The 125,323-nt window shown below is 37.5% G+C and overlaps 1 pseudogene; it reads right to left on the bottom strand.

Moving 5' to 3' along the window:
- Nucleotides 1–35,595: 35,595 nt before the first annotated feature.
- Nucleotides 35,596–99,761, bottom strand: LOC116895872 (annotated as a pseudogene).
- Between the last annotated feature and the right edge of the window lie 25,562 nt (nucleotides 99,762–125,323).

The following is a 125,323-nucleotide window of genomic DNA, read 5'->3' as shown; positions in this document are numbered from 1 at the left end:
GCTGATCTCCAGGAGTTCCATCTACTCCTCCCTTCCCACCTTCCCACTCTTTCAGAATCAAATAAACTGTAATAGACACACTAAATATCAAAAGAAAAGGATCTCAACTCTGCACAAACCACTTTGAAATCACCCAGTTTTAGAAAACTGGGAATAGTTCTACCTCAACCAGCCATGCCTTTCTTTTATCAATGAGAGATAGGCGGATCTGATGAGAGGAGATGCAAGGGTGAACTGGGAGGAATAGGAGGAAACTGTAATGAGGATGTATTGCATGAGAAAATATTCAATGTCAGAAAGGTAGGACTGGGTAGGGTTGGCAAACTCCACTGCCCATCACAAAAACCTGAAGATGAATCCAAACTCATCCGAAAGAACAACTTCCATCTTCCTTCCAAATGTCCCTGCGTGGCAGGAACATGTTGAACTGTCCGTCCAGGATTTAACTGACCACTCCTAACTGGGCTGAAATTTTACAACAAATCATGCACTCCCACCTAAACTGCTGTAATCCATTTCATCCCTCATTTTGCCTTCCACATTTCTTCATGTATATTTCATCAGCAGTTACTGTAACTTCCCGAAGTTATCATTCTTTTTTGGTTCTTTTTCCGGTCATAAACCACGCCTAGATCTTTAGTCAATTGTCATCTTCGTTCTTCGTTCATCTCAGTAGATTTCTATGCATATCAAGCCGTGACGCTCAGATGCCATGTTTGCATTGTTTTCTAATTTTCCATTATAGATTCTTTCTTTCATCTTGACATCTGAGCATTTCACATTTCATTCTTTCTCCAAAGCTTCTGCAGCCAACATCCGTCCTCCTCCTCTTGCTTCCTTCCATCTCTCCCCAGCCTTCCTCTCACTGGGGTTCAGTCTTGCAGATTTAAAGGGTTTCCTTCATCAAGTTTCATTATTCATCGTCGTTTCATGGTGTCAGAGTCCAGGTCAGTCCATGCATATCTGGGCACAGTCTCGAAGCCTGGTTGCTTGGCATCGTCTCGAGCCCTCTCGCTTTCTTCCAGTCCTTCTAAGATCTTCAACGGGGTCTCGCTCAGTTCAGGTTACCGTTGGCACTGCCTGATGTACTTCGTTGTAATATGTTCGCAGACCAGCCCAGCCCGCACTCTTTCGTTTCATCCACGTTACCAGTTTCGGCGGTCGCATATACGTCATTGCTGCCTGAACGCTCGTCTCAGCCTTATTCCTCGCCATATTTGTCTCTTTAAAGAGTGATATCGCATTTTGTCATCCTTCTGAAGATTCATGTTACTGTGCATCTACAGCCACATGCACACATCCCTCCAGCTTCACATTAGTCAAGGCTGCCATGCAGTCAGTGTCTCGGCTCAATGTCCACTTTCTGAGGACCTTCCACTTCAGAATGGTGTCACAGCCAGTAATCCCACTCACTGAGGGTGTCTTCTCCACATCCTTCGATCCTCCTGACTCTCTGAGTTCACATTGAAGGAACTCCCACAATCACACTCCCAATGCCCGAGCTGGCCATCCCATCCTGCACCTGAACCTTGACTTTGTGTTCAGTCCTGTTTCATCTTTTCTCACTTTGTTCCAAAATGCAGGCACACACACACACACACACACCATCACTCTTCCACCAAAATAATGCACTGCAGATCAACAATGGCGTAATTAACTGAAGTCAGCATGAAGATAATGTGACTGATCCATTTCATGTCCAAACAAACCATTATAATAATATACAATCAGCAACTGATTTTTCTCTTTACAGCGTCTGACATCTGGATTTTCGGCACTGGACTCTCACAGGAGCCTGGTCTCTTCTTTCCGAGGACCAGCCTCAGCTAGGATTCTAGGCTCATCTCAGTCAGCACCAGCCACAGAATCTCAATGCTCCCCAGGAACTCTGCCGACTATCTCAATCTCACAATTTTGAAACTCCAGAATTGATCAAAATGTCTTTCAGTCGAAATCAAAAATATAAATAAAAATTTCAAACTATAAACAGCAACAGACAATGTCAGCCCAGATCATTAAACTCGTTAAATATAAACATCTTTCATCTGCTCCCAATTACACACACACACACACACACACACACCTTCCCGTTCACCTCAAAATTGAATTGTTAAACACTTTCAAAAATTCCAACAAACAATTCTAAAAGAATAGTTATCACCAATATTTCAAATCATTCATTGCAAACAGAATTTCAAATTTGTCAAAATACCATTTCATGCAATGGAACACTGACAATAGCCATCATCACACAGCCAAATTCAGCACCCAATATCTGCAGGATATCCAGAGCAAAGAACTTCCACACACACAAAACAACATCTCTGGGATCAGCCATGTGATCCCAGTGCTACCGTGCCTCCAACCCAAATATGTTCTCGAAAGGTTTGACCAGTAGCTAATGGAAAGAGATTATGACCACCGCCAAACATTAGACGGAGTTGTATATCAGGAGGATAGGAAAGTTTTATTGAAGAACAATCACAGGAGGATCAACAGGTCAATCATTAGACTTCCAGAGACGAATCATCAACCAAAATATGAGCTGATTTGGCTTCTCCACAGCATGAATGCCATGTGCCCAGCACTGTCACGATTTTCCGCTGCATGCATGGGACTTGCCCTCACCTGCTCGGCCTGGCCCGGGGAGAGATGCAGCCACCTCGCGACTTGACATCCAAAAGATATCCAAAAGAGGGGAGGAGTGGAGATCTATAGGGTGCCACTCTTCTAGAGAAGAGGGGCAGAATGCGGAGGACTTCAAAGAGGATACTGGATGGAGGGGGTTGATATTGAGTGTAAGAATAAATAATAAATTCAACAGCTTTTGTTGTTTTCACTATGTATATTTAAATTTCATGGAAAATGGGTTTTTCGTCATATTTCTGTATTTTGTTCACGTTAAACAGAGTATCAACTGTATTCATATTCAGTATCAAGTATATATTCTTCCACCATCTCATCCCTGCCCCACCTTCCACTCACACACACAACATTCATGATCACTGTAGGTTTTATTTTCATTTCTCTATATGAATGTGTATGTTTGTGTGTGTGATGTAAATATTGATGCTGATATCAGAGGAGAGAACTTGTTGGAAGAAGACAGCTGAATCCACAAGTTCTCCTCTGATGTCTATATGTTAATCACAAATATCAGTGTTTTTGGGCACATCACACACATAATACATACACACATGATAAACACAGACAAATACATAGACACAAATATAGGCACATACATAGATATATACATAGGCACAGAGACATATATTTATGCACAATACATTTAATAAAATGAACTTTGTTTCAACATTTCATATTCATTGATAAATTATTCATATAATGGAGAATGAAATGTAAAAACCTACAGTATTAGAATTATCTAAAATATGACATTTGAATAACAGGTTTTCAAATTTTATGCCATTTTATGTACACATTTTTTATTATTTTCCTGGGTCTATCAGAGATGAGCAGGAAATACCATGAACGAGACCACTGCTTGAAGTTAATTACAATAATTTCTTTAATGTTGTCTCAACGAAATTAAGTTTATGAGATGTAAGGTTATTATCACTTTTCAATTTTCTGCTCATTTTGTAAGTAATAATATAAAATATCTAAATAATTGTACCAACATGTACCTGCAATGATAGTAGCTAGCTGCAGTATGTAGCATTTGATGGCTCAAATGCTCATTCTTCAAATAGAATTGCAATAGCTGCTAACATAGTGTGAAAATAATCACCAAGAGTGTCAACGTAACGATCTATGAAAGTGTTTGTCTGCATCGAGCTCCAGAACACTGAATGAAATGTTAAAGGAGAGATTTCATGCGTAAGCTTATTTTAACCCATTGCTATGTGTGGCTCTGATGCATTTGGTAAAGTGGAAAATACTAGATTTGCTAAAATTGAAGTACATTATCTACTAAACCTTTTCAGGTAAATTCCATGTCTAGTCTGCTTTAAATCTGTGAGCCTAAACTCAATTTTCTCTATCAGAAAAGAAACAGATACCCTAACAATAGGACTGTTATTGAAAGCAAGAGAGATCATGAATAGCAGAAAGAGTCTCCCATACTTGATGCTTAGATATGGGCAGATAATACAGTTATTCTCTGTTTAGACATACTATGTGAACACCAAAATACAAAGTATGATCTATAAAACTGTGACAGAAAGGATGTAATTCCCACTCATGACAGCAATGAGCAGTAATATAAACCCATGCATGTCTTTTGCTCTAAATTATTTTCCATGAAAATCAAAAAGATACTCAGTTTGACCTTCAACTTAGAAAAACTGTTTTAGTGTTGAAAGTTATTTTAAATACATGTGAAAGTATATAATACATGGTAGTTAATACAACAACAAATAACAGTAACAACAAAATAACAACAAAATAGTCACTGTGACTCAGAATTACATTGTTTGTTGGTTTATTTATTTATTCACTTTACACTCAATATCAGCCTCTACCTAATTCCAGCATCCTCACAGAGATCCTCCCACCATTCTTGCCTTCCTCTTCTCTAAGAAGGGGGTGGAAACCTACAGATCTCACTCTCTCCTCTTTGATATCTTTGGATATCAAGTCACTTGGAGGAACAGCTGCACTCTCTCTCCAGGCCAGAAGGCGACCCCAGGCATGGGAACAGAATCCACATGCAGCAGAATCAGTGACAGTGTCCTCCAGGTTACTGCGAATTTGATGAAGACCATGCTGTATATATGCTACTTATATGTGGAGAGCTTAAATCTAGCCCATGCTTGCTCTTGGTTGAGATTCATTCCCAAAGTCCCAAAAGTCTAGGTGAGTTGGCTCTGTTGGTCCTCCTAGTAGTTCTGTTCCTTTCAATACCTCAGTACTTTCCCTATCACTCCCACAATACTCCCCAAACTCCATCTAATGCCTTGGCAGTGGCCCCTGTGCATCTTTCCATTAGCTACTGGCAGAGCCTTCAGAGGATGTTTATGTTAGAATCCTGCCTGGAAAGCACATAACAGAGCATCATTAGCAGCACATAGAATGGTTCTTGCCTACACGATAAGTCTGAATTTGGGCAGTCATTGATTGGGCATTCCCTCTATTTGCTCCCTCTTTGTCCCTACTTACCTTGTGGGGAGGACATATTTTGGGTTGGAGGTTTTGGTGGTACTTCAGGATCCATATGTCACACTACTAGGAGTCTCAGGTAGAGTTACCCCTAAAGACACCCCGGAGCCTCTCCACATCTAGGTCTCTAGATCTTCCCAGAGATGATTCCCTCCCTGCCCAAGCCCTGTATTCTTTCTCTCCCCCCATTATCCCTACATCTGATCACTACCATCATTCTACATCCATCTTCAACCCTTCCACATTACCCAAGCTCCCTCCTCATTCACTCAACATCAGTTTATTTTCCCATCTGAGGAAGATTCATCTTCCTTGGGCACTTTTTTGTTATCATTTCATTGGTGTTTGATTTTAGTGTGGCTATCCTGTAGTTTAAGTAATGATATCCACTTATAACTGAGTATATATCATTCATGTCATTTTGGGTCTGGGTTACCTCACTCAGGATATTTGTGTTGAATTCATTTGTCTGAAAAAAATATGATGTCCTTGTTTTTTTTTTTTTTTTTTTTTGTTTTTTTGTTTTTTTTTTTTTTTGTTCTTTTTCGAGCTGGACCAACTCAGGGCCTCATGCTCTAGGTGTTGCCTACCACTGGAGCCAAACTCCCCAGCCCCGGCGTCCTTGTTTTACAGCAGAGTAGTATTCCTAATGTGCTAATGAAACCACATTTTCTTCAGTTGAGGAGGATCTAGGTTGTTTCTGAAACCACATTATGTCATCAGAACAAGGTAGCCCAGCAAGTGTTCTAAAGATGGAGGACACTTTGCATATGAACCCGGGATGTACAGCTGAGTCTTTGCTGCAGAACTGTCCTCAATTTCCTGAGAAATGTCAGATTGATTTCCAAATCATACTATTTTGCACTCCTACAAGGAATGGAATAGTGTTCTCCTTTACTCCACAAGGAAATCAGTATGTGTTGTTGCTTGAATTTTTGATCTTAGCCATTTTGATGCGGTATAAAGTGGAATCACAAAATTATTTTGATTTTCATTTCTCTGGTGACTAAAGATGCTAAACATTTTAAAATGCTTCGAACCACTAGTGATTTCCTTTTCTTGAGAATTCTCTCTGTTTAGTTCTACCAATTTGTAAATCAAGTTATCTATGTTGGTATCAAACTTTGAGTTCTTTTATGTTCGATATTATCCTCTGCCAGATGTAGGATTGCTGAAGATCCTTTCCCATTTTGTAGGCTGCCATTCTGTCCTATTGACAGTGTCTTTTATCTTACAGAAAATTTCATAATTTCATGAGGTCAGATGACAATGTTGATCTTAGGACTGGTTTACTGATGTTCTGTTTTTCTATGAAGTTGCCTTCCTGTACCAATGTGTTCAAGTTTATTTTCTCCTTTCTGTTCTATTAGATTTTGTGTGGCTGAGGTCATTGATTCACCACTGGCACTTAAGATTTTATGGAGATATATATTTCACATGTAGATTATCTGTGTTAGACCAGCACCATTTGTTGAAGATGCTTGGCTACTCTATAGTTTGATTTGGCTTTGCATAACCAATTGTCTGTATATGAGGTTTATTTCTGATTCTTTAATTCAATTTCTTTGTTCAACCTGTCTATACAAAACCATGCAGTCTATATTACTATTGTCATATATTATTACATAACAAGGAAGTTAGAAGTCAGAATGATATATTCAAAAGTTCTTTTATTATACAGGATTATTCCATGTTCTTTCTTTCTCCACATTAGTAGAGGATCTTCTTTCAAGGTCTGTAAGGAATTGTGTTAGAATTTGTTAAATTTATATTGAATCTGTAGATTTCGAATACAGATCTTCATTTCATTCTTTAAGCATACAGATCTTTCATTTTCTGATGAGAGTTACACCAAGATACTTGATATTACTTTGTACACAGTAGGTGTTGTCTTCTAACTTTTCTCAGCCCATTTATACCTGTACAAGAGGACCAAGTTTTTTGGTATTAATTTTATATCCAGCACTTTGGTGAAGGTGTTTATCAGATGTGGAACTCTGTTGAACTTGAAGGGATCATTGCATATTTCACATTGTCTGCAAGTAGCAATACTTTGATTTCCTTTTGAATTTGGATTGAGTTGATCTCTATATTTCTTTTCCTATTTCTAGCTAGAAATTGAATATTATATTGAGGATATAGGAGAGCCGTGTGATAGCCATGATTTCTCTGATTTTAGTGTAATTGCTTTAAGTTTCTCTTTATTTAATTTGATGTTGGCTATTGGTTTGCTATATATTGCCTTTATTGTGTTTATATATGTGCCTTGTATCCTTGATCACTCCAAGACTTTAAACATGAAGGAGTATTGGATTTTTCAAATGCTTTTTCAAGCATCTTATGAGACGACCAGGTATTCTTTTTTTCTTTCAGTTGAATGAGAATTATGGTGAATTATGTTGAAGGATTCTTATATATTGAATGAGCCTGCATCCCTCAGGGATGAAGCCTACTTGGGCATATAGTGGATGCTTTCTTTTGACAAATTCTGGGTTCGGTTTATAATTATTTTGAGTAGTTTGCATCATGGTTCACAGCGAAATTGGTCTGGCATTATCTTTTGCTGGGAGTCTTTGTGGTTTAGGTATTTGGTAATCAGGCTTCGTATAGAGTTAGTCGGCAATCCTCTCATGTTTCTGTTTTGTGAATAGGTTTGAGAAATACGGTATTATTATCTCTTTTTGAAAAAGCAGGATTGTTGGAAAGCTATTGTGCCCTGAGCTCTTTTTGAGTGAAGGGGCGTTTTCAAATTCGCTGCTGCTTTATTTCCTGAGGGTTAGATAACTTTTTAGATTGTTTACCTGATCTTCATTTAACTTTGATGTGTGGAGAAATCTATCAAGAATATCATCCATTCATTTAGTTTTTTCAATTTTGAAGCAGGATTCCAATGACATTTTTTTATTTCTCATTAACTGCTTGCTGTCCTTCCTTTAGTTCTGATTTTGTTGATTTGGATTTTTTTCTGTGTTTTAATTAATTTAGCTAAGGGTTTGTCCATTTTGTTGATTTCCCCAAAGAACTAGCTCTTATTTTTGTTGAGACTTTGTATTTTTCTCTTTGTTTCCAATGGCTCACTTCAGACCTGAGTTTGATTGTTTCTCTCTTCGTTGTCTACTGCTCTTTTATCATATCTTTGCTTCTTTTTTGTTCTAGAACTTTGAGGAGCTGTTATTTGCTTGTATGAGATCTTCCTGGCTTCTTTTAAGGCTGCATTTAATATGAACTCTCATCTAACATTGCTTTCAATGTACTTAAATTTGAAAATGTTGTATACTCATTTTCATTGTATTCTATAAAGTCTTTTCTATGTCTTTGACCTGTTCATTAAATAAAGAGTTCTTTTCAGTTTCTGAAGAGATTGTTTGCTTTTTGATGTTTCTGTTGTTATTGAAGTTCAGCTTTAATCTACAGTGATGAGATACAATGCAAGGAGTTATTTAATTTTTTTGTATCCAAGCAGACTGATGTAAATAATGTGAAGGAGGTTCCTTGACATTGAAGGTGTACCTCTTTTTGTTCTTTAGTTTGGTCCATTTAAATTATAAACTTCCGTTTTAGTTTAATTATTTCTCTGTTAATTTCTCTCTCTATGACCTGTACATTAGTGAGAGGAGAAGATTGAGCTTCCTACTATTAATGTGGCTTGCTTTAATAATGCTTCTTTTTATGATTATAAAGCCTTTGTATTGGGCAGATGTTCAGGAATGGAGAAGTTTTGGTGGATTTTACTTTGATGGCTAAGGAAATGTTCTTCCGTGACTTTTCATTACTTTTGGTTGAAAGTCTATTTTATTAGAATATTAGATATTAGAATGGCTACTCTAGATTGTTTCTTGGATCTGTTTTCTTAGAAAATTCATCAGCCTTCATTGAGATAATACCACTCTTGCTGAGAGTTGTGTTTCTCGCAGACAGGAGAAGGATGGATCCGTCAACATCTATTAGCCTCTGTGTTTTTTTAGGAGGGGAATTGAGCGCATTGATATTGAAAGACATTAACGACCAATGATAGTTAATTCCTGGGGGTGATTTTGGTAGTGGGTGCATGCATGCACGTGTGTGTGTGTGTGTGTGTGTGTGTGTGTGTGTGTGTGTTTCTCTTCTTTAATTTTACTGGCATGGAATCATGTATTTCTTGTGTTTTCTTGCCTTATTTGAATGAGATTTCCCTTCTATTATCAACTGTATGGTTAGGGTAGTTGAAAGATATTGTTTATATTTAGTATTATTGTGGAATATCTTGGTTCCTTTTTTGGCAGGTTTAGTAGTCTGGGCTGACATCTGTTGTCTGTTAGGGTCTGCTAGAAATCTGCCCAGATTTTTAATATCTCTTTTGAAAATTATGGTATATTTCTGACAGGTCTGCTATTATAAGTTACTTGGTCCTTTTCATCTGCAGCTTTTAATATCATTTTGTTGTTCCATACATTTAGTGTTTGGATTATTAATGCAGAAGGAGGATTTTCTTTTCTGGTCCAAGGTATTTGGTACTCTACATTTTTTTATATATTTATAGGCATCTCTTTCTATAGCTTAGGGAAATGTTTTATGGTTGTTGTTGTTGTTGTTGTTGTTGTTGCTGTTGTTGTTGAATATATTTTATTCTGGGCCTTAGAGCTGAGAATCTTCTCCTTCTTCAATTCCTAGTATTCTTAGGTTTGGCATTTTCATAAGTGTCCCAAATTTCTTTGATGTTTAGTGTCATGAACTTTTTAGACACATGAACTTTTTTGCATTTTCTTTGTTGATTTATCAATTTCTTCAACTAAATCTTCTAAGCTTGAAATTCTTTCTTCTATCTCCTATACTCTGTTAGGGAGTATTATGCCTGTAGTTCCCTCAGTTCTCTTTCCCAGGTTTTCCCATCTCCAATAATAATGTCAGCTTGTAGTTTCCGTGCTTTACTTAAATTTCTATTTTTAGTGGACAGTTATATTCTTTCACCTGTTAGTTTTGTATGGTTTTATATTTATTTATATTTTTTAGTTTCCTGTTTAAAGACCTTTGGTTTTTGGAATCAATTTTCTGGGTTTCTTTTAAAATCTATTCAATTTGTCTTTAAAGTTGAAGCTATCACTTTGCAAGAATAGATTGAATATAATCTTCTTTTCTTGGCCTTTAGTTTTATTATGATATCCAGGGCTTTCTGTAGCAGGATAGCTGAGTTCTGGTGCATCCAAATTATCTTGTTGATTGTGTTGTTATGATAGCCTGTGTCCATCTAATATCTTCCTGGTATTGCCTAGATGAAACTGATTCCAGCAGGATTCCTGAGGGAGGCATTGAGACCTGTGAACTAGACACTCTAAGGGTCGCAGAACCAGTTGGCTAGATTGCGGCCCAGGATCCTGGGCTGGTTGTTTCGTATCTCCTAGGGCCTCCAGTGGTTGAAGAAGATTCCCCAGTGTTCCCTCACATGAGTGCGAGTCCAGTGCCGTAGTAAATCCAGATATGACACTGCACAGAATCCTTCTCTGCTGGCTGTGCCTACAGAAGAATTCCTCTGCCTTAAACATAATAAATTAAGAGAAAAAAATTTAAAAATCAATTTTTTAAGAATATTTTCTAAAACATTTGCCCAAACTTGAAAACTTAACATCAGCATATTTCATTTACTATGATTGTCATGGAAATGGTAATAAACAATATTATTTTCCTGGAGAAGTAAAATATGAGCACTAAAATACACATAGAACTAACCCATCTGGCTGCTGGTTCTGCCTAGAAAATGGAGGTGTTTTTCTTATCTATTTTTGTAATTTATTAATTTATATAATATAATATTGAAACACGTACATAATATACTTTTTATTCAGATAATTTATATAATATAATATTGAAATATGAAAATCAAGCAAATTTCAAATCATTTTCTCATAATCCGTGTGTTATTTTCTTATTTCTTTTTAAATATTATCCCCTATCATGGTTTCCTGTCCATAGACCTACTATCCCCTCTCCCATTACCCTTCTTCTATTAGGGTGTTCCCCAACCATCCACCCACACCTTCCCGCCTCCCTGCACTGACATTCCCCTACACTGAGGCGTCCTGCCTTGGCAGGACCGAGGACTCCCTCCTCCCATTGGTATCTACTCAAGGCCTCTCCTCTGCTACATATGCAGCTGGGAGCCATGGATCCGTCCATGCATATTCTTTGGGTGGTGGTTTAGGCCCCCTGGGAGCTCTGGGTTGATTGGGTATTGTTGTTCTTATGGGGTTGCAAACCACTTCCAGCTCCTTTCCAACTTTTCTCTAACTCCTCCAGTGGGGACCCTGTTCTCAGTTCAGTGTTGGCCAGCATTTGGCCTCTGTATTTGCCTGCCTCTGCAACCTCCCCCATATAACTATAACAGGCTAATGTCACTACGCACTTCTTGGCATCAGCAGTATTGTCTGGGTTTGGGTTGTATGTTTTATTTATTGATCCCCACTTGGGGTATGCTGTTCTGAATAGCCATTCCTTCAGTTTCTTCTCTGAAGTTTGTCTCCATATCTCCTCCTATGAATATTTTTGTTCTGCTTTTAAGAAGTACTTGGACTTGAGCTTTGTACAGGGCCATAAGAATGGATCAATTCACATTCTTCTTCATGCTGACTTTCAGTTGAACCTGCACCATTTGTTGAAAATACTATCTTTTTTCTACTGTATGGTTTTAGCTCCTTTTTCCAAGATCAAGTTACCATAGGTGTGTGTGTTCATTTCTGGGTCTTCAATTCTATTCTATCGATCTACCTGCCTGTCTCTGTACCAATGCAATACAGTTTTTATCACTCTTTTCTAAATTATTTTTTGTGGCAATTGCATTGCCTCTCAGGTGCACTTTGGTAAGAAGACACCATAAGCATTGGATTACTCTTTTGGAAGAATTTAGGTCACTTATGTTTCTAACTCATGGACACTATACTGTTTCCTCCTTTATCTGTCTTGGTAACACCCAAAACCTCAGTGGCCACCTGGTCAGATCCTTATGGTAGTACACCTCTACATCCTCATTTCCCTGGTTTGTCCAGCACGTATATATGTACTGTGAAATCACATTTATTTTTTTTCATCTCTTTAGGTTCTACCAAACAGATTCTAAGACAATCACACGTTTCAGCAATGGATTCAAACTTCACATATGCAAGCAGGGTGCTAGTAACCTAATAGGCCTTGCCTGTGATGTAGATATGGTCTCTGGTTCTGCTACCAAACCAGAAAATCAAATTTCCCAGTTTGAATTTATCTCTGGACTCCAGTTGGCTTTTCAGTCTGTTAGGTTCAGTCAGCCACACATCTTTCCATATCTCATTAGTGGGAAGAGTAGGGTAGTTCTACTTTGTCTTATTCCATTGCAGTTTGATAGTCACACCGTGATTCAAAGCAGGATAATCTCTTCCTACAATAAGACCTTTTCCATGTTCTATCCATGCCTCTTTACTATCCATGTTAACTACAGTTCTTAAGCAATTCCATTTTGAATATACATGTATTCCCCATCCCACATTTATTTGGACGTCAGCTGTTGTATTTTTAAAGGAGAAACAGGAAAAAGCCACTGTTATACCTCACTGCTCCTGGGTGAACTGTACTGTCTCCATGCACAGAGCTATGCATCTTCAGGATTTCCTCAGTATGACAACTGTGTCATAACACAGAGTCATGTATCTATAAAAGAAACCCCCACCAAGTATGTCTGCTTGAGAGAGAAAACTCACAGAACTGTTGTCTTTAGAGGAGCAGTAAAGTTCCCAAAGAAGACTTTTCCATGGATATTTTAGAGATGATGGCAAGGACTGGAGAAGACATTTTATTCAGAAGCCACGTCTTTGTATCTGTCTGCATGCATGTGTTACACGGATGCTGAGATACACATACAACTGTGTGTGTGTGTGTGTGTGTGTGTGTGTGTGTGTGTGTGTGTGTCTGTACAACTGTATTCTGAGCAGGAACCAGGAGTGTCAGAAAGCAGAGCATACCCCAATTGTCTTGTAGCCATAAGCCTTAAGAAATAGACGGTTTTCCTGTAAGGATTTTGGGCTTCGTAGTCACAATATTCCAACACTGAAATTATAGTTGCCTAAGTCAAAGTATGTTTTCAGACCAAACAAGAGCATGAAAATGAGATTACTCCTAATAAACACTGCATAGGATTATGCTCCCCAAGAAACTGTGCTTATAATCTTTCTCCCTTTAATAAAATCTGAGCATGCCATTGAAATTGCTTTTTAATTTTAAATTACTCACTGTAGAAGCCAGCAGAGGAGGCCCTATGCAATCGGGGACTTCAACAATTGTTTGTTGTTATTTTTCCAATAACCTTTCCTCTTGCTTCTAGTAAAACATCAGTAGAGAGTTGCAGAATGTGAGGGAAAAATTCCAGCAGAAACAAGAGGCAATACGTGTGTGTTTGATTTTCTACTATTCATTTATTTGTTTGGTTGATTGATTTTCTAGGTGTTATATATTTTCTTGGTTCTGAAATGAACCATGGCATTATTGTTCCTTAGATGAAGCCAATATGAAAGAAGAAAAACCCAATAAACAAAAAGACTAAATTACAATGAAAATGAAACCATACAGGACATAGTGTAAAAATACAAGAGAAACTACCACAGAATAAAGTAGACAAATTGAACTTACTCTGCCTCCCAAGATAAGTGCACACAGAGTAGCAAGATCCTACCTAAGACCATGGAACAAAAATGCAACACTGTGGAGCTGCCTCCCTGATTATATGTCTGAGTCATTTTCTGTCATTTTTATCTAACCAAAGTAGTTTTGTAACATGTAGAACTTATTTAATTTAAATAAGAACATGATCAAGTCAAGTACAAACCAATTTGTTTATAGTGAAATGGGTGAAATTGCTCTTTCCAGGGCAATTTTCTTATTATCATCCTCTCATACATTACCAGGCTAGCACAGTTTCCCCTACAACTTTCTCCTCCTCCTCTCACTTCTTGTGTTAACCAGAGCTACTACTGCTCTGTTTCTCCTCAAAAAAAAAAAGATAAAAATAAGCATAAGAAAATCAGGACTTCCAGGTTTATCCACTGAACACAGCACAAAAAGGTCCAATAAGGTTTGGCACGAACCTTCATCTCAAGGCTGGATGAGACAATCCAGTAGGAGGAAAAGGTTCCCAAGTGCAAACAAAATATCAGAGACATACCACACTGTTGGAACTCCCAAAATGACACTAAAATACAGAACCATAACACACACAGAGCATCAAGCATTGTTGATTCTGTGGACTATACTCCTGCCTACAAGATATGTTGGAAGTAGTCATGGTACAAACTTGTGGCAGTGGCCAAAGAATGACTGGTTCAATTTGAGAGCCATGCAAGGAAAGGCAGTCAATGCCTGATACCGCCTAGATTGCTGGGAACCAGTTGCAGCACAATATAGAGACCCAGAGTAGAACCAAACATGACTGGTTAAAAATGTCAGTGAAGTGATTCCTAATGATATTCTGCTGTACACATAGATTGGGCCCTAACTGATGGGAACAAAGCCAAACATTAGAAATATAATCCAGTAGAAGAAGATTAGAAAGTACTATAGGAACTGGAGGATTAAAGGATAACACCAGGAAGCTTATTTTGATAGGATAACCCATTAATTTATTCTCTCATATATTACAAACCAAATGTGATTTCCCTTCCCTCCTTTCATCCCAGTCCATCCTCTTTTTCCTTCTCTCTGCCCCTCCACTCCTCCTCCATTTCCCTTCAGAAAAGCTCAGGCATGCCAGGTATATCAACCAAACATTCATATCAAGGTATAATAAGTCTATGTAAGTCCTCTACTACCCCATAATAAGGCTGGACAAGGCAACCCAGTAGATGAAGGGTCCTAAAACAAACTCTTTTCTATAAAATCTTTCAGTATGTTATTTCTTAGGAGAGACAAGGCAAATAATTGTAAAATATAACACTTGCTTTTCATACTTTCTGATCTAATTTTCTAAATGGCGAAATTTAGTAAGGAAACATAAAAATATTCAAAACACCATCTATTGCAGTTTTTTTACAAGAGAAAATGGGAATTAACGGACAATGTTCTGCATAATTATATTGTAGCTTTCAACCTTAATAAAATAGCAAGGCAATCTTTGTTGACAGTATTATAGCAAACAAGAGAGCATTACAAAAACAAGCTTGTCGCAAATGTTAAATCTTGAGAAAAATATAGATCTGATTTTTCATTTCAGAAAAATAGGGTTTCTTTTCTTCTTCACATGATGTCAGTTCATTGTCTTCAAAGTAAAGATAAACATCAATACATTTTGGTTAATAAGGGACATAAAATATTTTAAGTGAAATTTTGCTTAACTCTCAAAGCAAGAAAATGACCTGTGATCTCAGGAGGGATGCAGACACCTTTCAGGTTTCAGAGCAAACACTAAGGTGTATTAGTTGCTACCTGTCCATGCTCTAGCAAAAACATTGTCTACATATTCCTAGAATAAACTTCCACATAAGTTCTAAACATTTGTGTAAATGTGAATGTGATTCCCAGAGCAGGCTAAGAGCTAACATGTGAATAGGATGCCTGTTCAGGACTTTATAATTTGTCCCTTGATGTAAGAGCTGAATGTGTGGCATATATATATATATATATATATATATATATATATATATATATATATAGTCAGAATAGTTTATATGTGAACTATTGTCCACAGATGATTTGCTGTATGTGTGTGTGTGTGATATCTGAACAATAATTTGCTTAGTCCCTCAGTCATATTCACCAAGCCAATAATCTGTTATTGTAACTGTGAGGACATGCACTAGAAACCAAGCCTAAGACAGAAACCTTATCTTCAGAGAATTCAGGAGGATCAAAAACGAGTCTATAGAGGATGTGGAGAAAGAACAACACTCCTCCATTGTTGGTGGGATTGCAGACTGGTACAACCATTCTGGAAATCAGTCTGGAGGTTCCTCAGAAAGTTGGACATTGAACTACCTGAGGATCCAGCTTATACCTCTCTTGGGCATATACCCAAAAGATGCTCCAACATATAACAAAGACACATGCTCCACTATGTTCATAGCAGCCTTATTTATAATAGCCAGAGCTGAAAGAACCCAGATGCCCTTCAACAGAGGAATGGATACAGAAAATGGGTAAATCTACACAATGGAATAGTACTCAGCTATCAAAAACAATGACTTTATGAAATTCATAGGCAAATGGATGGAACTGGAAAATACCATCCTGAGTGAGGTAACCCAATCACAGAAAACACACATGGTATGCACTTTGATAAGTGGCGCCCAAATGCTTGAATTACCCTAGATGCACAGAACACATGAATCTCAAGAAGGATGACCAAAATGTTTACCCTTCTTTAAAAAGGGGAACAAGAAAACCCTTGTGAGGGAATAGGGAGGCAAAGTTTAGAACAGAGGCAGAAGGAACACCCATTCAGAGCCTGTCCCACATGTGGCCCATACATATACAGCCACCAAACTAGATAAGATGGATGAAGCAAAGAAGTGCAGGCTTACAGGAACCAGATGTAGATCTCTTCTGAGAGACACAGACAGAATACAACAAATACATAGGCGAATGCCAACAGCAACCACTGAACTGAGAACGAACCCCCCGGAAGGAATCAGAAAAGGACTGAAGAGCTTAAGGGGCTCTGAGACCCTGTATGAACAACAATGCTGGCAAAACCAGAGCTTCCAGGACTGCCACTACCCAAAGATCATACATGACTGACCCTGGACTCTGACCTCATAGGTAGCAAATGAATATCCTAGTAAGAGCAATTGCGGAAGGGGAAGCCCTTGTCCCATGCCAAGACTGAACCCCAGTGAATGTGATTGTTGGGGGAGGTGGTAATGAGGGGGAGGATGGGGAAGGGAAGCCCATAAAGAAGGGAGGTGTAGGGTTAGGGGGATGTTGGCCTGAAACTGGAAAGGGAATAACAATGTAAATAAGAAATACTGTTGATAAAGATAAAAGAAAAAGAATCTATAATGGAAGTATTAAACACAGGGAGAAAAACAGAGAATACCTGAAACATGGCATGCAGAGGATTTTCTTTCAGTAAATCTGCATGAGTAGCAAGATGAGGCAATCACAGAAGAACTTGCAAAGATGATAATTATTTGTAAAATCTAGGCGTGAACAGGCATAGCAGCTAGTGAGTTATATAATGAACTTTTACATTAAGAATGATTAACTCAAGGAAAGTTATACTGCTATTGATGGGAAATATACATGAAGAAAATGTGTGGTGGGAGAGCCTAAAATGGGGGATGGAAATGAGGTGTTGAAGAACATTATAATATTCTTACATTACAATGTAAGGAATATGGATTACAACGAGTTTTAAATTGGGAGTGCATATTATTAAATATATCATCTGGCTTCTTTAATAAGCCTACATCTGAACCTTTGAGTTTATTAATTTATTTTATTTACTGCCCAACTTCTCACAGGGTCTCTTAGATTCTTTCCTGTTATTGTGGTAAAATATTTTGACCAAAGCAGCTTAAGGAGGAAAGTGTTCATTTCAGCCCCAGTTTCAGATGTCAGCCCCTCAGGTGGATGCTTAGGGTTGCTCCTCATATTCTTCTTTTGTTTGAAGCAGAGAGTAGTGCATATATTCTTGCACTAGAATTGATTTCTCTTTTTTCAGTTCAGGACCCCAGACCAAGAGAACTGTGCATCCCTTTCAGGCTGTGTTGTCCCAATTCAATTCAGTTAACTAAGATCATCCTCACATGCATGGCCACAGGCTTGTCTTACAAAGTAATTCTAGATTTGATCACGCTGACAATTAGCTCTTGGCTATCTCACAGGCTGTTTAAATCTTAGACACCCCAAAACATTACTCCATCAATTTAGACCTAGTTTTAGAAAAGATTTTTCCCTGAATTGTTCCTAAATATAAGAATTTTGTTTTTAAATTAACAAGTAAGGAGAATGTTTCAGACCACAACTTAAACGTAATGGAGTTTTCTACAACAAACTCATTCACACAGCAATTGAAAGTGAATGTCAGCAATTACACAGATAGATCCAGCTTATTCAACAAGGAAATAGAATGGTTATATTTCTATTAAGATTCATTGGACAGAGGACAGCCGAACTTATTCTTCATCATACCTGAGTTCAAAAGGAGCAAACCTTCTCACAACATAATACCACCCACCCACCCACACACACATGCACACACGCACACGCACATACACTATAATGTACAGTCTACGCAAATCTACCTTTATACAAATCGTCATCACAAGCAGGAACATGTTCTTCTATGACAAAATGTATTTTTTTCCAGAGGGGAATTCAGGAATACTTGGACAACCCGGTGTGTGCATGTTGGCATACTTTCCTGGAGAATATCCTTCATGGCTTGACTCTACCCTATGGTCAGGGTTTATAAAGAACATCATTGTGTGATAGACATGAATAAGTGTCTACTGACCATCTGTCACAATGTCATATATAGTGATGTGTCACAGTGTCTTCTTGAAAAGTCTAGAGTCTCAGGATTTCTCGCTGTGTAGCACATTCCCTGTGCTTATTGAAGCCAGTAATTTGAAAAATCATCCCAGATGGAACCAAGGAGGCAGAACTAATCATTGGAGAAGTCTATTCCCCCCTTTGGTATAATTTTAATTTCTGCCTTCTATGAAAACTCAGATTTATGTCAGGAAGTAATAGGGTGTTGATTGCCGTGTGATTTGTAGCTTTCTGATTTGGAGATCAGGATGCCACTTGCATAGCTAAAAGGAAAAAAAAAATCAGTCCTTTATGCTCAGAATTATAGTCTGATGTGAATATCAGTCTGATCCCTGACATCCTTGTGTGCACTTGCCACAACAAGAATCAGAGGCTATTTCCACCAGAAAGGAAATAATTTTAAATTGTTCTCTAAAGGAGATAGACAAAAATAGAGGTCAGTCATGGCAATAAACTACATAATCATAGATCTAAGGTGTCATGAAGCATCGACTAGATAATTGCTAACAAAATTTTCAGAACACATACAACAATACCTGGAATTTTTCATTTAGATGTTTTATATTCGTAAGTGCAAATAACAAAAATTCCACTGAAATTGTTTTAATATGTTAATAAAAAGTTATTAACATTATTTCTATAAATCAATGCTTTAAGATCTTCAGATCAAGGATTTTCATCTGCTGTCTTGTTAAGGTTTTCTCTAGAAACATCAAGTATCCATCTGCTACCAGGCCAGCTATGTTTTTCTGTCTTTAAACTACTTCAGAATTCAGCAACAACAAATCACAGTAACAGTAAACACTGTACATTTAGTGGCACTGAAGCCATGGTGACATCAATCTCATTTTTCTTTCAAAATGTTTTCATTATTAAAAAAAATAGCTCTGGGTTGTAAGGGGACTATACAGATTTCTGTCTTAACAGCAGAGGACTGGGACAAGTTCTATTTACTGTGTGCAACAGAAACATAAATGCACAGGGTACTCATGTCAGCAGATTGAGAGGAACAGATATGCTGTGTTAGTGCATTGTCAGGTCAGCCAAGAACAGAGAAGTCAAACATAAAATGTTAAAGCAAAAGGGAAAGTCAGTTCTGTCTTCTTATAACAACAGCTACTATTTTGCATTTATATTGCCCTTTCTATAGTATTTATGATGGTTTTATCACCATCATTACAACACTGTTGACCTTGTGACTTTAGTCCATTAAACTTCCTTAAATTTCTAAATGCAGACTACTTAAATATATTTGCATTTCTCTCATCTTGTTCCCGCGCTGAAGATACCGGAGAAAGTAGAAAAGTAACTAGACATAACAATAAATGATAAAATAGAACAGCATGCAGTGGAAATCATTTTCTCTGCTGATTTCTTAACACTGAGATCAAGGCACTTTATTTCCAAAGTTATTACAGCCTTGGTTTACCCAACCCTACCCCAGTCCTACCTTTTCCTGACATTAGAATATTTTCTCATGCAATACATCCTCATTACAGTTTCCTCCTATTCCTCCCAGTTCCTTGCCACATCTCCTCTCATCCAGATCCACTTCCTTTCTATCTCTCATTGATAAAGAAAAGGCATAGCTGGATCTTGAGGTAGAACTATTCCCAGTTTTCTAAGAAACTGCCAAATTGATTTCAAAAGTGGTTGTACAAGTTTGCACTCCCACCAGCAAGAGAGGAGCGTTCCTTTGCTTCACACCCTAATTAGCATATACTATCACTTGCACTATCACTTGAATTTTTTATTTAACCATTCTGATAAGAGTAAGATGAAATCTCAGAGTTGTTTTGATTTTCATTTCCTAATGGCTGTAAGGACTGAACATTTCTAAGTGCATCCCAGCCATTTGTTATTCCTCTGTTGAGAATTTTCCTTATTTCTGTGCCCCATTTAAATTATTTGGGTTGTTGGTATCCAACTTCTTGAGTTCTTTTTATATTTTAGATATTAGCCCTCTAATAGATCCTTTCCCAAACTCTAGGCAGCCATTTTGGTTTTGTCCTATTGACAGTGTCCTTTGCCTTGCAGAAGCTTTTCAGTAAAAGCTTTCATGAGGTCCATCTATCAATTCTTGATCTTACAGCTTGTTCAGTAAGTTGTCTCCTGTACCAGTGAGTTCAAGGCTATTCCCTACTCTCTGTTTTATTATATTTAGTGTATCTAGTTTTATTTACAGTTTTATTTATGAAATTGAGAAAACTGAATAGTTATCCAGTATGCCTTTTCTTTATCAATGAGATAGAAAGGAAGTGGATCATGAGAGGAGATTTTGTAATGAGGATGTATTGCAGAGAAAATGATTCTAATGTCAGGAAAAGGTAGGACTCTATTTTCATTTTTACAAGCAGACATCGAAAGACCAGCATCATTTGTTGAAGAAGTTTTCTTTCCTCTCCATCCCCATGTATGGTTTTTGCTTCAAGTGTCCATAGGTGTGGGTTTATTTCAGGGTCTATGATTGAATTACATTGATCATCCTGTCTGTTCCTATGTCAATACAATGCAGTTTTATTACTATTGCTCTGTAATATAGCTTGTGGTCAGGGATGGTGATACCTCCAGAAGTCCTTTCATTGGTCAGGACTTTTTTTTCTACTACCCTGGTGTTTGTCTTTGCATGGAGATTGAGGACTCTGAAGATTTTCGAAGGAATGTAACCTGAAGGGAAGTAGATAGGAACTCCACAGGAAGATCAACCTAATCTGAACTCTTGGATCTCTCACAGACTGAACTACCAGCCAAAGAGCATTCATGGACTGGACATAGGCCCACACATCCACACACACACACACACACACACACACACACACACACACACACACACACACACACACACACACACATGTAGCAGATACGCGGGTTGGTCTTCATGGGATCCTAAGAATGGGAAGGGGGTTCATCCCAAAAAGCTGTTGTCTGTGGGATTTGTTCTTGTCTTGTCTGCCTTGTCTGGCCTCAGTGTGAAAGGATGCACCTAGCCCTACAGAGACTTGATGTGCCTGAGTGAGGGGATCCTCAGGAGAGGTTTCCACCCTCTCAGAGGAGAAGGGGAGGGGTATGGGGGAAGAACTGAGGGAGGAGGCGACTGGGAGAAGGGGCAGTGAGCAAGTGGGATGTATAGTGAATGATTAAAAATGATAATTAAAAAAGAAAAAGAATAGGTTTCTAAGAGACAACAAAACACAACAAAATAAAATATGAGATAAAATAAAAACCATTACATCAAAATTAAACAAGGCAAACAAACACAAGAAAAATAGAGAGCAATACGGCACAAGAGCAACAGATCCGCTTTTTCACATACTCAAAAATCTCATACACATTAAAAGGAAAGCGATAATACATATACAGAGGACTTGGTATATACCCATGCTGGCCCTATGTCATGTTCTTCCCGTAACTGTGAGTTCCTATGAGCTTGGCACACTTGAGTCAGATAACTTCATTTTCCTGGTATCCTCCACCTCTCCTAGCTCTTACACATTTTCGCCTCCTCTTCTTGCAGATTTCCCTGAGCTCTGAGGGGAGGGATTGAATGGACACATCAAGTTTAGAGTTGAGTGTTCCAAGGTCTCCACACCCCCTTACCCATATGCAGAATGTCAGCTGTTGTTCTCTGTATTTGTTCTTATCTCCTGTAGGAGGAAGCAAACATCCTTCACTATTAATGTCATACAGGGCGAATACAAGTTAATTTACTGCATAGAAGTTACTGTGTAGTTTATTTACTACATGATTTTAAATGAGCTACTTGGAGTTTTTAATAAGAAAGTGACAATCATTTCCGATGCTGTAGCCAGAGTGAAAAATTACTCTCTTAGTTGTTCAGGACTACACTTTTTGGTGGTCTCCATGCTTTCCCAAAATGATTCCTTATTTTCCTGTTCAAAAGAGATGGAAGATGTTTTATCTTGAATGTGATACTCTTACACAAAACAATATCCTAAGTTGATTCTAAGTACAAATATCTCAACCAGTGTGAGACAAGATTCAGTAAAATGGACATACCTATTCTCAAAAGAAGAATGGAATAAATCAATAAAAATGTGTTAGATGTGGGCTTAGAAATGAAAAGCAGTTTACCAAAGTGAGTGACAAACAACTGTTGGCATCAATGATTAAGGTAAATCCATCATCAAAACTAACTTTCATTCCAGGAATCCTCCACTTTGTCTTTCCATGTCAAAAACATCTATGCTGGAGCTTTGGAAATGGCTTAGAGGATAAGAATTCCTTACAGCATGAGGACCTCAGTTTGGATCCCCAGTCTCCAAGTGAGTGTCTGGCATTGCTGCTGGTACCCATCCACATTGGAGTTGGGTGGAGGAGGGCATTGGGGGTGGGAGAGAAGTGGGACAAATGCATGCTGGGACTAGATGGAAAGACAGCCTGGCTGAAAAACAACATGTCTCTGGTTCAGGGGGAGACCCTGTCTCAAGCCAAGGCAAGTATAATATATAAGGATACAAGCCATTCTCGTGTGACCTCTATATGCAAGTGTACGGGTGTGCACATCTATACATCTCTTCACACAAATACTTAGATTAGACACACAACATCCCCTACATGTTCTGTTTTTGTTTTCATGCTCTCTATGTTTTTAGGGATACACATGTTTGCTGAATGACCTTGACATTGTTTAAAACACTTTATCATTAAAGTTCTATGATAGTGGGGCTGCAGAGAAGATTCAGTCATTAAACCATTTGCTGCTTGTGCACAGAACTAGAGATTCTTTCCTAGCACACAAATGGTGCTTCACAGCCATCTATAGTTCCAGCTCCTATGTTTCTGTTGCTCTCTTCTAGCAACAAACAGGCACATTTGTGCACACATGTTCATGCAGGCAAAACACTCATACACATAAAGAAGCATAAATAAGTCAGTAAAATTCTAGGATAATAAGACAACTTTGGGATAGTATTAAAATTCCACATATATTTCATGTCTGAAATCCGACAGAAAAGCAATATTCACGATTCTCTAGTCCTTCATTCTGAAAAAGCACATTGGTAAGGTTGTGAAAAAACAATAAGAAGGAAAAGTTGTTATGTGTTAGAACATTTTTAACATTGAACTAAATAATTACATGAATATATGTGTCAATATTTTATTGTTTATTTTCCATTAACTTATTCAATTATGTACTCTTTGAAACCCATCCCAAATTTAGTACAGAGAGAAAATCTGGAAGAAGTTATAGCACAGTATATGTCCATTTTCACATGCCCAAATTTATAGCAAGCTACTGAGACCCTAGTACTGAGCCCAAGTGAAATAAACCTTTGAAATTATAAAATTCTTTGAAAATACTTTGATCTGGAAAAACTTTATTTTCTGAATTCACCAGGAATTTTGTTGAAATTTTCTGATTATTACAATCCTGGCAGTCATGAAATGTACCTAGTACTTCATTTTAATGGAATCTCTAATAAGATATGTGGGCCTCGTTTGTTAAGGGACTTCATGCCACACTTGAAGTTTTTGGATGAAGGCATGGCGATGCATAACTGTCATCTCAGTACTTGAGAGGCAGAAGCAGGAGGATCTCTGGAAGTTTGCAATGTTGTCTGCATACCAAGTTCTAGGAGGTCTGGGCAGCAGAGTCCAAAGCAGTTGCCCAACCAATATTTGTTGATTGGTTAGTTCATTCAAGTTTATTGTATCTAAAGTGTTGAGTGAGTGCAAAATATAAAGTGAACATTTTACTTACTCTAAAAGTTTTACATTTATACATTGGGATGATTCTCATTGACATCCCTAGAATAGCAACTGCTCCTCAAATGATGATCCTGTCAACTTATTACTTGCTGTTGGTTCAATATAAACATGTTAGATACAAATAAGCAACTCACTTATTATAAAATAAGTTTTCTTCCCCTTACTCAGTTTTCTCTCATTCTCTGATAATTGGAGATCCTGCTGTAACAGGATATGTGTCTGTATACAAAATAAAGATCAATTTTCTAAGAAAGAAAGAAAAGAAAGGAAGAAAGGAAGAAAGGAAGGAAGGAAGAAAGAAACAAACAAAACAGTCAAGAATTTTGCCATGTGCAATATCAAAATGGTAGCTTACAGTAAGGGAATCTAGAGCTGACATCCTCCTGGCATATGAAGTCCTTGTCAAAGCATTTCTGAAAGCCTTCAGACTGGAAACAGGAGAAGGTGTGTATTTGTTCTGCTGGGATTGCAATAAAGTTCCATTAAAGTAAAAGTCCTTCTGAATAAGAGAATGTAATCTCTGCCCTGTATGGAGAACCAGGTTTCTAGTCGGGCCTGTCTTTTGTTTTTTGGTTTTTTTTAAAGATTTATTCATTTATTATATATAAGTACACTGTAGCTATCTTCAGATACCAGAAGAGGGCATCAGATCTCTTTACAGATGGTTGTGAGCCACCATGTGGTTGCTGGGAATTGAACTCGACCTCTAAGAGTAAGGTGCTCTTAACGGTTCAGCCCCTAGTCGGCCTGTCAATCATCCCAAGTGACAAAAGGCATAGAAGGGCGGTTCACTATTAATCCCTGCAAATGTAGAATGTGGAGTGGATTTTCTTTAAGGAGATCACTTTTAATCCCAGAATCCCACCACAGCACAATCTCTGAGGGAGAGCTCCCTTGAGTTCCCGGTGCTCCTGCATTCTTTCTTGTGGCTCATGACTGAGAGACACAGTGAAATTTTACCTACTCTGTCGTCTTCTTTTTTTTTTTCCAGCCTGGCCAGAGTTTAGGAATGCTTTGCCTGACAGTTTGAGCTTTCTTAGTTTTCTCTAAACTTTCTCTAAAAGGAGAGTGTCTTCCTCTGCACCACACGACAGCTTCTCTATCATTGTCTTAACTTCTATGGCAGTTTAGAAGGCCTGACTTTTCTTTCTCATGTTCATTCTCATCTCTGGGTGATGACAAAGATCGACAGCTTGCCTGCCCTGGGAATTTATTTATTTTTCTTTCAAGTTCCAGTAAAATTTTCTGCAAGCTTCTATTTAATACTATTTGTAAATTATTTTTATAAATTGACTAAGAACCCTTGAGAAGAGACCCTGATTTTCCTTGTATCATCTGGGAGACCTTACAAAGACTTGCCCAGATTCCAAATGGTAAACAGCATTTTTCTAAATTTGATATCACCAATTTTGAATTCAATTTCCACAAATACGTAATAACCTCCCTGAAACCACTTTATCCTCTAAAATCACAATCTTGTGAATTATTTCTTATGATATATAATAACAAGGAACTATAATAAGTTTATTGCATAAGGTTGTAAAGGTTAGGATTGTCCTGTGAAGAGGCCCTCCTACCAAAGTTCACAGTGAATACCAGGTTGGCTGAAAAATTGTGGAGATCGCCCCACCTCAGATCTCTGAGTCCTGGAATTACAGGTACGAGCTACCTCTTTCCTTAGACACCCTCATTCTAAAGGACTGTTCTACCAAGGAGTGATGGCATGGCCTTTACTGTTTACCCAGTACAAGTCAAATGCTCTCTTGATTTTCACAGTTAGCACAGTGATAAGCTCTCTGCCACCTCAGTGCTCTCTGCTGAGCAGTTTCTTTATATTTTTAGTTTTGAAAATGTCTAGGAATGTGTACTGATGTCTTAAAAAACAGTAATATCACTACACAGTAAGTCTAACACAACATTTACAATATAAATTATGTTTTCCCTTCATTCGTGCTTTATAAGTAACAGGGTCACCCTCATTTATTTATCTGTTGCTGCTGAAGAGGCTTTTAATGGTCTGTCCAAATGTATAACAAGTGCGTCTGTCTTGATTTAAATATAAGTTAATTGTATATGTATGTGTGTGAATATGAATATCTGAGTGTGCATGTTGTGTGTGTGTGTGTGTGTGTGTGTGTGTGTACCTCGTGTGTTCAGATGTTCATGGAGGCCAGAAGAAAGCACAGACTCCTGAGTCAGCGATAGCTATAACAGAAACACAGCAGTGGAGTCCTATGTAGTCACTACTACTAAGTGCCCTTGACCAGTGAATGTTTCAGCCCCTTTTCTTAAAAATATTAAAACTAAGATCGATCCTGTCTCTGAGTGCTTACACAGATGCGTGAGGGGCATGTCGTGGAGTGTTCTTAAACATTAGTACTTTGATAAGAGAAGAAATTTCCACAGAAGTTTAGGTAAATTTATAAAGTAAATTGGCCAATTGTTTTGGACTTACACTTTGATAACATATCTAATATCATTAATGACATTTTAAAAATCAGTGGTTTCTTCTGTAAGAAATTCCCTTTCCCCATTTGTGAAAACAAACAATTTTAGGAGAATTGGACATAAATAAAGTCAGAGAACAAAACTTCAGTATGAAATTGTTCCTTTCTACACGTCACAGAATCTGTTCTTAACACCTTCTCATTATTTTCTGCATGTAGCACTAATAGAATGAACATGGACATACGCAATGATGCTCGGACATCCTATCATGCAGAACTTTCTGCAGTTTTGAAATTATACTCCATTCAGTGTCTTTTGGTCAAATGGCTTTAATCAAAGTATTAAATGTGAAAATTGCATATGCTAGTGTGTTGATTTAAATGACAATACCCCCATAGGTTCATATATTTGAATGTTTGTTCCATAGTTGGTGACTCTTTAGAAAGGATTAAACGGTGTGACTTTATCTTATCAGAGGCAGTGTGTTACTGCCTCCCACACCATGTTTCAGTATCTGTCTTTTTGGGTCTTTTGGTTGCAATATCAAAGTGTAAGCTTCTGCTGCTGCTTGAGCGTCACACGTGCCTACTGCTCTGCTCCCTGCCGTGATGGTCATCTTCTCTACTTCCTTCAGGAACTATAAAACACAGGAGATGTTTATTTTAATATGTTTCCTAGTCATGGTGTCTCTTGACAACAATAACAAAGTAACTGAGAAAGAAAGTTTTAGTAAGAATTATCTCCTCAAACACTTGGGGATTACCGCACTTGGCCCCTCCCTACTTACTGGCATAGTTTGATGGAGGTTATGTCATGATTTAGATTTTCTGGAGGAATTATGCAATGGGTCAGCCTTGAGAATTGTTAGAATTGTTGCTCAGTTCCAGTGCGCTATCTGCTTTTCCTGATAGTTGTGATTTCTCAGCAACCCATGTCTGCTAACATGCCTACCACAAGCCACCAAGCCACCCTGCCTGGAAAATATTATACCACTCTGGAGCCATGAGCACAAATATAACCTTCCTTCTATAAGTTGCCTTGGTCATGGATTTTATCAGAGCAGCAGAAAATAGCTAAGATAGTTGAGAAAACAGTTTATAGAGTTGGGAATAAATTGAGTTTGACTTTGGCATGTGATATCTACTTAGAGCCAAAATGAAAATTATCTTAAGCTAATTAATTACTTTCAGGATGTTTCTGTTTTCAGTGATGTGATTGAATATCTCAAGCCTCAGGCATGATAAGCAACACCCAAGCACTAGACCATACTCTCTGCCTTTTTCTATTAGTGATATATAAAGTGTGTGTGTGTGCGTGCGTGCGTGTGTAACCATTTCTATTTCTCATCAAATGTCTCTTGTTCTTAGTTTCAACTAAGCATCTTTCTTGTCATGAGACCAATCAACAAAGCTAATTGTTCATTGGCAGGGCAGCTGTTGAATAGCCTTGTGATCATTCTAGTCTATGAAAACAAAGAATCAATGTCTCCATATGTAGACTCATTCCTAGAATAACCTGTACACAAATTAGGCTAAATGGACATGCTGACAACTCATATCCTCCACTTCAAGAACTTGGAATATCTCCACATTCACCTCATTGTTCTTTGAGGCCTATTATAAGGATTTTGTAGGTGGCTGCAAGGGTGATGTGGGTGTTGCTAAGTGTCCTTGCAAGTTTTTCTGGTTTATATCCAACATATGAAAGTGACCAAGGAGATAGTTATCCATTACCTGCTTCCAAGTTGTAATTTGGGCATTTGTGCTCTGTTTTGTAGCTTTGTTTGGTTTTATTTTACCAACAATAGAAGATTACCCTTCTTTCAGTCTGATATATAATGCTCCTATTTCAAGATGATTGTTGTTGTTGTCTGGTGTTATTTTCATCCAGAAGCAACTGCATGAAATCTGACATTTCTGATGATGTGGTTTTCCATGCAATCTCTCACACCTAATATATTTCCTGAAGTGTGGTATGTTTTTGAGATACTTTGGAGAAGACAAATGAAGTTCTCCATACATATTATCTGTTAATCAAGCTAGGAAATAAAACTCACTGTTCCTGGAATTCACCCTCCCTCCCTCCCTCCCTCCTTCTCTCCCTCCCTCCCTCCTTCCCTCCCTCCTTCTCTCCCTCTCTCTCCCTCCCCCGGTGTGCGTATTCCTCCCCCCATCTCTGTGGTGTGTGTGTGTGTGTGTGTGTGTGTGTGAGTGTGTGTGTGTGTGTGTGAATCTTTTTGGTATTGTTCTTGAGGCAAACTTCCACTAATAGCCTAAGCCCAAAATGGATACTCAAAATACCACATCTTCAGGATTTCTCCTGGTGGGATTTTAGGACTATTCCATGTTGCCTGGCTTTTAAATCTCTTCTACCATATGTTTGATGGCTTTATTGCTTCTGTCAGATGCAATCGATGTCTGTATTTCATATTGATTATACTATCTCGATTTCATTTTAAAAGTTTCACAAACACTTTCTGTGAACTTATTTTTTTCAACCTATATTTGCAACTCTATTCCATGTGGAACAGAATAAACCCTTCTAACCTGATCTAAGAAAGCTGGAACTTCCCACTTGAGCATCCTTCCCAGCTGCTCTTGCTATAAACAGCACAAGCACAGCCAGTGATTCACAATTAACCAGATTTTCTCGCTGACAGAACTTTTCTTCTGCCATTTCAGTGCCTCTACTAAGTCTAGTTACTGATATGTTTCATTTGTTTTTCAGTTTTTAAGTTTATTTGATTTTTCAGATTGCATTCTAAACTTTTGTTCCATGCATATTTATTATAATTTAATGTGACATTTTACAAAATCCCACACCTGGTCCTTTCAGAGTTATTTTCCAGTAATAATTTTGTATTATTTTTTTAACAAATAAAGGTTGCTGCCTTTCATTTTATTTCCTGCATAATATCATATAATTGTGTTTGCCATTATTCTTTAAGTGTTTCTTGGCCATGAATTAGAGATTCCTCTTTTGAGAAATCTCTGTTTGCTCTGTACCACATGTTTTGTGTTATTTGGCTTGGTGGTGTCTAACTTCTTGAGTTCTTTATATAATCTGGATATTAGCCCTCTGCGACATGTAAGCTTCCTGAAGATCATTTTCCCTTCTGTAGGCTGCCAATTTGTCCTATTGACAGTGTCCTTTACCTTAAAGAAGTTTTGAGGTGCCATTTTCTGTTGATCTTAGTGTCTGAGCTATGGGTGTTTTATTTAAGGAAGCTGACTTCTGTACTAACGCTATAAAGATCGTTCCCTACTTTCTCTTCTATTAGATTTAGTATATCCAGTTTTATGTTGAGATCTCAATCCACATGTACTTAAGTTTTGCGAAGGGTGATAAATATGAATTTATTTGCCTTCTTCTACTTGCATATATCTAGTTAGACCAGTGACATTTGTTTAAGATGCTCTCCCTTTTCCATTGTATGCATTGCATTCTTTAGGAAAAATCAAGTGCCCATGTGTGTGTGGGCTCATTTCAGGGTCTTCAATTTGATTCCCGTTACCAACTTGTCTGTTTCTATCCAATACCATGCAACTTTTATTACTATTGCTTTGTAGTATACCTTAAAGTCAGGGATGGTAATACCTGACTTATTGTACATGATTGTTTTAGCTCTCCTGGCTGATGTTTATTTTTCCATGTGATGTTATGAATTACTCTATCAAGATATGTAAAAAATGGTGTTGGGTTTTTGATTGGAATTACATTGAATCTATACATTGGCTCTGTGAACATGGGAGATCTTTCTTTCTCTGATATTGTCTTCATTTTCTTTCTCCAGTGACTTGAAGTTCTTGTCTTACAGATCTTTCATTTGCTTGGTTCAAGTGACACGAGAATATTTTATATTGTTTGTGGCTATTTTGAAGGATGCTGTCTCCTCCTTGTATAAAAGAGGGCTATGGAGTTCTTTTATTCAATTTTTTATTCTTCCACTTCACTGAAGGTGTTTATCAGCTGTAGGAGTTCTCTGGTAGAATATTTGGGGTCACAAATGTATCTTGTCATATCTACAAATAGCAATATTTTACTTCTTCCTTTCCAATTTGTATCCCCTTGGTCTCCTTTAGTTGTCTTATTTTTCTACCTGTGATTTCAAGTACAACATTGAAGAGATAGGAAGAGAGTGGGAAGCCTAGTCTTGTCCCTAAATTTAGTGTACTTTTTTCTAAGGTTTTTGTTTGTTTGTTTATGTTTTGATTTTCATTTAACTGATGTTGACTATTGGCTTTCTGTGTATTACACTTACTATGTTTAAAGTACCTACCTTGTATCCCTGATACCTCAAAGACTTTTAACATGAAGGGTGTTGGATTTTGTTAAAGACTTTTTCCTCATCTAACGAGATAATGATGTTTGGTTTTATTATGTCAATGTGTTTCTTTATGATAGGTAATTTGATGGACTTTTGTATATTAAACAACCCCTGCATCCCTGGGATGAAGATTACTTGGTCATGGTGGATGACGTTTTGATGCTTTCCTAGATTTAGTTTGCGAGTATTTTATTGACTATTTTTGCATCAATGTTCATTAAAAAATTTGGTCTTTTTTTTTTTTTGAGTCTTTAGGTTGTTTCAGTATCAGGGTTGCGTGGCCTCATAGAATAAGTTTGGAAATGCTCCTTCTGACCATTTTGTGAAGTAGTTTGAGAAATATTGATAGGATATATTCTTTGATAGTCTGGTAGAAGTTGGCATTGGAACCATCTACCAATGGGTACCCCCACTCCCCATTAGGAGACTTTCAATTACTGCTTCTATTTCCTTAGCGTTTATAGGAATATTTAGAACTTTGATTAGTGATATGTGGTATCTGTCTAGAAAATCATACTTTTCAATTAGCTTTTCTGATTATGTGTCTTTTAGGCTTTTGAAATAAGAGCTAATGGTTTTTTGAATTCCCTCAGTGTCTGTTGTTATATCTTCCCTTTCAATCATTTTTTTTTTAATTTGGATACTGGCTTTCTGCCTTTTAGTTAGTTTGGCTAACATTTTGTCTATCTTGATGATTTTCTCAAAGAAACAGCTCTTGGTTTCTTAAATTATTTGAATTGTTCTCTTTGTTTCTAACTGATTTGATTTCAGCGCTGATTATTTGCTTTCCTCCTCCTCTTCCCCCTCCTCCCCCTCCCCCCCCCTCGTCCTCCTCCTCCTCCTTCTCTGTTGTCTTTTTTCCCTAGAGCTTTCAGGTATAGTTTTAAGTTGCTAGTATAAGAACTCTTCAGGTTCTGTATGAAGGCAATTAGTACTATGAACTTTTACATTATCACTGCTTTCATTGTGTGCCAAAAGTTTGGGTATGTTGTGACTTTTTTTCCTTCAATTTCATCAAAAGTTTTTACTTCTTCCCTGAACCAATGATTGTGGAGTGGAAAGTTGTTAATATCTTATGGGTTTGTAGGTTTTTTCGTTGTTGAAGTTCAGCTTTAATCCATGGTGGTTAAATAGGATGCACGGAGTTATTTGAATCTTCATGTATCTGATGAGGCTTGCTTTGTGACCAGGTATATGGTCAGCTGTGGAGACGGTTCTGCTAGGTGCCGAGAAGAAGGTATGTTCTTTTGTGTTTGGATATATGTTCGGTACACTTGGTTCATAAATTCAGTTAGTTTTCTTAATTATATGTTTTGATTCTCTTTCAATTACCTGTCCATTAGTAAGAGTGGGCTGTTGAAGTCTCTCACTATTTATTATGTTGGGTTCAATGTGTGACTTTAACTTAGTAATATTTCTCTTATGAATGTGAGTACCCTTCCATTTGGTGCATAAATATTCAGAACTGAGATGCCATCTTGATGATATTTTCTTTTGATGAGTATGACGTGTCTTTCTGCATCTCTTTATTTTTGGTTAAAAGTGTATTTTATTAGATATTAGAATAGCACCTCCAGCTCATTTTTTGGGTCAATTTTCTTGGAAAACCATTTTCCAGGCCTTCACTCTGAGGTAATGTTTATATATTTGGTTGAGGTTTGTTTCTTGAATGAAGCAGAGTGAGTGATCCTGATGTTCAGCTCTATTAATGGCCAATGTGTCTTTTAGGGTTTTGAAATATCACAGCCAGCGGTAGCACCACCACCAAAATAACAAGAATTAACAATCATTGGCCATTAATATAGCTGGGCCCTTCAGTTGTGAGTCTTCTCTTTCTTCTGTTCATACTATTCTTAGTTTTTCTTTCATAGTGTTTCACAATTCCTGGATATTTTGGAATAGAAACTTTTTAGCTTTAGCCTTTTCTTTGCACTGGTCATTCTTTGACCAATGAATCAGTTTCTTCTATTGTATCTTCTATGCTGTCTGTTCTCTAGGATTTACATCTTCAGGAACCTCAATTTGTGGGTTTATTTTACATATTAAGATTTTAATTTCAGAGTCTCTGTATGTATAGATCAACATAATTTTCAGGCTACAAAATGCAAAATAACTTAATTACAATTAAAACCTAAAGTTTAAGTGGTTTTTAAAATTTTAATAAACAACATATTTATAATAGAATTTTCACATTTAAAACAAGTTTCAGGATAGAAATGATGGTCAAACCAGTGACTTATGCTCTTAAGATTGAGAATCGACAAATGGGATCTAATAAAAATTACAAAGCTTCTGTAAGGCAAAGGACACTGTCATTAGGACAAAACAGCAACCAACAGATTGGGAAAAAATATTTATCAATCTTACATCTGATAGAGGGCTAATATCCAGTTTATACAAAGAACTCAAGAAGTTAGACTCCAGAGAATTAAATAATCCTATTAAAAATGGGGTACAGAGTTGATTAAAGAATTCTCAACAGAGGAAACTCAAATGGCTGAGAAGCACTTAAAGAAATATTCAATATCCTTAGTCATCAGGAAAATGCAAATCAAAACAACCCTGAGATTCCACCTCACACTAGTGAGAATGGCTAATATCAAAAACTAAGTGGATAGCAGATGCTGGCAGGGATGTGGAGAAAGCGGACTCTTCCACTGTTGGTGGGATTGCAAGCTGGTACCACCATTCTGGAAATCAGTCTGGCATTTTCTTAGAAAATTGGACATTGCACTACCTGAGGACCCAGCTATAATTCTCCTGGGCGTATACCCAAAAGATGCTCCTACATATAACCAGGACACATGCTCTACTATGTTCATAGCAGCCATATTTATAATAGCCAGAAGCTGGAAAGAACCTAGATGTCCTTCAACAGAGGAATGGATACAGAAAATGTGGTACATCTATATAATGAAGTACTACTCAGCTATTAAAAACAATGACTTCATGAAATTCTTAGGCAAATGAATAGAATTAAAAAATACCATCCTGAGTGAGGTAACCCAGTCACAAAAGAACACACATGCCATGTACTCACTGATAAGTGGATATTAGGCAAAGAGCTTGGAATATCCACATTACATCTCATGGACCACATGAAGCTGAAGAAGAAAGAAGACCAAAGAGTGGATGCTTCAATCATACTTAGAAGGGGGAACAAAATAGTCAAAGGAAGTAGAGGGTGGGAAGGACTTGGGAGGAAGAGAGCAGGGAGAGGGGGAAAAGAGGGGCAGAATCAAGTGTGGGAGGAGATGGAGGAGATGTGCAGGGGGTCAGGAATTTGAACAGAGCTGTGTAGCAGTGGGGGATGGGGAGCTGAGAGTAACAACCGGAAGGTCGCACATAGCAGGAAAGGAAGAGCCTCCTAGGACCCCACACAGATGAGATTGGCTGAAATACCCCACAAAGGGGAGTGAGAACCTGGAAAGACCATATCCAGAGGTCAGGCAAGGCCCCCTGTTTGAGGGGTGGGACCACCCACTCACCTCCAAATTTTAAACACAGAATTGCTCCTGTCTAAAGGAAGTACAGGGACAAAGAGTAGAGGACAGACTGAAGGAAAGGCCATCCAGAGGCTGCCCCACCTGGGCATCCATCCCACATGGAGACAGCAAATCCAGACACTATTGCTGATGCCAGGATGTGCTTGCTGACAGGAGCCTGATATAGCTGTCTCCTGAGAGACTTTGCCATACTTGAAGCTATCTCTCAGACTGATCACAGGGACTCTAGTGGACTAGTCTGGGGAAGGACTTAAGGATCTGAACGGGACTTGTCTTTTATAAGTGGCAAGGGAGGCCCTTGGTCCTGTGAAAGCTTGATTACCCAGTGTAGAGGAATTGCTAGGGTGGTGAGGTGGGAGTGGGTGGGTGGGTATGGGAGCACCCTCATAGAAGCACAGTAAGGAGAGATGGGATAGGCAGTTTGCAGAGGGGAAACCAGGAAAGCATATAACATTTGAAATGTAAATAAATAAAATATGCTATTTAATTTCTTTAAAAAAATGAAATGTTTTTCACAAGCATTCCTCATTGTAAAATACACATTTATACATCCCGGCTAATAGTGAAACCACAAATGTTTACTTGCTTTCAAAAAGCTTTTTCAGTCTTGATAAATAAAAAAACTAAAATCAAAAAAGCAAGAAATGGCCAAAACCAACCTATAAAATAAGGACACAGCTACAAAGTGATCTTCAGACAGGCTGTAAGTAAAAATGCATTGAAAAATACACACATAGGTGTGATCTATAAACTCACACAATGGCAAGGATGAGAAACCCCCACAGCACTCAGCTTTTACTAAGCTTATGTTAATTAGCTTTTTGTTGACAAACATTATATGATGATTCTTCCTGGCTCCACATGGCCCTCGCAGCAAAGTTAATTTATGAATGGTGCTGCGAGTCAGAGCGAACAGGCCTGATGGAAGGTGCAGGCAATCGCTGCCAGAGCATGAGGAAGCACATGGCTTCTGTTGGTTTAACAGCAGATAGTGCTTTATGTTGTGATTTTGGATTTGATGACTTGCATTGGCGCTGTGCTGTCCCAGCTTTTGCAAAGTACTGATGGTGGGCTCTTTGAATGTTTTGTCCATTAGCCTCTTCAAAAGACTTGTAAGCAGAAGTTTCAGGTGGCTACTCAGATACGACAGTCAGCTGCACAAGTGCTCTCAGTCTTCTTTCAAACAGTCTGTCATCGGAATGAACTGGACCTGCCTTCATCACAGGAATCAGTCTGGGCAGCAAAGGCTTTTTCAGGAGCACCCTTGACAAGAAGTACCGTCCTAAATCCTTCTTTTAACACCAAAGTGTAAAGAGGCTTGCTCTCCCTCAGACCCTCAGCTAACATAATTAGAAGCAGGTCGAATGGAAGAATTTTAGGCAGGCACTCCCACTGTCATCTGTGTTTTATTGAGCCATGTAGCAGTCTGCAAGAATTGCCTCCTTGAAAGTAGAGAGCTTCGAATGCAGAAGGGGCTCGTGACTGTTCACCAAAAAGCTTAATGGTTTTAGGGTGGTGTTTGTCACTTGCCCTGGCGGAGCCCTTCTTGTAGCCTCTAGAGAACTGGCTAACGAGGAGGATTTGCTCTCCTAAATTGTAGTCCTGTGTTTTCTTTGGGTGCTTCAGGGTGTCCATTGATCATAACTACCTCTTGCTCTGTTTCTCAACTGCACCCCTCCAGGGCAGTCTGATTTCTAGTCTGATTTCCTTTCGTGCCTCCTCTCCCACCTCTACCCACGCTCACCACCCCCTCACATGGGGCTTCCCTTCTGCTCTCTGCTCTCTGCTCTCTGCACCAAACCCCACTGCTCCAGCGTCAGGGAGCCGTGATTCAGGAAACCAACGTCAAGTAGCATATACATCCCAGACGCTCAGTGATGTCCTGCCAGTTTGTTTTCTTTATTGCTTCTCTTTTCATTTCCAGTTCTTGGACAATTTCATTTATTTACGTCACCTGTTTGATTCTATTTTCCTGAGTTTCTATATATTCATTCATTACTCTTTAGGGTCTCTGTTTGATTGTATTTTACTGTATTTTTTTTTTACGGGATTAATTCAGTTCCTCTTTAGAGGCCTCTATAATCTTCGTAAGATTATATTTAAGGTCATTTTCTTGTGATTCATGTGTTTCAGGATTTCAAGGACTTGCTGCAGTAGGATAGCTGGGTTCCTGTGGTGCCATATTGCCTTTGGTTTTGTTAATCCTGTTCTTCCACTGGCCTTTAGCCATATGGTTGTTTCTAGCATTGGCAGGCTTGGTAGTCCCTGACGCAAGCTGACCTCTGGGACTGCAGGCAGAGCTGCTAGTTCCTTCAGGTCCCTTGTTATTTTGGGTGGCATCAATCCTCTAGGGATGCAGGCAGAACTGGTGGTGCCTGCTCGTTGCAGGCCTCTGGAATTGAAGGTATTGTGAACCAGAAGATGGAGTACAGAGGGATAGGGAAGATCGGGATAGGGCAGACCTCAAGGCTGCTGGAGTTACTGAGGGGCCCATTGAACAGGGACTTGATGCTTGGGGATCTCACCTGTTTGTTCTGGGTGGTCTCACCTCTCTAGGGTTGCAGGTAGAATTTTGTCTCAGGAAATCAAGTGCAGAGAGGGCAGGACAGAACTTTGCCCAGAGTGGTGACAAGCAGGGAATTGAGGTAGGTGACTCACCTTGTGGTCTCTGGTGGCTGTTCGCCTTTGGCATTGTGGTTAAAGGTGTGGACCAGAATATGGTGCACAGTGGGGACAGGAAAGGCATGAAGACTGCTGGGTTTGCCAGGGAACCAGTGGGCTGGGTTTGTGGTTTGGGAATCTCACACAGATAATCTTTTTTTCCTTTTTTCCTTTTCTTTTCTTGAATATTTTTTTTTATTTTCACACAGATAATCTTAATGTACCTAAGTATTGACATTTTGATTTTATAATCATAAATACTAAAGCAACCATTTCACATAATAAGAAACACAAAATGACAGAAATGGTTACGACTTTTTAAAATATTTAATATTTTTTATTATTTAATATCATAAACATATAATGCCTGTTCTTCAAGAAGATAAGTGTTATATGTGCTCATCCATGCTACCTCAAACATATGACATGAAAATGGTAAATCTTAGCAAAACTATTTACTTCAAAGGGTTTTTTGTGTTTTGTTTTTTGTTTTTGTTTTTCTTTTTTTAAATTTTGTTTCGCTTAAGATACAATGGCATGCCACCCAGGTTGGCCTTGAACTCCCCATGTAGCCAAGAAAAATTTACTTTTAGTTCTCGCTTCTTCACCTCCCTGGTCCTGTGATTACAGGCATATTGCACTGTATGTAGATGGTACAGGGTTGAGGATCAGACCTCAGGGTGTGTGTATGTGTAGTAAGCACTGTACAGACTCAGCCACATTCCCAGCCTTAAAACCTCTGCGAGAATTCTGTAGAACATCACAACTCATGAGTGTGAAAAGAAGCAAATCTGCTCTAAAACTCGGCATAGAGCTCAGTTCTCAGCTCAGGAACTTCTATCTGACATGTAGAAAAAATGAGAGATCAAGGATAATTTAAGTAAGCAGACAGATGTGAGAACTGAAGTTCACACAAATAATTATTTTCAAATCAAAAGTCCTGGGGCAACCTAGATGGCATTGTGGGTACAAAGGTAAATCTCAGTGACCCAATCTGGATCCATAGAACACACTTAGAGCTGGAAATGCCTCCACAGATTTGTCTACAATCGTGTGGGGCATGAATGCTTCTCTACATACATCAAACACATACATACACGCATGCACACACACACACAAACATACACCTCACACTATTGAGTTTTGAAAAATAATAAATGATTATAATTGATCAGAGTCTTCCTATAAAACCAGTGTGTGAACTGCCTATTTTACAGTGAACGATAATCTCTCAATTATAGAAATTACACTGAAATATTAGTGTGCCATTTATATACTTTTTTTTATTATTCTTTACTCTTTTCTAGAGTCCAGTCTTTATCTCCCTTCCAGTCTGTCTTCTCACTGTTATTCATCCCATTCCTCCTTCCCCGTCTCCAAGATGTCCCCAACCATCCCCCTACTCCCAAACCCACCAGACCTGCCCACTCCCTGGTGCCTCAAGTCTCTCAAGGGTTAGGCGCCTCTTCTCTCACTGAGGCCAGACAAGGAGTCTGGATCTATGCCGGGGCCTCTTGTCATCTGGTGCATGCTGCCTGGTTGGTGGCTCGGTGTCTAAGGGATCTCGGGGATCCAGGTCAGTTGAGACTGCTGGTCTTCCTATGGGGTCACCCTCCTCCTCCACTTCTTCCAGCTCTTCCCTGATTCAACCACAGTGCTCCCCAGCTCTTGTCCATTGGTTGGGCATAAATATCTGCATCTGATTCTTTCAGCTGCTTATTGGGCCTCTCAGAGGGCAGCCAGCGGTTCAGCCCATTATCATCACGGAGGGAAGCAAGGCCGTGTGCAGGCAGACATGTGGTAGAGAAGGAGCTGAGAATTCTACAAGGAAATGAGAGTTCCACTTCTTGATACAAAGGCATCCAGGACGGGACTGTCTTGAACAGGCAGCCAGGAGAATGGGGTCTTTTCCACACTTCGTGGAGCTTTCACCTAGGAGGCCTAAAAGCCCATTTACATAGTGACACACTTCCTACAACAATGTCACACCTATTTTCACAGTACCACACCTATTAATAGTTCCAGTTCCCATGGGCCAAAAACATTCAAATCACCTTTTTGACAGAATCATCAATTAAATAAGTAAGAGTAGAGAATAATGTTAAGAAAGAATACTGCCCTCCCTTCTAGAATTGAAACTTTGACTTTCTGTATGGCTTCCCATTTTTGCCAACTTCCCAAAGTCTTCAGATTTCTAGAAAAAAAAGCATTAATAATTCTTGGGAGATTCTGCACAAGATTTAGGGTCAGCTCTCAACACAGCCAGTTTTCTGTCTCCAGCTGAGTGTTTTGTGAACTCTGTCTTCAGCTCAGAAACACCATTGTGTTCTCCCTTCTCACTGGAGTTCTGTGGCTACATACAGTCCCTGCTCTGAGAGCCTGACCAGCCTTGTGTTCACTGAATGCACATATTTTCTCCAATACATTATTCCTACAGTCTTTACTATCATTGTCTGGAGATAATTGTTTCATATTTTCTGTTTAATTTTATGTGGAAGAAGTGATAAAATGGTATCAATTACTAGGCAGTAATTTTATATGATATAATCAAAGTATATTATTATTTATTCAAGGTTTGAATTTTGTAATCTACTTAATCTGTCAGCCAACATTTATCAAATAGGGAGGGTAAAGATGTAGATAGGATTTAGTAAAAGTACACAGTAAGACCCTCTAAGATGCCATTTACGATTTTCAAATTGCGCACATAAACTCTTAAGTATCTCAATGAATTTCCTCAGTTGCAATCATAAAATCCTGTAGTTAGTCAATTAATTTTTCATAGAGCTCGATGATCGAGGTGCATAATCTGCTGATGGAGCAACATAGATCATTTGAATAGCTTACATTTCAAATCAAACCTTCTGGAGCTATGTATTGGTGATCCAGTACTACAGCTTAATAAATAAGATTGCTCGTTCCTTTTTGCATATTTTGCTTTTTCAGTAAATTGTTTAATCATTATGCTTGCCAAGTTTTACTGACTAAGCTATATACTTTAGCTCTTAATTTTGCATATTTTATTGCTCACATTACATATTTCACGGGCTTACCTCATGCATATTCTAGACTGTTGACAGAGTTTTATACATTATGAGTTATGAGCACCAAGATCTCTTAGGCTTTGCTCATTTGTGTATCTTACTAGATAAACCATGTATTTAAAAAACCAGTAACAACTGCAAAATCGTTTCTTATACTCATAATGATATTTATTCAGAAACTTTGACTTAAAGGGTAGTTACTTATTTTTGTACCTTTACTTTTTATTAGTAGTTTAATACTCTGCTTAAAATATTTTCTAATTTAACACTCCAAAATTATTTCAGATTAATAGACATAAGCTAAAAGAACAATTATAAAAAGCTACAAAATTGTCACTGTGTCAATTTATGTTATTTTATATCATTTAAGTATGAAATTAAATGTCCTTTGTAAAGATGGAAACTGTTTATATTGTATTATTTGTATGGAAAGGTGGTATACAAATAGAGAGATGAATTAGTTAAATACAACAAACTGGGTAGCACAGACAATAGAACGTAATCCTGTTTGTTCTATTGTTTCTTTACCTTTGTCCTGTCATGGCCTTTCTTTAAAAAAAAAAAAAAAAAAAAAAAAAGACTTCCTGGGTTGGGGATTTAGCTCAGTGGTAGAGTGGTCTAGCAAGCGCAAGGCCCTCAGTTCGGTACCCAGCTCCAAAAAAAAAAAAAAAAGACTTCCTGCTGCCTCTGTGAGCCCCAAAGCCTCCTTCTAAGAGAACCTGTAGGCTTACATATTTCAAAACCTAGTTTATTAAGGATGCTTAAGTGCTTTAACCACCCTTCTAGTCCACCATTCACCAGAGGCAATAGAAAGGAAAGGTGAATAGGGCAAAGAGACTGTGGATCTGTTTAGAAATAGTTCGTTGTGGGTCAGGATAACAGCAGTTCAGTGCACGTGAATCAGCGATGGCAGTTCCATCCAGAAGACATGAGGCCAAAGCTCTGCCAATCAACCTGAGTCTGCAGAAGTGGCAAGAAGCCACCTGGAACGTCACCGGGAGTTCTTTGGTGCATTTTGCTCTACAGAGTCATGACAAATGATGATCAGAGGAGAGGCAAGGCAAACCAGTGCCTCAGCGTCATCAGCAAGACCAGCATCTGTGAAGGCAGGGTGAACGAACGATGCACAGCTTAGTCCACTTTCTGTTGGTTTCCAAATATCACGTGTTCTCTCAAGTGTCTTCTCTATCACACATCACATGCCCCTTTCCCTGGCAGGTTCCAGGAAAACACCATTTGTCTGTTCTCAGCAAGACATCTCCAAATGTTTGCCTATGGATACTAGCAAAAGAGAATCAACACAGTGGTGGCTGTAGTTCATATGAGTATAAAGCTTTCAAATATACATCATTGCTAGGTATTCTTTAAGTAAAGCATTTGGAAGTTACATATAGAACTGGTTACTCCTTGGGCTGTCAAATGTTAATTAAGTGAAATGATTTCTTGATACTATTTGGGATTGGCAGTATATACATCATTTACAAATCCTTTGAAATACTGAAGTAAGCTGGTCTGGCTGGTAGTCCAATTGCTGATGCATAACCAAAATCCACTGGGAGACTGGTTTCAGTAGAGCAGTTAAAACAAGACTGATGGGTTCTGCTTTCGGTATCTCAAGTGCTTTATTTATTTATATCTTTGTGTTCGGATTTGACGTATGGAAATACTGCATAGCATTTCTTATTCATATCCTTGATTTAAATGCCAACGAAGACTAACTTTTTAGGATAGGAATATACAATCAGATTTAAATATACTTGGGTCTAGCAACTCTGCCAGTCAACCTGTGAGAGCTAGATACATATTAATAGCCATGAAGATGATGACGAAACAGACAAAATTAACAACTTAGATGTTATGTGCTACCACCATAAGAAAAGAGGTAAACAATATGAAGAATATGCACTTGGATAAGCACTTACATACGAGATTAGTTTTCATTCTCACTATAAAAAAACATCTTTTGTTCTTTCTTATGAAGATTTGTCACTAATGATAACCAAAAACCAATTATCTTATTGAAGCCAAATTCAAACTCTAAATACTACTTCCTACTAAAATAAGGGAGAGTTCTTTGAATAGGTGGTTTGCCCCATGAGCAAAAAATGTTCATATTAAAGAAGATATTTTTCCATTAGTCAGGTGAAAGTAGAATATAATTTCTTATCTGAGAAGAAAAAAAATACAAAAGATATAAATGAGACTTAATAGCATCTATGAGCTACACTGAAAAGATTCCATTGCTCAAATTGTCTTCAATTTGACCATCAAAATAAATAATGATATTGATGGGCTATCATCAACTGAACAAGCAGAAAAATGTCGATCTACATGGAATGGTCAGTTTTAAGATTAGTTATTTGGGGGTTCAAGAAGAAACATAGATATGTAATTCCCTCTTAATAAAGAAATATACTAAATAAAAATTCAAAATTTACTTTCTAATGGATAAAACTGATACTATTATAATTAATTCAAAAATATAATAAAATATTCAAATAAATATTCAAAGTAACAATGAATATAGGTATAAATGATACTTAAAAGAGCTATGTGGTAATAATTTATTATTATTATTAAAAAAAACAAAGACAAACCAATTAGCTAGATGATGACTAGATTGAAAGATAAGTTGCTGATGAATAGACTATTAGTACGTAGATGTTAGTTATATAGAAATACTAGATAGATCGATGATTGATAGGTAGATGATAAGTATTTAGAAATGCTATTAGAGGGATTGGTTCACAAGAACACTGAAGCTGAGCATCACAGATACTTACATGAACTATGAAGAACTACTGTGTGGCATGTGAGTAGCACAGACCAGTTCACAGCAAAAGCATCAGACAAGGAAAGACCTTACATTTAATCGTGAGGTCGGTCTTGAGAGCTTTCTTGTATATATTCAATTTCAAATACCAGATAGCTTGTACATCTAATATCACAGAGAAGGTGAACAAGTTATTCAAGCACGGGAAGAGAAGAAATTCAACTTTTTGAGCCTTGAATTTCTGTTTGGCAAAATAAGAAAAATAAAATCAGTCATAGAACTGCTGTGAGACTAAGTGGGATTATAAACGTAAGTGCTGGGTACTGGACTCTGAGTTATTGCTTTTCTTTTTTAAATAGATATGAATTATTGATTAACTTTCATTGTTATAATCTTTTTGACAAATACACTGAACTTTTCCATGAATTGCTAGACTTTGGAACATGGGAAAGTCAAAAGTGTACACTGTATTTCAGAAGATAACATTGTGCTCCACGTTGGAAACAGGACCTTCAGACACTGGCCTCAGTGATATGTTCATCTCCTGTGACAAGATAGTCTTCTAAACACAACAATTAAAGGACCAGCATGGTGCCATATGCATCACTACTGAAAACTCCTCGCACCAAGTCAAGTCTTCAGGAATATAAAATGAGCCTACATGAGACAAGATGTCTGTATTTGCATATTCACTCTTACAGTAACAAGTTTAGAAAAAGACTATACTGATGACACAGGATCATCCATGGTTTTGAGAAATGCACTGAAACAAATATAGTTTGATATACCTCTATATAAGGGATTAAGATATAAATCAAAACAAAACATATAAGCAAAGAAATCAGATGAGTAGGAATATTATCATAAGATGCTTTTAAAACAATTTTAAATAAAGGGAATAAAATTGAGTTTAAAATTTCAAGTTAACAGAAGCTCAATAAAAGGTGAAAATATCGTTACTTATAATAGGGCACGTAAACATGAACATCACCCCATTTTCAACTCTGGATCTTCTACTGCCTAGATTGTATGCATATAAATTAAATGTAAATGAGGTAAATTAAAAACTCTCAAAGCCATTTGATACTGCACCTAACATTCGATTTATAAAGCATAACAACAGTAATAGTAATAATAGTAATGCAAAAACTAATCTATACATCAATACATCCACATTATTATTCTAAATGGATTAGAATGGTAAGTTCTAATTCAGTTGTTTTATGTAAGTTAAGAAGGAATACCAGTAAATCATTTGCATTTTGGTCATCCTTCTTGAGTTTCATGTGTTCTGTGCATCTAGAGTATTTCGAGCATTTGGGCTAATAGTTACTTATCAATGAATGCATACCATGTGTGTTTTTCTGTGATTGGGTTACCTCACTCAGGATGATATTTTCCAGTTCTGACCATTTGCCTATGAATTTCGTAAGTCATTGTTTTTGATAGCTGAGTACTATTCCATTGTGTAGATGTACCACATTTTCTGTATCCATTCTTCTGCTGAAGGGCATCTGGATTCTTTCCAGCTTCTGGCTATTATAAATAAGGCTGCTATGAACATACTGGAGCATGTGTCTTTGTTATATGTTGGGGCATCTTCTGGGTACATGCCCAAGACAGGTATAGCTGAGTCCTCAGGTAGTAAAATGTCCAATTTTCTGAGGAACCTCCAGACTGATTTCCAGAATGGTTGTCCCAGTCTGCAATCCCACCAACAATTGTTCCTTTTTCTCCACATCCTCACCAGCATCTGCTGTCACCTGAGTTTTTGATCTTAGCCATTCTGACTGGTATGAGGTGGAATCTCAGGGTTGTTTTGATTTGCGTTTCCCTTACAACTGAAGATGTTGAACATTTCTTTAGGTGTTTCTCAGCCATTCGGCATTCCTCCACTATGAATTCCTTGTTTAGCTCTGAACTTCTTGAGTTCTTTGTATATTTTGGATGTAAGCCCTCTATCAGTTGTAGGGTTGGTAAAGGTCTTTTCCCAAACTGTTGGTTTCCGTTTTGTTCTAACAACAGTGTCCTTTGCCTTACAGAAGCTTTGCAGTTTTGTGAGATCCCATTTGTCAATTCTTGATCTCAGAGCATAAGCCATTGGTGTTTTGTTCAGGAAATTTTCTCCAGTGCCCATGTGTTCGAGACTCTTCCTCACTTTTTCTTCTATTAGTTTGAGTGTATCGGGTTTGATGTGGAGGTCCTTGATCCACTTGGACTTAAGCTTTGTACAGGGTGATAAGAATGGATTGATCTGCATTCTTCTACATGCTGACCTCCAGTTGAACTAGCACCATTTGCTGAAAATGCTATCTTTTTTCAGTAGGATGGTTTTGGCTCCTTTGTCAAAAATCAAGTGACCATAGGTGTGTGGGTTCATTTCTGTGTCTTCAGTTCTATTCCACTGGTTTATCTGTGTCTCTGTACCAGTAACATGCAGTTTTTTTTCACTATTGATCTGTAATACTTCTTGAGTTTAGTGATAGTGATGATCCCGGAAGTCCTTTTATTGTTGAGAATAGTTTTAGGATCCTGGGTTTTTTGTTATTCCAGATGAATTTGGAAACTTTTCTGTCTAACTCTCTGAAAAATTGGATTGGTATTTTGATGGGGATTGCATTGAATCTGTAGACTGCTTTTGGTAAAAATGGCCATTTTTACTATATTAATTCTACCAATCCATGAGCATGGGAGATCTTCCCATCTTCTGAGATATTCTTCAGTTTCTTTCTTCAGAGGCTTGAAGTTCTTATCATACAGATCTTTCACTTGCTTGGTGAAAGTCACACTGAGGTATTTTATATCATTTGGGACTATTATGAAGGGTGTCGTTTGCCTAATTTCTTTCTCGGCTTGTTTCTCTTTTGTGTAGAGGAAGGGTACTGATTTATTAGAGTTAATTTTATACCCAGCCACTTTGCTGAAGGTGTTTATAGTCTAGGTTAGGTCCAAAATTCTGATTCTTCTGTCTCAGCATTGAGTGTTAAGATGACAAGTATGCCCTAGTGTATATAACATAAGTATTAAGTTTTAAATGGCCTCACGCTTTAAGATTGCCCAGACAGAGTACCAACATGAGTACCTTACATGATAAAGAAGCACCAGAGTAAAAAAAGAAATGTTAAGGAGAAGAAAAGGTGAAACGAAAGAGTATGTATTTCTATTTAATAATGTGATATTTAAACCCTTAGAAAATACATTTATAAATACACAAATTCATCTGGATAACCACATAGGTTGACCTCCCCCAACAATCACTTTCACTGGGAGTTTAGTCTTGGCAGGACCAAGGGCTTCCCCTTCCACTGGTGCTCTTACTAGGATATTCATTGCTACCTGTGCACTTATAAAATTCAAATTGAATTTTAACCCTGAAAACTTCTTGCAAGGATTTAATCTCTACAATTTTAGGAAACTGAACCAAAATTTTAATGGATTATTCAACATATTACATTCCTCTCTATGTTCATCAACATTCAGTACTATTTCATTTGTAAAACACATTCATTATAAAGGCATATCTTCTCAGTACTAACCCAACAATTTTATCATGTTAGATTTTATTTTCAGACAGTTTCTAAGTTGGAAAACAGGGCTCTATTGAGAACTCTACTGAAAAGTTCTGTGCTTGCTAAAATTAATTAGGGAAAAAAGTCACCTCTACCTTCAAAGAAAGAAAGGAAAAACTCAAGGAACAAAATGAAAGAAATGAGCTAAAGGAACCTGCAGAGTATTTCAGTAAATCCAATGATGGAAAATTCCTCCAACATGCCAACTTAAGGTCAAGGTAAAACGAAGTAAAATGTTCTTATGCAATTGCTATATGAACAAGCAACTTGCTTCAAATAAAATAATGCAAATGTCATTTCAGAGTAGTGGCATTGTGATTGCAATAAGTTTCCTGAGATTTTGGCCAACCTAGAAGACCACAGAGTGAAAAAATATATATGTTTGAAAGTGAAGTTCTTAGTCACAGATACACACACACACACACACACACACACACACACACACACTCACTCACTCACATGTGCAAATATGTATACATGCATTCTATACATATATGCGTATTAAAGTTAAGAGGGTAAAGCCAACTTTAAAGATGAACAGAATAAAAGCAAGAGACTACAAAGAAAGTTTCAGGATAAAAGAATTATTCAACAATATAACCTGGCAATCCATAAAACAAAAACACTAATAGAAATCTAAGAACAAATAGACATATGTACAGTCCCAGTTGGGATTCAACATCTCTATCAGGAACTAACAGATCTCTATCAGGAAAACCAAAAGGCTAGTGCTGTATGCTCACGTTGGATGCCATACTTTATCCATGTATACATTTAGGTAGGTACCATTTTAGCATCTGTGTGTGTGTGTGTGCTATGTGTGTTTGTATGTGTGTATGTATGTATGTACATGTACATGTGTTTGTATCTGTGTTTGACAAATATTTCTTATTTGAGAGAAAAACAAAAGAAATCACAAGGAAGAAGGGGTCAGTATTAAATAGATCATTCTATGGATGAACATGTTCCTTTTAAATTCTATTTTTACAACTATTTTGTAAAGTGAGATCACACGGAGTGACAGTTTTGCTTAACGTCATTTGTCGCTGTACATGCAAACCTGGCATAGTGTTACATTTATCTTCCTCATTAATACCTGAACCCACACATACTCATGTGAACATCTTGGTGTTAATGACATTCTCCAGATAATTCTGATCCTTGAACACCATTGTCCCCACTTAGCAAAGTGGGCAGCCCAAAGCTTTCCCACTTTATTATTGCTGTGATAAAAGATCATGATCAATGACATTTAAGCAAGGAAGGGATTATGTTTTGGGCTTATGTTTTTAGAGTTTATTAAAGTCTGTCATTGTGGGCACGGAGCAGACTTGGTGTCTACAGGAGCAAGCTGAGAGCTCACAGCTTGAACTACAAACAAAAACGAGAAAGAGACAGAGACAGAGATAGAGCAATAGAGAGATGAGATGGAGAGATAGAGAGAGGACAATAGGAATGACCCCCACTCTGAAACTTCAATGCCCAACCTCAGTGACACTTCTAGCAAGTCACACCTCCCAAACCTACCAACCAGCGCCATTAAACTGGAAGGCAAGCATTCATTCATCTGAGCCTTTGGGGAACTTTTTCTTCTAAAGTGACACAGCGGGCGGCCTTTGGGTCATAATCTACTGAGCAATCTGTATACTGCTGGAGAGGTAACACACTTTTAGTCTGTCACAGAGAGTGGGAAAAGGAATTTTCTCAGGGAACAAAATATAGTGTGTCTAATGTACCAACAAGTGCTGGCCCTGTGCTTCGGGATAATTGTGACACTTTTACATCTTTGTGTTCAATTAACTTCTCTAGAAAACTGTTCCTGTAAATGTATTTCTTTAAACTCCTGTGATGACTACAATGAAATACATTTTCTTTGAAAATCCAATGAATCTACTTAGTTCCACTAGTTACCTAATGCATCAGAACCTTTTAAGGCAACATTTCTAGCTATGGGCTTTGGCTTGCCTTTGATTCCCCGTAGGCACAATTACAGGGAAGATGAAATTCCGAGCGCATGCCTACTGCTCAGGTACACACAGTCACTCATGTGCATGTATATTAAAGTACACATAATGATTGGACTGAATATTTCAATCTCTGCTAGCTAAGTTTTTCTGTAAGGCTTAATATTTTTATAGTGTATTGAAAGGTGCATTAAGAAACTAAATGAATGGGACACATGAATTGAAGATGTAGATTTGGAATGTAGAAAACTGAAATTTATTCTGTGTTTCACCACATAGCACATCAGGCACTTTTTCCAGGCTGCATAACTTCCTTGAAACTCTCCCGCTGCTACTGCAGCTATTACAATTGTCTTTGGGTATTGAATAATGACTCTGAAAATGCTTTATAGAGCTTTAAAGCTCTATTGTTTTTCATCGATGCATTTATCAAACAATTTTGGAGTCCATTAAGCACTAAGCCCTGGTAGCTCCTGGGGTACAAATAGTGCAAAATGGGCATTTTAAGAATGCAGATCGTGAGGGATAGGTGAGGTGTGAGAGCCAGAGCGTACTGCAGAGTCTATGATATATACAGTTATACACCGCACTGTCCATTTTGCAACAGTATGTGAAATAGGAAGAGAGGTTTAGAGAAATAGATATGTTAATATTTTAACACCACGGTAAGTGCTACTATTTATGTACAGGGAGTCCTAGCAATGTAGACTCTCAATGGCAAAAACTTGGGAGCATTTAGAGAGAAATGGACAAATGAAAGATGAAGAGCTGGAGGAAAGGCAAGCTAATATGCTCTGTTACTAAAAGTTAAAATTAACAGATACTGGCAAAAATTGTACAAATGGAGAACAAAAGTAAATACTGTAAATCAGTAAAGAAAGTTCTTGTAGCATACGTACAAGGGGGGATTTACCGTCCTGGGGAAATGGCTCAGTTGGTAATAAAATTGCTCCACTAGTGTGAACACATATGTTCAATTTGCTTCATACACATACAGTTATTAGATTTGGTGCTGTGGATTTATAATCCCAGCACTACAAAGACCTCTGGAAGGATTCTGGAACAACCTAGCCAACATTATGGGAACCCTGGGGTTACGTAGACAATATAGCTTAATCATCAGGCCATACTCTGAAGAAAGATCCTATCTCAAAAGAAATATGAATATCAACCCGATTGGCCTCTGTTTTTCATTTACATGTATAAACATGAGCATGCGTATTTGCACATGTATGTACCACCCCAGGAACATGCACTTATATCTGTATCTGTCCACAAAGAGCTTTTTCATTTTCTCACATCCTGAGTCACATTTTTCAACTTGTGTTCTGAGATTTGGAACTTAATAAATAAATGTTGTGCATGGTAAATTTGAGTGGCAGGATACTTATGAGGAGGATCAGTGCACAAGTTAATGAGGAACGAGGGCCATTATGAACTATAATGATGCTCTATGTTAAAAGTCCCACCCTTCAGGAAAAAAAGAAATTATGATAATGTACATAGTTAAATTTAAATTTGTCAGTAAGTTTTGCTGAGAAAACCATTAGAAATAGAACTATGTTAAAGAAGTTTTGAAAAGTTCCTTAGGTATATAAATAATTGAAAGGTTGAACATTCTGTGATCTGATAACTTCACCTTCAGAAAATTGTGTTAATCAGTTTTAATTTCTGTGATGAATAAGAAAAACAGCCTAAAGGCAGAATTTATTTTCATTCAAGCTTTCAAGGCTCTGCTCAGCTCTGTGCGTTGTTTTAGGGCTGTACCTAAGTAAGAGCATCGTGGTGTAAGGGTTTGGTAGAAGTCAACTCTTCTTCTCATGGAAACTGAGAGGGATGGAAGAAAGAAGAATAGGTCTGAGAATGTAACTCTCCAATCAATGAGGCCATTATCCTGCTTTCTATCAGAAAGACCCATATCCAGGCCCATCTCCAACAGTCCATTCTGTATGAACTGAGCAACGACTTAATCCTGTGAAGTCACCTCTCAATTATATCATCAGCTAAGGATCAGCTTACAGAATACAAGATGACAGGTCTTCTGATCCAAGCATGCTCAGACCTGTTCTAATAAGAGCAAGGAGGCCAGTATAACTAGAGTATGGAAACACCGGGACCTGGAAATGGGGAAGGGATGAAAGTCAGGTCAGATGGAGCAAAGATTCTGCTTTTGTTTTTGTTTTTGTTTTTGTTTTGCGTGTGTGTGTGTGTGTGTATATATATATATATATATATATATATATATATATATATATATATGTATATATGCTCCACTCTGCGTCTGTGTGTGCTAGTGCACACATACACGTGCACATAGAGGCCAAAAGTTGGTACTGTGTATATTATACAATCACTTTCCTCAAGTTTTAAAAAAAGGTATTTGTGATAAACATAAGCTTGTTGATTTGTAAGCAGACAGATGATCTCAAAGGATCCTCCTGTCTCTGCTTCCTCAGAACAAGGATAATAATACACATCACCATGCCTTTCTTGTTCATAAATGCTGGGGATCCAGATTCAGGTTTTGACATGCTCAACAAGCACTTCACTGACTGAACACTTGTAAAGCTTTAATTTTATAATTTGTTTGTGGAACATTAAACATGCTAATCAGTTTATGAAGGATTGAACTTTCAAATGAACATTATACGAACTTGAAGTTTGAGCATATAAATGTCTGTCCTTAATGCCCTGTACATTAATCTGTACATTAATGGCCTTGAATGACCTTTGTTGTGATAAAAATAAAAAAGGTGCACATCAAACTGGTTTCTGCGCATACTGCTCCACAAATTCTCTCCCAGCTTCCTTCTGACTTGGATGGGTGGTCCACAAGCCCTTCCAGCATGGCACCCTGCCAAGCCTCCCTCCCCATAAAATTCTATTAAAAATACTCTGTAGTTTACATTTTGGCTTGTGCACATTTTCATCCGACTAATTATTAATCACTGTACTTCTGAGTACAGAAGCGTATTCACTCCTTAGCAGGGCCATAGTAAATACATTGGCTGAGTGAGCAGAAGACACAGAGTAGTGGAAGATGGCTGTAAGCATCTGATCTGAGTCCATGGAGATATTTGTCTCAAATTAGTGTCGATTTAGTGGCAAAGAGAGTTAGTAGCTGACTTTCTACACTTTGATTTAAATATCAGTTAGATACCCACGTGCATATGTAGAATAAGCATTAGCCATGAAAGACTGGAGATTTGGGACATGTTAATGAGGAAAGACTGATATAGTAAAAGAAGTGAAGATTATGGGCAGAATGAAACATAAACACTAGACATGGTACCTTATGATACAAAAAGAATAAGGAAATGTACTATTCAGTAAATTAGGGTGAACACAGAGTCAGAGAGATCAAAAGATACACAGGAAGTGGGGTCTCCTGGAATTAAAGGAAAGAAAAGCTCAATGAACAACCAAAAACTATGCTAACTCCAGGTGAGAGATCAAAGATTTTGTATAAGAAACGCTGGACAGCCCAGGTAGAGATTAGTCAAACCGTTTATCATGTGTTTCAGGGGAAATAAGGGAGAAGAAAACTTGATCCTTATGCGTTATGAGATAAGAGATAACAAATAAAAGACAAGGAACCTAAAAACTAATAGGAAACACATAAAGATTATAATACATTGTGGTTTTCAGTCCATGCTAGGATGGAAACCAGAAGAGCAGAGAACTTTTCAAAATGGTTGCCAGGAGGCAGAGGTAGAGAAGGGCTTTGGACAAGGTAGTTGCTAAAACATATATACCCAAGTGACACAGTTCTTCTAAGTAGGTACCACTTCCAAAGGTTTCCAGAACTTCCCCAATGAAAACAAACTGCTCTGTGAATGTATCCAAGCCATTACATCTTTATGTGGTTAAGAAAGAAGCACCTTTTTATTGTGAAGTTATCTGGCCATATTATTTGTCTGGACCAAATTTGTCTAGGAGACAGAGAGCCTTGTTGAATTCAGAGTAGAGAAGGGCTTTGACAGGAATTCACCAAGAGTTTGTTTTCTCTCTCTCCCCTCTCTCTCCTCTCTCCCCTCTCTCCCTTTCTCCCTCTCTCCCCTCTCCCTCTCTCCCCTCTCTCCCCTCTCTCCCCTCTCTCCCCTCTCCCTCTCTCCTCTCTCCCCTCTCCCTCTCTCCCTCCCTCTCCCTCTCTCCTCTCTCCCTGCCAACTGACATCATTTGTGGTGATATTAAAAGGGAAAAACCCAAGCTTCTATTAGAACTGCTTCCACAAAAGTTACAGAACCATCACTGCCATGTTTAGACAGAATGAGTCCTGTTTCTCAAGGATGGAAAACCTGGTGCACATTTGACAATGGCATTTTGAGGGATCCAGAAAACTGTCACTGGACAATGTAGTCCACTAGAAGTGTATTTATATTTTGCCATTTACCGTAGGAATCTGTTTTTGTGCTTCCTGTCCACAACCTACATCAGCCTCTGCTGTGTTCTAAGGTATTCATGCCTTCATAATTATATGACCAAAAGAATGGAGTCAAATGCTGGGATGGGAAGGGGGTTAGAAATATCTGCAACAAGGAGCCAAATAATCTCTCCTCCTGTCTCTGTCAGATATGTCTTTTCAGAGAGACAACAAAGCTACACAGGAACCTTAAATGTAATTTGGATTCCACTGCCTATTATAGACTTGACGTCTATAAATGTGTGTTAAGTTTCTGATGAAAAGGCCATCTACAATGACTGACCAATGAATAAGAGAAGAAATGAGTCATTGCAAGTAAAATAAAAATCAAGACAGCTTCAAAAATTTTAGTATACATTTGCCTATTTTACCAGCACTTTTGTATTTTATTCAGTTCACCTCAGTGTTCAAGGCCTAAATAAAATATGGTAATATTTGTTTTTATTAGTCTAGGTTACCTCACTCAGGATGATTTTTTCCTAGTTCCATTAGTGTGCATTCAAGTTTTATGATGTCATTTTTTTTTCACTACTGAGTAATACACCATTGTGCAAATGTGACATATTTTCTTTATCCATTTTTCCATCAAGGGGCATCTTGACTATTTCTAATTTAGGGCTATTATGAATAGAGCAGCAATAATTATAGGTGACATACTATCTTTGATGTAGGGTAAAGCATCCTTGGGTATATTCCTAAGAGTCTCTGGGAATCCTTCTGAAGAACCTCTGTGCTGATTTCTGTCATGGCTGTTGGAGTTTGTACTCTTATCAGCAGTGCCTGAGGGCTCCATCATTGCCAGCATAAGCTGTCACATTTTATTGATCTAAACTATGCTGACAGGTATTCCGTGAAATCTCAAAGTGTTTTGGTTTGCATTGACCATCTCCTTAAGTATTTCTCAGCCATTTGAGTTTCACCTATTGAGAATTTTGTTTAGATCTGTACCCTGTTTTTGAATCAGGTTATCTTTTTGCTGATATTTAATTTCTTTAGTTCTTTATATATTTTAGATATTGACTGCCCATTGGGTGTGTAGTTAGTGAAAATATTTTCCCATTTCGTAAGTTGGTTCTTTATCTGAGTGATGGCATCATTTACTTTGCAGAAGAGTGTCACTGTAGAAAATGTCCCATTTCTTTATTGTTGATCTCAGTGCCTGTGCTATTAGTGTTCTATTCAGAAAATCTTCTTTTGTGCCAGTGTGTTCATGGCTAGTGACTGCTTTGTGTTCTATCAGGTTCAGTTATCTGGGTTTTTATTGAGAACTTTGATCCATGTGGAGTTGAGTTTTATGTAGTTTATCGATATGAATATATTTTGGATTCTTCTACATGTACCATATCAATTAGTTCAGTATCACTTATTGAAAATGTTGTCTTTTTCCCAGTGTTTATTTTTTTGTCAAGAATCAGATGTCCATAGGTTTTTGGACTTATTTCTGGGTCTCCATTTCATTCCCCTTGGTTCAAGTTCTGTTTTTGAACTACTACCATGTTTTTTTCTTTTTACTGTAGCTCTAAAGTATAACTTGAAATGGGGGCCAGGGATACCCCCGGCTCTTTTTATTGTTCAGTGTTGTTTCTGCTGTCCTGGGTATTCCATACATTCAATCAGGAAGTTCAAATGGTACTGCCAAGATTTGTGAAGAAAATTTGTGTTGGAATTTCTGTGGAGTGTGCCTTGCATCTTGCGATTGTCTCTGTTAGGATGGTCATTTTTACTGTATTATTCCTGATGACCCATAAGCATAGGACATATTTTCATCTTGTTTTCTGCAGCTTCTTCCTCCAAGGACTTGAAGATTGTTTCATTAGAGTTACCCCAGATATTTGAAATTCTTTGAGGCTGTTGTCAAATGTGTTGTTTTGCTGATTTCTTGTTAGACCATTTGTCTATTATATATAAGAGAGCTACTAATCTTTGTGAGTTGGTTTTATATCCAGGTACTTTTCTGAATATGTTAATGAGGCATAGGACTTTCCTAGTGAAATTTGTTACAAGAGTCACTTATATATGCTATCATAAATCTCCAAAATCTTTTTTCTTTCCTTCGAATTCTGTCAATTTACTGACTGCTCTAAGACATCAAGTACTACATTACAGGCCTAATTCTGTATGTAAAGAATTACAAGAAAATTAAATTGTGCTGATAGAAAATGATAAACAAGATATAATATGTGTTTTCGAGAAAGGCACTAGCTAGAGATACAACTCAGTGACAAGGCAGTGACTTACCACACGAGGCCCTGGTGTCAATCCCCAAGCACTGCCAAAGGATATTCAACTAATTAGAGAGCAGGTAAGATGACTGTGTATCCCACACTTGCTACTAAGCCTGACAATCTGTGTTCAATTGTTAAGACCATTTGGTAGACAGAGTAAACTGACTTCAAATGTGGGTAATGGCATGTCTGTTTGAACATGTATCCATGCATGAATACTCACATGTCCCAAAAAATTAGTAAATATAAAAACGATTGTTGTACTAAGTACATTGAAACTCAGAAGTTTTGCAGAGAATACACTGTAAATTTAACAAACAGAACAAATGCTGTAGATGATCTAGTAGGTAAGATAATGGAGAGGTGAAGACAGGTGGAAATATGAAGATATTTTAGGTGAAGAAACTGGTATTAGGTAGAGGGCTGAAGCAACAGTTGGATTCACCTGCCATCTGCAAAGGAGATGCTACTATATTCTGGAAGGTTCCTCCACAGAAAGCTTTCTCAGAAACTGAAGGTCACAACTTGCAGCTTTAATCCAAAGTAGGGCACAAAGAATTGTGGGAATGCCCAATGCACACAAATATCTCTGAGAGAAACCCATGACACCTCTTTTATAAAACAGGGTCCTAGAAACACACTAATCCCTTGGGAGGAAAAAGTGCTGACTTTCTGCTATGTTCATAAGTTCACCTTCCTAATACTGTTGTCTGCATGGACATCAGAGGAGCAAATTTAAATGCACAAATTGATTTCTATAGATTTCACATTATTTCTTCATTTCACAAAACTCGCTGATGGTCAACAAGGCTCTGATTTCTTTTCAAGTATTACTAGTGAATTTAATGTTAATAGAAATCAGCCATTTTAATATTTAATGTGTTAAGTCTAAAACTTAAAATGTTAGGAAATTTGTACATTTAATAGAAATGTTCTGTGTAACAGAAACATTTATGCTGTTGCTTGTCTTTTTATTATCTTTAGATGATTTTTCATTTTGATGTCAGTAACTTACGACTTTTCAAATTTTGACCTGAAGGCCTATCAGATGCATTGCAATTCCAAGAAGAGACAGTTTTCTGTTTCATTGATTTTCTTCATTGTTTTTCCATTTTCTGCTCCACTGATTTCTCTCCTGATCTCTATTACTCAGTTTCCTCCACTTATTTCACTTAAGGTTTCCATTCATTATTACAGGACACTGGGCTATTGACTTGATACTCTATACAGGGTCTGTTTCTTGTAGACAACACAGAGTTAGCTATGCCTTGTTTATAGATGTATTTAATTGGGGTCTTTAAAACAGCTATTGATTTAAGGTGATTAATAATAGAGTGGGGTTCCAGTCTACCTCCCGTATTTACCATTGCTGTGTATTCATGAAGTGTCTCCTCTTGTGCATCTCAGCCTTTTGTGTATAGGAAACTCGACTGGCCTTTTTATGTGACTCTCTCCTTATCTATACTTTATCCATGATTTTCCTTGTAAAAAACTCCTTGTCATGCTTCTCACACAGATTTATAATTAATCTGCCTTCAAATATTGCACACTGCTTCATGATTACTCCGGTTCCTTTCTAAAGATGTCCTTATCTCTCGTTTCTGTTCATAGGGCAATGCTCTCACTGTGTAGCCATGTTTAGTAGCCATGAGGTATGCTGCTGCATCATTAAAGTGGACTATTTTACTACTCACAGTAAAATGGCACTATTTTACATAAACAGTTATCATTTGGATCTGCTTTGTATGGGATAGAAAAATAATGTGCTTGGTCTTCATAAATTCTTACCTTACCATTCTCTTTCTCAGAAATAACAGTTACTGTGAGCACTTGATGTAGTTTATCACCCTGTCTCCTTTTTGTCTCTGCCTTTTGAACAGAAGGCTCTTGAAACTCTTCCCATACTTTCCAGAAACTCAAGGCATTTCCCCTAAGTTTCCCTTGAAGGTTTTTTTTTTTTTAATTTTTTTCCCTTGAAGGTTGTATTCTTTTGCCTTTAGATCCGTTTTCCTTTAGATCATCCTCAGCATAGGGAAGACGATGATTGGAAATGTGCGTGGACTCCCTTAGTGTCCTCTACACAGGGAAATTCTCATTCTGTAATAATTTATAAAACTATGTCTTCTGAGTCAATGTCTGTCTTTTTTGCGATTCTCTAATCATGTCTATATTGAAAATTTACTCACGAAGCGTAATATATCTTTATGTTTTTGTTCTCTTTTTATTTTTGTATTTCAGTTATAAAATTTCTATATAGAATCATCAATCTCTAAGGCTACTTTTTAAACCATGTCTTCAGTGTTGACGGATTTACTAAAACTGCAGCATGTTTGCTGTATGATGTTTTCAACTATGACACATCTTTGAATCTTGGGGAATCTCTTTTTTTCTATGGCAATCATTTATCCCAGCCCCTTCTGCCATCTTATGTTAAACATTGTAATATTTATCATACTTGTTTTGCATTCCCTGAACGTATTTGCATCAGTACAGTGATGGGGTGTGGGGTGAATGTTACATTTTAACATAAGAGTATAAGTTAAGAATCTAAGCCTACATTGCCAAAACCCTTAAGAATAGAGAAAGAAAAAGAGAAAAAATGGAAATACATTATACCAAACACAAACAAGCATGTAAGAGGAGAAAGTAGAAAATTTAAGGGCCAAAAATCATGATAAAAAGTATTTACCCGAAATAAAACAGAGTAAAATATAGAATTAGTCTGAGTATAAATTGTAGATTAAAATATACTGATATTTTATTCAGCAACAAAAGAACAAAAAACAATAACTAGAACAACCTTAAGACATTTGATTGAATGATAAATAATCCTAACCATAAAAGGCTGTATGATCTTGTGATTCTGTATTCTAAAATGGTAAACCAATATTGATAAAGCTTATGTCACTGGTCAGCCATTCCTACACAGGAGTAATTTTGGCTCAAAAGTTTTATAGGTAGGTTGGTGCCCCCATCTCTCTACCGAGTGTCTTTTCTGACTACTGAAGGTGATCTCTCAGGTTTCATATCCCCATTGTTGGACATTTTTGCTAAGGTCATCCACAGTGGGCCCTGGGAACCTCCTCATCCCATATCTCTGGAACTTTCTAGGGTTTGTCCCACTCCCACCATCACCTAGGCAGCTGCGTATTTCCATTTATTCTCATGGCACTCTGTGCCTCTCTCCTGTCTCTCCCCCATATCTGATCCTTCCCCCTTTTTCCCACCTTCCTCCCCTCACCCATCCAGTTCTCTCCCTCTCTCTGCCTCCCAGGATTATTTTGTTCCTCTTTCTCAGTGGGACTTAAGCATTCTCACTTGGGCCTCTCTTCCTTTTTAACTTCTTAGGGTCTGTCAGGTGTATCATGGATATTCTGTATTTTTGGCTAATGTCTACTCATTAGTGATTTTAGGTCTGGGTTACCTTACTCAGGGTGATACTTTCTACTTCCATCCATTTACCTGAAAAATTTGTGATGTCCTTGTTTATAATTGTTTAATAGTATTCTATTGGGTAAATGAACCACATTTTCTATATCAATTTTACGACTGAGGGACATCTGGATTGCTTTCAGGTTCTGGCTATTAGAAATAAGGCTTCTATGAACATACAAGAGAATGTGTCCTGTGGTCTTCATGTAGAACTATTTCTAATATTCTGAGTACCTGGAGACTGATTTCTGGAGACTAGTCCAACTTGGCATGCACCCCGTGGAAGGGCACCAATCCCTGATGCTAAATCCCTGACACTATTGCTGATGCTATGTTGTGTTTGCAGAGAAGAGGCCATCATGGCTGTCTTCTGAGAGTCTATATCAGCTGACTGAGACAGATCCAATTTCTTACAGCCAAGCATTAGATGAGGTCGGGGACCCCTATGGAAAAGTTAGGAAAAGGATTGAAAGAACTGAAGGTAATGGCAACCCCATAAGACCAACAGTGTCAACTGTCCTGTGCCCCTGGAGCTCCCAGAGAATGAGCCACCAACCTAAAAGCATATACAAGCTGGTCGGAGGCTCCCGCACCTACGGAGCAGAGGGCAACCTTGTCTAGCCTCAGTGTGAGAAGATATGCCTAATTCTGTAGAGACTTCATGTCCTAGGGTGGGGGATATCCTTCAGGGGCAAAGGGGAGGATAATGAGGGGAAGAACTCTGGGGGCCCAGGCAGCAGAATTTGGGATGTAAATAAAATAATTAACTAATTTAAGAAGGACTATGTCAGATTTTCAGAGTTAGAAATATAAAGAGCAGACCCTGATGCATGGTGAAGGATATTTTGAAAATAGGATGGTGTCTATACTTTTAAAAATGTCATAAAGTGCCAATAATACTACCTCTGAACACACTGAAAATAATTAACATGTAATAGATTTCAGTTGCACACATGTACATCAACACAGGTGTCTGTTAGGAACAGAGACTCAGGCAGAAGAGAGCCAGGTGAAGATGAAGGCAGGAACATATGAAACCAAGTCAGAAGTTGTCAGAAACACTCTCTTGTGAAAGTCAGAGTGGACGGGCTGTCTCCTTTGGTCTCATGTTGCCTTGCTGTGTCCTTACCTTGATTCTCACTTTTCCAACCTTCAGATCTGTGAGACTGCTTGTCTTGAGGTAACTTAAGGCAGGCTAATAGGCAACGTGATGTGAATTGTTTTTGAAACAGATCCTCAGAGTACAAATTATATTAGCAACAAAAGACTCAGTTTTTTTGATACTAGTAACCCAGAACATTTGTGTATAATATATTAGCTTATCATGGTTACTTTAGGCTGTTTGAAAAGTACTCTAGACTAGATGGAGTGACTTCTAGTAAGGGTGGCTGTGCATTGTCATCAAATTCTAGTGTTGGAAACCTAGCACAATAACACCATCATTAGGTTCTGGTAAGAGCTTGCATTCTGGTTCATAGCTGGCAGCCAAGGGCTAGAGGAGAGAGGAGGGATTGAAAGAGGAAGACAGAGACAGAGGGAAAGAAAATAATATGTATCTCTTGTTTCTTTTTGTGGCATTTTCTCCTGAAGATTATACCCTCACGACTCTTATCTAAACCTAATAACCTCCTAAATAAAGGTTTTCCGTCCAAATCCTTTCAATTGTTGGGCCGAAAACATAAAGTTAGGGGTCACAATTTAGTGTTTAACAGGCCTAAGAGCCCTAACTGAGTGTAGTGGGACTGTAGACCATATTGGGAGACTAAATGACCGTTTATAAACTGAAAGGATTTACTGCCCAGCACATTAATCCCAGAGGAGATATTAACAATGTATGACAGCCATAAACTTGATTTGATCCTCGCTGCCAGGCTACGATTAATTGGCTTTCATCTCTCAGCTACCTTTTCAAATTTATGTCCTATTATTTGAAGTCCCGAAGCCATTGCCCTTTTCAGGTTTGAGAAGCCTCTCTTTCTCTTGCTCTAGTCCTTCCATTTGAAGCATGTTCTTCGCACTCATCTTTTTCATATAAAATTTTGATAAAGCATCTAACAGCATCTTGCTCTGCCAATGTCCATTGGATACATGGCTTGCTAGCTCAGGTTCTTGTCAGACAGCTTTATGAAATATCCTGTTAGTTTCTAGAACACTCCTCATTTTTCCCCAGCCACTTCTCCTCAGCCATTAGTACGGTGGCACATGTCTCCAGCATTTGTCAGGACAGGATGATTCTTTGGCATACATATATATGGATCATACCGATGTACCTTACGCCATGATAATAAACAGCTTTTCAATATCTAGCTTAGAGATGACAAGGAAGCCATGTATGTCTTGCAAAAACTACATGACAAAAAGAAGCAGGGAATGAATCTCTGCCTAAGCAATGTAGAAATGAAATCTCTTGCTGACTCTGCCTTTTTGTAGCCACTGCATGGTGTATAACTATCAAGCCATCCCAGCGTTGTTATGAAACTGCTTTATCTTACAGTAAAATTAACCATTCTACATTTTCTATGTGCTGCCTAACCTGTAGAGTAAAATAATCACAGAGTAATTAGAATAAGAAAATAAAAGTAGTACATCATGATTTAAAATTCTGAAGTTTGTGGAAATATGCGATGGTTCACCCAGGAAAGGTGCTTGCCACCAAGGCTGATGACCTAAACTAAACATTGAAACTGACAAAGGAGAAGTAGAGAACCAGTTACTGCAAGCTGTCCTTTATCTTCACATGGGTGACAATCCAGGAAATCGATAAATGTAATGAGAAATTGAACCCTGTAATAATTATATAACTAAAGGTCTCAAATTATGTTATAGAAAATTAATTTCTATATTTTCCCGAACCTTAACCCAAACATATCTATTTCCATCTCTCTGACCACTTCAGTCTACATGCTATACTTGTTTGTAACTTCCCTCTTTATAAGTAGTAAAACCACACATTGAACATTTGCAAAGTTCCTGATGCACCAGGCACTATTGTTGACATGGTGAGAATGCTTCCCTTTATAAAAAAAAAAGAAAACAGGCATGAAATAAGTATAATGTTTTTTATATTTAAAAAAAAGTATGACAAAGACATGTCCAGAAGAATATAACTTACCCTTGCCAACGTCCTTCATCTATCCCATACTAAACTCCTATCTTGTTGCATGAAATATACATACATACAACATGTGTATGTATATATATCTATATATCTATCTCTCTCTCTATATATATATATATATATATCATATATATATATATATATAAGACACCCATGCTTGCACCAGCTAATTTCTAGAATTCGGTTTCCCCACCCCCAGGGTCTCCATGCAATGGCCACCCAACCTGCTGAACATCCTACTCACAGTCTTAGCCATCCAACTTCTGTGATTAGCTGTCACAGATCCCAGCAACCAGGGACTCCAGACTCAAAACTCTAGAGGCTTGTAATTTATCAGTCAGATTTATATTAGTAAATTCTCAACCCACAAAATGCCTGCCTGCACAGTGAACTCAAAACTTAATTGATATAAACACAAGCTACACACCTAGATGGGGCAAACACACTCTACTTATATTTAATCAGCTATCTAAGAAACCCCCATACCTATGGCTCCCAGGAATTCCTCTTCTTTCCCTCTCTCTCTCTCTCTCTCTCTCTCTCTCTCTCTCTCTCTCTCTCTCTGTCTCTCTCTCTCTCTCTCTCCCTTCCATCTCTCTCTCTCTCTCTCTCTCTCTCTCTCTCTCTCTCTCCAGTCTAAAATTCCCACACACACACACACACACACACACACACATATGAACACACACATGAACACACAGATGAACACACACATACACACACACACAGAGAGAGAGAGAGAGAGAGAGAGAGAGAGAGAGAGAGAGGCAGAAAGACAGATACACACAGAGACAGAGATGAGGAAATATACACATAACAATAATGAAAAGCTGACTTAATTTTTGTTCAAATTTCTGCCTATTTACATAAACCCAAAAGAACAAACATAATAGCAGTGTCATTGTTGTTGATGTGGTAAGTTTTAAAAATAAAAAAACTATTTATGCTCAAGAGAAAGTAAGTCCCAAGCATCGAATAAATAATCATATATATTTTAATCATACAATCTCTAGTTCATCTAGGGAGGTTAGTGGGTAAGGAAATCGACTTTTAATGTATGTGCAACTCCGGTAGTGATTCCAGACACTGCAGTGTACATCATTTCCATTTGTTGCCCTATATATTTCCGTGTACCAAGTGGATGGATTGAAGACTGGGAAATTATGCATGGGAATTAAATCAATAGAGACAACAAGTCGTAGAGCAGGCACTTGTGTTTAATGCTGTGCAGTTGTTAAGTATCTCCTTCTACTCTAGTACGCTACATTTCATTCTCAGGACTCATCTTACACAGACAGCGAATTCCAGGTCATGCTATGCCAAACGACTCCAGATCACAGTGTGTAGAAACAAGTTTTACCCGCACAAGTTTTACCACTGAAGGATTGGAAACTTATGACAGGCACACTCTTCATTTTCTGTTGCTACTGAGACAGATTACCTCACATTGAATAGCCCATGGCAACACAAAGTTATATCTCACATTTCTGTGGGTCAGAATCTAATCTATGTTCAGTGTCTCTCATCTCACACGTAGGAAGACAAGGATTCAGCATAAATCATTCATGGATTCTAGATCACTAATTATTTTAGCAAGTTATATTTCCTTTTAGCTGTTTGTAGACCCAATAGTTTCCCCCCAGGAGCCTCTACTTTTTTATTTGTGTGAAATTCCTGCTTGTCCAAAGAAGATACTTTTTCAAATATTTCCATTAAATGTTTGAGTATTAATGTACTAGCAAACCTTAGCAATTGCTTTCCTAAACTGAAGTGTCTGTGATCAAGTTTAATTTATAAATGCAGCACAGTAAGAAAATAAATACACCTAACAATGTAAAAGTGTAAAACAGTTTTAATGATAATTATACAAGTATGGTTCTTTTTCAAGAGAATGAAAGACAATATACTTGACCATACCATAGCAACCAAAGAAATCAAGATGATGGAATGGGGCAGTTTCAGTCTACTGTCATCTGTGAGTCAGATATGTAGGACAGAGCATCACATAGTCCTTATATTTTATAGCTTTCCCATCTCAGCTATCTATGGTATTTTTCTCTTATTTCATTCATTTTCCACCTTCAAAAAAAATCCTGTGGTCAAATTATGCCCACTCAGAAAACTGAAGATCATTATCCCTTCTCAAATCCATAACCTTAACTCATTTGAAAGCATTTGCTTGGCTTCTCTTCACATGTTATGGCTCCCAGAGACTCAGACAGACTTCTTTGGAGAAAGAGAAGATTAGTCTACTATGTACAATACCAAGGACCAACTAACAATCCATAAAATTAATGCTGCAGATATCCTAATATTAAGAGTTTTTGCCATCCCCTGGGATTAAATCCTCTGCACTCTGTATGATGTAATAACAATTATTTTTACTTTTCCCTATCATTTGGAACCAGTTGTCCTACTTACAACATGAACTCATTTAACTAATTTCAAAAACAGCATATTTGCTAAACTTATTCAAATAATATACTTAATCATATATTATAGTGAATTTTTAATTTGCTAAATTAAATTCTAGGTCACAAATATTATCATTGTCATTTTCTTTGTCCTTGCTTTCTGAGTATGTTCCAGGACCCTTTTGTTTATGCACCATTGAAACGGATTTTATTAATACCATGTTTACAATTTCTCGAGCTCTGAATCTGACATATATATTTCTCTATAGTCTGGATTGCATGTGTTGTAGAACTTGCACTTGTTTATCCTGTGAACAATACAGAACAATACAACTATATTATAATGAGTGTCAAAGGATGTTGCCTTCAAAATAGCAGATTACTGACTGACCTTTTCCTACATTTACCATATGATTTATCATTTCAGCTGTGAGCCATCTTTATGACAAGCAAATTCCCTTAAAATATGTGTGACATTTAACTGGCTGGATATATTTGTCATTGAATAATTTGATGTCATCTCTTATTGTTTCAATTCAAGTGGTTGAACTAATATTTTTATTTGCAATGGAAAATGCAGATGACTCCTATTATATTGTTAAATGTCTAAATACTTTCAAATTTAAATGAGTTTGCTTCCAGATTGTCAACAGAAGCATCCTGGGCAGTGGGGTTGAGATTAAATAGCTGATAAAATCCCATAATAGAATACATTTACTGTGTTCTCCATCTCGGTTCTTGCTTATTTTCAGTTTCTCATAAATCTCACATGGAGCCCTATTAACAGCTCTGCTTCTAAATTAATTTCAAGAAATTATCAGTTATGCTTCTTAGACTGATATTTCTACTTCTTACCTTTTTTCCTAAACTTCCACCCTCTCTAGTAAATAACTTCTATAGCCGTCTATGACCAAAGCAAACTTCTGCTGCTGGAATTGCACTGATAGATTTTAAGATTCACTTTGAAAACGACATATAGTATTTTACTATTCACATGCTTTTAGTTCACTATATTTTTCATAGTTATTATGTGCTGATAAAACTGATTTGCCACTTAGGAGGAAATAGGTTTTTTTAATTCCATTAAGTAGTTTTTATGGACAATAGCTCTTTTTATTATTTATTTCTGGCTTGTTTGCTGTTACAAAGAATTCAAAATTGTAGAGAAAAGCTTGAGTGTGTGTATATGTATGTGTGCATATCTGAACAAGAGAAAGATTGGAGGATAAATCTGAAATCCATTTATCCTTGTGTATAAAATGGAATGGTGATATAAGTTATTATATGTCTACATAGTATAATATTAAGTAATTTTCTTCATATAAAAATATAATCTGCCAATTTCGTTGTTTGTGGAAGAGCCTCTTAGTCTTGTCTTTTTCAAGTCACCATAATTACTAACCCAACACACTGTTCCTACACTTAAAGTCAGATAATCATTTGGTTTCTCTTATCTTCTCTACTACATATTAGTCTCCATCAGCATCATACTCCTCTATGCACAAGAACAAGCTCATTGCTGCTTTCCTTTGGAATATTCTCATATTTGATTTTGCTATTCTTTTGAAGTTAATAAGTATATGTATTAAGATTATTTTATAAGGTGTTTTTGTCTTCTACAGGGTGTGGACATGAAAGACACTCCTCTCTCTCTCTCTCTCTCTCTCTCTCTCTCTCTCTCTCTCTCCCTCTCTCTCATTCTCTGACTGTTCTCTATATATATATTTATGTGTTTCTCTATTTGTCTGTATGTAGACACATCCACGTGTCTTATGAATTAGAAATCATGTCTCTGACACATATTCATTAACCACGTGCCGGTGAAAACTTAGCTAGTTACATTGTTTTTGATGAATAGTACAGTGCTAAAGATGAATGTGTCAACTATAAGGAAAAGTGAAATTTAGAGAAATTTGAAAGTAAAATATTGACTGATCTGACACCATCTCAGAAAGAAAGAAAGCTTTTCTTGTAAGATCATAGTTTGTAATATAAATATATGTATAGAGATAGTCATAGAGCCTTTAGAAGTGGAAACTATTTCACACAAGTATAAAATGTTGTTCAAAGGAAGGTGAAGAGAGGCAAAAAATATTTGTGACATAAGAGGAAAAATAGGATTGGAATTTTATAAGCAGAAAACAGGGGTTGGAGAAGTGGAAGAGATGAATAGGTTGAAGAATCTTCTAAAACACACTTCTTTAAAAACTGTTGTAATAATATTTAATAATGGATATGCTAGTTTCAAATAATAAAGAGAAACAAAACGTTTAAAAATAGCCCCAAATAATATGCAATATACTGGAGTATCTTTTTCCAAGTAAGTAAGACTTATAAGATTAAAAACTTAAGTTGTTGAAAAAAGAAATCTAAGTATATATCAAAGGCTGGACATATGTAGCATGCTTATGTATCAGTGGGGTTAGCATTAATGAAAATGGCAAACCTACTTGTGGTTTGAATAAAAATGGCCCACGCTTGGCCCATAGGGAGTAGCACTATTAGGGGCTGTGGCTTGTTGAAATGTTTGTGGCCTTATTGGAGGAAATATGTCACCTTTGGGGCGGGCTTTGATCTTCTGTGTTCACCTATCCCTTGTGTGGCTCATAACCTTCTACTGCTTTAGATCAAGTCAGAGAACTCACAACTCTTTTATTCCAGCACCATGTCTGCCTGCATTCTTTCAGCCATGACAATTGTGGTCTAAACCTATGAAACTGTAAGCCAGCTCCAATTAAATGTTTTCCTTTATAAGAGTTGCTATAGTCATGATATCTTGTCACAGAAATAGAAACCCTAAGTAAGACACTACCAAGAGAAATCTACAAATTTGATGGAATAATCCCCATTAAAAATACGTTTCACCTTCATATGAAAACACACATATGCACAGGCACATGCACACACACTGATTGTTAAAACAACCCAAGTAATAAAATAACTGCTTGAAGTATAACCATCCCTGATTTCAAATCATGGCATTGTCACACTCAGCTATCGATCAATCAAATAGAATTGAAGACCCTGACATAAACCCCCACAACTCCAAACAATTTATTTTTTATTAATAAAGAAATGAGATGGGTTTCTACTGTACCCAGTCTCCAGGAGTGCTGGCATACTTGAGAGCAGAGGTAAGACCACCACTTATGCTTCTAAGGAACCCCCTGGAGCCATCAGGACACAGGAACCCTCTGGGATAGGATCCTTCCAGTTACCGCCTACAACCTGAGCTGACCTGGTCCCACAGCTCTCTACACACAGATCCTATGGGGAAAGAGCAGGACTTTCCAAAGTGTAGACAATCCTGGGACACAGGTGAGAACACCACTTCTGCTCACATTCCTTGCCCAATAGGAACCCACCTGGAGCACTCTGGACTCAGGAACTGAGGGGCAGTCTGAGAAAGGATCCTTCTGGTTTCCACCTGCGCCCAGAGCTGACCCTGTGACAAAGCTCTCTGAACCCAGATTCCCCTAGGAGAAAGACAGTCTCCAGGACTGCTGACACACAGGCTTACAGGAGGGTCAAGCCACTGTCAGAGACAGCAAGACCACCTAACACCACAGATAACCAGATGGTGAGAGGCAAGTGCAGGAACCTAAGCAACAGAAACCAAATCTACTTGGCATCACCAGAACCCAGGTCTCTCACCAAAGCAAATGCTGGATATGCAAACACACCAGAAAAGCAAGATTTGGATTTAAAATCACACCTCATGATTATGATATGGAACTTGAAAAAGGACATACATAACCCCCTTAATGAAATACAGGACACCACAGACAAACACAGAGGCCTGTGAAGAGGAAACTCAAAAATCCCTTAAGTAATTACTGGGAAACACAACCAAACAGGTGAAGGAATTGAACAAAACCATACAGTATCTAAAAAATGGAAGTATAAAAATAAAGCACAAAGGGTGACAACCCTGGGTATAGAAAACCTAGGAAAGAGATCAGGAGTCATAGATGCAAACATCACCATCAGAATACAAGAAATAGAAGAGAGAATCTTGGGGCAGAAGATAACATTGACACAAACAATAAAAGAAAATGTAAAACACAAAAAGCTCCTAACACAAAACGTCCAGGAAATCCAGCACACAATGAGAAGATCAAACCTAAGGATAATAGGTATAGAAGAGAGCAAAGATTCCCAACTTAAAGGACCAGTAAATACCTTCAACAAAATTATAGAAGAAAACTTTTCTATCCTAAAGAAAGAGATGCCCATAAACATACAAGAAGCCTAGAGAACTCCACAAAGATTGGACCAGAAAAGAAATTCCACCCGACACATAATAGTCAAAACACAAAACACTCAAAGAGCGAATATTACAAGCAGTAAGGAAACAGGTCAAGTAACATATAAAGGCAGACCTATCAGAATTACACCCCACATCTCACCAAAAACTATGAAAGCCAGAAGATCCTGGGCAGATGTCACACAGACACTAAGAGAACACAAATGCCAGCCCAGACTACTATATCCAGCAAAACTCTCAATTAACATAGATGGAGAATCCAAGATATTCCATGACAAAAACCAAATTTATTCACAGTATCTTTCACAAATCCCTGCCCTACAAAGGATAATAGATGGAAAACTCCAATACAAGGAGGGAATCTACAAGCTAGAAAATATAAAAAGGTAATCTTACAAAAACCCAAAAGAAGAGAGCCACAAAAACATAATTCCACATCTAACAACAACAAAAAAGCAGGAAACATCACTTTTACTTAGTATCTCTTAAAATCTATGGACTCAATTCCCCAATGAAAAGATATACATTAAAGGACTGGATACTTAAAGAGGACCCAGCACGTTGCTGCATACAGCAGGCACACCTCAGTGACAAAGACAGACAGTACCTCAGGAAGAAAAAGGCTGGAAAAATTTTTCCAAGCAAATGGTTCTAAGGAACAAGCTGGAGGAGCTATTCTACCCAATATTAAATAAAATCGACTTTCAATCAAAAGTTATCAAAAAAAGATGAGGAAGGACACTTCATATTCATCAAAGGAAAAATCCAAGATAAACTCAATCCTGAACATCTATGCTCCAAATGCAAGGGCACCTACATTCATAAAAGAAACCCTACTAAATCTCAAAACACACATTGCACCTCACACAATAATAATGGGAGACTTCAACACCCCACTCTCAGCAATGAACAGATCATGGAAATAAGGTAGTTAGGGAGTGTTAAGTTTACTCTAATCCTAAGTATGTTCTGCTATACTCATAGGTAAGTACCTTGTTCAACCATCGTCAGAGAACCCTCCTTCTACAGCAGATGGGACGAAATATAGTGACCACAGCCAGACATAGAGAATGAGAGATCTTGAAATACTCAACACTAAATTTTACCAACAATCTCTCCCCTCAAAGCTACCCCTGTAAAATTGGAGGTAGAAAAAAAGTATAAAATCTTTGTGAATTTGTACATTGTGGAGGACACAAGAAAGCAAATGAGCGGTGCCTGTATGAACCCCGAGACTGCAGAACCAGGTGTGCGGCTTCCAGCGTTCTTCAACAGGTTCTTTGTATTTATATTACGGCCTCCAATTTAGTGCTTTTATATATAAGATTCATTAGTTTGAAAGCAAGTGCATCTCTGATTCTTGTTCCTTCTCTTGAGTTCTTTCCCTTTTGTTATTTTGTCTTGTACAATTTTGATATTATAGTTTTGTGTTTTCTTGTTATATTTTATTTTGTTATAGTTTTAAAAAATGAATGTAAGAATGAATGAATGAAAACATAGTAACCACAATAAAGGTTAACCACTGAACTCTCATTTATATTTGCAGGAAGAGGGAATTTTTTTTTAAATGGAGTGACACATGACATATTAACCACTCTAGGATGGGTCTTATGTTAGGAGTAGCTAACCAACAAATAATGGATTCCAATGGCAGATGTGTGTGTGTGTGTGTGTGTGTGTGTGTGTGTGTGTGTGTGTGTGTGTGTTCTTTTATGCTTTTATTTGGTATTCATTTCTATATGGGTGCAATATTAGATTTTCCAAGTTGGGGAAGTTTTCTTATATCATGATATTTTTCTTTTGAGAAAGAACTTAAAGTTGAAAAATATGAAAATGCAAAGGATCAGGAGAACTTAGGAGAGGGAAGAATATAATCAAAACTTATTTAAATTGAAAAATTTCAAATAATAAAATAATAAAAGTATAATAAAATACAAGGCATGTTTAAAAAATACACTGAGAATAGGACAGATGATGTATAGGGCATCGGCTGATACATGTATTGAATGTTCACATCAGTGTAATGTTTATGTGAAATCTGCTCATTATGTTCTAGAGTCTATTTACTTAATTATTGAGTTATCAATTTTGAAAGCAAAAAAGACAAAATGATTAATTATCAAATATAAAAATCAAAACTAAGTAGAGATAATTGGATGAAAGGTGATTAAACTGAGGATCTGTTTTTGAGTTTTATAAAAGCTGATATGAAGGGGAATCCTACTAGTTTATATTTCAGTGGCATTTTTACTGAAGGGCAGAGACATCATCATCAGTGAATGGAAGGAAAGATTTCATACTTAGTAATGTGAGAACTATAGTAAGCTAGTAGTGTTTGGGGATGCTTCTGGAGTTTTAGAATAAGAATAAATAGGAGAACCCTTTAAACAACTCATGAGCATTAAATATATACATGTTTACTCAGTGTTTCTCCAGTAAAAGTGGGAACTATGTTAGAGATATTTATATTGCCCTATTATTTGAAAAATCTAAATTCTAATTCTGTGGGGAAAAAACAAATCTTTTACTACATCTTGAATTATGTGATAGATAGTTCATGTCCTTGAGATTAAAAATGGGAATTTCTCTTTTAAATGGGAAATTCAAGCTTAAACTTACATTTATCTTGGAAAATTTATAGTAAGGAAAGGGGGAAAATGTCTTATCAGTCTTAACTCTGAAAGAAAATAGATCTCTTCTCTCTGAACATTTAAAGCACTTGAAACTAGACACTTCCATTCATCCATCAGAGGTTAAGCTCCTGATAGTCTCGAGAGTTAGAGAACAGATCATTTCATCCTTTTAAGAAAGATCATGGAACCTAGAATAATTCTTAGCTTTTACCTTCACTCCTATTTGAAGCAAAAAAAGATACTTCCAGGCCATATACAATCATTCTGTGACTCTCAAGAAGAGCATGACATTTTAGCATGTGCCAGTAGAGATGTGGATCAGCCAGGCAGATAATACCCTGGTTAGGATGATGTACTTCCCTGTAGAGACAGTAAACTAAGACTTCAGTCACATCTTGAGTGTAGTCAGGACAGTTAAAAATGGATATCTGTCTGTCAAAAATTTATTTCAGCTCCATTTCATCATTAGATATACCTTGTGAAGAATAAAAATATCTGGGATAATTTGCACACTTCATTTATATTACAGCTTCCACGTGTTTTTGTAGTATCCTGAACTGTACTTTGTAAATATCAAATCCAAAAAAATGATCAAGCTCCACTTCTTATTTTATATTATATCTTTATGTTGATATTAACAGTAAATTAATGAGTTATGAACTTGGTTTTGTCTGAATTAGAAACCAAACAAACAAACAAAAAACAAAACATAATACCAGCTTCCCTTTGTAGTGGTAAAGGTTACTGTATTGTTAATTCAGAGCTTGGCACAATTGCCACTTGACTATTCCCTGTTTACAGACTTTCTAGTGGATTAATTAGACAGATACAATGAAATGTTTCATGTAAACAACATCCTCCCTGCACTGAAAATCTAACAATATTAATTTTTATTTTCTATGTGCTTTCTAAAAAACAGACTTGAAAAAAGAATTCAATAATCCACATTATGAAAATCTCATAATTCCATATGCATTTTGCAAAACGTTAAATATTGTTAAGTATATGGATTATTTCATTAAATATTATTAAATGTATGTGTATTTAATATATAAATAATATATGAATAATATGTATTTCAGTTGCCAGGGTCATATATCTTTTTTGGCTCATTGCTTTATTGGTTGGTTTGTGTCTTTTTTTCAGATTGTATACTGCATAGTATAAAAGCTTTAGACATCTTCAGATAAGAGTGATTAGAAGCTGTTTCTAGAGAACTTTTTTTTTTAAGATTTATTTATTTAAGGTGTATGGGTACACTGTCGCTGTCTTCAGACACACCAGAAGAGGGCATCATCTCCTATTACAGATGATTGTGAGCCACCATGTGGTTACTGGGAATTGAACTCAGGACCTCTGGAAGAGCAGTCAGTGCTCTTAACCATTGAGCCATCTTTCCAGCCCTCTAGAGAACTCTGAATTCTTTTATTACTCTAAAAATTGTATGAGAAAGTAAATAGTAGATGCTAAATACATTTAAGCTTAAAACACTGGCACTGGTCTTTACTGTTCATAAGTTACTCTTTAGTGTAACATATAGAATTTCCTACTTATTTCTTGTTATAGTCTTTTTTTTTTCCCAGAGCTGAGGACCGAACCCAGGGCCTTGTGCTTGCTAGGCAAGCGCTCTACCACTGAGCTAAATCCCTAACCCATTTACTTATTAAATTTAATCTATCACAAGGAAAGATGTTAAGCAAATAAATAAATGAATACACATTGAAATTTAGTGTAAAAATATTAAATATGCTAAATATTAGGAATATTTACTAAAGAATGAATGATTTTTTTGAAATATACTTTAAATTCATATAAGTGCCTGTAAAATGTGTGTTTGTTTGTTTGGCAACATTGACTCCCAGTCTGGCCTGTAGGCACAGTCAAGCTGCTGCCTCCGGATTCTTTGTGTTGAGATTTCAGCACATGGGGATCCACCATGTCTGTGTTAGCTGTGAACTTCTCTGCAGATCCTGTGTGTGCCACCTAAAAGTTCTGCCTGAATTCAGCTCCGTCAGAAAAATTATCTTCAGAGATTCCCTGCTTCACACACACAGTGCAAACACGATGCAAGCTGGGTGTTCTTTTTTCTCAATGTCAGCATTATCTGAGAGAGTGAAATATTAAAATTTAATCACGTAAACAGTCTCGAGCTGTTTTCCTGCTCTGTCCTTTCTGTGCAGAGAATGCCGGAGAATAAAGACTCACTAGCGCTTTCTTCTGATGATTGCACAGCGTTCTTGCTGATGCTGTTCCTGCTATTTTTAAAATATGTTGACTAATAATACTGAGTTTCCTCCAGAAGTGTTGTGAAAGATCAACAGAAAGGACGCTCTGAAGATGCATTACCTGGTCCCCAGCTAAACAAGACAAACAAATACTACACAAAGAGAAGACTTCTGATTCCACCATGTGCATTCTTATAACGGGCAGCACCCATATCTGGAAGGACGTGGGGGACTTAGTGCTGCAGTTCTCCTTCTCTGTGTTGTTCTCACTCTCTGCTTCATCCGAATACTCTGTCTGCCAAGTTCTTTTACCCAGCACCTCTCATCTGTTTTCATTAACTGATTTCATAGGCTAAGTCATCTGTATTAGACCTTTATTGTTTCATTCATTTGATTCTTAAAGATTTTATATTATTTTGAAATTTACTATGATAAAAACATACATGTGACAATTGCATTTCTAAATATGTTCAATATTTTATTATTATTATTGATAGTTTTATCACATGAGAAGGGAAAATAAATTTCCATTAATTATAGTTGTGATGTATGAATGTTTTAATAAATATTACTATTTATTTATGGCTTTGTATTGTTTAAAGAAATTAAAAATTATTGTTATAATTGCTGTAGAAAATATTTTGTGACTTTGCATCATATATATTTTCAGGTTCTCAGGAGGAAACATAATAGCCTTGTTTAATGGCTCTTACTTACGGGTGACTCTGTCACTTTACCAATGATAGAATCTAATGCTGATGAGCACATGTGAAGGGGTATTTAGAACAATCATATACTGAAGGAGGATGGCTAATTTCACTCAAAAGAAAATATATTTCAGATTTGACTTTGATTCATAGGTATTTCAATTTTCTTTCTTTGCCAATGTTTTATAGTTAAAATTTGTCATAAAACCAGAGGTTGGTGAAAATGCTGAAATAATTTAGAATTATTAAACATCTGATACCAAGGATTGAGCCAGGCAGGCTTGGTAATGTATTGTGTTTCCCAATCCCAGTTAGAACTGGACTTCCTGTAACAAATGTGAACATGAATATAAGACTATTCTGTTTCTAAGAATACATGTAGTGAAAGTTCTGTGTCCATATTGTAACAATGATACTGTGTTCTCATAGGAATATGCATACAGAGAAGTATACACTAGAGTATGATTCTATACCTTGATGTGTCCTACTGGGGAGAAGTTTAAACAGCTTATGTTTATGACCTTGGGAGAGGAACGGGACTTGGCAGAGAGCAGACACTGTAGGTGAAGGACTGAGCATGATGCTAACAAAAGTGCTTGTCTAGGAAGGAGCTTATCTTCAGCCTGCATCTATCACAGCAGCAACTGTACAATGAATAGGACAAAAACCGGGTACTTCATCTGACTTTTGCAGTGGGAATTTAATCCTAGCAAGAAATTTAATGTTGCCTTATATCTAATTTAGAAAGATACTCAAAAGTTGTGTTTTACCTTTCCAGGCATGTTCCATATAAACAAGCTATATTATATATACAATCACTATTACTTTAGTTTCACAAATAACTATATAAGACTATATTTTCAAGTTAGATAGATATTAATTTATTCATATGTTTTGTGTGTATATCTTCGTGTTTGTGCGTTTTCATGTATATGCACTTTCATGTACAGTGCATATGTGGTTACACATGCCTAATCGAGGTTAGAGGGTAGAGAACCTGAACTTCATGTCTCAGGAGTCTTTCTAGAGGAGAGGTCTCTGCCTGCCTGGATTTTGCTAGTGTACTTGGCTCCATGGCCTAAGAGCACCGGAAGTATACCTGTCACTGATTCCTCATATCTGGGATTGTAAGCGTGTGCTATTATATGTGGTTACCCTTACTATTGTTTTCTATTCACTAGTTCTTATGGTAAACACAATAATGGGGTTAGTTATGGTGTTTTCTTAAATACTTTATATTCTCTCTCCTTCGTTCCCATTGTTCCCCTACCCACCTGCCCACATTTGATGATAGTCTTTCTATTTCTTCCTATCCACTGAAATGCTCCATCACACTCTTTTACTCTTCAAAATATTTTTAGGGTTCCAGCATGGATCAGTGACAGGCCCCAGGGCCCTGCCACTAGCAAGGGAGTTGATAGTGGTTAATAGCTGCTAGAGCTCTGAGAGAAACTTCTCTTTGATTGTGTGGCCACTGGCAGTTTGGCTGTGCGCATGTACATATTGAAGGCACAAAGTGACCTGAGTGGGTTATAGTTTTTCACAGGGGGAGTTGTGGTGGGCTGTAAGGGAATTTGGAGGAGGCATAGGGTACAGTTATAATGAAGTTATACTGAATATGTGTATGAAATTTTGTAAAGATGAATTAACAAGTACTGAAACAGAGTCTCACTGTATGTACAAAGCTGGCCTTGAAGTCAAAGTTCTAGCTGCTTCCGTTTCCCAAGTTTTTTTTTTTTTCGTTGTTTTGTCTTTTTGTTTTTGTTTTTCCACCTGAGTGCTGGAATTTAAGATGTGAAACATGAAACTTCACTTAAAACTAGTGTGTGTGTGTATTAGAAGTTCTTTAATCCTTTTAATGGTCCCCTTTTTTAACTTCATGACTAAATCCCACATATATACAATTAAAATACAAGCACTATGTATGAGAGAAACTGTAATTTGAGTCTGGCTTATATCACACTGTAGTAATTTTCAATGCATATATTCTCCTGCAAATGTCATCACTTCATTCCTTGACCAAACACGTTTCATTGTAGATATATAAAATATTTTTCTTGTGTATTTATGTATTGGATTACCCTTCGGCTTGTTCAGTTGCTATAACCATTGTAGATGGTGTAGTACTAAAACCTGATTATGCAAGTAATTCTGTGACACTCAGTGATACTAACTTTCTGGGTGAGGTACACTTGACAAAGATTCTCCTAATCTGCAAACTGTCTCTTCATGTTAGTGTGCACTTCTATGGAATTCCATTCCTAAGTGGTGGGACTTATTTCTTATGCTATCAGAATCCTTTTTAGAAAGGCCTTAATTACACTTACAATGTAAAGTGTTTTCATCTAGCGATTTAAAAGTTGCAAGTCTTATTTAAAGGTCTCTGATACATTATTACATTTTTTGAGAGATAATGACCCAATTTTACTCTTCTGCTTGGAATGTCTAGTTTTCCTAGCTTCTTGTTTAGAAAGGTTATTTTCTATGTAGACATCTTTAAGGGAGCAGTTATGTGGATTTTCCCTGAGCTATCTTGTTCCAGTGCTCTACATGCCAGACTTATCCCTGGTACAACAGTGTCATTGCTGCCATTGTCACTATGAGTCTATAGTATAATTTGAGTCAGTTTTTCTGTGATATTTCCAGATCATTTTTACTGCTCATAATTACTCTGTCTTTTCAGATAATTTGTGTAACTGGTCCTTTAGCTTTGGGGAAAATGTCTTTAGAGCTTTGATGGTGATTAAGTTCATTCTGAAGATTACTTTTAGTAACAGTCAATTTTAATATTTATTCTGTCTATCCGTCATGAGCACTGAAGGCCCTGCCATGTACCTCTTCTGTTTTCATTATAAACTATGTCTTTCACCTCCTTGTACTGTATTTCTAGAAATTTTATTATTCGAATGGGATATATTTTCTATTTTTGCATCTACTTATATCTATATCTATATCTATATCTATATCTATATCTATCTATCTATCTATCTATCTATCTATCTATCTATCTATCGATCTACGATTTTGCTTGATGATTTTTACCTTTCTGTTTACTGCATTGATGTCTGGACCATAGAAAATTCTCTGTCTCAAAGGATAATTTACCTCTCGTTGACAGATGTGACATAAGCTGAATGTATCTAGGTTAATGTAGTTTATGAAATAGCTTAATTCAGACTTTCCTGTTCAATGGGTGCCTTCCCCTATACCATGACCGATGTACTCATTTTCCTACTGAACAGACTGAACTGAACGGACCACAAGAACTTTGACATCCTCCATTTCTAGATAGCAGAAAGAAATGTTATGATGCTGTGGGATCCATTGACGACGGAACCAGGAAGTGGTGTGCATGGTTTTAGTTTATACTCACCATGGCTGCAAAGAATGACAAGAGATCATGAAAACTCTGGTGAGAAATCCACCAGTTCACAGAAGCTACACTATGACTGGTAGAAGAAAATACACAAATGCTAGCTGTTTCAGACCTAGGAACCGAATATTCTTTTATGAGTAAGGTGCCTAAACCTAGAAGTCATCAGTTCCACAGACATATTTATTGATTCCCATTGTTATTTTAATTTAATGTTTCTTTGTAACACAAAGGGTAGAATTTGAATTAAACTGTAAACAGTATGAAAGGAAAACATGTTAGATTGTTGTAGCAGCCAAATAATATTGTTGCCAATATATTTACACTTAATTATAAGACAGTTTCATTTTCCTCCTTCACATAATTATTAGAGGAGTATTATAAAATGTGGCATTAGCAAGAAGATCTATGGTTTTGGTGTTGAGTCTCCATTTAGAAATTTAGCATCCCAGCAGCATAGATCATGATAATGAAAAAGCATTATTTTGCTTTATGCTTCTTGCTTAAAAAGCACTGGAAAATGAGAACTGTGTCTACTGAGTCACATTTGTGACTGTGCAGAATGCTGCCGAAATAAAGGCTGCCAACATTTCCAAAGTTACAATTGCAAGATAATACCAAACTCACCATTAATCATCACAAGTACCTGTCCCGGTATGTGTCCAGAGGCCTTTCCATCTGTATTCCAGAACAAGGCACTTGCAAAGTTGTACAAGGTAGCAAACAATACTTTTCAGCTTTTCAAAGAAAGAATAAACCACTACTGAAAGACTAAACATGGACTGACCCAGGGCTCCAACTGCATATGTAGCAGAGAATAGCCTTGTTGGGGCACTAGTGGAAGGGAAAGCCCTTGGTCCTGCCAAGGTTGGACCCGCAGTGCAGGGGAATATGGGGGAGAGCAATAAGGGGAATGTATAGGGGAAATACCTGTATAGGGGAGGGGGAAGAGAGAGAATGGGGGCTTATGGACAGGAAACCGGGAAGGGGAATAACCTTTGAAATGTTAAGTAAAGAAATATATACTAAAAATTTTTTAAAAAAGAAAAATATTTAAGGGATGTAGACACTAACATAGCATTATGAAGAAGTTTCTCCTGTTGATATCTCACTACTCTTTTAGGTTCACAGTAGACTTTAATTCTTGATTAAGTAAGTGAGGAAGGACTGGTGCACTATATAAAAGGACACCTGTGTTCAGTCCACCTGCACTTGAGCATCTGAGGAACATACTGACCTCCACATCTGCCCATGATACAAAAGTGGAATTCTTAGTCAAGAATTCCAAACTGACAAAGCAAGAAGCCCCAGGAAAAGAAACACGATCCCATTGGAGAACACTTTCACACAGATGTCTTCCTTTAAATTTCAGAACAGTGTGGAGGGAAAATACAGACTAGGAAGATTAATTACATTCAATGCAATCCCCATCAAAATACCAATCCAATTCTTCAGAGACTTAGACAGAAAAATTTGCAAATTCATCTGGAATAACAAAAAACCCAGGATAGCTAAAACTATCCTAAACAATAAAAGGACTTCCGTGGGAATCACTATCCCTGAACTCAAGCAGTATTACAGAGCATTAGTGATAAAAACTGCATGGTATTGGTACAGAGACAGACAGATAGACCAGTGGAACAGAAGTGAAGACCCAGAAATGAACATACACACCTATGATCACTTGATTTTTGACAAAGGAGCCAAAACCGTCCAATGGAAAAAAGGTAGCATTTTCAGCAAATGGTGCTGGTTCAACTGGAGGTCAACATGTAGAAGAATGCAGATCAATCCATGCTTATCACCCTGTACAAAGCTTAAGTCCAAGTGGTTCAAGGGCTTCCACATCGAACCAGAGACACTCAGACTAATAGAAGAAAAAGTGGGGAAGCATCTCGAACATTTGGGCACTGGAGAAAATTTCCTGAACAAAACACCAATGGCTTATGCTCTAAGATCAAGAATCGACAAATGGGATCTCATAAAACTGCAAAGTTTCTGTAAGGCAAAGGACACTGTGATTAGGACAAAATGACAACCAACAGATTGGGAAAAGATCTTTACCAATCTTACAACAGATAGAGGCCTTATATCCAAAATATACAAAGAACTCAAGAAGTTAGACCACAGGGAGACAAATAACCCTATTAAAAAATGGGGTTCAGAGCTAAACAAAGAATTCACAGCTGAGGAATGCCTAATGGCTGAGAAACACCTAAAGAAATGTTCAACATCTTTAGTCATAAGGGAAATGCAAATCAAAACAACCCTGAGATTTCACCTCACACCAGTAAGAATGGCTAAGATCAAAAACAGGTGACAGCAAATGCTGGCGAGGATGTGGAGAAAGAGGAACACTCCTCCATTATTGGTGGGATTGCAGACTGGTACAACCATTCTGGAAATCAGTCTGGAGGTTCCTCAGAAAATTGGACATTGAACTACCTGAGGACCCAGCTAAACCTCTCTTGGGCATATACCCAAAAGAAGCCCCAACATATAAAAAAGACACGTGCTCCACTATGTTCATAGCAGCCTTATTTATAATAGCCAGAAGCTGGAAAGAACCAAGATGCCCTTCAACAGAGGAATGGATACAGAAAATGTGGTACATCCACACAATGGAATATTACTCAGCTATCAAAAACAATGACTTTATGAAATTCATAGGCAAATGGAGGGAATTGGAAAATATCATCCTGAGTGAGGTAACCCGAAAACAGAAAAACACACATGGTATGCATTCATTGATAAGTGGCTATTAGCCCAAATGCTTGAATTACCCTAGATGCACAGAACACATGAAACTCAAGAAGGATGACCAAAATGCGAATACTTCACTCCTTCTTTAAAAGGGGAACAAGAATACCCTTGGCAGGGAATTGGGAGGCAAAGTTTAGAACAGAGGCAGAAGGAACACCCATTCAGAGCCTGCCCCACATGTGGCCCATACATATACATCCACTAAACTAGATAAGATGGATGAAGCAAAGAAGTGCAGGCCGACAGGAACTGGATGTAGTCTCTCCTGAGAGACACAGCCAGAATACAGCAAAATACATAGGGTGAATGCCAGCAGCAAAAACTGAAACTGAGAACGGGACCCCGTTGAAGGAATCAGAAAAGAACTGAAGAGCTTGAAGGGGCTTGAGACCCCTTATGAACAACAATGCCAACCAACCAGAGCTTCCAGGACTAAGCCACTACCTAAAGACTATACATGACTGATCCTGGGCTCTGACCTCATAGGTAGCAATGAATATCCTAGTAAGAGCACCAGGAAGGGGAAGCCCTTGTCCCAAGGAAGGCTGAACCCCAGTGAAAGTGATTGTTGGGGGGGGGCAATGGGGGGGATGGGGAGGGGAAGCCCATATAGAAGGGGAGAGGGAAGGGTTAGGGGGATGTTGGCCTGGAAACCGGGAAGGGGACTAACAATCGAAATGTAAGTAAGAAATACTTAAGTTAATAAAGATTAAAAAAAAGAACAAGATTAAAAACATCCAAGCCTGTCAGTTCTGAAAAGGACCAGCAGAGGGAGATGAAGCAGGCATGTGAGATAGTCTCTAGGGAAATGTTGAACTTGAAAAGACTGCCTTTAGGTACTAAATCTGGACTTTGCAAGGATGGTACAGTGTTCTAATGTTAGGGTTTGTGGGGACTGAAACAAAATATCTTTTGTTATCTCGTGGGTGGTGTCTTTATAAGTAAATAGATCTACTGTCATGTTTCAAAAATGAAAACTAACATCTGTGTTTATATTCATTTAAAACAGTTTTAATAAGGCACTGCAAATATTTCGGTCACATTTCACAGTCGTTAAACAATTACTTTATTCCTTAAGAAAAACAATTTATATACAAGTCAGTTTTTGAAGTTAGTAAGATGGAAAGCTCAGCATATGTTTGAGTGTTTGAAGATTAATTGATTAAAATATATAATTTCTACAAAATTCATAATAAACAAAAATAGCAAAGTAAATTTGGCTTATTAGGATGTACAATAAAAGTACTTTGTGTCAAGGTTCATAAGTTAATATTACTCACATATTATACTACTGATCATACATTGTTACATTGTCCTTTGGAAAGTGAAGTTTATGAACCTGTATACATGTCTGGAGCAACCCATGGCTCCAGCTGCATGTGTAGCAGAGGATGGCTTTGTTGGGCATCAATGGAAGGGGAGGCCCTTGGTCCTGTGAAGGCTGGATGCCCCAGGGTATGGGATTACAGGACAGGGAAGCAGGAGGGAGGGAATAGGAACATGGTGGGAGAGTGCCCTTATAGAAGCAAGTAGAGGGGGGATAGGATAGGGAGTTCCCAGAGGTGAAACCGGAACGGGCATAACATTTGAAAGGTTAAAAAAGAAAATATACAATAAAATAAAAGAAAAAAGAGTATGTTATATTTAGTAATAAAATGTTATACTATATTTGTAAGTGTGTTTTAGAATTGTGTGTCTGCTTTAAATAGGGCTGCAAAATCATCTATTTTTTTCTCTCTCTCTGTGGTCACATAAGTTTATGTTGGGTTTGTGTGTTTTAGGTGAACATACATACATGTACATATAAAAGCCAATCAAGCATTGTTACAAAGATGTGGTTCACCTTGATTATTTTTAAATCATTCGTTTTATTACTTAAAATTATAATATAGTTATAAGTAATATAATTACTTACTTACCTGTAAGTGTGTCTCGTGTGTGTGTGTGTGTGTGTGTTTGTGTGTGTGTGTGTGTGTGTTGTGTGTGGTGGTGCTATGGTCAACAGTGAATATAAGAAGGAGGATATGAATTCAAAAGAGAGCAAGTAGAGATGTATGTCAGGGTTTTAAGAAAGGGAAGGACCAAGAGCCAAAGACTATCTAAAAAAAACTTTAGGCATTAGAAACCCTCTTTCAAGTTGCTGGTCAAGGTTGTTCAAGAAACTCCCAAAATAATATAAAGTTTTCCTGCCACCGTTGGCTGTCTTCTGGAGATGGAAAATACATTTTTAGCGCTGGCTGGAAACACCATAACCTTCAGATGTGGAGTACAGGGCCCCTAACCTGAATATGACCTAACTGCCTCATCTCTGAAGACTGGCTTTCATTTTATCAGAAGGTTCCTTGCAGCTTCCAAAGGAAGAAAAAAACAAACAAACAAACAAACAAACAAAAAAAAAACACCAACAGTCCTATGCAAGTATAATCCAACAAGCCTTATTTTTGAAAATACGTCTTTCTCTTTCCCTGCACCTTCTAGATGTAGCTAAGTTGGCTGGCTGGTGATCCCATGGTCTGACTCTTCTTCTCCAGTGACAGCATTTCTAGACACACAGCACAGGACCTGGCATTTATATGTGGTTCTAGATGTTAGACTCAGATTTGCATGCTTGCAAAAGAAGTATTTTACTGACCAGCCAGCCATATCCTTAGCACTTAGAAATAGAATTTCCATATACTATATTATCATCAGTATTCCTGATATTTTGAAAAATATCATCAATAAAACAAGCAAACAATAAAAATGAGATTAATATCTGAGATACTTTAGTTAGCATTTTCTTCCTTCTCTATTTTCATGTGTCCCACACATTAACAGTACCAGCATGCCCTGCATAATGAAACCATAACTTGAGTTTTAGAAGATCCCCAGTGATTAGAGAGCACTGAAATTTGAGGGGCCCATTTCTGTTCTGTGGGATGACTTTCTTCCCACGTATTTGCTAACAAAATCCACATTCTGTTCACATTTTGGGTGGCCATGTTAATTATGATCCTTTCCCAGCCGCTGGGGACAAAGGTTGATTAGACTAAGCCAAGCATGTTAATTTAATTTCCCTTGCCTCTAACTATCTAAACACAAGCATGTGAGTCAGCCTATGCAAACCTTTGGAGCCAGTTTGAGGAATTATGGAAAAATGCTGTTAAAAGGGTACAAAGAAGAAAGGGTTAGATATTTTCTAAGTGCAAGCAATGTCTGGGATGGCAGCATATCTCTTGCTCTCTTGGTTTAGGAAGAATAGTCCAGGGAATAGCCCAGGAATAGCCCAGGAGCTTCACTGCAGTCTGTAAAGGTAGAGTTCTTTCCTCTGGACCAGAACCAGCATTTTCAGCAATGGGGAATGGACTTTTTATTTCATTCTTTGTTTTGGTCTGCATCTCTGTTAATTTTCCTAAGAAATATACCAACTTATAGTAATTAGTGACAGTAATAGTAACAGAAGCCACATTCGCTCCCTTTCAATTACCATGTTTTCCATCTACAAAATGAGGAGAGTCTCCCAAACAGGGCACAACCTCAACACAGTTTTTGTTGTTAAATTGGTATTTGGGTAAGGTACAATTATGCATACACATTATATATAGATACATATATGTATGTATATATGTATGCATGTATAGATGTATGTACATACACACACACACACACACACATATATATATATATATATATATATATATATAACAAACTGATTTCTAGGGGAGATAAATATATAAGAGGGATACAAGGAAGGAAAGGGAAGAAGTAAAATGATTTAATTTTATATTTTGATATTTTTAATTTTTAAATGTTTAATTAAAAGTTCTTTAAAATGTCAATTAAAACCAGCTCTCTTAAAAATACAATGTAAGGGGGGTTGGGGATTTAACTCAGTGGTAGAGCACTTGCCTAGCAAGCACAAGGCCCTGGGTTCAGTCCCCAACTGCTAAAAAAAAAAATACAATGTAAGAATTGCAGTTCGACTCCCCCAGGTATTCAGACACACCCAGGATCACAGGTGAGATCCCCCAAACCTGCCCCCATACCCGGGGTACCTGGAAACCTGCAATCCTGGAATGTAGATCCCCTGCTCAGCCATGAGACCCATCTGTGCCAGGAGTAGAGCCTTGACTCTGGATGCAGATCTAGAAAGCCCACACACCAATGCAAATGTAGAAAGCACACACCGAGTTGCAGCTCAACTCCCCAGGTACTCTGACACATCCTGGATAACAGGATTACAGGCTTCCTGGAAGGACAGGGTCCAGACAAAGACAGGGAAGCCAGATAAGGCAACAGGCAAGCATAAGAACATAAGCAACAGAAACCAATTTGATTTGGCAACATCAGAACCCAGTTCTCCCACGAGTCCTATATAGCCCAACATACCTATAAAGTAAGATTCAGATCTAAATTCTCATTTCATGATGATAATAGAAGATTTTAAGGAATACATAAAAAAATCCCTTGAAGGAATACAGGAGAACACAATCAAACAGGTGAATGAATTGAACAAAACCACCCAGAACCTAAAAATGGAAAGAAAACACAAAGGGAGACAGCTTTGGAAATAGAAAACCTAGGAAAGAGAACAGGAGTCACAAATGCAAGCATCACCAGTAGAATCCAAGAGATAAAAGAATCTCAGCAGGAGAATATACCATAGAAGACATCAGCACAACAGTCAGAGAAAATACAAAAAGCAAAAAGCTCTTATCTCAAAACCTTCATGAAATCCAGGATATAATGAAAAGAACATAGAACCTGAGAATAATAGGGATAGAGGGAGAGACGATTCCCAACTCAAAGGGCCAGCAGACATAGGTGCACAGACTGGTTATATCTTCAACAATGTTATAGAAGAAAATTGTCCTAACTAAAGAAAGAAATGCTCATAAACATACAAGCAGCATGCAGAAAATCAAATGGAGTGGGCCAGAATAGAAAATCTACTTGTCACATAGTAATTAAAACACCAAAATGCACAGAACAAAGAATATTGAAAGTAGTAAAAGTCAAGTAAAATATAAAGGCAGACATCAGAATTACAGAAGATCTTCAGTAGGTGTCATATAGACCCTAAGAGAACAAAAATGCCAACCCAGGCTACTATACCCAGCAAAACTCACAATTACCATAGATGGAGAAACCAACATATTCCAAGACTAAACCAAATTTAAGCAACATCTTTCTTCTAATCCAGCCCTACGGATGAAAATATAAGGAAAAGTACAAAACAAGGAGGGAAACTACACTGAAGAAAAAGCAAAAAATTAATCTTTCAAAACAAACCCAAAGGAAGAGAAACATAATTTTACCTCTAACAACAAAAATAACAGGAAACAACTATCATTGGTCTCTAATATCTCTCACCATCAATGGACATGTCCCCAATAACATAGGTGCACAGACTGGTTATATAAACAAGACCCAGCATTTTTCTGCAGACAGGAAACACACTTCTGTGACAAAGACACATATTACCTCAAAGTAAAAGGATGGGAAAATTTTTTTCCAAGCAAATGATCCTAAGAAAAATGCTGGATTAGCCATTTGAATATCCAACAAAATAGACTTTTAAACCAAAGTTGTTCAAAAAGAGAAAGAAACTACATACTCATCAAAGGAAAAATCAACCAAAATAAACTCTCAGTTCTGAACATCTATGCCCCAAATGCAAGTGTACCCACATTTGTCAAAGAAATATTACTGAAGATCAAAGCACAGATAGACTCTCACACAGTAATAGTAGGAGATTCAACATCTCTCTCACACCAATGGACAGATCATGTAAACAGATAATAAACAGAGACATAGTGAAACTAAAAGAAATTATGAGCCAAATGAACAACAATATCAATGAACCAAATGGATTTAACAAACATCATGGAGCATTTCACCCTAAAACAAAAGAATATAACTTCTCAATACTACATGGTACCTTCTCAAAAATTGACCATATACTCAAGACAAAAAGCAAACCTTCACAGATACAAGAACAGTGAATTAATCCCATATATTTTATTAGACCACCACGAGCACAGGCTGGTGTTCAATAACAAACAAAGAAAAACAGAAAGCCCACATACATGTGGAAGCTAAACAATTATCTACTCAAGGAAAACTCAGAGAAGAAATAAAGAAATAAAAGACTTTTTAGAATTCAAGGAAAATGAAAGCCCAACATATCCAAACTTATGGGATACAATTAAAGAAGTGATAAGAGGAAAACTCATAGCTATGAGTGCCTCCATAAAGAAATTGGATAGAGCATACATTAGCAGCTTGATAGCACACCTAAAAGCTCTAAAACAAAAAGAAGCAAATTCACCAAGGAGATTAGATGGCAAGAAAAACAATCAAACTCAGGGTTGAAGTCACCAAGTATAAACAGAACTATACAAAGAATCAACAAACTAGGAACTAGTTCTTTGAGAAATCAACAAGATAGATAAACCCTTAGGCAACTAACCAGAGGGCACAGAGACAGTATACTAATTAACAAAATCATGAAGGAAAGAGAGACATAACAGAAATTGAGGCAATTCAAAAATAATCAGATCCTACTACAAAAGACTACATTCAACAAAACTGTGAAAACCTGAATGAAATGGATGATTTTCTAGACAGATACCAGGTACCAATTTAATCAGGATCAGATAAACTATCTAAACAGTTCCATATCTCCTAAAGAAATAGAAGCAGTCATCAAATATTGCCTAACCAAAAACGTTCAGGACCACGTGGTTTTAGTTCAGAATTCTTTCAGACTTTCAAAGGTCCAATTCCAAAACGTCTCAAACTATTCCATAAAATAAAAAACAGAAGTAACACTACTCAATTCTTTCTATATTGTGACAGTTATACTGATACTTAAACAACAAAAAGACCCAACCAAAAAATAAATCTACAGACCAATTTCCATTATGAGTATTGATGCAAAAATACTCAGTGATATTTTTACAAACCAAATCCAAAAACACATCGAAACAGTCATCCACCATATTCAAGTAGGCTTATCCCAAGAATGTTGGGATGGTTCAGTGTACGAAAATCCATCAATGTAATCCACTATAAAAACAAAGTCAAAGAAAAAACCATATGATCATCTCAGTAGAAGCTGAAATACCTTTGAAAAATAAAACACACATTCATGTTAAAAGTATTTGTGAGATCAAGAATTCAACCTTCATAACTAAATATAATACAAGCAATATACAGCAAAACAAAAGGCAACATCAAACTAATTGGAGAGAATCTCAAAGCAATCTCATTAAAATCAGGGACAAGACATGGCTGCCTATTCTCTCCCTTCCTATTCAATATAGTACTACAAGTTCTAGCCAGAACAATTAGATATCAAATGGAGATCAAAGGACATGAATTGGGAGGAAGGAAGTCAAGACATCAATATTTGCAGATGATATGATAGTATAAATAAATGACTCCAAAAATTCTACTAGAGAGCTCCTACAGCAGATAAACAATTTTAGCAATGTAGCTGGATATAAAATTGACTCTTAACAAATCAGCAGCCCTACTCTATTCAAAGGATAAAAGGGCTAAGAAAGAAATAAGGGAAACAACAACTTTCATAATAGTCGCAAATAATATAAAATATTTTTGTGTGACTCTAGCCAAGCAAGTAAAATCTCTTTATGACAAGAACTTCAAATCCCTGAAGAAAGAAATAGAAGAAGATAGAAAGATCTCCCATGCTCATGGACTGGCAGGATTAATATAGTAAAATTGGCCATCTTACCAATCTACAGATTCAATGCAATCCCCATCAAAATTCCAAATCAGATTTTTATATAGTTAGAAAGAGCAATTTTCAAATTCGTTAGGAATAACAAAACAAAACAAAACAAAAAAACAGGATAGACAAAACTGTTCTCAACAATAAAATAACTAGGCGAATCACCATTCATAACCTCCAGCTGTATTACAGAGCAATAGTGATAAAAACTGTATGGTATTGTACAGAGACAGGCAACTAGATCAGTGGAACAGAATTGAAGATCCTGAAATGAACTCACACACCTATAGTCATTTGATCTTTGACAAACAAGGTAAGATCATCCAGTGGAAAAAAGACAGCCTTTTCAACCAATGGTGCTGGTTCAACTGACAGTGTGCATGCAGAAGAATGCAAATTTATCCTTTATCTCCTTGTACAAGCTCAAGTCCAAGTCAATCAATGACTTCCAACAGATACACTGAAACTAATAGAAGAGAAAGTGGGGATGAGCCTGGAAAAAATAGGCACAAGGGAAAATTTCCTGAACAGAACACCACCAATGGCTTGTGCTTTAAGATCAACAGCCAATGAATGGGACATCATACAATTGTAAAGCTTCTGTAAGGCAAAGGACACTCAATAGGACCAAAGGGCATCCCACAGATTGGGAAAAGATCTTTACTAACCCTACACCAGTAGAGAGCTAATATCCAAAATATACAAAGAACTCAAGAAATTAGACTCTAGAGAAATCCTATCTCATTATGATAATAGAGTCTTTTAAGTATGATATAAATAACTCACTGAAAGAAATACAGGAAAACACAGGTAAACAGGTAGAAGCCCTTAAAGAGGAAACAAATAAATCCCGTAAAGAAATACAGAAAAACACAATCAAATACAAGGAGGAGTGGAATAAAGCAGTCCAAGACCTAAAGGTGGAAGTAGAACCAATAAAGAAAACACAATTGGAGGCAAACCAGGAGATAGAAAACCTCGGAAAGAGGTCAAGAATTACAGATGTAAACATCACCTATGGGATCCAAGGGGCAGAAGAGGAATCTCAGGTGTGGAAGATACCTAATAAAAGATTGACACAACTGTCAAAGAAGATTCAAAGCATCCAGGAAATTCAGGACACAATGAAAAGGCCAAATCTAAGAATAATTGGAATAGAGGAGAATGAAGATTCACAGATCAAAGGACCTGAAAACTTCTTCACCAAAATCATAGAAGAATCTCAACCTAAAAAAAGAGATGGCCATAAAGGTATAAGAAGTCTATAGAACACCACATAGATTAGACCAGAAAAGAAAATCCTCTCATCACATAATAATTAAAACACTAACTGCTAAGAATAAAGGAAGGAAGGAAGGAAGGAAGGAAGGAAGGAAGGAAGGAAGGAAGGGAAGGGAAGGGAAGGGACAGAAAGAAAGAAAGAAAGAAAGAAAGAAAGAAAGAAAAGGAAGGAAGGACAGACAGAAGAAAGAAAGAAAGAAAGAAAGAAAGAAAGAAAGAAAGAAAGAAAGAAAGGAAGGAAGGAAGGAAGGAAGAAAGAGAAAGAAAGAAAGAAAGGGAGGAAGAAAGAAAGAAAGAATGAATATCAAAAGTTGTAAAGGAAAAGGGCCAAGTAACATACAAGGTAGAGGTATCAGAATTACACCAGACTTCTCAACAGAGATACAAAAAGCCAGAAGAACCTGGTCAGAGGTCATGGAGACTCTAAGAGATCACAAATGCCAGCTAAGTAAGTAAATAAGTAAGTAAGGCCATTACTATACCCAGCAAAACTCTGAATCAACATAATGGAGAAACCAAAATATTCCAGGACAAAATCAAACTCAAAAAGATCTATCTACCAATCCTGCCCTGCAGAGGATCCTAGAAGGAAAGTTCCAATATAAAGACAAGATATTAACCATCTCACAACGAAGCCAAAAGGAGAGAACCACAAGAACATAAAGCCACCTACTAAAATAAACATATCAGAAACCAAAAGTCAATTGTTTTTAATATCTTTCAACATATCTGAACTCATGGGAAACAATGAAAGCAGTGCTAAGAGGAAAACTCATAGCACTAAGTGCCCTGGTAAAGAAACAGGAGAGGTCCTACACTAGCAACTTAACAGCACACCAGAGAGCTCTAGAACAAAAAGAAGCAAATACACTCAAGAGGAGTAGACTGCAGGAAATAGTCAAACTCAGGTCCTAAACAAACCAAATAGAAACAAAAAGAACAATATAAAGAATAAAAACAAAACAAAACTGGTTCTTTGTGAGAACCAACAAAAAAGATAGCCAAACTAACTAAAGGGCCCAGAGGCAATATCCAAATTAACAGAACAAGAAATGAAAAGAAAGACATAACAACAGAAATGGAGGAAATTGAAAAAAAAATCAGCAGATCCTACCACAAAAGCCTATAATCACCAAAACTGGAAAATCTAGATGAAATGTATGGTTTTCTAGACAGCACATACCAAAGTTAATCAAGAGGAGGTAAACTATCTAAACAGGCCCATGTCCCATAAAGAAATAGAAATCATTAAAATCTCCCAACAGAAAAGCCCAGAACCAGATGGATTTAGTCCAGAATTCTATCAGACCTTCAAAGAAGACCTGATATCAATATTCCTCAAATTATTCTATAAAGTAGAAACAGAAGGAACACTACCTAATTCATTCTATGAAGCCAGAATTACTCTGATGCCTAAAGCACAGAAGAACCCAACAGGAAAAGAGAACTTCAGAGCAATCTTGCTTATGAATATCAATGCAAAAATAGTCAATACTATTCTTGCAAACTGAATCCAAGAACACATCAAAACCATCATTCACCATGATCACAAAAACTTCATCCCAGGGATATAAGGTTGATTCAATATATGAAAATCCACTAACACAGTCGACAATATAGATAGACGCAAAGAAAAAAATCACATGATCATCAACAGCCAATATCAAATTAAATGGAGACATAATTGAAGCAATACTACTAAAATCAGGGACCAGACAAGGCTACCTACTCTCTCCCTACCTATTCAGTATAGTCCTCAAAGTCCTATCCAGAGCAATTAGACAACAAAAGGAGGTCGAGGGATACAAATAGGAAAAGAGGAAGTCAAAATATCACTATTTGCAAATTACATGATAGTATGTATAAGCAACCACAAAAATTCTACCAGAGAACTTGTGGAGCTGATAAACAACTTCAGCAAAGTGGCTGCATACAAGATTAACTCAAACCAATCAATAGCCTTACTTTATCAAAATGATAATCAGGCTGATAAGGAAATTAGTGAAACAACTCCCTTCATAATAGCTGCAAATAATACAAAATGTCTTGGGGTAACTTTAACCAAACAAGTGAAAGATATATATGACAATGATTAAAAGTCTCTCAAAAAAGATCTCAAAAATCTCAGAAAATGGAGAGATGGCTCATGCTCATGGATTGACAGAATTAACATAGTAAAAATGGCCATCTGCCCAAAGGCAGTATACAGATTCAATGCAATCCCCATCAAAATACCAAGACAATTCTTCAAAGACATGAAAAAAGCAATTCTCAAATTTATCTAGAAAGTTAAAAACACCCAGAATAGCAAAAACAATTCTTAACAATAAAAGAACAGTTGGGAGAATCACCATCACTAACCTCAAGCTATACTACACAGCAACAGTGATAAAAACTCTATGGTATTGGTAAAGAGACATGTTGATTAATGAAATAGAATTGAAGACCCAGAAATAAAGCCACACACACACACACACACACACACACACACACACACACACACACACACACACACAAATGGATACACAAAATGTGGTTCATTACTCAATGGAATACTACTCAGCTATTAAGAACAAGGACATCCTAAGTTTTGCAAGCAAATGGATGGAACTATAAAATATCATCCTGAGTGAAGTAACTCAACCCAAAAGGACATGCATGTTATGTACTCACTAAACAATAGATATTAGCCAAAGAAAAGTACAGAGTACCCAAGATATAGTCCACAGAACTCTAAAAGGTCAACAAGCTGAAGTACCCTAGTTAGGATGCCTTAGTCCAACTTGGGAAGGATAAGAAAACAATCACAAGAGGGCAGTGAATGAAGAACTTGGGAGGGAAAGGGGACCCGGGGTGGGGATGGGGGAGGAAGAGAGTAACATGATCTGGAATTGGGTTGGGGGGAAAGAACTGAACCCTTTGGTCCAGCAAAAAGAATGGAAAGAGGCAACCAGGGAGGTAGAAGGACTCAGGACTCAAATGGAGGGACCTCAGATGAAATGCTCTACAATGGAGAGAGGGAACTTGTAGAGCCTACCTCCAGATAAAAGGCAGGGCACTGAGTGAGGGCTGGGGTTGACATCCACAGTCAAAATTCCAACTCATAATTCTTCCTGTCTGAAATAAATGAGGGGATAAAAATGGAGAGAAGACTGAGGAAAAGTAGGTCCAATGACAGGCCCAAAGTGGGATCGAGCTCAAGGCGAGGCTGCAAGGCCTGATACTGTTACTGAGGCTATGGAGCTTTCACCAAAAGAGAACTACCATGACTGCCCTCTGAAAGACCCAACAAGCAGCTGAAAGAGTCAGATGCAGATATTTGCACCCAACCAGTGAACAGAAACTAGTGACTTCTGTGGTTGAATTAGGGAAGAGTTGGAAGAAGCTGAGGAGGAGGACGACTCTAAAGTAAGACCAGCAGTCTCAAGTAACCTGGACCCCCGAAATCTCTCAGGCACTGGACTACCAAGAAGGCAACATACACCAGCTGATATGAGGCCCCCAACACATATACAGTATAGGACTGCCAGGTCTATGTTCAGAAAGAGAAGATGCTCCTCACCCACAAGAGACTGGAGTCCCAGGGAGCTTAGAGGTCTGGTGAGGTGGGGAGTGGGGGAATGCGGAACATCTTAGTGGAGACAAGGGTTTGTGAAAGAGTTATAGGATGAAGAACAGTCAGATCGTGGACCAGAAGAGGAATAAAATCTGGATGTAAAATGAAAAGATTAAATGAAAATTTAAAAAATTAAATAAAAGAAAAAAAATAGAGAGGAAAACAGAATTTTCAACTGAGAAATATCCCATGGCTGAGAAGCACTAAGAAAATGTAAAACCTCCCTAGTCATCAGGGAAATGGAAATCAAAATGACCCTGAGATTCCACCCCACACCAGTTAGAATGGCTAAGATAAAAAACTTGTATGACAGCAGATACTGGCAAGAATGTGGAGAAAGAGGAACACTCCTCCATTGTTGGTGGGATTGCAACCTGGTACAACCACTCTGGAAATCAGTCTGGAGGTTCCTCAGAAAATTGGACATAGTACTACTTGACAACCCAGCTATACCACTCCTTGGCATATACCCAAAAGATTCTCCAACGTATAACAAAGACACATACTCCACTATGTTCATAGCAGCCTTATTTAGAATAGCCAGAAGCTGAAGAGAACCTAGATTTCCTTCAACACAGGAATGGATACAGAAAATGTGGTACATTTACACAATGGAGTACTACTCAGCTATTAAAAACAATTACTTCATGAAATTCTTAGGCAAATGGAGGGAACTAGAAAATATCATCCTGAGTGAGGTAACCCAGTCACAAAAGAACACAAATGGTATGAACTCACTGATAAGTGGATATTAGCCCCAAAGCTCGGAATACTCAAGGAACAATTCACAGAGCATATCAAGCTCAAGACGAGGAAGATCAAAATATGGCAGCTTCAGTTCTTCTTAGAAGGGTGAACTAAATACTTATGGGAGGAAATATCAGGACAAAGACTGGAGCAGAGACTGAAAGAAAGGCCATCCAGAGATTGTGCCACCTGGTGATCCATCCCATATGGAGCCACCAATCCCAGTCACTATTGCTGATGCCAAGTAATACTTGCTGACAGGAGCCTGATATGGATGTCTCCTGAGACACTGCCAGAGCCTTACTGGTAATTGGACTGAGCATGGGGACCCCAATCAAGGAGTTAGAGAATGCTTGAAGGAGCTGAAGGAATTTGCAACTCCATAGGATAAACAACAATATCAATCAACTAGAATCCCCATAACGCCCAGGGACTAAATCACCAACCAAAGAGTTCACATGGAGGGACCCATGGGCCCAGCTGCACATGTAGCAAAGAATGGCATTGTCTATAGGAGGAAAAGCCCTTTGTCCTGTGAAGGCTCATTTTCACAGTGGAGGGTAATGCCAGAGTTGGGAGTGGGTGGGTGGGAGTGGTAGCAGGGGTAAGGGAGAGGGAGGGTAGAGGATAACATTTGAAATGTTAATACATAATATAAAAAAATCTAAAAACAACAACAACAAAATAAAAACAAGGAACATGCTCCACTATGTTCATACCAGCCTCAATTATAATAGCCAGAAACTGGAAAAAAACCCAGATGTCTCTCAAAAGAGGAATGGATACAGAAAATATGGTACATTTACACCATGAAGTACTACTCAGCCATTAAAAGTAGCAACTTCATGAAATTCTTAGGCAAATGGATGGAACAAGAAAATATCATCCTAAGTGAGGTAACACAGTCACAAAAGAATACACATGTTATGTACTCACTAATAAGTGTATATTAGGAAAAAAATCTCAGAATACCCATGATATAACTTACAGATCATATTAAGACTAAGAAGAAGGAAAACCAAAGTGTGGATGCTTCAGTCCTACATATATGGGGGAACAAAATAATCATGGGAGATAAAGGGTGGGAGGAAATTGGGAGGAAGAGAGGAGGGGGGATAGGGAAAAAAGGGACATCATCAGGTGTGGGAGGAGATGGGGAGATATATAGAGGGTCAGGAAATTGACCTTTGTGTAGCAATGGGAGATGAAGAGCTAGGGGCAGAATGTCCCAGATGCCAGAAAAGGAAGAGGGTTCCAGGACCAGATGGGGATGACGTAAGCTGAAATACACAACAAAGGGGAGAGAGAACCTGAAGAGACCATGTTCAGAGGTTAGCCACAGCCCCTGATTGAGGGATGGGGCCACCAATCCTTCACAGAATTTTAACCCTGTTTTGCTCCTGTCTAAAGGAAATACAGGGGCAAAGAGTGGAGCACAGACTTAAGGAAAGACCATTCAAAGACTGCCCAACTGGGAATCCATTCCATATGCAGCCTCCAAACCCAGTTACTTTCTGATGCCTAGAAGTGCTTACTGACAGGAGCCTGATATGGATGTCTCCTGAGAGGCTCTGGCAGAGCCTTATAGATACTACAGATGTGCATCCTTGCAGCCAACCATTGGACTGAGCATGGGTTAGGGGAAGGACTGAAGGAACTGAAGCAGATTGCAACCTCATAGGAAGAACAATATCAACCAACCGCCCCCCCACCCCAAAACTCCCAGAGACTAAACCACCCACAAAATAATACACATGGAGGGACCTCTGGCTCCAGCTGCATATGTAGCAGAAGATGACTTTGTCTGTTATCAACAGGAGGGGAAGCCCTTGGTCCTGTGAAGGATTGATGCTCCAGCTAGAAAATGTTAGGGCGGGAGTGGGTGAGTGGGTGGGCACCTACCTTCATAGAGGTAGATGGAGAGAGGGTGAAATGGGGATTTTCAGGGGAAATTGGGAAAGGGAATAACATTTGAAATGTAAATAAACAAAATAACCAATAAATAAATAAAAATACAGTACAAAATAAAAACCAATTACATTAGTAGAGAAACTTCAATGAAATAAAAAATGTACTTTCAAAGCCGGGGAAATGGATCAGTAGGTAAAATCTTTGTTAAATAATCATGAGCATCAGGGTTTGGATTTCAGCACACACATTTAATTGTGCATCTGTTTGTTTTTTCTACACCAACATGAAAGTGTAGACCAGTGGATTCTGGATGCTTGTTAGCCAGCCAGTCTAACAATAGCAAACACCTGCTTCAATGAGAGACTCTGACTCTAAAATGAAGTACAGAGGAGAGAGGTGGGGGGGGAGGGAGGGAGGGAGGGAGGGAAGGGAGGGAATGCAGGGAGGAGGAACCTGCAAATACATGTTTATAAACAAGCACACATGCATGCAGGAACGTATTCAGATTGTGGGTATATAATCTTTCTGTGCACCTCACAAATTAGTTCGAAGTCTCCATTAATTGAATCTTACGTGTGTGTGAGCATTGTTTAATACTGTCCTCATCCCACATGAACAGCAACAACTACTACAACCACCCCAACACCGCGCAATGACTGCCCATTAAGTACAAATGCACTACAATTAGATAATGTTTAAAAGTTGACCTTTCAATTATTCTGGACAAACACAAGTCCTCAGCTAAGGATGGCTATAGATCACCTTTAGGGAATATAAAATGAAATATTTCCCTCCTCGTAGGAAGTTTACTGGACAGAATTGATCTGAAATATTGTAAGGTGTTTAGGTTTTTCTTTTAATAGATTTGGGAAATCCTCATATTTTTGGCACCCAATGATTTTCTTTGCAAGATGTATGTTTACCTTATTTATTTGCCTAAAATCATTACTGTTTGTGAAAGAATATATGATTATTTCAAACCTTCCTGTAGAGTTATCCTTGTTAGTTCATAATTTTGGCATTTCCTTTTACAAAGCTTAGTCTGGACCTGAGTTCAGTCATCAGACCTATGTGCTTTTAAGGAGAGCAGCCACTCCCACAGATTGTTCTCTCACCTCCAACGGGTTCAGCTTGGCATGCCCATACTTATACACTTTCTATACACAATGTACATAAACACCATTAAAAAAACTATTTGTAAAATGTGCTGTCTATTTCCTCTTGTGACTACTTAGATGAACAGATTGTAAAATAAATGGGACTTGTGAGGCTAAGTGATTAGTGGTCAGGGCTTCTGTTAAATATCACTGTTTTCTTAATATGCTTTCACTGGAGAACAACAGTGCAACGATGATCAGGGTCCATACTGAATCTGGGCATCTGTTTTAGTCAGCAGCCATCATCAACCATGAGACAAATGAGTGAGATGTCTGGGAACTTAGGACCTCCGCTCCTCTGTTCTCCGCCTAAACTCTCCAGTGACCTATGCACTAGGGATTTTTTTTTTTCTAATTGACTCATTAGCCCATGTTTCCATGAACAAAAGAAATACATAATTTGTTAATAATTTATATATTAATTTTTGCAATGGATTAGATAAATAAATAAATGGATTAGATATAGTAAGTCTTTAAATGACTCATTTGTTCTAAGACTAGATGATTTCATTGTATAAGAATAATCATATAGAAAGAGAAATAGACAATACCAGATCTCCATAGCACATGATAATCAAAATACTATATGTTCACAATAAAGTATTTAAATGTCAAAAACAAATAGAATAGAATCAAAGACCCAGAAATAAACCCACATACCTTGATTTTTGACAAAGAAGCCAAAAACATACAGTGGAAAAATAAAGCATCTTCAATAAATGGTGCTGGTTTAACTGGCTGTCTGTATGTAGGAGAATGTAAATAGTAAAAAAAGAGTGGTAATTTAGATTTTTAGTCCATCTGTCTCTGAATGGGCAGACATATTTTCATACATCATTATTTGTGATTACTAATGACTGGCAAGAGCCAGCGTATTTTCATATATTGATTTCAGATTTTCTGTAGATATACCAGGAAGTGAGAACAGCGCATCTAAGTCCTATTTTAAATTTGTTATGAAACGCCTCATTAGTGTCGCATACTGTAGCTGTAGCATTGAAGATATTCCACCAACAATGCCTCCAGTTTTACCAGCAGGTTGTATCTTTTATTGCTTTGTTTCCTGTCTCTTTCTGCGATCAATGCTGCCATCTGTAAGGTGATCTTAGGATGTGGATTTTATATTACTGACTAATGTTGCTAATCAGCTTTGTTTCCCTTACTCATCTTCTCAGAGATACTGCTGCTTGTTTTCAATCAAGTTATTGATTTTTGTTACTACCAAGAAATAGTACTCCTTCATATCTTTTGGAGACCAAAATGTGACTAAGCTACTTACAAATGTTTTTCTATTGCAATGGTTCCTTTTACACCCTATTTCCTTGGCAGTGCAAGGACCTTCATTTTAATGTCTTTTGAGCTGCCCAGTTTTGTGTTTGTTGACTGGATTGTGGATATCATGTCTAAGAATCAATTCTGAGAAACTTACTCTGTTTTTCTCAGAACTTGCACAGTTCCAGGGCGTCTGTTTCAGCAACTACTTCATGTGTGCTGACTTGTTCAGTTTTTTTGGGTGTTTTCTTTTTTTTCTTTCTTTCCATTTTTTTTTACAATATGAAACTCTAATATATTTATATATTTATATATATATATGTGTGTGTATATGTATTATATATATGTATTGTGCATATATGTGTGTGTGTGCATGTGAAAATATATTCACAAAAGTATCATAAAATATAAAATGTTTAACAAAGGACCAGTATACACACAATAGGAGAGCAAGAGACTCAGGTTCATAGCACGTTTGCTGCTCAAGTATGAGGAACTGAGTTCAACCTCTAACACTTACATAAAGTAAAATCCAGGGATGGTGATATGCTCCAGTCACCCCAAAGGTGGGCAGGTAGAGGAAGATAGACTCCCTGGGTCTCACTGGCACTCCTTGGCCTAGGATAAATCTATCCCACAAATTCACATTCCCAAGCTCTTGAGCAGCATAGTGCTTGTCATTCAACCTCCCCCTGTACAGCCACCCACACACACACACACACACACACACACACACACACCACACACACACACACACACACCCACACACACACACACTCACACACACACACACACACACACACACACACACACACACACACACACACACACACCACACACACACACACACGCCACACACATATATACACACATCACATACATATGCACATACACACCACACACACACACACACCCCTCCCACACACACACCACACACACCCACACACACCTCACACACACACACTGACATTCACACACATACACACACACACACACACACACACACACACACACACACACACACTCACACACACACTCACACACACTCTCTCACACATACACACACACACACATACATCGTCGGTTACCATGCACATATTTGTATACACACACAAAATATTTTACATAAGAAATATTGAGTTTCAGTATATAACAATAAATTTTGTTGATGAAGTTTCGAAATATTACATTAGTAATCTGTTATTCCTGGAGCCTACATATAAAACTATAGCCCAAGAAGCAAATTATATGCATATATGCACTTTGTAGAGAAAATTAGTCATCTGGAATAACTTTCACAGTAGAAGCCAATAATGCTGCTGTTATTTTCATTCCCAGTCTTTCACTGCAAGTCTCTCCAGATGAGCAGGGAGCCGAGAAAAGAAAATTAGTGGCCATTCCAAGGACATGGCTCTGAGACAATTCTATTCTATTAGTGTGTATACAGCCTTCCAGAAAGTTGTGATTCAGAGCTGCCAAAACATGATCTGCCCAAGAGCAACATTTATTCAGACCATAAAATGGAGAAAGAAAGAAAATTGATAACAGCAACAACAAAAACAACTCCATGGGTCATTTAAACCACCTTCTTAATGTCTGAAAGATTTCACTGGAAGAAAGACTTCTCCTCTATTGGTAGCTTATGTTGAATAAATAATTCTGAATGAACGCAGTCACAAATAGTGAAACAGTTTCATAAATCAAAGGGTAGCTACTTCAGCCATGTGTCTACAGAAGAAGCGCTTACCCCCAGCCCCTCTTCTGCTTGCTTGGACGACTGCTTGTTTGTACAGACGTCCCTCAAGTACCTCCACACTGGTGCTGCTGCCATGTTTATAATCTTCTCGATATGCTTGCTCAAAGCAATTTCACTCCTTGTAACTCATCTTTTGTTCTGATCCTTCTTGTGTTTTCCTGAAAATTATGTTGAAGTGACAGAAAAAGTCCAAAATCCATGCTTTGAGGACTGAGGATAGGGTACAAATAAAAGTATGGTAATTATCAAATGTTTGCTTCCATCTTGGCATTATGATGTGAGTTTTACTGCAATATTTTTCCTTGTAAGAGATTTCTGAATTTTAATACACATTGTCGTTGTTGAGATTAGCTACATGTTGCATTTTATTATCTAAAGTCATACAATCACATCTCAGTAGAGCCATAGTCAATTGGTATGCTGACTCAAGCTTCATATTTTTCTATGTATAAAGAAAGAAACCTGAAAATTTAAATCAGCCTTAAGAGACAAAGCAAACTCATGGTGTACACTACACTTGGGTGACTTACATAAATACATTTGGCAGGACAGTTGACTATTAGACATACCTCTCAATAACATATTTTTCCACTTGTTAAAGCACAGCCATAGTTTAGCAGAACAGTTTCTAGGCAAACTTGCAAAAGGAATCCTAGCCTGAAGCTCACTGCTTGGAAATGGGCCTCTCCTCTGATTAGATTCACACTAAAACCCACCACATGTCAAATCGACTTAAGAATAAAAAGTCCTATCTGCAGAGTTTGCCTGAATAGCTTATCGATTTGGATTTAAAAAAAAAATAGTGAGTTCAGCAAAATAAGAAAAGCAAGAGAACCAATAACTTAAGCTCAAATGGTTCTCTCCTGAGCTGCTGCACACACACTCACAAACAGAAGAGGAGGCCGTGACGGCCAGCACACTCCTGCATGCCGTGGCACGCTGCACTTTTAGCTCCTTCCTGAAGAGGAAATGGATGCTGCCACTTTCTGCCCAGCATTGCCTGAAATAGTCATAGGATTTTTTTAGAGGAGGCCAAGTCTGATTTACAAAATATATATTCTAATTGCCTGTATACACATTGTTATACCATTTCTGTAGAAAACAATTGTGAATAACAAAGCAATTTTAGTTGCTATTGGATCTTAACCTATACCAAGTCCTGGGTTATGGTTTCCTTTTTACCATTGTATAACTAACGTAGTTTTATCGAATTATCTGCACTTCACGTAAGGCAGAACATTATTGTTCATCAGGACAAAAACGATCACCACAGCATCCTAAAGCAATGACTTTTCCTTAAAATCATCTCAGTTACACATTTACCTGTGGCCTCTCCACATGAGAATGTGTCTTTACCTACACAACAATCAGATACTTTGATTCAAAGGAAATCTGTCTTTCCCTCTCTTCATAGATAATCTTCTTAGGCCCATTGTTACTGCAATTAGAATTCATGCCTGTATTCAGAGCTGGTTAGGTGGTTGAGACAGTAGAATCACAGATTAAATGTTTGCATTCCTGTCTCAAAATATATTTCAAAATGCTGGTCACGTTACAGAGTGATCAAGTCATTGCCTAGAATGGGTTCAATACATAGTGCTGAAAAAGAATTCTCTACGTCCATACCATAAGCCTTGTGCTGGAAGTTAAAAAGAGAAAGACTAAAACTGAAAAAAATATATAACATTTATGTGTGCTTTTTGTAATAAGCAACATAACAGCGCGCTGTTCATATTGTCTAGAATGGAGATAGTTATTGCTGCATAGAGAATCTATGAGTAGGAGACTTTTATAACCTGAGGCATCTCAGTGTCAAAAATAAATCTGGGAAAAAAAAGTGCAAACCAGGTTCTTATGTGATTCATGGTATGGCTGAAGCTAAGATATAAACATAAATAATTATAATTGGCACATCTTCTGAAGTTGAATCCAGTTATTGACCAGAGAACAAGTAGTAGGTAGCAAAGCTCAATGATTTCCTACAAACTAATTTACAGCTTTCTCAATTCTCTTTTGTAAAAAATGAATGAATCCATTTCATTTTCACTCTAGGTCTAAACTTTACATTTCCACCATCCATATTATTTCTCATGTGAAATTTATTGACATTTGCTAAATCAGATATAAAATGGAGGGATTAAAATATATCCCTTGCTATTTTATACATTCTTGTCTTTTGAAAACCCATAGAAAATGAAGATTTGATGCAATAATTTTGGATGCAGTTGCCTTGACAACCAAGAAGCACACTACTGCATGCTACTATTCAGACACATTTCCATATCTAGAATGATCTGCTCTGTTATGTGCAATTCTTTGTGTGGCTTTAAATAAACACCATCCAGTCTTCATTTTGTTTTTAAATAAAGCGTTTGTTCTATTGCTAACGAAATTTCGTTTAAGCGAGCATATATAAATATGTAGCAGGTGAGTCACTAAAAGAAATTGTAAAAGGTTTTCTGAAACTTGAGATTTGTATAAATATGCTATAGCAAAATATATTTAACTAGTACAAAATACTGATAGCATAAAATAAATTTTAGAGTAAGCCTAATATTCAGTTATTTTAATCATTATGTGAGATTATCTGTGTTGTGAATTATTTCACATCTTGACCCTTCCTTAAGTTTTTATTGGTTACACTTCTAACTGCCCTGTGATTCCCATACAAAGTGTCTGGGCAAGCACGCCAATGGATTTGCAAAACTAACAAGTTAGTGACACTCAGGCAGTACTACGAACACAGTTCCCTGAACTCTAATACTAGTAATACCAAATTAAACAAGCAGGCAAATCACAGATGAAATTCTACAAGCCACAGTTCTCAGAAGAGGAAAAGAACACAATATACATGAATCTCAAATCAATAGTGAGAACACATGAAGCTCTGAGGAAAAGTGACAAATTACCCAGGTCACCTCACATCAAAGACTGCAGTCAGCACATGTATGGAAAAATGGTCACCACCTGTATTCATTTGTACCAACAAACCCACAATTATATAGGCCAACACGAATGTTTGAAAGGCTACTCTCCAAAGGAAAAGTATATCAGCTAGATGTTAGAAGTTTGTGCAGAAAAGGAAATTCTTATTATTATTTGAATGAAAACTTCATGAGATGTAACTTTTGTAAGTTTAGTTGTACATCTAACTTGTAGGTATGCCTCAGGTTACTGAACTTTGTGTTACTACACCACCCAGATAATATATTTTTTTTAAATTGTATGTTTGTAACAAACTTATCTGTCTTTTAAGTCCATTTATTTGTTTGAAAGATCTAACTTTAATTGTCACAGACTGGAAAGTCTCACATTTGTAATTGTGTTACTATTACTGTATCAGTCATGGTGATCTTTGCTCAGTACTCTTGGATGTTCCAGTTGTAATTGTCTCGATACTGCCCAATTAGGATGGGAAACTTAATGTTGTGCATTCTCACAACACTACACCAACCACGCATCTATCTCTCACACTCCACTTTGATCTCTCTGCTCTCCAAGGTACAATGATATTAAGAATCAGGCCAGAGAAAAACCCCATACTTACTGCTACAAGGAAGTTTTCTTCAAGGGATGCTACAGACCAACAGAGGCTGAGAGCCAGACACCTAGTGCCATACAAGGATATTGTGAATGCAAAGGCAATGTTCTTGATGAAAATTAAAATAACTAATTTATGTGATAAAACAAGTGTTATATAAAAAAGTGACTCAGACTTTTTGTTTATATTGGGAAGGATTGAGTGGTCTAGATGGAAAAGCATCAAACAAGCCATTCTGTATTCAGCTATATTCAGAGTAAAATTTGGAAGCCACCTGAAATTATACTATGGAGTTTGGTGAGTAAAACCATCTCCAAGACAAAAACAAAACAAACAAAAACAAACAAACAAACAAACAAAAAAACCAAAAAAACCCAAGGTGACATAGCAAATGCTTTATAAAATCCCCAACAAATTAGCCAGAAGACCTAATTAAGGTAATGCTGAAGGGGGTTACAGGTTTCAAGGTCATTGAAACTGTCTACTATTGGAGGAATATGACATGATGGGCCTTTGCATGTAGAAAAAAACTCTCCGAAATATTTCTCAGGATAGGGTGTTTGTCAAGTGACTGGATGTTGACTGTTATTTTCTGTCGTGAAGTCCTAACGTGAATAATAATTGCACTAGGTTTACTTTGCATGGGCTCTACAAATGTAAGGAGAAAGACTGCTTGGTTACCAAAACGTTCTTTATACCATGAGTGCTGAATATTTAAAGTCCCATATTGAAATTTACTGATCAGAAAAAGAATTGCTTTCAAAATACCATTTCTTATTGACAATAGGGACTCAATCACTTAGGAGTTCTGCTGAGATGTATATGAATAACAACATTTTGTATGTGCTAGCATTTATTGTGAAGATCATGAATCAAAGAATGCTATTGTCTTTCGAGTCTTCTTCCTGAAGAAATATATTTCATAAGGGTCCAGCTTCCATGGATAGTGATTTCTCTGATGGATCTAAGCATTCCAAAAGCATTCTGGAAAAAACTTTCAGTTTTAGATTTGTGATGCATAAAAAGAGGTCAGAAATTTTCAATATGAATCGTAGATCAGAATAAAATGATGCCAAATTTCACAGATTTCTTTGAGGGACTTAAGACTTCAGTGATGATGTCACAGAATTTATGGAAAAAGAGAAAGAGTGAAACTCAAAAGTGGAAAATACCTGAAAATGGATGGTGGTACTCAGGGTGACATTTCACAGGTGAGGTGTTGCTTGTTCCAGATGGACAGAGATGGACTGACTCCTCAAGATGGAATCTGACCCATTTGAATAGAACATGAGTACTGTTTAGGTGATCAAGTAAGTTTGAGAAGCCTTAGTTTAGGTGATTTGTATATGTTTTAACTTGAGGTAGGAGCCCCATGATCATTTTTTCCTTCATTTTGACTAGTTGTGAATTTGTGTAGCATCCCTATCTACTGGGAAAAAAAGAAGCTTCCTTGTTGTGGGGTTGTTTGCATTGTACATTTGAAGCCCTAGGTTCAGTTCAACTATTCTAGGTAAGTAGGTGTGTGTGTGTGTGTGTGTGTGTGTGTGTGTGTGTGTGTGTGTGTGTGTGTGTTGAGAACATGGTCATTCATTACTGTTGTTTTATCTTTGCAACCTTTTCTAAAAGTAAGGTCAAGATACTTTCATCACAGCGATCACATACAAGCCTTTATTCTCAACTTTGGAGACTGAGGCATGTGGGTCTCTGTGAGCTTGAGGCCAGCCTATAACTCTTAGTGAGTTCAAGGACAGCCAAAGCTATATAGAGAAACAAATCTCAACACAAAACAAAAATGAATGTCTAAAAATAATAAAACAATCCACCGAAACAATCTATCACAAAACTCTGCATAGCTTTGTTCTTTAGTCATGTGGAATGTGTTTATTTTGTTATTTAATATATTCACTTAGATAGAATGAGATTTTCTTGCTCAATAAGGTTTCTATTTTGAAAAAGGAAATCTTTGATAGTAAGTCATTATACTGTGTGTTGGGGAGACACGTGCATATAGTTGTGTAGGGGATGGTGGGCTGTGTACGCCAATGTGCATTTGCAGGAAGGCTGGAATGTTGGCTATCCTGCTCTGTCACTGTTACCAGGAGGCATGTGTTCTTGGTGATTCTGAAGCTTGTCACTTGTCAGCTAGATTGGTAGCCAGCGAGCCACAGCTATTTCCCTGATTCTGCCCTTCATCCTCAGTGCTGCTCTGTAGGTTTAAGGGAATTTTTCCAGCTGTTCATTTTGGTGCTGGATATGTGACCTAACTTCCTGTGTTTGTGTTTTAAGTGGTCTTACCACTGAGTTTAAGTTAAACTTAAGCCCTTAAGTTATAACTTCTGTGATTATATTTAGACTCTATATTATGCTTCCTGTACATTACCTCAGATAATTTTATACTCCTTTGAATTTCATTGCATTTTTCATATTTAAGGACTCTTTTATCTAAAGTTTGATATTCATTTATAATAATGTACTTGCTGATTTTTAATAGTTACTGAGCAGTCATAGTCTTGTAGAAAATTACTATTTTGAGATCTGGGAGATCCCTTTTTAAAATGAGAAGTACTTATATTTGAATGGTCAATAAACATTTCAGATTTTTGATCTTGAAAAGTGAATTTGTTTAATGATACTAACCGCAGCAAGTACCAACATTGTAAACCAAAAAATCAGTGATAGAATGAGGGTGCCTGAGCCCCACATCACCTCCTGTACTCCGTTGTCTATGTATCAGCGATGACGAAGCTCACCTTGATACACCCTTGAGTTGTTTGTCCTCTATAGTGAAGACAGTTTGGTTACAGACTAACCTTCTTCATTGATGCTTTGTGTGTTCCAATGGACCATAAAATGCTTGCTCACTGTGAAAAGACCCATCTGCTTCTTCAGAAGCTGTGTTTCACACAGAGATTTATATGACTATGATACCTTTCCTGATGCTTCTCAGTGTTTACTATTCTTATGTTCTGTTTTAGGCTACCCTTAGAGTAACAAAAGTTGCTGCTCCTCAATGTATTGCAATGATTACTGTCTCTTCTGAGAAAGGTAAGTGACGCTCAGACCCTACACAGGTTACTTAGAAACTTCGAAGTCAAATATTTAAAATTTTAAATTAAATCTAGGAAATCTTGCAGAAGTAACTTGCCACAAATAGAAAGCTATAATCACATGCTAAAATGGAAAATGCATGGGAAATGTCACATAGTCCTCTGCTGTATTTAAGTGTAAGTGTTCTGCAGCAAATGAAGTGCTGGAATTAACATCATCAATGTGCTTATTTCTGTACAGAGTGAGCATCTTAATGTCATCCTGAATAAATAATGTGGCTTGTGTTAGATTTCAGAGGAAAGTAAAAAGTATAGAGCTGCAGGGCCTCGTTTATTCTGGCAAATCAGCCAACCTGCTTATGCCATGTCATATTCAGATGCAGATGAACCGAACACCTGGGATCTTAAAAATAAGCCATGAGCTACCTGCAAATTTCTCCTTGCACTTAATGCATCGGTAGAGCAATAATCAGTGATGGAAAGCTCATTCATTAGTAACTAATACTTGATAGTTTTCCAAGCATACATGAAGACAAGCTTTTCACAGGACTCAGAACAATTATAGCATAGGGTTGCCTGTAAAAATACCCCTTTTGCTTTCTTCAAGTTTCTTGGTGATTTGAAAAGAAGAACTTCCCATCCATGTAAGGATGCCGTTCTGTTGACCTTATTTGTTCATGTTTAGATAGTCATGTAGAGGAGAAAAAAGAACAACACTAAGCATGCTAGTGTGGACATCATTAAGCCGAGGAGCCTCAATGCTAGAGAGTGCAACAGATACATAAGGAACACTAAGACCAAGAGAACTGGACTTCCCCAGGGAAGAACACACCAATTGGCTATCCAGTAAAAATCATCAGCACTGAAAATGTGCATAGTTAGCATTAAACAGACTGAGCAGTGTGTATTTGTGTTTTTAGAAGTGTGTGTGTGTGTGTGTGTGTGTGTGTGTGTGTGTGTGTGTAGTGGTGTTGTGATGATCTGAGGAACATATCTATAGCTATCTATTACAGTATGTAAAGATTAAAGATGTTCATCACTAACTGTTCTAACACTTAGTTCCTGAGAAGAAATGTTACTGGCACTGTATAATTGCCCACATTCAACACCTCACATTAACTAGATTCCAGTTTGTGATAACTGAAACACCTACACTGTTCATAGTTTTCTGGGTTGCATTAAGGGTTATTGTGTCAAAAATTATGAATTTTGTACTAAGATTCATTTTTAATACAATGCTAGATATGTCCCAGAAGAAATACAATAGTTGAGTATTATGACAAACCATCTTGATCAGTGAACATATATTTTTAAAGCCTTTCCTGTTTCTTGGGTAAACATGGCAATGGGGTTATTGGTATTTGTGCTTTGAAAGTCTTACTGTGACTGAAGATTGTCACAGTTATATGTTATTCATTTCTTTTTGAGATATGTATTTATAAAATTATTATACTGATAGGTCCTACTATGTATTTCATTTTATGTATATATATTATATATATGTTATATTGTTCATACATGTTTTATATTTATACTATGTTTATATAGACATCTACATTTAATGGAGTGCACACCTCATTAAAAATGGCACCTACTCATTTTTGAATTCTCTTTTAATTTGATCATTTGTCAGGAAAAAGCTATTTCAGGCCATGTGTTTAAAACAGAACAAGAAATGATAGTTAAATTGTTCTCAACATTCATGAATATGTGTACAGTAGAACAAAGAAGAGGGGAGACAAGAGTCAACAGATAGCTAGCACAATCAGGCAAGAATGTACAAACACAAAAGAAAGGCAATAAGCAAAAGTTTCCCAGCTTCAGGCTGGAGAGATGCTCAGAATAGACATTTCTTGTGCTCATAGACTCTGGTGCTATAATGAATATCACCTTTATGAATCAAAGAAAGGTGATTATATGAGCCACCAGTGAATTTGCATAATGTTAGTAACAGTATCAGCCCTTCCTTTGGAACAGAATTATCACTTTAATCTCCAATCAATTACAATTTTATAGTAATGCTATTCTCCAGTTGGCCCTTGCAGAAATGGAGTCTGACACCTGTGATTCATATCCTGGATTTCACAGAAAGTAGCCTGTGAGGATGGTCCCTCTGAACGCGTTGCTATGTCCTATGCAGTAGGTATGTCTACCCATGTGGTAGGTTGTTATGAGGATTTAGTGAGAATGTCTTGATGAAATCTTCAGTGTGATGTTGGATGCAAAGGAAGCCATGAAATGCCAGCCTTTGTGATGCTATTTTGTGGCCATACTTGTGCTCATAGAGAACAGAAGGGAACCAATAATTTGCTGCAGAAAGTTTTTCTTTTTTTATTGGATATATTTCTTTATTTACATTTCAACACTTATTCCCTTATTTCCTGTCCATAAGCCCCCTATCCCCTTCCCTTCTCCCATAAGGTTGTTTCCCTCCCAACTACCCCTCTTACCACCCCTGGACATTCCCCTTCACTAGGGGTCCAACCTTGGCAGGACCAAGAGCTTCCCCTTACACTCATGCCCCAGGCTGTTCTCTGCTGCACTTGTAGTTGGAGTCCAGGATCAGTCCGTGTATAGTCTTTGCATAGTGGTTTAGTCCCTGGAAGCTCAGGTTATTTGGCATTGTTGTTCTTATGGGGTTGCAAGCCCCTTCAGCTCTTTCAATCATTCCTCTAATTCCCCCAGAGGCAGTCCCGTTCTCAGTTCAGAAGTTTACTGCTAGAGTTCGCCTCAGTACTGGACATGCTCTGCTTCTGTCTCTCAGGAGAGATCTACATCCAGTTCCTATCCGTGTCTGCTTCTTAGCTTCATCAATCTTATCTAACATAACAAAAACATTAAATTATATGTAGACATTTTCATCAACTTTTTAAATTATCTGCTCAAATTCTTGGGTTTTCTTCTTCATTGAGCTGCTGGAATTGGGTCAGCATATTGGGGACCCTTGCTGAAAAGATACACATATGTGCTATGACAACCAGCTAACACAGCACACACAACGTTTAGATGATATGTGAGTGACCTTATGTTTTCCACTGTTCCTCTGGTCATAGAGTCTAAGAACTTTCGGACAGGATTAATACAAACTGCAAAAACAATGTTAGCATTGCATTTATAAATGAAATTTTGGGCTGAAAAATATGGCTAGTGGCCTCTCACTTACCAAACACATGTGAAACACTAGATTATGTTTCTACTACTCCAAAAGAAAAGATGTGGAGCTAGAAGCCTCAGATGACAGAGCATAGAACATTTGATTTTCAAAAGACAGGAAGGAAAGAAAAAGAGAAGAAAGCGTGGCAGTCATTTGGTAAGATGAAATTTATTAAGAGATAATGATTAAGTAAAACTTAGGGATGGTGGTGCCCAACATTAAGACCCTCTCTCTTTTTTCCTCCCACCCCTTCTTTCTATTACATACACACAAACACACACACACACACACACACACACACACACACACATACCACTCTGTTTTACATAACACACATAAAAATTATAGAAGGAAAAAATAAAATTAAAACTGAATGTAAAACATAACATAGCAATGTCTTTTTGGGAGTCAATATACACAAAAGAAAAAAGGGACTATGTTAGGCAACATAGTAAATTGGGAAACTTGAAAAAAGAAAATGGCTTGTGTGGCTGAAAACACAGATTTTATTGAAAATAATGTGCTTTAATTTCCCTGTTGGTTTATTCCTTTTTCCTGTAAAGTATCACACTTTTCTGCGTGGCATGTCCTGAAATTAACTTCTTGGATGTTGGGAGCCCAGTATGGGCCCCAGGGCATCCCAACACTCAGGAAGAGGATTTACCACTAAATTGCAACACTGTCTATTTTCATGTGAAATTTACCACAAATAACAGAACAGAAAGAAGAGTAATGACTCATGAATCATTCTTCTGGAAAATAAAATTAGAATTGTTACCAAGGCTTGCCTAAAATACACACCAAACAATCCTCAATGGGCCTCCCTGTTTCTGTTACAGAAGACAAGAAAACCTAGGACTTGTTAAATATTCTGATTTACATGTTTTCTGTAAGTTATTTCTTTCTAAGAAATTAATGTATGCATATTTACATATAGATCTCTATATGTAAATTGATTTTATGCTTAACGGTTTTTTTTCATCTTTATTAACTTAGGTATGTCTTTATTAACTTAGGTATGTAAATAACATTTCGATTGTTATTCCCTTTCCGGTTTCCAGGTCAACATCACCCTAACCCCTTCCCCTCCCCTTCTGTCTTGGTGTTCCCCTCCCCATCCTCCTCCCATTATCGCCCTCCCCTCCCGCAACAATCACGTTCACTGGGAGTTCAGTCTTGGCAGGAGCAAGGGCGTCCCCTTCCACTGGTGCTCTTACTAGGCTATTCATTGCTACCTATGAGGTCAGAGTCCAGGGTCAGTCCATGTATAGTCTTTGGGTAGCTTAACGATTTTTTAATGAGACTGTGCCACCTACACCAGCCTGGCCTGAAACGTGCTGTGTAATCGTGTGTGATATTTAACTTGATTCTCCTGCATCCTCATCCTGACTTTTACGATTATAAGCATGTCCTTGTTATGCAGAATGAAAGTTGAGCTCCACTATGTGGAGCAAATGAGACTAAATTCATATCAATTCTCCATTTCTGTTTGCAAGTGCTAAAATTACAAGCACCTGCTACATCACACCTTAATATATACATTAGTTTAAAACCTATTAATCTGTGATGCTGTAACTAATAAAATATTTTAATAATTGTTTTCAATAACAGTTAAAGTATTTAATATACTTAATATTCACTAATTAATTATTATATCCATCAAGCCACTTATGTTTTCCATAATTGGCAGTATATAGTCATGAATATTTCTGCTGTATTATTAAAAATACCTAAATCATACCAAGATTTCCAGAGAGATTAACAGTGAATAAAAAGTAATACAGAATATTAAATCCCTTCTCCTGAGGAACATGCAGATTATTTCTAAATTTGTTAGTATTATGATTTCCACTAATTTGATTAATGAAAGATGATTTATCATATAAATATATCCTCTCTTCCTAGATATTATAAATATTGCTACCAGACAAAGCAGTTCTTGGTAAGGGTGCTCTGTGATCAAGATTATCAACTAACAATGCAAGACTGTGGAAGGGGGAAGCCCTGGGTCCTGCTAAGACTGAACCCCAGTGAAGTGATTGTTGGGGGAGGGCAATGGGGGAGGATGGGGAGGGGGAAACACGATAAAGAAGGGGGGGAGGATTAGGGGGATGTTTTGCCCAGAAACCGGAAAGGGAATAACACTCGAAATGTAAATAAGAAATACTCAAGTTAATAAAAAAAAAAAAAAAAAGAAAGGCATGTAAGTAATTTCAGTAAAAATTCTTCTAGATGTAATCATATGCTTGTGCGGTATGAGTGAGAGTTCACTCATCTGCTTTTGCTTTCAAAGATCTGAACTCAAAGTCTATGCTCTATATCTTAAATGTCAGATGCTGTGTTCGAAATCTATTTCTTCCACTACTCATAGGGGGCCTAAAAGTTGCCATGTGTAAGGTTGTATTAAACAACACTAGATAGATAGATGGATAGATAGATAGATAGATAGATAGATAGATAGATAGATAGATAGATAGATAGATAATACATGCATAACCATATAAGATACATGTGGATATATTATATTCATACACGTGTGTGTGTTGTTATTCTTTTTAAGGTGACTTACACTCCTACATATTATGTATAATAAGGCGATGGGACTTAAATCCCATTAGATCTAGACATTTTCTCTTTCTTTCTCTTACATGAAAACACACATGCGCGCGCGCGCGCGCACACACACACACACACACACACACACACACACACACACACACTCCATGTCCTCTTTTCTGGTTGGTGCTATAAATCAATGATAGTTGTTCAAAGATTCTTTTAGGACAGGAAAATTAAGATTTTCTAAGGGGAAAAATTTATGATATTTCATTTTCCAGTAAGTAGTCATATGTCATTAATTTTTTAATTGATACTGCAATATTTTAATACCAACTTGGAGGCTCAACTTGAGTGATAGGGGGCTCAACTCGATGGTTTAGCAGAGGTCTGATTTGTTTTGTGTCTTTTATTTGATATTTCTGTTCGCTTTTAGAGATCTGGAAATAAAACAAGTTCCTGATAATATCTTCCTCATCTCATTGATTTCTGCCCAACCCATACCCCACCTTCTTGTACTTACAGATAATCAGGTTCTATGATTTCAACCTAACCAAGAGTCTTCTCTTATGAAGTTTGTGGTATAATTAAGTCTTTTCAGATAAGGCCTACTAATCTATTGTTTCTAATCCACCTGCTAATGCTGTCAAAAATACATCAGAACATGTTATTTATTGGTCTTGGTGACTAACCCAGACATATCTGAAAGCCATTACCCTAATCAGAGAGTAACAATGGAAACACCCATTTTTTCCTTACAGAGAGTCTTACTCTGCCAAGCAATCTTAGAATTTGCAAATTATTGACACCAGGTAATTTGGTTCCCAGTAGCTCAAACACAGAGGTTCTCAACCTGTGGGTTGCAAAACCCTTCTGGCCAATTGTTGGCCTACTGTCCATTTCACAGTAGTCACCTAAGACCAGATATTTACATTATGATTCATAGAAGTATCAAAATTACACTTACAAGACTTCAAGGAAAATAAATTTATGGTTGGGGGTCACTCTGTCATGAAGACCTGTAGTAAAGAGTCACAGCATTAGGAGCCTAAGAACCACTGCAGCGTAGCCCCTCTAATAGTAGCAAGGAATTTACTCTAAACATGTTCCTTTTATTCTTGATAACATTCTCTCTTTACATTCAGTGTAAAAGTAAAAGGACATTGCGCAGAGATATGCTATCCAGAGGTCATTACATGAAGACACTCACCACCTTCACCAATTTAGAAAGAGTATGATCACAGAGAACTTCCCGAAATGAGTACATGCCAGCTTCCTGAAAAAACGATTTATGAAACTGTGAAGTTAATTCTTCATGTTTTGATTTCTAAAAAATTACAGATTCAGGATCATTATCCTTCTCTGAGGAGCTGAGTTAAAAAAATGTTGAACCTAAAATATATATTTTTGTAGATGATATTTTTTCCTCTTAAACATAGACTTCTGATTTCAATAACACATCACTTTTTTCACACTACTTTATCAATGGGCTATGTTTCAATGAAATGAACACCTGGGGGCGGCTGTTACTTCTCAAATTCATCTTTGTTTACTGAGGTAAGTATTCTAACTGGATTAACTAAGCTTAACGAAAACTCACCAATGACACAGATGCAAGATGTTTTAGTAAATATTTACATCATGTTAATTTATATAGCTGCAAGATAAGTGATGGCCCAATAGCAAAATTATCAGGTGATACAGGAACCAAGAATTTGAGATGGATAACGAGGCCGGAAAACATCGGAGTAGATTTCAAATATGGAATGACATGGGAAAAATTGCAGAAGTATATTGTATATTACATACATTCAGAGGGAAAACACACCACCTACAAATGTCCTTATCAAAACCAACGACAGAAAATTTCAAACATGCTGACCTCTTAGGAAAGAAAAATATATACAGCATAGGAAAACGAGATGTTCTGGCTATCAGAAAAACTGATATCATGTTATAAGGTTCAAAGTGGCTTGCTGAGCAAATAGCTTTTGCTGAACTTGAACTGCCTGGGAAATATTCTCGATAATTCAAGAAGGAAAAGTACTATTCTGATTGCCTTTACCCAGATGCTTAAAACTTGCTTTGTAAGGTATAGCCATACTGATACGATCTCTTCTTTAAGTAATGTGTTGTTTACTTTCTGGGAAGGAAAAAGGAATGCAGTAGAATACTTTACTCAGAGCTTGAAAGTAAAACTCAGGAAGGGCTTGCAGCTTCAATAGTTCACAAGTCATTGACAGATGAAATGATCCACACACTGAGAATGAAACACACTTGCTCAGTCTTTCCCACTGTGTTCATTCTGGGGACCTATTACTAAGTTACTATTATTAACTTGAAAATCATATGATAGACACAAAAAATAGCTGTTATAATGTGTGCACAGGAGCTTGTGAACATCACAGCAATGATGCTGTATCTGAAAATGAGGTAGGTGTGACAGTCTGCACCTTACATCCCAGTACATAAGAGATACAGTCAGGAGGGTCAGGAGTCCTAACTCCCCTCAACAGAACACTGAATTAAAGCCAATATGATAAGGAAAAATACAGATAGAAATATTGAAAGATATTTGGAGCTAGGAATGTTATCTTTGGGTAAAGTTCTTTTTGTACCGTGCCTGGATCCCTACTTTGGAACCTAGATCTGCATAAGTCACGAGTTCTCACATCCTCCCATAATCCCAGTACTCTAAGATGAACACAGGTATCAGAAGGTCAAGGTCATCTTCAGATACCTAGACGTTCCAGGCTAGCATATGAACGCTTCTCAAAATAAAAGAATCAAATTGCCTTATTATAATGTTACAGGTTTCTCATAACTAATAGTGCTGGAAACAAAACAGACAACTCAAGATCGCCACAGACTTACTATCTGTGTAGCCATCACCTAGAAGAATGACCCAGGGGTTTTAGCAAGCACCCAGAAAAATAATAGCCTGTACAGAACCCCCAAACTGTGCCATAATCTAGTATTTCTCTCCTTAATGACCCATTTCTTTACTAAAACATAACTCCTGCCCTCCTCAAAAATATATGTTTTCTGCTTGTAATGTGGGGCCAAATAAATAAATAAATACATGATAAATTATTTATTTATTTATTTATTTATTTATTTAGTTAGTTAGTTAGTTAGTTAGTTCGTTGGCATTCTCCTTGAATCCTTAACATACACACCTCAATGCAGTTCAGATTTTATAGTCTTTGTTCTCAAAAGATTCCAACTAAGGGACAAGAAGTTTATCATGCAAACTTCTTCCTTGTGGAAGTTTGGGGGTCCATACTTGTTTTCCCAGTCCCAAGAAAATCAAGATCAGTTATTAAAGTCTTGGTGTATCAGTACCTCTGTCTAAATTCTGTCTGGCTATAACCAGCAGGGCCTACATTTTATATCATGATGTTTGAACCACAAATTTTTCACAGTCTCCAAACTCTTCAGTTCCTTCTAAGAGATAATTCTTCATTATTTGTCTAGCATTTTGTGGTTGTTTCCAACATGGTAATTGGGCTAAATTCACAAATGCAGCAATGACACTGTTAAAAGGTTCAAAAATATTTGACCTGATAGGCCATAGGTTCTAGATGAAAACCTAATGTTATAATTTTGGCATAAATACATAGAAATATAACAGCTTCTAATAATAATTTTTGATATACCCATAGACCAGACAATACTTGTCAATCTTTGAAAAGGTTCTCCTTTATACATGGAAATTGAGGTAGAGATTCCCAGTTGGTCTACTGCACAGAAGAAGAAACTATGGCCTTCTCAGGACAAAGAGAAATGCATATGACACCCCACACCTAAGTTCTAAAAATTAAGAAACAGGTGTGAATAACATCAAGGTAAGAATGTTTTTTGGATACAGCTGTGTAGAAGCACAAATGAACTCACAGTAATTGTGACAATGTGCAGAAGACTTAGGCAAGCTCCACCTAGACAAAATCCCTGCATCAATGGGACAAGTCGGGCATGAAATCCTACCAAAACTAAGGTTTCGTTTGCATTTTAATTAATTAATTTTTTTAACATATTCTGTTTGCATCCTGCTCACTGCCCCTATCTGGCCATACTGTCCCACAATCCTTCCCCCATGCCCTTCTCTTGGCAGGTGGGGCCCCATCGATATCCCTCTATCCCCCAGCACTTCAAGCCCTCCCAGCTCTTCTTTCACTGAGACCAGACAAGGCAGCTCAGCACACATCACAAGTAGAGGCAACAGCTTTTGGGATAGCCCCTGTTATAGTTGTTCAGGACTCACTGCACATCTGCCTGTGTATGCTCTTTTGATTGGTGGTTCAGATCCTGAAAGCCCCAAGGAGCTATATCAGCTCACCTGGAGGCGAGTTGACTCTACTGATCTTCCTGTTAAGTTCCTATCCCCTTCAGGGTCACAGTCTTTCCTCCCATTCGTCCATCAGAGTCCCCAAATTCTATTTACTGTTTGGCTGTAGGTGTCCATATCTATCTGAGTCAGCTGCTGGGTGGAGCCTCTTAGAGGACAACATGTTCCTGTCTGCAAGCATAGAATATAATTAATAGTGTTAGGGATTCGTGCTTGCCCATGGAATGTGTCTCAAGTTGGGCCAGTTACTGCTCTGCCATTCCCTTAGTCTCTGCTCTGTCCCCTGTGCCTGCATTACTTGTAGACAGGATAAATTTTAGGTTGAAAGTTTTGTAGGTAGACTATCCCTCCAATGGGATTCCAATTTGGCTATAGGAGGTGGCCTCTTCAGCACCCCCCCCCCAATGTAGTGAGTGACAGATAAGGTAACCCCCGTTGATTAGCCAGAGGGAGATTTACGGTAAATTTTCTTTAATCATGTGACCAATCACATTTCAAGGCAGGCTCCAGTCCCAACACCAGTTGAATAACATAAACTGGACTCAATAGAGAAATAAAACTGAGGAGGAAAGAAAGCTCAAATTTGAGTGGGAAGAGAGAGAAGGTGGTTATGGTAGTGATAATATTTTTAAATAAAAGTAATATCTTTAAATAAAATTGTTCCAGCCAATTAAAATCCCTTTGTTTTCCTTTCTTAAGTACTCTCTTGCTTATTTTGAATTAGCATAATAAGCTCATTTATACTGAAAGTTTTTCCAAGCGTTTTCTATATATATGAGCTCATACGTTAAACACCTCATTTTGAATTTTTAATTATTTTTAATTATTGTATGAAATTACAAATTCTATCCTCCAATTAAATTACTTCAAGCCTATTGTTTTAAGTTGAGTTTTATCTTTGTTCATATAATAATTATACTTCAAATATTTTAACAAATATTGTAATTTGTAAAAAAATACATTGCAATTAATGCTGGTCTTCTGGTATGTGAGTAGGTGATTTAAATATTTTTTATTAGCACCAGCATTCTAATAAGCTTATTTGTATTTCTAAATGTTCTCTCAGGCAATAAATAACAGTAATGAATTTTAGAATATGTTAATCTCCATATTCAGTAAGTTGCTTGTAACTACTTTGCAAAGTTATCCACTTTATATTCCTACATGAAAATTGTCTTAGTATATTTAATCACATTTTTATTGGTTATTTTTCATTTTATTGGTTATTTACATTTCAAATGTTACCTTCTTTTTAGTAACTCCCCATGCTTCTATGAGGTCGCTCTCCCACCCACCCACCCACTCCTGCTTCAGCTACCTAACATTCCCCTATCCTGGGTAATCAAGCCTCTACAGGACCAAGGGGCTCCCCTCAAGGTGATGTCAGATAAGGCAGTCCTCTGCTACATATCCAGCTTGAGCCATGTGTACCCCCGTGTACTCTTTGGTTGGTGGTTTAGTCCCTGGGAACTTTGTGGGTCTGGTTGGTTGATATTGTTGTTCTTCCTATAAGGTTGCAAATCCCTTTAGCCCCAACTTGCCTGTTAGGATCCCCGCACTCTGTCCAATGTTTGGCCATGTACATCTGCGTCTGTATTGGTTCAGCTCTGGCAAAGTCTCTCAGGAGACAGCTATACCGTGTTCCTTTCAGTAAGCACTTGTTGGTATTAGCAATAGTGTCTGGGTTTGGTGTCAGCAGATGGGATGCACCCCTAGGTGGGGCAGTCTCTGGATGGCCTTTCCTTCAGTTTCTGCTCCACTCTTTGTCCCTGAATTTACTTTTGTCAGGAGGAATTCTGGATTAATATTTTTGAGATAGGTGTGTGGCCCTATCCCTCAACTGGAGGCCAGGCCTATAGCACTCATTTTGAGCACAATATTTATTTTTAAATTAACAGATAGAAAACTGTGACACATTATTGAAATTTTTACTACCACTCACATTTTATAGTATTTCTTTGTTTTGATAATTTCCTTTGAACTGCCTAGTAATATATCTTAACAGTTCTTTTGGTTGTTATAGATGTTTCTTTTTGGTTCATAAGACCTAGCTACACAAATAATTTTAATATTTTTCTTTTATATTTTGGTGATATGTACTATTAGTTTCTCGTAATTTATAGCTTTATTTTATATTTTATATAAATATGATTATATTTTTTATTTTAACTCAGGTGTTTTGTAAGAATTATAAAATAAATTTGAATATAATACAGAAATACAGTTAAGGTTAAAGACAGGTGAAAGATAATCCTCAGTGACAAAACATGACTGTCTAATATTCCACATACTACTCCAAATGGAACTACTCAGTCATCTCTCTATATTTATTCAGTGACACTTTAATGCAAATTAAAAACAGCATGGAAGGGGAAGCCCTTGGTCCTGCCAAGGTTTGGACCCCCAGTGCAGGGGAATGTGGAGAGGGTGATAAGGGGGGATGGATGGGGAAGAACACCCTTATGGGGAAGGGGGAGAGGATAGGGGGCTTATGGACAGGAACCTGGGAAAGAGAGTAACATTTAAAATGTAAATAAATATATTCAATAAAAAGCAAAACAAAACAGCATTATCCTTCTATTTCTTTTAGTTGAGTTTATTTATATTACTTTATGATAACAGGAAACTAGAGAAGTACATATAACCACCATTTTAAGTGAATACTTTTAAGTGAATCATTTATTTAATCTTTTTAAGATTTTTCAGGATTTTCTTCTTCATGCATATGGAGAAACAGGTAAAACTAAACAACTTAATATATAGTATTTAGTTATTAATCAGTAAAACAATGACACAATTATGTGTCTGATGATGCCAGAAAATGCCTTTCCTGAATTCAATCCAAAGAAGTGCAAGCTGACAGCACCCGGATGTAGATCTCTCCTGAGAGACACAGCCAGAATATGGCAAATACATAGGCGAATGCCAGCAGCAAACCACTAAACTGAGAACGGGACCCCCATTGAAGGATTCAGAGAAAGGACTGAAAGAGCTTGAAGGGGATTGAGATTCCATATGAACGCCATGCCAGGGAACCAGTATTTCCAGGGATTAAGCCACTACCCAAAGACTATACATAGACTGACCCTGGACTCCAACTGCATAGGTAGCAATGAATAGCCTAGTAAGGGCATCAGTGGGAGGGGAAGTCCTTGGTCCTGCCAAGACTGAACCCCAAGTGAATGTGATTGTTCTGGGGAGGGCGGTAATGGGGGGAGGATGGGAAGGGGAATGCCCATAGAGAATGGGAGTGGGAGGGGATAGGGGAATGTTGGCCTGGAAACCTGGAAAGGGAATAACAATTGTAATGTAAATAAGAAATACCCAATTTAATAAAGATGGAGAAAAAAAAAGCAGTCTAAAATTTTAACTTGTTGTTTTTAATATCTTACTATCTTTTTCATTAGAATATAATATGTTGATAATTACAATTTTCTTTTAATATCACACTTTTATATTTTTGATTTTATACACATATATACTATACTATCTGTTATCACTATAAATTTTGCTGTGGTATGACTCAGATCGTCTCTTTCAGCTTTATTTACTGTGTTTTAATATCATGAACCCTTTAAAATTTAGTATCAACACTGATCTTATAACTTATCCACTGTGTTTTTGTTCTCTTAGGTGGAGACCTGTACCAGGAGTATTCATGTTTTTTTTCTATATGGAAACCCGTGTGAAGGAAGAGTTGGGGGAAAAACAGAGAACCTTGCTGCTGTGCCAAAGCCCTGTGGAACTCACACATGGCAAGAAAATGAATAAAAGATATCTCTCCTTATTTAATGATGGTTTGGTTGTGTCTACTAACCTGTGAGTATATGCAACAATCATTCCTTACTATGGGAGGCTATACTTTAGTTTGCCTTTTTTTGTACAAAAATAAAATAGGATTTTTTACTTCTTTTTTTTTTTACAAAATAATTATGCATACTTCATTATCGCAAGTTATTTTTTCCTCTGCTGTGGTTGAGGTTTGGTGGACACTTCCCCACACATTTCTCAATTTGTTTTGACAAAAGTTTTAGACCCATTTTAAAAAATGAATTATTTATCCTGATATTTGAATCTGGGGAAAGAATAGCAATAAACTTAAAAAGGAGGCAGATGGACAGGCACATACTAGTAATTCTAGCATTGTTAAAGCTGACTAATGAGTGTTGAAACTTTGCAGGATGTGTGGACTATAAAGTGAGACGTTCTCAAAATAAAATATTTAAAATATGAGAAGCAGGTGTCCTCTTGTTTGTTGGTTCCAGATAGACTGTAAAAGCACGATGGGGAATGCCTGGTTGCTGCAACCATGAGGCCATACATGTAAGCCTCTTGACCTCATAGTTTGAACAAAATTAAGGGAAGAAATCTTCAAACACATGGTTTTCTAAAAATGCTCTCTCTCTCTCTCTCTCTCTCTCTCTCTCTCTCTCTCTCTCTCTCTCTCTCTCTTTCTCTCAGCTTCAGACTGCACACTGTGCATTCTCTTGCTCACTCTGCTTTTTTTCTATTGTGCTTTTCTTTCCTTGAACTGCCACACTCATGTACATGTCTGTTCATTACCTTTCATTCTCACACTCAGTCTTCATACACACCTCACACATATCTCACACACCACATGCACTCTCCTTTTACTCACACACACAATCTTCATACACATCTCACATTCTCTCTCCACTCACTCTTCACATGCTCTTCTCATGCTCTCTCAGTCACTCTAACATTTGTTCTCAGACTCGCTCTCTCATTTGCTCATTTTCCAGATCCATCCATTTGCCTATGAATTTCATGAAGTCATTGTTTTTGATAGCTGAGTAGTATCCCATTGTGTAGATGTACCACATTTTCTGTATCCATTCCTCTGTTGAAGGGCATCTGGGTTCTTTCCAGCTTCTGGCTATTATAAATAAGGCTGCGATGAACATAGTGGAGCACGTGTCTTTGTTATATGTTGGGGCATCTTTTGGGTATATGCCCAAGAAAGGTATAGCTGGATCCTGAGGCAGTTCAATGTCTAATTTTCTGAGGAACCTCCAGACTGATTTCCAGAATGGTTGTACCAGTCTGCAATCCCACCAACAATGGAGGAGTGTTCCTCTTTCTCCACATCCTCCCCAGCATCTGCTGTCACCTGAGTTTTTCATCTTAGCCATTCTCACTGGTGTGAGGTAGAATCTCAGGGTTGTTTTGATTTGCATTTCCCTTATGACTAAAGATGTTCAACATTTCTTTAGGTGTTACTCAGCCATTAGGCATTCCCCAGCTGTGAATTCTTTGTTTGGCTCTGAACCCCATTTTTAATAGGATTATTTGTCTCCCTGCAGTCTAACTTCTTGAGTTCTTTGTATATTTTGGATATAAGCCCTCTATCTGTTGTAGGATTGGTAAAGATCTTTTCCCAATCTGTTGGTTGCCGTTTTGTCCTAACCACAGTGTCCTTTTCCTTACAGAAGCTTTGCAGTTTTATGAGATCCCATTTGTTGATTCTTGATCTTAGAGCATGAGCCACTGGTGTTTTGTTCAAGAAATTTTCTCCAGTACCCATGTGTTCGAGATGCTTCCCCACTTTTCCTTCTATTAGTTTGAGTGTATCTGGTTTGATGTGGAGTTCCTTGATCCACTTGGACTTAAGCTTTGTACAGGGTGATAAGCATGGATCGATCTGCATTATCCTACATGCTGACCTCCAGTTGAACCAGCACCATTTGCTGAAAATGCTATCTTTTTTCCATTGGATGGTTTTGGCTCCTTTGTCAAAAATCAAGTGACCATAGGTGTGTGGGTTCATTTCTGGGTCTTCAATTCTATTCCACTGGTCTATCTGTCTGTCTCTGTACCAATACCATGCAGTTTTTATCACTATTGCTCTGTAATATTGCTTGAGTTCAGGGATAGTGATTCCCCCTGAAGTCCTTTTATTGTTGAGGATAGTTTTAGCTCTCCTGGGTTTTTGGTTATTCCAGATGAATTTGCAAATTGCTCTTTCTAACTCTCTAAAGAATAGGATTGGTATTTTGAGGGGATTGCATTGAATTTGTAGATTGCTTTTGATAAAATGGCCATTTTTACTATATTAATCCTGCCAATCCATGAGCATGAGAGATCTTTCCATTTTCTGAGATCTTCTTCAATTTCTTTCTTCAGAGGCTTGAAGTTCTTATAATACAGATCTTTCACTTGCTTGGTTAAAGTCACACGGAGGTATTTTATATTATTTGAGACTATTATGAAGGGTGTCATTTCCCTAATTTCTTTCTTGGCTTGTTTCTCTTTTGTGTAGAGGAAGGCTACTGATTTATTTGAGTTAATTTTATACCCAGCCACTTTGCTGAAGGTGTTTATCAGGTTTAGTAGTTCTCTGGTGGAACTTTTGGGATCACTTAAATATACTATCATAGCATCTGCAAATAGTGTTATTTTGACTTCTTCTTTTCCAATCTGTATCACCTTGATCTCCTTTTGTTGTCTGATTGCTCTGGCTAGAACTTTAAGGACTATATTGAATAAGTAGGGAGAGAGTGGGCAGCCTTGTCTAGTCCCTGATTTTAGTGGAATTGTTTCAAGTTTCTCTCCATTTAGTTTAATGTTAGCTACTGGTTTGCTGTATATGGTTTTTACTATATTTAGATATGGGTCTTGAATTCCTATTCTTTCCAGGACATTTATCATGAAGGGGTGTTGAATTTTGTCAAATGCTTTCTCAGCATCTAATGAAATGATCATGTGGTTTTGTTCTTTCAGTTTGTTTATATAATGGATTACATTGATGGTTTTCCGTATATTAAACCATCCCTGCATGCCTGGGATGAAGCCTACTTGATCATAGTGGATGATTGTTTTGATCTCTTGGATTCGGTTTGCCAGAATTATATTGAGTATTTTTGTGTCGATATTCATAAGGGAAATTGGTTTGAAGTTCTCTTTCTTTGTTGGGTCTTTGTGTGGTTTAGGTTTTGTTGAGAATTTCTTTCTGACCCTAGGAGATTGGACTCTTCACTTTCTTCTATACCTATTATTCTTAGATTAGGTCTTTTCATAGTATTCCAGTTCACTGATGTTGAGAGATATTAAGGAATAGTGATTGCTGCTTCCTGTTATATTTGTATTTGGATGTGAGATTATGTTTCTGTGCTTTTCTTCTCTTTGTTTTGTTTCCAAGACAATTAGTTTCTTGCTTTTCTAGGGGGTAGCTTGCCTCCTTATGTTGGGCTTTGCCATTTATTATCCTTTGTAGTGCTGGATTTGTAGAAAGATATTGTGTAAATTTGGTTTTGTCATGGAATATCTTGGTTTCTCCATCTATGTTAATTGAGAGTTTTGCTGGATACAGTAGCCTGGGCTGGCATTTGTGTTCTCTTAGGGTCTGTATGACATCTGTCCAGGATCTTCTGGCTTTCATAGTCTCTGGTGAGAAGTCCGGTGTGATTCTGATAGATCTGCCTTTATATGTTACTTTACCTTTTCCCCTTACTGCTTTTAATATTCTTTCTTTGTTTTGTGCATTTGGTGTTTTGACTATTATGTGATGGGAGGATTTTCTTTTCTGGTCTAATCTATTTGGAGTTCTGTAAGCTTCTTGTATGTTTATGGGCATCTCTTTCTTTAGGTTATGGAAATTTTCTTCTATGATTTTGTTGAAGATATTTACTGGTCCTTTGAGCTGTGAGTCTTCACTCTCTTCTATACCTATTATCCTTAGGTTTCATCTTCTCATTGAGTCCTGGATTTCCTGTATGTTTTGGGTTATGAGCTTTTTCCATTTTACATTATCTTTGACAGTTGTGTCAATGTTTTCTATGGTATCTTCTGCCCCTGAGATTCTCTCTTCTAGCTCTTGTATTCCATTGATGATGCTTGTATCTGTGGCTCCTTGTCTCTTCCTTTGGTTTTCTATATCGAGGATTGTCTCCCTTTGTGCTTTCTTTATTGCTTCTATTTCAATTTTTAATTCCTTCATCTGTTTGATTGTGTTTTCCTGGAATTCTCTCAGGGATTTTTGTGATTCCTCTCTATAGGCTTCTACTTGTTTATTTGTGTTTTTTCCTGCATTTCTCTAAGGGAGTTCTTTATGTCTTTCTTGAAGTTCTCCAGCATCATGGTCAAATGTGATTTTAAATCTAGATCTTGCTTTTCTGGTGTGTTTGGATATTCAGTGTTTGCTTTGGTGGGAGAATTGGGCTCCGATGGTTCCATGTAGTCTTGGTTTCTGTTGCTTCATTTCCTGCGCTTGCCTCTGTCCATCAGATTATCTGGTGTTACCTTGTTCTGCTATTTCTGACAGTGGCCAGATCATCCTATAAGCCAGTGTGTCAGGAGTGCTGCTGACCTGTTTTCCTGTTTTCTTTCAGCCAGTTATGGGAACAGAGTGTTCTGCTTTCGGGCGTGTAGTTTATCCTGTATACTGGTCTTCAGCTGTTCCTGTCCTGAGTCCACCAGCCAGGTCGCTTGGAGCAGAAAAGTTGGTCTTACCTGTGGTTCTGTGGCTGAAGTGGCTCCTGGGTAGCTGCTTTTGAGCTTTCTGTGAGGGTGGCAACTAGGAGGGTCTGCACTGCCTTTTCCCAGGGCCCCCGTGCACCAGGTTCCCAGATGGTTAGGTATTTTCCTCTGGAGTAAGAAATGTGGCAGAATGTAATCTCTTCTGGCTTCCCAGGCGTGTCTGCCCCTCTGAAGATTTAGCTCTCCCTCCCACGGGATTTGGGTGCAGGGAGTTTTTGATGGGGTCCCTTCAGGTCTGGGTGGTGTCTGGACAGCAGGGGACCTTGCCGCTTGAGTGCCCCTTTTTTCCAGTTTCCAGAGGCCCTATACAGTTTCCTCTTTGCCATGGATGTGGGCAGGGGTGGGCAGTATTGGTGGTCTCTCCCGCTCTGCAGTCCCAGGAGTGCCCACCTGTCCGGGCATTGAGCTCTCTCTCCCAAGGGGGAGAAGGGAATGTGGCCCATAATTTTATATAGTCTATACCTCCTTATCCAGGAACCACTCTCAAATGTTATG

This window comes from Rattus rattus, chromosome 3, assembly GCF_011064425.1.
Source record: "Rattus rattus isolate New Zealand chromosome 3, Rrattus_CSIRO_v1, whole genome shotgun sequence".
In the NCBI taxonomy this organism is placed as follows: domain Eukaryota; kingdom Metazoa; phylum Chordata; class Mammalia; order Rodentia; family Muridae; genus Rattus; species Rattus rattus.
This window is presented reverse-complemented; position numbering and strand designations above follow the sequence as displayed.